This window comes from Clupea harengus, chromosome 8, assembly GCF_900700415.2.
Source record: "Clupea harengus chromosome 8, Ch_v2.0.2, whole genome shotgun sequence".
Lineage (NCBI taxonomy): Eukaryota > Metazoa > Chordata > Actinopteri > Clupeiformes > Clupeidae > Clupea > Clupea harengus.
Window position 1 is genome coordinate 24,938,553 of NC_045159.1, and position 144,179 is coordinate 25,082,731.

Below are 144,179 nucleotides of genomic sequence, written 5' to 3' on the forward strand. Positions count from 1 at the left end.
CTTTCAGGACTATTGACACGTTTTCTGGTCCAGCTAATTAGAGGGAAAGAGCCCATTCTCTCGCAACACGTTTTTTGAAGCAAACCTCTAAAGAAAGGACTAAATGCACAACATACTGTCCATGAATACACCTGGGGTTCCCCCTCCCATGAAAAAGCTGTAAATCAGAATCATGCATCCCTGTCAGAGATGTAAAGACTCCCATCCCTCCTCTCACACCCAGCCCACTTATCCCACTTCCTCTAAGTCCTCCAGGCCAAATAGACCGGCCCAAAGCAACCGTATGGGGATTTTGCGCTCCAGAGCTCTGTGGGTTATTGTGCTAGAACATCACAATTTATTGCTCTACTGAAACGACTCTATCCTTCCTTTTTTTTCTCCCCCGCGCCCATTGTTTCGCGACTGGTGAATGTGAGTATGAGTCACTGTCGTGGAGTGTGCCAGCTCAGAGGGGAGGGTGGCACTGCAGACCAATGCGAGTTAGCCTTATCCACACATCTGCCAATTCATCACACTGGGCCACAGCGGATCACAGAAAAGCTCGTTTCTGCTGGCCGGAGATCTGCTTCCTTGTTCAACTTCAGCACATTTTTTTTTAAGAACAGGAGAGGAAAGATGCCTCTCTCTCTCTCTCTCTCTCTCTCTCTCTCTCTCTCTCTCTCTCTCTCTCTTTCTGTTGCAGGAGAAAGCAAGCAAAAATTACAGGGTTAAAACCACACGCACATGGAAACCATAGTTAAGGTCCTGTGAAGTGGTATTGGCCTTGAGCTACAATTTCAGCTGCTATGGAGGAAGATAAATATATCTAGGAAAACAGAATTCAAGGTGATTTAATTTACTATAACACAGTCTATGAAATGTCAAGGTCTTCCAGGCAACTACCTTGAATGCATTCACATTTTCATGATGCAATAACAAATGGAACAGCAGCAGTAGTTTTACAGTCACATGCATACACATGACACATTGTAGCAATCCCTACGTCACTGCAATGAAGTGGTCATAACAGCGCCACCAAATCAGTGTTACTCTGTTTCAGTTTCTAAAGTGACAACAAAATAGACCTTCATTTTCATTGTTGTATGTCAACAATAGATGGGTGAACATTGAACACTGAAGCTACATCTGCGAACATTTGTTTTGCTGTTGCAATCTACACGGTAATGTAGAGGCGCTGCAATAACATTATTATTAAAGCCTCATTAACGAAAATGTATTTCCTGCCCTAAAGCACGGTTCCTCGCTGGATCGCTTCATAGAACCGCGCCCATTCAGATGTACTCATTCGGTGACATCACCAACCTGATCCAACACACTACCCCCGGACGCCAGATCACACCTGTGTTTAAGCCGAACGTCTGTGCAATGACATGCTAGGAAGCCCGCGGGCCGTGGTGACAGCCGGAATGAAGATGTACACATCCGAGTGGGCTGGGCTGGTCTAGCCCGCATGAGCACTTTGGGAAAGTGCCAACCACTGCCAAGGATGTGGTGCGGCGGAGGTGTGGAGTGATGGGCTGTGGCGCTCTCTCTCTCAGTCTATCTCTCTCTCTCTCTCTCTCTCTCTCTCTCTCTCTCTCTCTCTCTGTCTCTCTCTCTCTGAGGGAGGCGTGATTCGGCGGCAGACATACAAGCGTGCGATGAGCACTTCACAGCCGTACATCACAATGTCGGTGACAGCCCATAGAGCTCGTCATATATCTATCAAGGCCTTCTCTCTCCCTAGCTTCTGTTTGGGCCTGAGTTGTTTTGGTGTGTCAAAGAGGTGCCCTGTTATGTCATGTTGTATGATGGGATGGCAAGGGATTAACCCTTAATAGACCAAAACACATCGTTTCACAATCATTTTTAATGTTCTGTGTGTTTGTTCTTTGAAAGGTTCATTTTAGATGACAGATATTAGGGTCTTGAAGCAGCCAAATATCTGAAATGAAGCCCAAATTCTCCCTCTAAACGTGTGCTGTTACTTCTGGCCAATAACTCGGTGGTGTGGAGCTTTGTGATTTAGGCTCATCCTGACAGATGACGCACGTGGAGCACTGGCTTGCAACGCAGGCAGGTGCTGCAGTGATCCTTAGGCTGACCTGCCGGACTTCATCTGTATGTTTTCCATTATCATTCGAAGGATCTGGAGTGTATCCCATGCACGACGCAGAGAAACGTCGTCGGCATCGTTACATTAACTTCCCGCCACAGGGATTGAGTTACGGCGGTGACGCAAGGCTGCTTGTCGGGCTTCGCCGCATTAGAGCAGGTGTGTTGTGTTTTTGTTGGACGACTCTGCCTCTCAGCCCTCCACCGTAAAGAGTAAATAATCTGAGGAAGTCCTCCACGTCAGGGAGATTTAAGGCACAGGAGTGGAGGGTTTGCAGTAGTGATGCGATTGCTACCATCTGTGTCTCCCCTTTATGGGAGACGGTGGTGTAAATGGATGTTTGTAATGGGATACGGAATTTGCAACAGGGCATCCGGGGCCAAGGGAAGGCGCCAAACAATGATTTACATGTCTTGTACCTTTAACTGGTACCTAAGTGCAGTCGGTCATCAGACATGTGCAAATGTAGGTGACAAAGTGTAAAAAAAACGAATCTTATAACCCGTATGCTAAAGTATAGAATTGTCAGCTGTTTCACAGTTCAAAACCTTGTGCTTTTGTGTGCTATTTTCTCTCAATTGGCAGAAAATAAAGGGTCCAAACTCCAGGACTTCATATCACATCCTATTCATGATCATATGCAGGTCACATTTTAAGCTTGTCAACTATAGTAGATTGACAGTGTTATATAAACAGAGACAGGAGTGAAACCAGCCGTGCGTGATGAAGAATAGCAAAGATGATGCTGCTGGCTATAGGGGAACATGAGACATGAGTCATTTGTATGGTCAGACTGTGTGATGAAACCCATTCTTCTGTGGACTAATTCGGGGATGAAATCACTGCTTTTGATCTGCGGCGCTGTTAAAGTGGAGAACAAGGGGGGGTTAATGTGTGGGGCTAAGAGCGTGATGCAGAACAGCACTCGGCCTGCGTTGTGTTTGCAGCGATGCAGAAAACACAATCATTCTTAATTGCGCTCCTACACAGAGTTAGTGGGAGTGCTCTTGTAAAGGCCATGGATATTCGTGACATTAATGTTGGGGGAGGGAGGGCCTGTGGATACCTAGCTTGGAGGCAGAAGCCATGAGCTGCTTTTTGAGGTAGAAGATTTATGGCACAACTTGTCCATGATCCATTGCTATTTCTTGAGGGGAATGCCCTGTGTAGAATTTCTATGCATACATAATTTCAGAAATTTTCCAAGATTGCATGATCTTGTCACAAAATAAAATGTCCTTAAAACCAGATTAGGAATGCACTGGAAACAATGGACATGACTATCCAGTTGAAAGCTTTTGCATGGTGGACAATTCACTTGCCTGCTGTAATAGAAATGGCTTTCACATTAGCCCTTAGATTCCTCTGATATTCTCATTCCATGTTAACATCCTGCTCTATTTCATTGCCTGTGCTAGACCAGTTTGACTTTAACATAATTCCTAGAAGTAGGTCCAGTCCTGGACATTCTAACCATCTTTTATTTCAAAACACATACCATTTAATGTTTGCTATAAATAAATGTTAAATCTTTATTGAATTAGACAGAATTGGGTTACGTCGCAAAAAAAAGTCTGGCACAACAGTTGTATGATTTTTGGGTGGTCATGCAATCCATTAACAGGAGAGGAGACAGATGGCCTCCTATGTGTATTCCTAAATGTCAAATATTTCCTATGTAGAGCGCTGGCCTTTTATTCCCAAGGCTGCCTGTATTACTTGTACATGCCCGCTCCCCAAATAATAAGACTTGTTATTGTTAAACAATGGACACTTGACCCAGTCAAAAAGCACAACTGTTTTAATTATTTTAAGGCACCTCACATCTGTGTCCACCTGCCTTCCTTCAAATATGTTTCTGACATGGCCGACATATTCCACAGACTGCTGAACAGAAAATCCTCACTGGACCACCTAGACAGTCCTCTTTGAGTAGCTGGATTGTTGTTGAAGCATTGCAGAGGCCAAAGGGTATCCTTTCGGATTGATAAATCCTTGAGGGAGTGGTGATGGCTGTCTTTTCTTTCTCTAAGGTAGGACCTCCGCCAGGGGCTGACTGGAGAAAAAAAGTGGCCCGGGGGCAGTGGCGTAACTTTTTTTCATGTTTGTAACCGCCGCCACGCCCCCTCCCCCTGCGCACATATTCTGCCTTCAGACTGTTTGGATGGACCTGAATATATTGGACCTGTGTGTGGAAAGTGTTGTTTGAAATGTGTTTGAAGGAATACTTTCCTACTTCGAGGAGCTTCCTACAATGCTTAACAGATAGCCAACGTAGTGGGACTGAAAACTATATCTAGACGTAAGGTGTAACGTAACTGACGTAACTGACGTAACTGACGACCTTGACCTTGACATTTCATACATACATACTACTGAAACGCTCTTACACTCACTATTGAAACGCTCTTACACTCACTATTGAAACGCTCTTACACTCACTATTGAAATGCTCTTACACTCACTACTGAAATTACTTGTATGAATACATATGAAACGCTTGCACATCCTCATGTAAGAGCATACATACATATAACTGAAAAACGTATACATACACATTTGAAACATTTATACAAATATATGTGAAACACTTGCACATGTATCTAAACTTTTTATATCTTTATATGAATGTATAAGTGTTCAACGATATATATATATATACTGCATTTTCATATGTGCATGCATGAGTGTTTCAGATAGATACGTATAAATGTTTCACTTGTATGCATGTACGCATTTCATATGTATGTGTATATAACACAGAGGTATGTATGTATGCGTGTGTGTTTCTCATATGTATGTGTAAGTGTTTCAGACGAGTATGTATAATGTTTTATACATGAGCGTGCATAGGTTTACAGAGTATGTATATATGTGTGAGTGTTTCAGTAGTGAGTGTGAGAGCGTTTCAGTAGTGAATGTAAGAGTGTTTCATTAGTATGCGTGAGAGTGTCTCAGTAGTGAGTGTGAGAGTGTCTCAATAGTTATGTCCTAGACGGCCCCTCATACTAACGACACGCAAATCTTCGCATAGTTTTAAAAAAGCATCTTTATGATGACACGTTTGTGTACACAGGAGCTAATTTCATTTTACAATCAATTCTTGCATTCAACTCAATTGCGGCACTGAGTGAGTTGTTTCGGTTGGCTGAAATTAGTGCACCTCTTACAAGTTCCATAGGCTAATTATTCCATCGTAAAAGATACAGTGTCTTTTACAGTAATTCTGCTTCTGCATTTTAAAACATTGTTACGTGGAATGATAGAAACAGCCATTTTCCATTCGTTGGTCTTGGTGAGTCACAAGTCCTCTTGACTACTTCTTAGTTCTCCCAGACTTACAAATGACTCTTAGTCAAACAAATTAGGAGTCCCAAAGTTAGGGCTGACATGCCCATTGTTTTTAGGAGTTTCTCCTAAATCAGCCAGTTAGGAGCTACTTTTAGCCTTAAGATGCTTTGTGAATATGGGCCCAGCGTTGTATAACTACTGCTTTCCATTCACTGCCAGGAGATTCGGCCCTTGCTGGCACCATACACTTCCTTCCCCTTCAGGTGCCACTGCATTAAGACTTCAGTTCTTGACACGTTGTCCATTGTGTAATGTGTGCAACAGTCAGATTGGGTGTTATGGCCGCTACATAAAAGAAGGGAGACAACGAAGCTATATTTCTAAATGATATTGGTACATGATGATATGATATCCATACAAAAATATAAAGAAAAGGAAAACGTGACATTGACTGCCTGGTTAATTCACTAAAGTGCACAGGCTATCCTCTGTATCCTCTCTTTTCCTGCCTTGAGCACTTTTGGTTGTTGGACCTTTAAACTGCCACAGAACAAAGGAATGTTGTCATATACTGCAGATGCCTGCAAGATTCCCATGATCATGCTCTGTGGTTCGGTGGTCTCTCCCCATCTCAGTCACTGCTCTGGGAAATACTGGCTTTCCCCTGCTGCTGTTTTCCACCTCCCAGCAGCATCCAATCAGCAATAGTCGTCATGTTTAATCAATTCCTTCCAGGTGCAGAAGCTCATCGCATGTTTTACCAATCCCCCTTTTTGTTTGTTCATCTTCCAATAATTGAATTAGCGACCGTTTATCTGCTGTGGTCTTTTTGGAGGAAATTGTGCATGGTATGTACACAAAACACACCTGGTTGACTAACAGGCAGCTTCTGACAGGACAAAGTAACCCTTCACCATATTTGGAAAGTGACCACACCAAACGAGCTCTTCTCATTTAGATGCTACCTTTACATTTCAAATCCCTCTATTTTAACACCTCTCAGCAATTGTGGCATTGAATATTCTTTCAAATTTAAACTTAATGATGAAAATAACCACAAGATTAGAGCCCATTGAATGCATTATATTGATGCGGTTTTTGGTGGCTCTCTAATATCTAAACTCTTCCAGTGAAAAGCATTCCATCAACAGTTTCTGTATTATGCCCAGCCTAAATAACCATTTGGGGATAAATACTTAAAACAAATTAAATAAGAGTCTCTCCAAACCATAGTCTCTCTTAACCAGCGCCTAAAATCTGAGTAGAGGAAAATGTCGTAAAGCACGAACAAGTGTTTCAAAGTCATAACCACCTAATTACACAGCAAGAGTCTGTCAGCGGTCTCTTTTACATATTCAATTACCCTAGTACCCTTCAAGGAAGCAAACTGTGGACATCGACGTCATAAATCATTTGACATATTAAACATTTTCAAAATAACTGTGGTTTAATATGAATAAAATGCTGACATTAGAGACTTGTGGCCTTTTTTCTTTCTAGAGACTGGAGAGAAAGATGCCTTTTAAGGGCTTTCTTGGATGCTGGCTATGGAAAAGCTGTATGTCCATATGGAATTTTTCAGGTTGCATTCTTCCTGGCAGGGAAAAAAGGAAACACAATGAATTAGATATCGCCATGGGCCTTGGCTAGAAATTCTCAGTGAGGTCACAAAATGAGTCATGCTGCAAATGATATAAACCGTAGTCTCGTATTGGTGCTGCATGGGTACAGGACTCTTTTCCCAGTCACAGCAGTGCATATGTTTTGGTCACAACTCCACTGGACCCTTTCAACTTTCTTACCCTACTGTGAACACCCTAATGTGACCATGCATTATCTCACTGTTGTATTTTGTCCCCTACGCTACCATTTTGTCCCAAAAGTCACAATGTTATCTTTTCTCCCATTCTCCAGTCTCAACAATTGGACATTGGACATCAACGGTTAGAGAATACTTCAAGATTTGTTTATAATAGTTGTTTGCCATTTGTTACTCCTACCCCCTCCCTCTTCTCTCAATCTTCACCTCTAAATCTGTTCCCCTATATGCTGACTCTTCCCTCAACTCCAAACCTCTCTCATGAATTGAAGTGCAGTGTGTAGGAGGAGGAAGACATTGATCATGTCGAAGCCTATTTTCCCCTGGATCTGCTCCCTCCCTAAGGTCCGGCAGGCTGTTTCGATTACATGTGTTCTCCAGTGCCTAACTGTTCGCAGGGAACTCCATCCCTCACGTGGCTGTTGATGCTTAAGCCCCTAACACTTTTGCCATGGCAACCTAAATTTATAGTAACCCTAAGAAATCCTTGAAGCTTCTCCTGTTTCGAGGGACACTTTTTCTGCTTTTAGGTTGGGTTCAGGGACCAGGAGGGAAACACTGAGTCCTGCAATGAAGACACTGCTTTCCTCCCAACCAATGCCATTTCACTTTCAAGTGAAACATGGTTGTGTTTAACCCTAATTAAATAATTACGGAAAACTGCAAATTCATGTCACAAGATACACTGCATACAACATGTAGCTTAGCTGGTTAGCAGTAATGTGTGCTATGCATGTTAGCAAATGAGCAGGTGATGCACACAGAGCTACCAACTCTCACGGTTTCGCCGTGTGACACACGCTTTTGCATGTTTTCACACGCACTCACGCCACACATCCAATATCTCACGCTAAAAAAATTCAGATTTTGGGCCGGGACGCGTTCGTTCCTTTGCAAACTCCCCGACGTTATATGGCGCTAAGGAGCGCATCTGTAACCCTATTCGCTGCATAGACATCCTATTTTCCCCGAAAGTCCCGAAGTAATAGCGACAGCAGAAGAGTTACAAAGAGAGACAACTGCGGGAGAAACTCGCGAAGAGAATCTATCGCTGAAGAAAATCTATCGCTGAAGAAAATCTTCATCTCCAATCTGAGCAGAGACTAGATATGTTAATGACATGTGGTTCAATTAAGTACTCACTCTCTTAAACTTTAAATCTTGAAAGAAATTATTCGTTTGTGTTTGTGTGTGTGAACTTGATTTTGTGTGGTGAATGTAAACTCAGCTGTCATTACAAGCAGCAGGAGAGCACCTTGTTAACCTCGTGGTATACTGCATGCTCAAATCATCATAGCATTGTTTATTTAGGCTGCTCACATAGCATTTATATTTTTATTAACAGGCCAAAGAAAAGGACTCACTCTGAAGACTTTTCCAAACAACACTTTGAACAGGTAAGATGTATTCCAAAGAATTTAACATAAAGACAGGAATGATGAGGTATGTTCACTCCTAAACTGCACCTGAGTTATTCTTATATGGCTTTTCCTCGGACATGTGTATGAACTGCTGCTGGTCGATGACAATATACCTATAACTTAACAACCTGTAACTCTACTTTCATAAATAGGTTTCCCCATCTCCTCCCATACCATGGGCCAGAGGAGCATGACCACCTGGGTGAGGAGTTTCTGAATTATCAGACCATGCCAACCACCTCCCTTCAGGACGAAACTGAGATGGAAAGCTTCTGGGCTGGAATGGCAACACGGAAACATAAGGTATACTTTTTTTTGGCTTTCTTTTTGGCAGGTGTGGCTTGGCTACATCTGTTGCTATTATTGATGCATGCCTATATCGTGTCATACATGATGCAAACTATGCATGTTGTATCTGAACTTTGTTACAGTGTACTTACAGTATTAATCAAAACAAAATATGGTATGTTTTTCCATTTTGTTCTTTGTTCATTCTCAATAGGTGGCAGGAACTAAAGAATTTGAGAGGCTTGTTGCCGTCGCCAAGCTGGTCCTGGTGTTGCCCCATTCGAATGCAGATGCTGAGAGGGTGTTTTCAGTGTTCAGTGGGACTGAACAAAACTAAGACCAGAAATAGCCTGGCATTGGATGGCACCCTGTCTTCAATAATGGCCATAAAGATGGCCGACCTGGAGCCCTGTTTCAGATGGGAGCCCCCCTCAGAGGTCATCAAGGCCTCCAAGAAGGCCACAGGCCAGTACAACCTTGCCCACAGATCTTAGAAAATGACTAACCAGGTTCTGATCTGCACCTGATACCTCATTTTTAGTTATTTTTGTCATGTGTTGATCTATTTTATTGCTTAAAAAGGCTACTGTTTAAGCACTTTATTTGTTGCACTTTTTTGTTTGATGGACCGTGTGGTGGGAGGCTTTGAATAGTGAAAAATATTTCTCCCTAACTAATCTTGTGTCATTTTTTGCTGTTCATAAATCGTTAAGTGCTCTTAAATTAAGTGCTCATAAATCATTAAATACAATTATTAACAATATAGGTTAGGTTCCAGTTAAGAATTAGTTGAATACCATTGTAATCAAAATGTCAATCAACCTACCTTGGTAAAATCTTAAACACAGGTCTATTAATTAGGCTATATTGTGGTACATAGACAGTCATTGAGGCACAAGAATAGTTTTCTGGTTGAATGTTCAGCTCAAGTCTAAAAGGCCCTACAAGTCATGATCAGATGAACATGAATCAGAATAAGTTCAGGTATTGCACATCTTTAGCATACCACCCAAAAATCCACTAGAATGCAGGAAATAACATCTACTTAAACCAAAATGTCCTGGGGGTGGACCTTCAGCTATGTCTTTGCTTCACAGAATGTAACCAATGTTGTCCATCTCCAGTAGGCCCCACATTAGGCAGACTTTGGGCCCCAAAAACCAACAGAATGCAGAGCACAACATGGGTACAACGCCAAATTAATTCCAATTCCCTGATATCTGAGCCACCCAACGTTTGTAGCTGCGTGCGCGGCAACATTTTCTCACTCCAAGGTTTTTTGAAAAGTTGGCAGCTCTGTGCACATGTTTTTCATTCAGCTGGTTAGCTGTAAAAGGCTATCATAAGTAGCCAGGTAGCTTAAGCTAGCATGTCATCAGAGCTTTCAGGCTGCCCCACAGGGAGAGTGCATGCAGTAATCATGTCATGCTAAGAAGCGCAGCATCTGAACAATTTGACATCACTGAGGAAGTGGAGGTATGTCATTGTACATATGACGAATAGCAAAAACTAAGGGTACTAAGAGGTTATTATGTATCCTATACTAACATACATTTTCAAATATCTGGTCACTGAAGCAGCATAAGCCATAAATGTGGAGGTATGTGGAGGCAGTCATTGCCCTCATAATGTCGAAGAAAAAACATTCTTGATTATTGGGAACTGGAGCCTGTTTACAGAAATGGCCAGAATACTAACCACATTGGCATTCTGAGACTTGATTAGGTCTTGTAAACCTCCTCCAGGTGCATAATGTGCCATGTTTAATGTCATGCTTTTGGGAATATTTATAGATCGCTGGTCAAATGCTGAATATTCTCTCTCATTAGTAGAAACCTGAGACTGGGCTCTATGTGACACAAGGTTGAATAGCCCCAGGAGGTTATTATACCATGGCCACATATGAGAAAACTGAACACGCGCGTGTGTGCTTTTGAAAGAGGAGATGCAGGCAGCAAGTAAAAAAAAAACACACACAGGGGAAAAACTTCTCTCTTTTTTTGGTCTTAACATGTCATCATAATTATTGTGGGGTCACAGCAGTGCACTGCCCATGAGTGGCCCAGATGTGGGGGATAAACAGGCACTGGCTGTAGTGGGGCTGGAATGTCATCCAGTGGAATCCTGCCCCGCCTCCACACTCTGCTCTTCTCTCTGGGGTTACAGCTTTGACCTTTGATACTTTCCCTTAGACCTGCGCCGGCTCAAACCAGGCCATCAATCATAATTTATGCGTTCAAAACATGTACGTCTCAGGGAAACATTCGCTTTTGCGGAGCAGACCGCCGTTGAGGGTTACCCTAGATGCAAACAGTGCGGCCCAGGTCAGCGTGTGACGAACGGGCAGGTTCCCTTTCAAAGAGCGCATGGCTCTGAATGGCTTTGTCCGTTTGACCTTTGGGGCTTTGATTAGTCTCCAGTCACATGTTCCCAGTGATTAGTGTTTTTGATCCTAGTGAACCCCAACATGTCCTTTACAGTGAAACGTGGCCATGAAGAACTTGTGCTGACTTGAAAAGGGACATTCAGGGTTAAAACAGTGTTCAAGCGGGATGTTATTAAAGTGAAACAAATTATGCCAGATTCAATAGCAAAACTATTTGTCATCATGCTTTTGACAACCATGACTGAAACTTATGTTTTTCTCGCTGCTTTTTCTGAAATCTTTGCTCATCTTGGCAATTTTGTTCAGCCTAAATATATCAAATAGATCAGACTGAATTTTCTGTTAACTGACATTAACAGGCATTCTGAAAAAGCCTATCTATTATAACTACAAACCTCTAACACTCGCTAACTGTAGGGTCTTTCTAGTGTGTAAATTACATATACAAATGATTCCACAGTCAGACTAGCACGCACACATGTGCGCCCACACATACACATAGAGTGTGTGTGTGTGTGTGAGACAGAGAGAGAGAGAGAGAGAGAGAGAGAGAGAGAGAGAGAGACTTCTTACTTTACCTGGCTCCAAACTTATACTTAAACCATCATTAGTTGTGGCCAGGTGGCTTTCATATAAATTCTCCGTGATTAATGGGCCCTTTACCTCGGAAAGCTGATAACGGTGTGACAAATTTATCTATGTAACCTTTCATTAAAAAGCATTAGCCTCCCCAGGGGTATAGCTTAATGAGAACCATCCTGAGATGCAGAGGACCCAACCTGTGAGCCCCAGCCTTTAAGCCTGTGGTAGATGTTCTCAGTTTCTTAGAAAGGAAAACAAGAAACATTAACAGTATCCCGGGTCAAATGATTTGTGCGGATAAAGCAAAACACATGGCTGTGCTACAGCATCTGACCCTCTGGAGCAGCTCACGGTTGAAGCAGGAGATAGCAGCTCACGCTGTCAGGGGCTTTTCTTACCTTTTTCAGGACTGCAGGGGACTTCTGTAATCTCCCAAATCATTCATCACTGACTGCCTATTCTTCGGCTATCGTTTCGGCATCTCTCTGGCTCTGTGTGTGTGTAGAGACCATACCTTTTTCTTATCGTTGGCGTGTTTTCTTACATAATGGACTGCGGTCTGGAAATAATACACTTCCCATTCTCTTCCTGAGAAAACTGAACTTGAAATACTAACATGACATAATGGTCAAACGGACTTTCTCATAGGCATATACAGGAAGCGAATGGCACCCCTGCATCGTTAGCATTCTTGGCATACACAGTAGTATGCAGCAAATATCTGGCACTTCATTTGCAACACTGGTTTGCACACCACCACCTGTTAAATCATGTTAAACTCAGTTAGTTAAAAAAAAAAAAACATCTAATGGTAATGTCTATATACTTCCTGAACGATTTAGGTTGTATGCCAGCACTGCTGTCTTCAAATCTATCTACTTCTAATATTCATGAATTTGTGTCACACACACTCAGTGAGGAGAACTAGTCTAATAGTGGGGTCAGGTGGGAAACCTGTAGGCTAACCCATGTTCTTTCTGCACAGAGGGGTTTTCATAACTAAAGGCTATAGTGCCCTTTTCAGCTAAGAGCTGCGGTATGATCTCAACGAAGCAAGCATTGTCTATGGAAATGTTTTTATTTAAGAGTGAATTTCAAACGCCTCTTGGAAAAAACATTCACATTCATCAAGCTGGGAATTTTCATGGACATATAAGATATTGGAAAGGGCTTACTGATTAATGGCTGTTTTTTTTCCTTCATGTGAAAGCCAGTTTGGACATCTGCACAGTCTCTTGTAAATGGGTTCCCATCGTAAACTAGGGAATTGTTGTTAATGTATTAACAGCTGCTCACTGATTAAAATCAGTCCAAGCCCTCCCTTAGTTACTCAACAGTCACTTTAATATCTATGAACACTTAGAACCTGATTTGTCGCTTACCAACCAACAGTTTTATAGATGTTAACCATAAAAAGCTCTTCAATAGAGATTATTGGAAATTGGTGATAGTGACAAGAGACCTCAACCATCTACCATGTCCATTTTGTTTTGATTGACAGATCAATTTAAGTTCTTTGTGATTTAGAAATTGAGAACCGGCACTGTAATTTAAATTGTAAAGTTACCATAGGTGTTCCCACAGAACAATACTATCAACAAAGTCTACAAACTGGTTGTGATCAGTAATTACAGAGACGTATAGTTGTAAAAATGTGGTACATCTTAAACTTCCACTGGACAATAGCGGGGTTTTCCTCAATAAAGCATTTTTACATAACTTTCTGACACCACTTTGTATACATTCTCTTTGTCTACTGAGAGTAGGTTGAGACCGCGGCAAGATGTTTTTTCCAGTTAACTGTTGTTTTTACAAATGAGTTCCATGCAAGGACTTACACTCCAAGGAACCGGCTTGAGGATGAGGTTTCTCAGGCAGAGAGACTTTGAGACTCATTCCTAGGGTGGTCCAAAAGCACTTTAATGGCTGGAGTCAGAGGTTTTTCGTGTGGGCTGGTATCCTAGAAGGCATTTGAGTGCAGCTCAGAGCTTGGAGACTGGGGGGGGGGGGGGGGGGGGGGGTTACACTGTGGTCTTTGAGGTCACAATTAAGCACTGGGGGAGGTTCAGAGGAATTGTCTGTTGGGTGGGACTTGGTGACAGGGTTACAGTTGGAGTTGATGAGGAACATTTGCATGTAATCATTTCCCAGATGCCCCTTGTCAGCCATTAACGTTGTGTGAACATCAGGGGAAGCAGCTGAGCACTCTGGTTAGGGAGCACCAATGAAACAAGTACAGTTTCTAGGCAAGTCCTATGTGCAAATGTTGAGTCATCAAATAGATGGAAAATTAGAAGGCACTGTGGAAATTCATCATCTTAAATACGGCCCCGGGGATCCACATGTTTGTGAAGATGCGAAAATTGGTTAAGAAGTCCATCTTCAGCTCATGTTTGTTTTGGTTTTCGGGATGAGTAAAGCATACAAGCATAAGAAGCCCTCCCTCCCACAGCCATTTTATCACCTTATTGTAATGGGTGAGGTGATGGCACCACTGGAAACTGTTGAGTGTAAGTATTACTCACACCGATGCATCACCTCTAATGCCACTCACTTGACGTGTGAAATTCGTACCAATTCATGTTTGTCTTTTCCAGCTACGCATTGGGTAATGGCAAAACTGTGCCGATGGCTATGTCATCACGGCCATTTATACGTTTGATAGAAAGTGAAACTGGAAGACTGGAAGGGTTAGTGGTTTGTTTCCTTCACGTCGAGTTTGCAATGGGGACAATTACGCCAAGGTTCTGTCAGTCAAGGTCAGTAGGGCTGAGACATAAATGGGTGAAATTAGTCTCCCCAGGGCTGACGTAGCAGGTGCATTAGAGATACTGTGTTTGTGTGCGTGTGTGAACTCAAAAAAAGAGAGACGGAGGAAGGAAAGGAACCACTGGACTCGTGAACTTTAGATTTACTAGACAGACAAATCTATCAGTGACTAGATTTGTTATAGGACTCTGACATACATAACAGATAGGCTTGTATGAGTCATACCCTAAATAATGTTTTCATTTCTGTCAACAACTATGGATCGGCTTTAACACAATACTCAGTGGTCGGATCCATGAACCTGTATGTCCTTGGAGGCTTATACTAATGGATTTGGTTTTATAGAGAGTAAGTGTATTTTGGCAAAGACACCACTGTTCCTGTAAGGACAAAATGGCTGTCTCCTCCCTGGTTCTCTAATCCATGCTATGAATTTGCTTGTTGCTACTTACTGACAGAAAAAGCAGCATGAAAGTTTGGAAAAGGAAAGATAGCAGGAAAATAACCATGCAGACTGCAGAATAAATCTTGCAGAATAAAATGGAATAGTCTAGAATAGATAAAAATAGTATTGCTGGGATGGTGAAAAAGGCATTCTGCTGTTCTCAAAAGTGTCTATTGTTTAGACTGAATCTCCATTACACTGCCTTTATAGTCAAGGCTTTTGGTCGAGACTTGAATGAGTCACTGTTATTCTTTAATAAGAAAAAGTAATTCATGGTTTTATTGCTCTATGGTTAGGAAGGCAAAGTTGACTCAGATGTGTTTCTTCATTATTTGTTTATATCTGGCTCCACAATCCGTCTGGCACGATGAATTAAAAGGACTCATTTTCAGCGATCTGAAGTACATAATCATCGTTGTTTACAATTATCAAGCCAATGAGAATAGACATTCCATGGAGGATCCATTCTAAGTGGCAAGGATGAGCATTTATGTTGTCTAAAGTTGTATATGGCCTGTTTTGTTTGATCTGGCTTCAACCACAGTGCTCTCAAAGCATTCTCCAAAACAGAAACTCCAATGGCTAATTTGCATGTAAAGTCGTCTGGAATTAATGTACTCTTGCGCTGTATAAATTTTATGCAAACCTGTCAGGGGCAAGTTAATCCCCCTGGCATGACATGAGAGACCCCAGTGAACTTCACCATCAGCATCGCTCCATATGATTGATGATCTTGCTTACCCGCCTCTCTCGCTCTCCTCTGCATTTCAATTGGCCTTTTTTCAGAGGCAATTTTCCTTGTGGTTTTAAGCTAACAGCTATCTAGAAGCATTAATTGGAACCTTAGGTACCCAGCTTTCTTCAAGTCTTTCTTCTAAAGATAGATTGCTTTGGCTGTTTTTTTTGTTAGGGCTCTGTTGCTTTGGACATGTTTTTCTTTTTTTTGTTTCCACGGCGCCAAGCATGACTTGGGTTCCGAGGCCCCTTTGACAGCACACACTTCTGGAGAGCGGACAAAATCATACGTGTAACGCACATATTCATCGAGGAGGCATTATGTAATGCGGATTCATTTGTAAGCTGAAGTTAAGGCTATGGATGTTCCGTACTTCAGTTTGCGGTCTGGCGTCATTTCCATGACCGTGACTTACACTATCTGGCAAAGCTTCTCAGCACTCTATCCCACCTCAACAACACATGCTCCACAGACATTATGCCTTGAGGCTCTGGCCGCGGGAAGTCCCTGTGACAGGGCATACTGGGCCTTGAGCGACACCCTGGCTTCTCTTTGCAAATGCCTGTCAAGCCAGGACACAGCAGGGCCCGTTTCTCTCCTAGGTCGGTCTGGCCATGATTAGAGTAAGGGCTTGAGACCCCTTTAAAGAACAGTGTTGCTGGGAAACTGGGGGTAAGTTAGGGACAATTCTAATTCTATTTGTTTTTTTGTTTAAATACCTTGGGATTTATAGTACATGACTTCATTGTGTTCAGTTATGAATGTTGAATGGGTGTTCATGATGAGCACAGCATAGAATTGCTGCCCAATGACCAGTTGATTGGCACTGTCAGGGAGGCCAGTTGAACCACATCTTACCGCTTCGGTCCCTGAAAACCTCACCATGGTAACATGATAGCACTTTACTTGAATCTGGCTTCAGAAGACTGACATAGCCATGTCATAAACATGTTATGGCACGTGTCATCATCAGGATGGACGGCCAATGTCCAATGATTTGACAATGCCATGTTACCACTGTAGTTTATATTTATATTTAGTCATTTAGCAGACGCTTTTATCCAAAGCGACTTACATAGTATACACATTTTTACATTTACACTGATGGCACACTGCACATCAGGAGCAATTTGGGGTTCAGTGTCTTGCTCAAGGCCACTTCGACAGGGAATCGAACTAGCAACCTTCTGATTACTAAACGACTTCTCTACCTCCTGTACCACTGTCGCCCATAGAAGAATCATGACATCTCTTTGAATTTTACATGCCATGACACCTGAATGTCACTTGATTTAACTATTTATGACAGCATAAGACATCCGCTAGATTGTCATGAATTATGACATGGTTCTGTTAGTCTTATGAAGCAGGGTTTAAGTAGAGTTAAGGAAAGATTATTTTGTTTTATTCTTAATCGTTGAACATCAGACTGGACCAAAGAATAAGCATGTTTGATTCTTCACTTGTGACAAGTACAATGCACACAGTAACATACTGTATGTGAGCACATACACACACACACACACACACACACACACACACACACACACACACACACACACACACACAGACACAGACACAGACACACACACACACACACACACACACACACACACACACACACACAGAGAGACACACACACACACACACACACACACACACACACACACACACACACACACACACACAGAGACACACACACTAGAGCTGGTTCTGATTGAGTATTACACGCTCTATATGACCTGAGTGGATCTGTGTTTAAAGTGGGATTATGGGTGATGTATTTTCCAGAGCTTTTTTTCCTGGTAAGGGCGTTAACCTACAGGAGGTTTGCATTAGCTTGGTTCTAGCCTTGATGAAGCGCTTGCTCCAAAAAAGGAGTTTTGCCCATACCCATCAAAGCTGGGGAATTATCATTTGTTTTTTAATCATAAGTTACAGGACATCTATTAGAGACTATAATTTCACTAAACCAGCCAACCAGAAAAAGGATTGTGCCCCACCAGAGGCAACGTATGCTAACGACCCATGAAAGCCTTGACTGAAAACTCACTATAGGTTTTCTACATGCTTTTTTCCAACTGACTTACTCCCTCCCTCTCTGTCTTTCTTTTTTTTTCTTTGTAATCCCTCCTTGCTTTTCCCCTTTCTTTCTTTCTGTATTTCTTTCTTTCTTTCTTTCTTTCTCCCTGACTTGAACAGTTTGCTCTGTTATGCCTATCAGGACAGCTGATTGCAGTGAAACGGCCTCGGAGGAGGATGCAGAATAAAAAAACTGCATGTGTCAGGTCTGTTTTATCTTTCAGCAGCGGCGAGGCATATATGCAGGCAAATGCCAGATAGGAATCCCCCTACTAGAATCCCTGCAGGTTGGAAAGGGCCCCGCTCCTGCAGCGGGCTCTACTTTGGGGGATTTATCGTGCAGCCCTATGACTTCATCCCCTCTCTACTCCCTTCAAGATGTTTTGCCGGGTGAGTAATGAACTCAGTCTCTGTGGACTGGCAGGCCAGATTGACGTGGCGCAACCCCCAGAACACACAGAAAACCATGGACTGCAGTCAGTCGTACGAGGCCCGGAGAAGAAGAAGTGCTGCACTCTCACACACACAGAAATTCAATGCACATACTCAATTCTATGCATCGACTCTATTAGGGTCCCGTGCCCTGTGTTGTGCGCATACATATATATGTGTGTCTGCGCTAGGCACGCTGTATGTACATGCGCATACAAGCGTGCATGAGAGTGCACAGTCAGATCAATGTGAGTTCTTGGGTGAGAGAGAAAGGAGAGTGAATGTATCTGTGTGTGTGTGTGGCCGACGTCAGATCGAGATCATGCCCACAACAAAGTGCTTCTCCAGAAAGGGTTTTCACCCCTGTGATTGATAGACAGCTAGAAAGATTGACACCGCCAACGAAACAAAAAAAAGGAGGTTAGATGCAGCGCGATCAGATGTCGTCATTTCTCTGATTCAGCCTTTTAACTGGCCCTGCAGAGCAGGAGTTCTCCGAAGCTTCTGGGAAAGCAGGTCACAGCCTGCTTTTTTACTCGCAGGTGTGAGCCAATGGAAACAGGCCTTGCCCCCGTAGCCTCTCCTCTCATACACTGTCCCTTTCTCTGCCCTGCTCCACTCCGCCTCTCTCACGCTGTTCACCACACTAAACACCTTTGTGTCTCTGCAATCTCAGGCGTACAGCTTTTTCTTGCCTTTGGGATCAAATTGTATTGATCTTATTCTTTGCTCTCTGTGTCACTTCCTTATTTGTCCTCCTCCGTGAGCAGAAATGTGAACACGACCGACAGAAGAAGGACGCTTGTGGAAGGGTTTTTGTGTGTTTTTTTTTTTTTTTTTTCTGGAAGGAGGGCCTGACATTGTTGTGGTCTGGTTGACATCCATGATGAATCTTTTCTATCGTTTTTTTATAGACATTTTTACTGTCATGGCTTGCTGAAGGAAAATAAACAAGCGGGCAAAGTTGACTTACATATCCCCCCACACCCCACTTTACAGTCTGATTGTCTCTTCCTCCATAAAGACATGCAGATGTTTCTGCTCTATCTGCCTTCTCATTGTGAAGATTTAAAGCCTCCTGACTGCACTTAATGGAATATGAGAGCTGTCATTTTGGAATGATGCTGTAGCGACTCGAGTCTGCTAAAACTGCTTTTAAAACTGAAATGAAATACCCATGTCTAAAATGGCTTTTTGTCATGTCGGTCAAACTCCTTTGAAAAAAAGCTCATCGCTTCACGCACACATCACTTGATTATCTTTCCAATGGGAACAGGATGTAAACGTTTCACTTCTCTGGCAGGGAGCCAAAGCTGGTATACGTCCTCTTTCACAGTGGAGTTCAGCTTACGGGGGGAGCGTGTTGTAAATATCAGTATTTACAGCTGACTATGTGCTGTCAGCAGTTAACACTTTCTGTTTCCTGGGGGAGGCTTCTGTTGCAGGGGTCCTCTGAACCCGCCTTGTGTCATACACAGAGTACCATTGTCTCTCCATGAATAATGGGACATGTAACAGCAATTGGTACAGTGTGATGCCACCTCCTGCCATCAGTGTCACTCACACAAACACACTGCCATTCTCTACCTGGCACCGAGTGCCATCAGTGTCACTCACACAAACACACTGCCATTCTCTACCTGGCACAGAGTGCCTCTGGGCCCCAGCTCCCCCCACCCCCCCACACTCACCCCCCAGTGGCACAGGGCTCGATTATGTGCGTCCGTCTCACGCCCTGGGCCACTTGTTCTCTGTGACTCTCTCCTATCTCCAGGGCCGTGCCCAGTCCTTGTCCACATGTCCCTCCCATGTCACTCAGCAGCCCCTCGGCCTTAATCTGTGGGGGGGCGGCTTTGAGAGCCGACATAAAGCCGTCTCACAGAGTTACGCTGTTTTCTTTTACTTTCTGTTGTCAATGAAGGGAAGGATGAGGTAATCAACACGAAACTGAATGCAGCTACTTGGTAGCGGAAGAATACCCTTTGAGGTAAAGGATAAAGGTGGTGAGAAACTGGATGGGTTTGAAGAAAAACCCTCCAATGAAGGCCCAAGAGTCTTCAAGACTGTGTGTGTGTGTGTGTGTGTGTGTGTGTGTGTGTGTGCAAGTGCGCTCATGACAGCATGTGTGGCTGTGTGTGTGTGTGTGTGTGTGTGTGTGTGTGTGTGTGTGCAAGTGCGCTCATGACAGCATGTGTGGCTGTGTGTGTGTGTGTGTGTGTGTGCAAGTGCGCTCATGACAGCATGTGTGTGTGTGTGTGTGTGTGTGTGTGTGTGTGTGTGTTTGTGTGTGTGCACGTGCGCTCATGACAGCATGTGTGGCTGTGTGTGTGTGTGTGTGTGTGTGTGTGTGTGTGTACATGTGCTCTCATGACAGCACGTGTGGCTGTGTGTGTATGTGTGTGTGAGAGTGTGTGTGTGTGTGTGTGTGTGTGTGTGTGTGTGTGTGTGTGTGTGTGTGTGTGTGTGTGTGCCTGTCAAGGTGGTGCCATGTGCCTTGAGCGTGAGGTTTTTGTCTGTGGCAGGCTCCTAGCTTGCTACATTTCCCACGCTCTGTCCTGCACCAGCTTTCAGAATTCAAGGGCTGGAGGAATCAGCTAGGATTACAGAGGGGGGCTTTGGAGAGGGGGGCTCTGTACTGTAATTGAGCACTTCATAATTCAGTTTTTATGTATCCTTACCATACTTGAACTCATGCCAGCAACATCTAGCGAAATTATTATTGTGATGGAGGACCACTGAACAGCGAAGAGCATTTTGGCTTTATCGGAATTTGTATTCTAAACATGGTTACACTCCTTTTCTGGTCTCGATATAGAGTGCTGAAAGATGTTTCATAAGAAACCCTCTTCTAATTCCTAGTTCCCATGAGCTGATTGTGATGTCATTGTCATAGAACCTTTGTTTTGGATACCTCTGTCCAATAAGGGACTTGAAACATTGCTTTTTAAGGGCAACAAGTGGCCTCAAAGGAAGCACATCCTTTTAGATAACCAGGTCATGATTGTTAGAAAGGATGTTCATTTTTTTTTTACGTGGTTTGGTATCCTGTTGCTGCTGAATAATGCTTGAAACATTACTGCTCTGTGAGGAGGTTGTTTTAGCAATATCCTTCACCTACACTTATTCCTCCTCTTCTTTTCACGTTCTTCATTTCAGTGTGACCATAAAAAGCCTGAAGGTGCGGGTATTCATTTGTTCGCCAGGCCCCTCGGATGAAAGGTGTTGGCATGTGATGCACGGCATGAAGGAAGAGGTGTTTTTGGAAGGTTTAATGACCCTTGTCAGCACTGGTTCCCAGCCATCACTGCAGCTATGCTCGGACTAGCAATCTGGCAAATGCCAGATAGACCAGCTCACCTTAAACTGCAAGGCCACCAGCATTCGCAATTGGGGTAAAACAGCCCATCTGACTGGGGGTGGCACGGCTACCTATGCTGTAAAGCTGGTGCATGCAGGAAGTGCTACTGCTGTCCCCTCCCAATCCCTTCAAGTGGATCCGTCCATCCATGTTATATCAGAAGTTAGTTGGGAATAATCAAATCAAAGAAACTATTTTGGATATAGCAATCGAAAATACAAATGGCTAAAGGTCCCAAAAATGGAATGCTTCAGAGAGAAAAATAAAGAAAATTAGCCTGGTGTTGCAAAATGTTTTAAGTTCACAAATGTATTCAGAAATAACGTTGACGATGCTGATAATAGGAAACACATAAACATTAGCAGTTTGGACACAGGCTGATTCCAGTGGAGAGCAGGGGCAAGATGAGGAATGACAACCTCACAGGTGTACGGTGTTCATTTTAGGACATCCTCAGATCTCAGATTCAAGTGTCAGACTCAAACGAAAAGGCGTCAGGTCTCAGACCAAAAGTCGTCAGACTCAAGCGAAACGGCTTCAGTCTCAGAAAAACCTCTGTCATCCTCAGACAAAACGCCCTAAAAAAAAAACGCCGTCAAACCAAACGCCGTCATTCTCAGACAAAACGCCCTAAAAAAAAACGCCTTCATTCTCAGACAGAACGCCGTCAAACCAAACGCTGTCATTCTCAGACAGAACTTTGTCAGAAAAAAAGTTGTCAGAGCTAGATGAGGGAGCTGTTGACACTTAGGTGTTCATTTTAGGACATGGTGGAGTTTGTTTGTAGTATCCATGGCAACCGGAGGACTAAACATGAGTTTACTTTACACGAGTGAACTAGCTTGCAGAAAATAACTGTATCAAAGTTTTCTTGCTTAGTCCTCCGGTTGCCATGGATACTACAAACAAACTCCACCATGTCCTAAAATGAACACCTAAGTGTTCATTTTAGGACATCCTCAGATCTGGAGGACTAAACATGGGTTTACTTTACACGAGTGAACTAGCTTGCAGAAAACAACTATTTCGTATTATATCAAAAGTAAGTTTTCTTGCTGTACCAGTTAACAGAAACACCACATCTATATTCACTGTAAAAGCTGCTAGACTTTTGGTCTGAGACCTGACGCCTTTTCGTTTGAGTCTGACACTTGAGTCTGAGATCTGAGGATGTCCTAAAATGAACACTGTACAGGTGATACTGCATGTAGACCAGAGGGGATTCATCGTACGAAGCCTGCCGTAAATTCTTTTGCACTTCCAAAACCAAGCGAGTTTGAATTGTTCTTTGAATACCATTGAAACCAGAGGCAAAAAGATACACTTGTAAAGAAAGCGGTCAATGGTTCCGAAGAAATCGTGGTGCTGCCAACTTATGGGTCCTAAGATTTTATTGCAGTCCTAGCAAAACTAGCCTGTTACCTAAGTTAACTCTACGTTGGCATAAGTTGTTATGGTAACAAAAGATGCTCGCAACTGCATTTTGGAACAGCTCTGGCCAGCGTTTTTCATGAGAAAAAGACGTTACATGTGAACACAGCCTTAATATCTATTGCTTAGCTTGTGTGTTATAAATAGCCTGACACTGCGGTGGATATGTTGGGGAAAAATGGAGCCGGCCCAGATGAAAATTGCCAGGGCCGAATTTTGTTCTCCATCTGACCTTGACTGCAGCCATCGGCGTGAAACAGGTTTCCATACCGCCTCCCCATCCTCCTCAGTGTGTGCTGTGGGAGAGGCCAGGGAGGTATTTTCCCCTTCTTGGTGGGTCCGCAGAAAGAAGTGTTCAAAGACAAGAGGTTAGTGACCCTCAACCACGGATGTTTCCTGCAGGTTGTCAAGTCTCTTTTTGCACCAGAGGAAATGAATGTTCCTCTTTCTGAAATACAGGAAGGAGAGCTGAGGGCAGGCCCTCCGAGTGAGGTAGATTTAGATAAATGTGATGTCTGCGGACCACATTATCTCCTCCTCTGGGGGGCAGTAGTGCAAAAAGGGGGTGTGTGCAGCATATGAAGCGCACAGGGGGCACCACACAAAGGCGGGTGCCAAAACAATGGTAGGTTAAAATATATAGACATAATAAAGGGAAACATCTTTTTCATGAATTTGTCTTTGACATTTATTTCAAAAGTGTACTGTATCATAAACACCACCTTACAAAGATAATAATGTGTGGGCTAGTAACCTATAGATAGGCTTAGCTCTGGGCTTGGCAATTGGCTCTAGTGACTAGCAATACTCGGAGTTTACTGTTGTTTAATGTAATTTTCACAAAGATGCTTATTAACTCCTCAAGAGAGCGTGAGTGAAGATGGAAAGAAATCTATCAGGGGTGCAAAATAAAAGGGAAAAGAAGGCAGGTGAAGGAAGTGTCTTTGTGGATGAATGATAACAGGTAGGTTTTAAAGTAGGCTAATAACGTCATTTCAGTGGAAATCCCATGGTACATCCTATTTTCTTTGTTTCTCGTTTGCTTTTCCTTGTTATGAAATGTATTCTGCTAGCAAGCATTCCCAGTGACAGAATGTCTGTTTCTCTGCAAATCCAGCCTTGGCTTGGTAGAACTAGCTTGCCTTTTCATGAATCAGAAACGTTGTATCTTTGTACAGTCCGCTTCTTTAACAACCGAAAGAGGAGGTGCTCATCCAGAAGGTTGCGAGATAATTGGGTGGTTCTCTCCCCTGCTACTCCTCTCCTTCTGCCTGTCTCTTCCAAACGCAGGACGTCAATGAATTACTGACGTGTAGGGAACTGTTGGGGAATGCAGAGGAGAATCCAATGGCATAGTAGAGTCTGAAATATGAGGGGTGTCAGGCCCTCTTGGTGCGTTTCAATTCATCAAAACAAGTTGAAAGCTTAGTTAGAAAAAAGATAGCATGCTGTTGTTTATCAATTATCATCAACAAATGAATGAATATATGATTCAGGCATGAGGATGGAGAGTGCAGGGAGGGGTAAAACAGGTGAAGAGAGCAGGTAACAGAACAAGAAGGAATTATTGCATTAGGCAATATTAAAGTGAATTCAATTGTGAAGTTGTTAAATAATGATTGGTTAATGATGATTGGTGGTCATTTTACAATTTTGCCATTGTGTGTCAAGTCATGCTAGGAGTGTAACCTTGAATTTGACCTTCATAGGCTAGAACCTTCAAATAACCGGCAACAACAAATATAGGAATACCAACATAACATCCGATTAGTTTGGGCTTTTTTTGTGTGTGTGTGTGGGGGGGGGGCACTATTGATGTTGCACACCCCTCAATACATGTGTCATTGCAGCCCTGTCTGGAGGCCCCGAGGGCGACTTTATTATTCGTTATTCTTCAACTGGATTGAGGTCAGGGAGTGAAGCCTCAGGCTGGAGATTCTGCCATCTTTATTAGAACTGGAGGTAAACCAGGCCAGCTTTGTATTACCGGCTGCCACAAATACCTCTCTCCTGCTGAACCAAACATATTTGTGAAGTCGTGAAATAAATTTAGCATGGTCTGCAGATGATGCACAATGGCTTTGTGCTTTAAAAAAAAAAAAACATGTTTCTGTTTGATATTTTGGGGCGACTATGCATTGCAAATGACACTTGTTCTGGCTAGCCAAGCCAAAAGTCATGGCCTTTTTTAGACTTGCTATCGGCTCATGTAAATGGAAACATGTTTTCAGAGGAAAGACCAGCATTCCCAGCCAGCTCGATCACATCTCTCAGACATATCAATCATGCCAAAACATTAAGCCAGCACCGCTGAGTGTACCTAAGCAGGGCAGTATTTCAGGCTCACTGGGTATGCCATCGCGAGACCACTGGGCGATTTCCAAACAGCCTGCAGAGCCTGTTGTCATGTGGAGATGAACGAGCGAGCTCCAGCGCCTCAATAAAAGAAGGGCGCGTTTAAGAGCTAGTCCTCAGCTCCGTACTCTGTGACCCGCAGCCATCCCAGGGCCTAGTGCAGCCCAGCGCCGCCCTGGTGTGTTTTATGTGACAGTGGCGTCTGGGGGGAAGAAGTTGAGCCGTTAAAGGAACTGAGGCGAGGAGTTGTCCTAGATAGAAATGTCACAGTGGGGTTTACATTTTTCTTTCTTTGACTCCAAACCCCGCCCACGGTATAACCCTTACTCGAGCAGCAGTGCAGCGGTCATGGCGCATCCTTCAGTGTTAAACAGGAAGAGAGGTGGGTTTTTTTTCGGTCATGGTCATCACCAAATGTTTGGGTGTTTTGAGCAATACGGCACTGCTGGTGAGATCACGGACGGAAGTATCCCCGGATAAACACTCCCACAGGACGCCCACTCATATGCATGTGATGTCTTTATCCAGACGAGATGCTCATTTATCCTACCATGACCAACTTAGGCCGAAGAAACTGCCACAGAGACACCACCGATGCCAACCTACTCAACAATGCCACTGAGACAGACACGCACAGGCTGCCCACACGAAACCACAATTAACTCCAGCACTTTTTAAGCCATTGAAGGTCGACAAAATTAAACCCAATGTGCTTATTTTCCCCAAGCTGTGGCTGAGGCAGACAGAAAGGGGAGTCGAGGAGTTGGGGTAAAAGAGTCTGACTTTATGGGTCAGTCACATTGAACAGGAAATACAGGACGGCGCGCTAACGGTGAGATCGTATTTTCCCCTCTCCCTCCAGTGACTTCCTCGTCTTCCCATTCCATCCTGTCATCCTCTGGCAGCCATCCGCTGGCTCCAAACCCCATTGTCTGTGAGCGTGAAAAACAAATGAGGCTCTGAAGAAATATGGAGCTATGATAAGAATGGAATAAAGTCAGTGAGAGGCTGAGGAGGCAGCCTCTCTGCCCAAGTATGTTACGGACTTGGCCACCGAGCAGCTGTATCCAGCCCTGGATACCTCAGGCACGGACACAAAGATGGACAAGCTGCCTCAGAGAAGTGCTCGCATCCCCAACTCCCCCCCCCCCCCCTTGCGTACACTCCCTAAAGTGTTTTGACGCAAAGCCGGGCCGAGAAGTTGAATGCTGCAGGAAGTGGTGTTTAGTTTTGTCAAGGACGAATGCATCCAAGCCAGATGCCCAGACGGTGTGCCAAAACACAACTAAAACAAGAGGGGGAATGGACGGGGGGGGGGGGGGGGGAAGGGTGAGCTGAGAGCAAAACATCTCACGCAGATTGGGTCTCTCCTTCTCCTTTTACATGGTAAACTTATGTTAAGTAGGTCAGCCCCAATCTAACGCTCTCTGTGCCACTGGCAAAACAATGCCTTCAGCTTGATGTAATAGCCCTGTCCGCTTCAATATTACAATGCTTAGTCGTGACACCACTCTCCCCCATGGCTATGTATACAGCTCACCTAATGAAGTCAAGCTTCCACATATGGGCAGGGAATGGGTTTCACCAGCTGCTGCGCAGGGTTGCTTCTGCAGTCTGTTTTCTTTTACACTTGCTTGCTCTCTCCTGTTTTTCTATCGGACTATCTGGCTCTCCTTGACAAACAGTTGATGACGAACTGCTTGTATGTCATGCAATAAAACACACACATTCGACATGTAATCACACCCAGGCTATGACAGATTTCAATGACTTGACGTGTTGTTTATTTCTATATCTAATCATTTTCATGAAATCTCTGAAATGACAGGAACATGGTCAAAATGGGGGAACTAAACCCTCTATATGTCTCCTGTTTCACATGTTGCACATATTGTTCACTGAGCACCTTTCTAGTACTAGGAGTCACGAATACTCAACTGTCTGTTAACATGAAAGAAAGAAAGAAAAAACATGTAAGTGAACTTTGTAAATGTTTTTTTTTTTATTTGGAATAAATACCTTTAAGTCATGACCATTCAAAATGCCAGCGTAAACCAAAAAAAAAAAGAATTATAACAAGACACAAAAAGGTATTTACATGACTTATTTGTGCACAGCCAGATGGATGTATACATGGTATACAAGGCAGCCCATGCAGGACGTTGAAATCTTTTGCAGTACAAAGCGCAAAAGAAAACAAATTAAAAACATTCCAAGTAATACAGGAACCATCTTTTAGATGGACAATGTGGTCCCTCTTAAGAACCGCACAAAAACGAAAACGTATATGTACTGTATGATGGATTACAGGGATTTCAATAACTGCGAAACAAAAGAACATATTCACCACACAGGCTGTGGACACCAGACATACACACTGTACAGCCTCGTCGGCACTTCTCGCCTCAAAACGTTCTACTAGTAATAACTTAGTTACTATGGCAACTGTACCAGACAGGGCATGGTTATAGCAGCTGCACTGCTGGCTCAATGATAACATGAGGAGGAGCAGAGGACGATTCCGATAAAAAACAAACCGCTAAGTACACTTTGAGAATGGGACAAGGAGGACCAGAGGCTTCAAACAGGATGATAAATTGAAGTCACTGCTAGAACGTACAGCTAGGTAGAGAGCCCCACTGGGTTTCAGTGATAGTGAAGGAGTATGAGGCACTGAGAGGGGAGGACAGTCATCCTGGGGGAGCTAACTTGCTAGCGCAGCACGCCGTGTGACACGACACAGACGCCTGAGTGGGCAATGTTTATTTCCTGCTCTGCCTCTTCTTTGGGGATTTGGGGCGGCTTGTCTTGTCTGTATTTTTTTCCATGACCTCTACTCTTTCAAACTCTCTTTTTTTAGGTCTCATGAGACTACTACACAAAAAGTCAGGTCTTGTAGTTTTATTTTCTGAGATCAAAAACGAGAACTCCCATTTATCAATAACATGTTAAACAGTGCCAGTGGGAAATGCTCGTTTGCCCTTGTGTCTGCACAGACTCCCCATGCCCCTGGAAAAAGAGTGAACCCTCAGCATATTCCAGGACTTTGGATGCTCTTAGTAGCCTAGCTGTAAGAAGTTCAGTTAACCCAAATGTGTGACTGACACCACTAAAACACGTAACTCCGGCTCCACTGTCCATGTTCTGTGATTATTAACCTGTGAAATGGAAAAACCTTCTTGGGCAGTGAGCACAACCCTGTTAATATCTTACCCTGTCTCAGTAACAGAAGGCCACAGCTATCTCTCTCTATCCATCACAAGTCAGAGAGAATCGAACAAGTGCCTATTGCACCAAGACTTGCAGTACAATGGCATTTGCTTAGCTGGACTCCTATCTGTTTAAAGGAATGTTCCAAGTATACCAAATCCATCTTTTGTGTTGACAAAGATAACACAAACTGATTACTTGCTGTCATTGAAATGTCTCACAGGAGTAGAATGTTTCAAGGGATGTGGTCTCAGCAGCCAAGTGATAGCACCATGGTTGCACCTAAAACTGACTTACTGGGTGATAACTACAGCATCACAATGTATTTACTACAATTGCAACATCGTGGGGATGAATCTGAAACACTGGGTTATAATGGAATAAATTAAAGATGAGAAGTCAGTTTCTTGCTGGACTCGGGGCACTATTCGACTTGTGAACAGAACTGTTGGCTTCTACCGGTAGAAATAGGATATACCACGAGAGCATTATTTTCTTCTGTTACAACCAGAGGTAGACTTTGGTGTGATGAAATTTGAAATGACCATCAATGCCTCCGCGCTCTACTTTCCCCTCTGTGCTTTGTGACGTGCTCCTCCTGTCTGTTATTCACATGCCCCTCTCAAATGCTGTCTGTTTTTATCATCCTCGTGCCTAATCCCTGTTGCAGGCAGATGCGAAAATGTATGCACCAGAACGAACACAGTTCTGGATCGTTTTTTGTTTTCTTTTTTTTACGTTTCTTTCTTTTCTTTTCCTTTTTTTTGTTGAATATATTATTTAACAAAAAATGACATGTCCATATGTGGGAGTGGGTGGTGGTTGGGGTTGGGGGGGGGAGGGCATGGAGGTCTCTAACAGGGCCTTAATGAACAGAAGTCCAGCTCCTGCGGCTTGCGTTGCCCCGCGCAGTGCTCCCGAGGCAGCAGAAGTCCCGTCTTGGTCGTGCAGCGCAGGGGCCGCCGCTTGAAGCCCTTGCCGCAGGTCTTGGAGCAGGGGGACCAGTCGCCCACCTCCCACTCGGGACAGGGGTCCCCGCAGGCACGCAGGGCGCTGGGCCGCTGGGACGACTCACAGTCCGTCCGCGGCCCGCTGTCGCTGCCCAGGCACTGCACCAGCCTCCGCTGGAAGCCGTTGCCGCACGTCACCGAGCACTGGTCCCAGCTGGAGGCCTGCCATTTGCCCGGTGCTGCCTCCTGCTTGGTGTACACCGGCGGCAGCTTCTCCTTGAGCATGTCCCCGGCTTTGCCCCTGTCGTCGCCGGCGCCTCCACCGTCCTCGGCCAGCACGCTGTTCTGGGCTCGCGTGCGGCCCTCCTTCTTCAGCACCCGCTCCTCCTTGCTCTCGCGCGGCAGGTAGAAGGAGTAGCGGATGCGAGGCGGCGTCATCTGCCCCACCGACAGCACCTCCACCGTCAGCGCCTCGCCCAGGGGCTTCACCGCCTGCAGCGTCTCGGCGAGCCCCGCCGTGCCGCTGTAGCGCAGCAGACTGCCGCGCACTAAGATGTCCCGCTCCACGGCCGACACCACATAGTTCCCGTTCAGCAGGTACACCCCTTTGCTGTTTTTCACTGCCAGGTAGTTGTCGTCGTTCACCATGCCCTTGTAGCCACGCTGCCGGATGTCGACGTTGCCGGCTCCCAGGGGAAGTATGACCACAAAGTTATAGCCGTGTCTGGGGAAGCAGAGCACACAGCACAACATTACGTCAGGACATTTTATGGACTCAGCAGGGTATGAGTAATGCAAAATGTCGGTTACAGTGGGAGGTTTACGGCGGAGCAGGCCAAGGGTGTGTGCATTGAGTTCACTCACATGGGCTTTGTGAACAGGCCAGAGACTTTTTTGCAGTTTCGGTTGTCTCCCCCACAGATTCCACACTTGTCGAATTTCTTGCTGGAGCCCAATTTGCCGTCACACCCAGCCTTGATGCACTTTCCCTGGACACAAACCGAGGAGGAATCTGGAGAGCAGGGCGTACCATCCACCACCTGCGGAGGGAGAGCAGATAGGATATCTCACTTTATTACATTTTTCAGAGATGCCACAGAGGATTTGTAAAGCGCACATTCCAAATATTACCCCTTCCAAATATTAGAGTCTGGCTAAATTTCACATATCCAGCCAACATTTCAACCTTTTTTATGACATGATTTCCTTTTTTGTCTGTGCACAGATATGTGGCTAGCCTCCCAGTCTAGAGTTTAAATTTTGAGCACAGCACAAACTGATCCCATCCCATCCCTGAGAGGTTGGCCAGGTCAGCATGAGCGTGCCAAGGTCAGAGTGTAAGTAAAGTGTGAAGCACATGCATCACTGGGTCAGTGAGCGCTGTTTCGGGCGGCGCCTAATTGGACCCAATTCATGCCAAGCTCCATATTCTACTGCCTGCTCTGGCTGTTACATGGCTTGCCTTATAAGTTCAAGTCTCTGTTCCTGGGTTTTTTTTATGTCTGTGTATGGCAGCCTGAGCAGAATTCATTCTCCTGCTCCAAAAGTGGTGGATCGCTCTTTCTCTTTGGCACGACATGGCCCTCATCCAACTGATCTGAGGTCAGAGACCTCTGCTCTATATCACCATCTTCTGACGTCATTTCCCTCCTCCTCTACAGGTTAGGCTTAAGCCACATAACTCTGATGCTCCTGCAACATTTCACTCTTCACCCTTGTATCTATTTATCCCCCCCTCTTCCCCTCTGATTCATTCATCTCTCGCTCCCCCCTCTTGCTTCCAGCTCGTCCCATTGCTCATGAGAGGGCTTGCCTACTTATACAACCTGACACAGCCAACTCCAGCTGGCCCTGTAGTTTCAGAGATATCCCTCTCTCTACCTCTTTCTCTTTCCATCTATGTTTGTCTCTAAATCAACTCACAGGCCAGTTTGTGTTTGAAGGAGATGTCTTCCTCATGCAAGAAGTGTCTTCCAAAGGTTTTGTCTTTTAAATGCACATACATTATCCACACACAACAGAAGAGTGTCAAAGGTTTCCATAATTTCTCATGAATGTTTTTGTTTCTGCCGAAGTGACTTTTGTTTGCTAGTTCTCCAGTGTACACCATTGCTGGATGTCCTGGATTCAGTAACCTGTGTGGGGAGTTTGTAAATATTTTTCCAGATGGGTTATGTCCGAGGGATTGTTTAACACAGAGGCCCACTAAAGGCAGTTCAGCAGTTTGTTGAAAACTAGAAAAACAAAGTACACCCTAGGAGCCGTTCTAGACAGTTCACTTAAAAATTATAATGCACTTTAAAACTAATTGCAAAGATTTATCAGTTGTTGTTCCAAAGTTCCTCTGACGTCAAACAAGTCATAAACAATCTTTATTATGGTCAAGTAATAAGTAATAATGTTCAATTCATTCTAATTACACACTGGTTTTGGCTGAATGCTTGACCTCAGCTTGAACCAATGTAGGCTATTATAGCCCTGATTACCACATGGCTGTGAATTAGCTTGACAACTGTAAGATTGATAACATGTAACAGGATATCTAGAGAATTTAAACAGAATGGATACAAATAAAGCTGTGTTAATTTTGCTCACCTTGGGGGCAAGAACATAGAAGTAGCCCGTGCCATTGGCTCTGCAGATGAGCTTGCACTTATCCTTGGGCGAGACGCCGGAGTACTTGGGCACCCACACCACGGAGGGAGTGAGCCGGTTGGTGTTGAGGCTGAAGCCATTGAAGGCCTCGCACTGCTCCTCACGGTAGCTCTTGCCTGCACAGAGGATTGCAGGTCAAGCATTACAGAGGTCAAAAGGGCACGAGCACCCACAACACAACTGAAGGGGGAATTTGAGGTCCTGTTAAGGTCACTGCTGTGTTTCTGTCAGACTGAACCTATAAACTGCTCAAACTGCACCATTAGCACCTAACACAACCTGAGAGCAAAACCAGACATATTTCTCTGCTGGGTGAGTGGCAGGCTAGTAGTAATAGGAGGAGTATAATATATGCCTCATCCTTAAACCTGAAAATGTTTTACTTGATGAGATAACCTTTACTTTGATGGACATTTTTCAGTTGTAATACATACAAATAAACTGACGGCTCTCTTTTAAAAATAAATAAATAAAAATCAACAACCTTTTTAGACATGCAAACTAGCTGACTTTTTCCAACCATTTCCAATTTACAAGTCTAATTTACAATAGGCTTTTCCACTTGCAGAAAATGTATATCATTTGGAAATTCTAAGCAACTAAGGCAACCAACATCTTCACAACGACATTAACAACACAGACCATGTTAGGGGTTCTTGGGGCCTTACCTGTGTCTGGGCACGGAGTCAGATTACAGGAGCGGTACTTGACCCGCACCCCCTGGCAGTATTTGCCCCCGTTTGCAGGCAGTGGGTGGTTGCACTCCCTTTTGGCCAGCTGAACCCCACCTCCACATGTCCTGGAGCACGTTCCGAAAGCACCCCACTTCCCCCATCGGCCATCCACCTGAGGAGGAGACAGACGTGTTCAGACTGGTCAGCGCACAGCGCAGAGTTGTTCTCTCTTCTCCCCGCAGGAGGTTTGTGTTTTAGTGACATGCCAAAACATCTCTGTGGGGGCCACAGGTAACAAGTAGGCATTGACACGCTGACTCTCTGTGATACACACTTGGCTAATGTCACACCACCACGAAAGTTCCAGGAAAAGCGTGAGTGTCTCATGACAGTGAGATTGACAGAAGGCACCGAAGCCACAGACTTAGCTTTAAAGTGCCGAAGAGAAGAAGGGAGGAAGCATACATTTCCACTAGGTTCCAAGTCAGGTTCTTCTGTATGTCTGTCTACATGCATGCATTTTGTCTCTGAAGTAGACCTGGGTGTGTGTGTGTGGGAGGGGACTGCACTCACCCTGATCTTGGCGACATCTCTCTTCTCTATGCAGACCCCGCGCAGGCAGAGCCTCTCGTCGCCGCAGGCGGTGCCGTCAGCCCAGGGGAAGTGGCGTGTCTGGCACACCAGCTGGCCGCGGGTCTTGCCCGTGCACCACAGCCGGCTGCAGGGCGTCTCGATGAAGGGGCAGGGCTTGGAGCCGGTGCCGAAGGCCAGCTCACACTGGCGGTCCAGGCTGTAGGAGACACCAGGCAGAAGTTCGGGGAGGGCCAGAGGCTTCGGCGGCTGGTCCAGCAGGCACTCACCTATAAAGACATTCAGAGAGACAACATAGCATCTGGATTCATAGCTACACATCTTTCAGTATTATTTTAATGAAGTACAGTAAGACATTCAGAGAGACAACATAGCATCTGGATTCATAGCTACACATCTTTCAGTATTATTTTAATGAAGTACAGTAAGACATTCAGAGAGACAACATAGCATCTGGATTCATAGCTACACATCTTTCAGTATTATTTTAATGAAGTACAGTAAGACATTCAGAGAGACAACATAGCATCTGGATTCATAGCTACACATCTTTCAGTATTATTTTAATGAAGTACAGTATGAGTCTTAACTCATGACACATTCATATCACCATCACCCATATTCAAATATTTCAAATGTAACATTTTGATTCTTGACTTGACTTGACTTGAAAGAATACTCTCTGTCGCATCACAAAGTTTCCTTAATTACTATGTACTTAATACTCAATGAACTTATATTCAGTATACTTTTATTAGTACATGTTGGTGCTGGATGTAAATGAGGTTATGGTTAGGTCGTGCTTACAGTTAGTAAAATGCAATAGTATGAACTTTCATGAGAGGTTTTGGTATTATATATATATTATTACATGGTATTATATATTGCTTGCTTAAGTAAATTGTAATATGGATACCATAATGTGGAACTTAATGTTTCTCCCTCTTAATATGTTATATATTTTTCTTACGTTAAAGGATTGATCCCAAGAGCAAAAAAAGGCATGTCTGAATAATAAGCTTCTGGGATTGTATGGCCTTGGGTTATCCCTGTAAAATTTGCCGAAATTTGAAGTTCCCCTTGAGCTTTTGTTCAAATAAACAGTTATGTCAGGCAAGTGTTTGACTTTTCCCTCTCGTTTCAAACATCAGACGATCTGTCTGTGTGTGTGTGTGTGTGTGTGTGTGTGTGTGTGTGTGTGTGTGTGTGTGTGTGTGTGTGTGTGTGTGTGTGTGTGTGTGTGTGTGTGTGTGTGTGTGTTTGTGTGTGTGTTTGTGCAAAGGTTTCCATATGGTGGTAACATATGTGTACACTACGAAGTCCATGGCCTCCTAGTCAGTGTCGGCCCAGTGACCTTGAGACGTTTGCCTCTTTGAAGCCAAGGCTTGAGAACTGAAGCCTTTTAACGCTGAGCTGCTGAACACCACTCCCACCCATCACACTTTATTATATACAAACACACACCTTCCCTCTCGCCCTCTCTCCCCAACTCTCTTTCTCCACACAGACCTACTCGCTATCTTTTTCTTTCCCTCAATTCACAAACACTCTGCACAATGTTGACACCATTTCATTAAAGCACTGATTCAAACAGCACTATTGTGACACTAATCTTTCAGTTCAAGGACAGCATGAACATAGACGACAACTCTTATAAAGCCCTTATAATGACCACATACGGGGCTTATCCAATCTAACCTTAAACCAGGTGGACAGAGAGGATGGAAAACCCTTTGTCAAACTCCAAGCATGGTACTGGGTGTCACTCCCGAGAATGAGGAGCCAACGTCAAAGGCAAGAACCTTTCAGGAAATGAGTGCTCTTGAATGTGCGAAGCTTATCATGGTGAAATGTCCCTGAGGGATTTGTGATGAGAGATGTTTTAAGATACAATTTTGCTGCTGAATAACTAAGGGGAAATATACTCAATATTCAAAACTTCTGACATCAGTCTGTACAGATACACAATGACTTGTATCAAAGTGTCTGTCTATGTGTGTCTAGATATATACTGACAGGCTACACAGTAGGTGAGCTTCAAGTGTGATGAGGGCTGTTGAGAGTGTGTGTGTGTGTCCGTACCTACAGACAATGACCGTGGGCTGTTGAGTGTGTGTGTGTGGGTCTGTACCTATTGATAATAATGGGGGCTGTTGAGTGTGCGTGTGTATTTGTCTCTCTCTCTGTGTGTGTGTGTGTGTGTGTGTGTGTGTGTGTGTGTGTGTGTGTGTGTGTGTGTGTGTGTGTGTGTCAGTGTGCCAGTGTGTGTGTGTGTGTGTCAGTGTGCCAGTGTGTGTGTGTGTGTGTGTGTGTGTGTGTGTGTGTGTGTGTGTGTGTGTGTGTACATATTGACGATGACTGTGGGTTATTGAGTGTGTGTGTGTGTGTGTGTGGGTCTGTACCTATTGATAATAATGGGGGCTGTGGAGTGTGTCTGTGTGTGTGTGTGTGTGTGTCTGTGTGTGTGAGTGTGTGTGTGTCTGTGTGTGTGAGTGTGCGAGTGTATGTGTGTCTGTGTGTCTGTCTGGGTATTTGTCTCTGTCTTTACGACTCTCTAAAGTGGCAGTAATGAGGTGCAACAGTCACGTCCTTGTGTTGCTATCAGAATAAAACAACACAACACAAAAACTGACCCGGCCAAGATGCTATTTTAACCTGCGTGAGAACGTTCGGAGGGACTACACCTAGCTGCCAGAGAGACCCACAACCACAGCAGGTTGCCTGTCATAACCCCCATCTAATTTCAGACAGATGGTGGCCCTCGAAATAACAGCTTGTCCCTGCGCTCCCAAATTGCAGAGATCTGGAGCCAGACATGGTGGTTTGCCCTGGTTGGCAGTGGCCGTGGAAGAGAAGCTCAGCACAGATCACAGCAATGGCTGAGCGGCCCTACTGCAATCATCTTGAGGAGGCCAAACTTCCTGCTTTAGTTTGGCAGGAGCATCGCCGTGCCAGTGGCGGGAGTGGGAGAATGCATGACTAGTTTTTATGATGGAGCCACCCATGTCTGCAATGCGCTCTCACCTCAAAAAAAACATTCATGCTGGATATTACACCTCTTAACTCGTGCCGGCTTCATTTCAGGAAAGCGAAACTCGGACAAACGACGGCTCAGAGCTTGAGATTTTTCCACAGCTACTTGTTTTGAGGAAGGAACTCCGAAGATACATCTCCCCGAGGAGCGCGCTATTTTCAGCTGTTGTGTCTGGCGCTTGACCTGAGGCTGTGAGGAGCTCAAACAGAATTTGCCTGAGGGTCACCGAAGGTCACCGTCCCTCTCCATCCTCTACAAGTTGCATTCTCAACAATAAAAAACCTCTTGAGTTGACAAATGTAAAGCTGCGCAAGGCTCACCGTGTCCGCTGTCCAGGAAGTCGGTGATGATGGCCGCGCTGCACGGCGACCAGGGGCTGGTGCGGTTGATCTGGATGAGTGTGGGCGACATCATGTGATTGTCCTTCAGCTTCCCGAACACCTCCTCGCAGGCTTTCACGTTGTCGTGGGGCATGTTGAAGACATGGCCTGTTGAGAGAGAGAGAGAGAGGGAAAACGTTGAGGGAAAAGAACAAGGGAGGGCTAATGAGTCTCCACAATCAGTCAGTCAGTCAGCCAGCCGGCCACATCCCCCCCCCCCCCCCCACCCCCCCAGACGTCCCCTCCGAAGCAGAGCAGCAATCAGGGCCTCCGGGCTTGTTTTGTGTGAATCAGGTCAGCCGTCTCCCCACAGTCATGAGTCAGCGTGGGGGACCGGTGCCAATTTTCCATTTTGTCTTGTCAGCAGGAATCGCACATGCATGAGAAGCAACTCCGCGGTGCCCCCCAGCAGCCCTTTCTTCCCTCCTCTCCACTGACTCTTCATCTGCCCCCACCCCCCACAACCCCTCCACTGACTCTTCACTTTAACCAGACCCCTGTGAGTCAGTCCTGAAGTCTCCCCCCAAACATGCCAGTGTTTAGTCGCTCCGCGGTCTAACCACAGCACCGGTGGGAGAGCTCCAGGGGGAGCCGTGCGGAGGGTGTAATCAAAAAACTCAAATAAACACCGCAAAGCCCAGGTCGGGCTGGCGGGCACGGAGCTCAGGCCGTGCACGGAGGAGTCGTGGCACTGTGGAGCGAGTCTCGCCAGGGCAAGGAGGAGGGCTTACCGAGTTCGTGCGCGGTGGTGAAGGCCGAGGGCAGGCCGTCGTCCTCAATCACGGAGCAGCTCCTCTTGGGGTCACACATGGTGCCCACGTCTGCCATGCCCAGGGTGTCACAGGTGGACGCCCCACACAGGTCCTGGAACAGACATAGACACTGATTGAGCCTGACGGTGGACTGTGGAGGCTGGCCTGGAGTCAGACAGCAACAGAAACACGTACCATCTGAATTCATTTAGCACTTGACCTCCTCGAAACTCATGAGACAAAGAGTAATCACAACAACAGAGTTTGAGGAATGACCTACAATTGCAATTAACCTGTCAGCGTTGACTGTTGTGGGAATATGTCATCCTAACAAGCATTGTGGCCAAGACAAAACCATATTGGAGTACGTGATTGTAGTACATTGCTCATTAAGTATTAAAGAGTTCCTAAATTTGAATTGATTATCAATTGAATAAGCTGTAGTCCTTACACACATCACATGCACAAATGAACACAGACATACACATAGGTTAGGTGATGAAAGAGACCTTAAAGAGTCACTTTGTAGTGTGTTCAAAGGATGGTCTAGCCTGGCCATTCTTTCATCAAAATCCGAAGGAATTTTGGGAAGCAGCTCTCATTTCCAAAGAATTTCTTGAAGTGTGACCAGCATCCCAACCAAAAACATCTTGAGAAGAAAGATTTGCCATCCAAAAAAGGGAATTTCGTTTTTTTTCTGAGCATTTCTCATCTGAGGAGAGGAATTCCAGATGGCCTGTTAAATTTATTTCTGATTTTGGTGTTGCATGAGGTAATGCTGCTGCTTCAGAAAGTTGCTCTGCTGCTTAGTGGCAAAGTTTCCAGTTGACCTATATTTTGTTACCACTAAGCTTCACACTAAACCTCTTGAAATATTTGTTTAGCTGTCTGATATAAATACACAGTTTCCTGACGATAGGGGGTGGACATGGTGGCACACCTTCTATGGCCTGTTTCCCCAAAACACTATCTTATTTTGACAGGCCCAATCATATTGACAAAAGCCATGTACTGCTTTAGAAATTACAACTTATCTGCCTGTGAAAACATGACTTATGAAATTGCTAAACCTCAAAAGCCTCTATGCTAGTGTCCGCAGAAACGGTCAGTTATGAATCCAATTTTTCAAACGTGTATCCAAAGTGAAGATCCAAATCACTGTGACAAATTGTTTATGTACTCCAGTTGTACACCAATGAGAAATCCAATCCAGATGTCCATATGTGAGTGTGGGATAGTTATCAACAAAAAAAAAAAATGCTCACACACAGTGCTTCGTAAAACAAAGAGACATTGTTTCTCAGCAATCAACAATGTTTTAACGTTGACCTACTTCTGGAGTCAGCAGTTTCTCCCTTCATTTGAGTGGACGGAGCTGAGAACCTCCAAGGGCACACCATGGCCAAACCTTTTTCCTGACCTCCTTTTAGTGGGAGACGCCAAGAGCACCACAGCCAGCAGTTACTCTGTTCTCCTAAATCCACCGCACCAGTTGCAGTTGTAGAGTTCAAACACGTCAACAGTCACAGAGCCACAGTCTCCATATTTGACATGTGGGCCGAGGCGTAAAAACCGAGGACAGTGAAAGTAACTTTTCCTGCAGGATAATAATAAAACACGGATAAATAAATAAAACTCGTTCATGTCTCTTTTTACAGTCCATGTGGTTATTCAGCTGATACTTCTACCTGAAGTACACAGTAGAACAGTGAGGGTATGCATTCACAAAGGGCCTGAACTGACTAACTCCTCACCTAACTATTGGTCCAATTAATTTTTCATACCAATAGCTTCAAAGGAAAAGAGTCCAAATATGGTTCACTTTTGTCTATAAAAGTTGACATTTGGAAAGAATGTCTCGGGTGCCTTTTAATGTCATACAAAGAGATGACTGTACATAGATGAAGGTTTCTAGGCAGTAGTCTATTTTGCATCAACAAAAGGAAGACTTGAGGCATTTCTATTCTTCTTCTATTCTCTCTATCTTTATCATCATCAGAAATATCCTGGTTTCACATGCAACAAAAGAAACACCGTGATGAAGTCTCCCGGTGTCATTTGTATTGTTTTACCCTTTTTTATTTCATCACCTGTTTATGCAACTTCAAGAGTTTTACATCATTAAACATTACACTTCGTGCTGTTGCCTACAAGATAAACAAGAATATTTACAGTGGGAATAACATCAGTCTCTACATTTAAACTTGGGCTCAGAACTATGTGTCAGTGTACAGTTACATGGATCCAAGAAAACATGAAAATACCACACTGCAACTTCTACAAATCAACTAATACCTCTGAATCACCTTTGACTGATGGAGCTCTAGTGTTTTTGAAGGCTGGTGAGTGACCTGTCCGTCACACGTTTAAGTTACTTTGGATCACTTTCAAAATATGCCAGACTAATGACACCACCTCCGTGACATGAAAAATCTCGGCTTTCGTGTTCCTCTGAACGTCTGCCTGAAGTTAATGAGCCCTGACAAAGCCCATGGCACCAGCCAAATTAATCTCAAACCTCCAAAGTCACTCATCCTTGTGGGAAAACCTGTGATGAATTGTGTGATTACATAAAGAGTTTCCTGCATCCCCATCACCTAAAGGTGTGGCTAGGACAAGTCACAAACCAATGGGGGGAAAAAAAATCCCCTTCAGCGGGACTGACCCAGTTGGCACCCAGTGATGCAAACATATGATTTTCATTACGCCTTTATAAAATCCAAACTCTTCCATGTGTGCATTGACAAACTGCTGGTTCTTCAAATGATTCTCTCTCTCTCTCTCTCTCTCTCTCTCTGGGCCTGTCTTTTTTCTTTCTTTCTTTCTTTCTTTTTCTTTCTTTCTTTCTTCCTTTCTCTCTTTTTCTTTTCTTTCAGAAAAAGCTTTAACTCTCCTCACCCCCATACGCACTCTCCAAACATCCAAAATCCGCCCACCTGACTATAGGGTATTCAAGTGAAATGTGAGTCCAAAGCCTGTGACACATAAAATCAATCAACTACAGGACTGCAAGCATACAAAGTCTTAACTGACTCCACTGACAGCCTTTTAATGGTGTGCATGTAACAACCACAAGCTCTTCATGACCAAACTATTAGTCTTAGTCTCCGTGCCTCCCTCACAGTTAATTGTTTAGCCACGGGCTGGCTGGTGCTGGTTTTTATTAAGCATTTACAGTTACAACTCTGGATGACGTGGATTCAGATGGATCACCCGGCGTCTTTTCCACACCACAGCTTTCAATACAGGTACAAAGGAGAGAATGACTTATGCACAGGCCTGCCAAATGCGCAACTCTGCCAATGCACCCAAAGCTTTCTTTATTATGTGCTAATCTGGTGGTGCCCAAGAACTCAATAAAGGTGTGTGTGGGTTGAACAAGGGTGTAGACCTGAACCACAGATATTTCTTTTTTGGTTACAGTGCATCAAAGAAGTGAGATGACTGACCCACTGCCAAGGAGTAGGACTGGTCTGTCCAACCTATCCAGAAAACGCCCCTGCAGTCACACTTGACCGAAACCAATTCAAAGCATGAATTACTTTCCACATGTTCCCATATCTTCCGGATGACTTACAGAGCATTTGCATTTTGAGTGTGAACAGGGGCGTATTTCTCTCGTAACATGGAAACACCCTGGGAATATTGGGGACATAGAGCGAGGCATGAGGCATGAGGTAATCTTAACCCACACAGACGCACAGGGGAAGGTAAGTAACATGGGAGGGGTGAGGGGGGGAGTGGGTGTTCCAGTGCCACAGAGGCGCGGAGATCCTCCCCGGGCCACAGCTGCGAGGGCGTTCTGCGGTCGGGCGAGGGCAGGTGGGCCAGGGACCTGAGGGATTTGGAGGTTTCTCGCTGGGATCCAGAGATTTCGCTCCAGCTCACTAACCCCTCCAGGAACATCCATAATGGGAAACAGGCCTCCTCTGAGGGGACAGCCAGTGGGATAGAGAGAGCGGGGGGAAAAGTTAGATCATTCACAGCTGGAGCTGCAGTGGGGAAGATCCTGCAGAAACAGGACACTTCCCCTTGTTGTTGCACCCCTCAGAGAATTACATCTCCACCAACCACTGGCAGATTAGGTTCTGTGCACAACATGGGTTCCTACAAATGACTGTGATTATCAGACTAAGTCTATCAAATACATCCTTTCCAATAACATGCTGCATTACTGCCCTGAAGCGTCAGTCTTCAGTATTATCAAGCAATCTCACTGGTACTGCTCCTTACCAATGAGTTGTATGTGAATGGTATGGATTATATTCTCAATATTTTGTATTATGTCCAACAAAGCCTATCATGGTGTGACTAGTAGTAAATCAAAACTGTAGACAGGCACATACAGTATAGACACACTATGCTGCACAGTGGCATAACTAAGACTCAGAGGTCACCAAAAAGGGGTGTGAGGATTCTCTTTATTCTTGCATAAGTCTTGCACTGGATACCATGACTATTCGGTCAATAAAGAAGAGCACCAAAACATGTAAAACACTGAGGTCCTGGAATGTCAGACCAGCACTATTTTATGGGAGTAATACTTGTAGGAATTTAGGGAGTGACTTTGGACCCTGGCACAAAACAACTAGCAGCCCCCAAGGAAGACAACAGGGGAAAAATGAACCCTCTGGTGGAATTACTCATTTTGAAAGCACTGGGTGGTCTCAGTGACTGACAGTGGTCAGATGCTCATCATGGCCTGGTTTTATGGCAACCAGAGTTGATGAGAAACCATGGAAATCGTAATGCTTATGAATCCAACTGAACAGCTGTGATGATGCTGAGAATGTGTTGTAAGCTGATTCATTCAACTAATGATGACAGGATTCTAGCCACGCTGTTGAATCAAATAGCCATCAAGTATTGACACCAAGCCTGTTGTCAATATTGTGTTATCAATCACAGAAATGGTTAAGTCTTTGTTTGATTTGCCAGGTGATAATAGAGCTGACATGAGCCAGGTTTTTGGACCCTGGAGACACCCTATAGCAGTGTTAGAAGTAATGACCCAGTCACCAGACACTTGTTCCTCAGGGTAAGATGATGTTTTCATAATGTAAAACAATCTTTCAACCACTCTCAAGGCCCTGGCTCACTAGCAGAGAGAGCAGGGTCTAGGACAACAACAGAATTAGGGGAGTGATCGATTCTATGGTGAGTGTCTGACAGATGCATTCTTCCAGACAGTGAATTACTTGTGGACAGCAGCATCCCGAGGTCATGTTTGAACTTTGACCTTCTCCAGGGCACATAAAACAGAGCCCTGAACCTGATGCTCCTGTTGCAACCTGCCTTGCTCGATCTCTTGAGCATCCATCATGCTCACGTTAAACAAAGTGTTCAGAAAACTCTCAACACCTGTTCTGCTGGACATTTTAGACAATCAAAGACTTTCATTTCAGTTTGTAGATGGGGCAACAGAGGTTCACATACAAACACAATCATAACCATCATAACATAACATATGCTCATAACATAAACATAACATATGGTCATAACATGGACATCATAACATTAGGCTGATCTAAGCCTGGACTCTTTCAGTTCACAAAATAATTAACTTTTTTTTTCAAGTATGCCCTTCCCCAAAATCCCCTGTGAAGCCCCTCGATAAAAGAGCACCCCCTACTGAGCTGTGCTGATATCTTACCTGTTTGGTGAAAAGGATGGCAGTATCCCAATACTCTGGGTGCTTGTCGTTGTTTTTGTTCAGCTTCTTCTGCCAGGTGCAGAAGTTACGCAGAGTCATCGCTGCATTCCCGGAAATCTTAGGTCCCTTGTCAGCTTCGTTAATCACAATAAACTTGACAACTACGATGCTGATAGAGTTGAGTATGCTCGGGTGCTTGTAAAGCCTGGCTGCTACTGACATTAGGGTCAGGAGGTAATGTTTAAGGTCATCTCCATGGAATTTAGCCATGGACTCGTCAGCAACAACCAGTGTCTCAACATATCTCGGAATGGAGGCAAATCGTTTCGACCGGCTTTTCAACACAGTTTCTGTCATATTGCGCGGGTTAAGATCCTTTACGTGCTTGTATTTCTCCAAAGATTGCATGGCATCCTGGTTCAAAGCAGAATCCACAGCGCACCTGGATGTGGAGTTACCACCGAGATCCGCGTTGGTCCGACGTCGGATAACATGCGCTCTCTCAGCTCTCCAGTAGATTCCCGAGGACGTGTCATTGATTGCAGGTTTGATAAAATATTCCCAGCCATTGTACCCAAAAGCACCATGCAGGCCATTGCAAAGACTCAGTGCTGCGTAAGAATACCGTTCAGAGTTGACATCACCAGAATAGAAACACCGGCTCAGCTCTGCGCTCTCAACATCGCTTTGCGCGGTAACAGTCGGCGCAATGAAACTTGAATCTGGATGCAAATCGAGAACAAAATCTTGCTCGAATGCACTAATTTTAAAAATAATGTGTTGAGGGAATGCTTCCCTTTCGTTTTTGACAAAATTATCGTTTCCTAAATGAGGCTGATCGAGACGCGCAGGGAAGCAAAATTCACTCTGCATTGAAACAACAATGTCACAATGAGCAATTAGCAACTTCATGAGAATAACTGTCCTTATAAACATTGTGCTGATGAATGAAAACAATTATTAAATATCTGATAGCAGTTCGTTCAGCAAATCGTAAAAAATAAAACCCGCGATGATAATCCAGATGCTGCAGTCTAAAAAGTTGCTTCTGCGCGTCCTCTCATTGCAAAATCTCCATTAAGTAAAAGGTCCATTCCCTTGCTCTACCTGTATGCTGTGGCGACTCTGTCCCTCTGTCGACTTTATGCTAGCGCGTCATGTGTAAACATTAAGGGATTGTAATCAGAGTTTTGGGGAGGTGCTCGGAGAGCTCGTTGGGTATGCCTCTCAGGTTAAGGATAGCCCTGCAACCACTTGTAGCTGTGCGAGCTTTAACATCATCACTCTTGCGTGCTGCAATAAGTGTGCTTCCCACCCACTTTGCCTGTTCTAAGAGCGCAAAGCATCCACTGAGCAACAACATACGCAGGACATTACAATGGCATATGCCAGCTACGAGTTGTCACATAGTTTTACTGTGATGTCTGTGGGATCATTCCGTCTATGAAAGTAAATGGCTACTTATTCAGTATCAAAACCACAAGCAATCGGTTTGGTTTTTAATTGCAATTTGCTCCACTGTAATGGCTTACCTCCGTCACCACCAGCAACACAGGACATATATCACAAGACTAGATCCACATAATTTCTCTGGATACTGTAAAGGAGACCAGGCTTTGGCAAAGACGCGTCTATATGATCTATATTAAATGTTAGCCGAATGTTAGAGGTGTTTGTCTGAAAACATGACTGTTGTCACAAGTCACCTAGGTAGTGAGAATATTGCAACCTTTACCTTACACAGAAAAATATTTGATCTAAGTATCTCACATGATGCGATAGTTTTTCGCAGTGTAGAGTAGCGCAACGGTCATGTACACCAACATTTGTCAAGGGCACAATCAGGAACATTTACCAATTAATAAATGTCTGGTTTCGTATGTCTATGAATGACCAGATGTGACATGGATTGGGTTTGTTAACTGAACCGTAGTTATCAATACTGTTCTGATTACAGAAAGTCATGAAACTCACTGTTGCATCTTACTAATTTTCGCCATTTCATTCCAGTTAATTTGTTCATTTTGGCGCGAGTTCTCTTTTGGGCAATCCTGATGTTGTTTATATTTAAATGAATGTTACATCGTCCGTAAGCCTTTGCTTTCCCACATGATAAATTGTATCATATGTTGTTGTAGCTATTAGCACTCTTTGACTGCAACTAGAGTAGTAGCCTACAGTCTACATAATCGAGCAAAACATGTAGGGAAATGTCAAACATACAAGTACGACATCTTGTGGTTGTATAAAGTAGGCTGAAACCAAAACAACAGCTGTCGTGATTATATGTTTTGTTTCTCTTATATGATGACACTTTCAACATGCTAATATCCATCTGTGCGTTGTGCGCTTGTCCCGTTCCTTGCATTAAAGGACAAACAGTTTACAATCTGCTCATTAACTGACTAAAAATAATGCGACAGTGCCACCTTGTGGCTGTCATTCCATCTCTATGAATTGAGGAACGAAAGATTTCAGAATTATGATCTTATAGATAACTGCAAAAGGCTATGCAAACTATTCAAGACACTCCCTGTTTCTTGCTGTTTTTAATATTGGTAACTGTGTCCAATAATTCTAAAACCAATATTATCGTGGTATGGTTTTGTTTTTTGCTAGAATATGATGTCCTGCAAATAACACACAGTGAAAATGCTGGATGCCACATGCCCGTCGTTTTTAAAGGTGAGTGCATATTCGAATGTTTCCTTTAGATGATGCGCAGACCTATTACGTAACGCAACTTGCCACGGGAATCTTTCCACTCTGACAAAAGTACGCACACAAGGTTGTTCTATGTGATTTATAAAGTATTTGATACAAAAGGGGTTTACTGCATTTATGGGGTCGTGTTTATGTAGTGTAATCTTTGGTTTTGTGCTGAAATTGAATCATTATGTAATCTATTGTAGTGTTTAGTATTCTAAAGACCGGCAGGTGACGATCTAATTCCAGTTGCGGTTTTGGTTTGGTTCTTGTAGGTTATGTGGACCTACTTGGCAGAGTTCACCCAAGTTATTCCGCTACATTTTCCTCCAACGTTTACACGAAGCACTCAGGGCTGTCGAAATGCTTGAGCAGCCAAACATACTTTGGGTAACTTAGAGCATTCCGCAAACGAGCAGCGTGCTGACTTGGTTAATAATAGTCGTCCGTATGTCAAAGTAGAGCTATTGAGGGGGGGCGTGTCAGGACTTTCCCATTGGATCCAACGCTGATCCCGAAGTTGTTGAGGTTTTTCATGAGGCATGAGGGGGAGGAGAGAGTAAAGTTCTGATGGATATCAAAAATAAACCGCGTATGTTTAAGAAGGGCAAGACTGTATAAATACCGCCGTCACCACCAGTTATCACTAATACCGTGGGCTGTACGGGTGTTCTTTAGGTTCTAACTTTTCCTCTTGAGTTAATGACTAACAGCCTGTTCAGAAACTTAGTTTCAGTTGTTCTCAAACGGATAGTTAATAGTCTTGGTATATTTTTTATTTGAGTAATAGAACTTACAAACTGAAATTGTTGATCCCCAAATACGCTACAGTCCTTGCGTATGTAGCCCTAGAGGCTACACATTGTTCACAGCGGATTTATTTGCCGTATACTGTATTGCGCTTTGTTTTTAGTGCCGTTTCAGCTGAATAATTTTTACCCTGCCTATCTAACATAACATGGGTAATTATTTGCATATTGTCTTCTTCACGTTATCGTTAACCAGTGTTGCGCTTGGTGAAGTAGTTGAGTCGGAGGAGATAATACCTGTCAGACTGAGTATCAGAAATACTGACCGGCTTTGGACTTTCTTGGGACGGAGCGTAGAGCGGCTTAGTTTCCAATTAAACGCCTTTGGTAACAAATTCACCATTCATTTAACTCCGGATAGTAACTTTGTCGCCCCAACACTAAATATTCTCCACGTTAACTCGAAACATCTCTCTGCCCTGCTTAATGGCACCAGCCCTGAGGATATCTTCGACAGTGACCGCGAGTCATTGGAGACGGGACAGGACTTTAGAGGTTGTTTTTACTCGGGAACCGTTAACAACAATCAAGAATCTGTGGTTGCCGTCAGTTTGTGCCACGGCATCCAAGGATCATTTGTAACGAATGGCGATGAATTCTTCATTCAACCCAAAGAGCGTGGCAATGAGACCAGCGAAAGGTCCTTTTCGCAGGTGCATGTCATTAAAAGGAGAGTTTTCCCTGTCTCAAGAGACGATCTAAAGACTGTGTTTGATCATATCGGAGCTGCCAAACCGCTTGTATCACATAGTAGACCCACTTCGTCCCAGGGAAAGATGGAAGCCAAGGTCACACAACGACAGAAACGTTTTGTATCCTCTGCCAGGTACATCGAAACTCTGGTGGTAGCTGACTCCACAATGACAAGTTTCTACGGGGATGAAATCAAGGTAAATTGCAAGTCTCTCATTTCTTCCAAATAAAACTAGGCTTTTGCACACTTCTGTAAACACAGCAGTGGGTACTATTTGATGCAAATATTACCTATACACCTTTTAAGGCGTTGGCCATCTTATGTTGAGGTGATATCTGAGTGCTCAAAATTCTAGTCTTAACAGACCTTTTTTAATTTGGCTTCATACAGGTGTTCGTCTCTCAGTCTAAATGAGTGAAATTATAGCACGGTAAAGCCATTAACTATAGCCTACTTGAGTAACATTCTGTGTAGTGCACCTTCGTTGTGGGCTGCAATAATTGTTAGGCAGCACATCATGAGATTACTGTTCCCGAAACAGTACATTGTTTGCCCACCAGACTTTTGGTAAACTGTTCTTTTTCACGGATTTTCTATTGCGCCCAGTATGAATTCAGTGTCATTACTATAAAGTACAGTAGTTTCCACTACCACACTTTCCGAGAAACAATTAATTTCGGAGGAAGTGTGGGAGGCGGGGCGGGAACGGAGCCGAGTAATTCAAACCTTCAAGCTGAAAAGCCTCATGCATTATCTCAGTTCTGACGTGCATTCTGAACTGTGCGCGAGGTGAAGCTACCTTGGCAAGTACCGTAAGGCATGTTTCTGAGTCTAAAAGGTCTCACGGAGACAACGATAGTACTTGCTTGCTTTCGGTATAAACATCTCACATAAACATTTAAACCTTGCTCTCCATTAATGCTCTTCAAAGCATAAACAGAACCCTTTCATTGTTCGGGTCAGTGAAAGAGGAGGAGGCTTACACCAAACAAGCAAAGTTCTTTTGCTTTTTTTTGCACTAGAACGGATTATTTTACAGAGGCATATAGCCTGCATTGTTTGAAGGCGTGGTCATAAAACCCGTCTATGGATCCAAGTACATGCTCACAATAAACAAGAACAGTTTCTAAAATATTCCATGGAACCTTTTCTGCTCCTATAGAAGTGTTGTTCCAGCTGAATATGTTTGAAAACTGCCCAACGTCATGAAAACCTTAAATATACTTCTGGAGCTTAAGTGTTCTTAGACATTTCTTGGAGTGAAAATCAAGAAAGTGGATATGAACTGATATATGTTCAAGTGTCTTCTAACGGTTTTGTCATATAACATGAATAAGGAGCCTGTATACACATAGTGTTTACCTTTTGTAGGGCCCCAATTGGTCCTTGCAAGACATGAAATAGACTTGCTGGCACAAAAACCTTGAGTTTGAGTTAGCACCATTTGGAAGTTAAGGGATGACGAGGAATTTGTTTTCAAGCGCCTTCCACCCATTTTATTGATGGAAAGAAAAACTAAAATGTTTAAATATTTCTGTCCCCATAGGCTCATGGGTTTGGTTTGAGCTTTGCCTTTAAAGTTTCACGGGGAGACCCCCCTCTTTGTCAAAGACAATAACTATCCTAGTTTTACCCCATGTATATAAACATGACCCACTCCACTGGTGGTCAACAAGTACACACTTGCAACTACTAGATTGTAGATTTCTCTCTGTGATTGATGAGAGAACACCTCAGCTAAATATGATGAATATGAACTAATGCATATACTGTATGTTAATAACAATAACTATGAGGAGAATTTAATCAGGTATATAAAATCAGATGAATGAAAAACTGCTGATTTCGCCTTTAAGTCGTGGAGATTTTTACAGATAGAGATCACTAACCCTAAAACTGTGTGTGGCCCACCTCATCATCTCCAAACAACCGTAGGATGTTTTTCCCTGATCATCTGACCACCCATTCTCTTTACAGCACTACCTCCTGACCATGATGGCAATGGCTGCCCAGATCTACAGCCACCCCAGCCTGAAGAACGCCGTGAGCTTGGTGGTGGTTAGGATGCTTCTAGTGGAGGATGAAGAGGAAGGTCCTGAGGTGTCCAGAAATGGAGGTGTTGCCCTGCGCAACTTCTGCAACTGGCAACAGCTGTTCAATCCCACGAGTCAGCGGCACCCGCAGCACTTTGACACGGCCATCCTGTTCACCAGAATGGTAAATCAGTTACTTTCATGGGTTGAGGTGGTCAAATATAGGTATCCACCGAAAAAGTTAGACAGTACGCCACAATATGACAGTTTTCGTTTTGATAGGTTTGTGTTTAGTGTAGAGAGATACATTTTGGGCTAGCAGTACAAAGGGGTCAGTGAAAGGCATGTCAGGCCTCCTAATGCACAGGTGAATTGGAAATCTTTCAGTATGCCCCTTAAGGGTGAAATACAGGGGAAACAATCATGAAAATGAACAAGAATGACAATAAAAAACATGAGTTATTCCAGGTATTGCTTGTTAAAACTCCATGTGGTGTCAATGTGTGCGTGTGTGTGTGTGTGTTTGTGCCTGTGTGTCTAGTATTGCTGGTGGTCCTTGTCTATTTCAATGGGACTTAAATATCTTTACCATACGTTGACTTTTTAACTTAGGCATGTAAAAGGCTGTGAAGTCTTGGACTGGATGGTGTGGATATCTGAGAGTTAAATTTCCTCCCTCTTTTTAAGTCTACAGTCTGCCATGTATTTGCTTCATTTTATGATGGAAACACTGACAAATATGTTTTGCTGGCAAGAGCTTGAGCAAGAGAAAAAAAGTCGTCTGTCTGGAACAAATGGAGCGATGTCTGGATATCAGTGTCCCCCTCTCCTCTCCTCTCTAACCCTTTCCTCCTCTCTCTCTGTCTCTCTCTCCCTCCCTCTTTCTCTCTCTCTCTCTTTCTCTCTCAATCTCTCTCTCTGTCTCTCTCCCCCTCACACATTCTCTCTCACTCGCTCTCACCTCCAGGATATTTGTGGAAACAAGTGTGATACCCTTGGGGTCGCAGATGTCGGCACCATGTGTGACCCTAAAAGAAGCTGCTCTGTTATCGAGGACAATGGCCTTCAGGCTGCCTTCACCGTGGCCCATGAGCTTGGTATGTGTACCCTGTGTGCCTGTGACCAGCCAGTCTATGTTTGACAACTAAAACTGTGTGTGTCTGCCAAAGAGATCTAATTTAGGCTCTCGCTTACAAAATGTGCATCTAAATTCCCCCTCTGCTCTTGAAAAGGACTTATTCCGTCTTCAAACGTTGTCACTTTGTCGCATTTAAAACCAACACGTCAGTGAGGTTTTTGTTGAGTGATCCAAACAATTTGAACAAACAGCCGTCGAAGGAATGATGCTATGTAAACAAGGCGTTACATCAGGATCAACATGGCAAGGCAGCCTGAGATAAAACAGGATACACCAGTATAAATAAATCTGGTATCATGTGCCGTTAGACTAAGCAGTGAGCATCCATTCCTGGAAAGCTGCTCTTAAGGACAGTTTGACAGTCTGTCTAAAAGACCTGTCATATCAGAAGTGCTCCCTTAGTTTAAATAAGGCTCCCCTCATCTGAATATAATACCCCCTGGTGAGCCATTCTGCAGGGTCTTTAGCAGTTAGCACTGCGAGATATATAGACTCTCACATGGAGCACTATATGGAATGGAACAGGACTATGGAACGGTTGTTACACTTAAGAGGGTAGTAACTCTCTCCTCTGCTCTCTGCATTCTTAGGGCACGTGCTCAGCATGCCTCATGATGATTCCAGGAACTGTGAGAAGTGGTTTGGGCAACTTGATGGACACCACATGATGGCACCAAAGTTTGTCCACCTCAACAAAACCTTTCCATGGTCACCTTGCAGTGCTCAATATATCACCGAATTCTTCGACAATGGACATGGTAAGGACGGGGTTTCACTGTGTCGACACATTGTTACCTTGTATCTATATTTGCTAGAAGGACACATGCTATAGGTAAAATGTGATTCTGAAAATAGGTTTGTCACATGGATTTGTTTGGTACTTGTGAGTGAGGGTGTGTCTTTTATTGGCAGATGGTTTCCCTTCGGTTAACATGGGGTTTTCAGTTTTCATTGGGTCTTGGCATCGGTGGCAGAATATTTCCGAAAGAACTAAAGGAAAAAAAAGTCATAACTGTCAACATTTTTAAAGCTTGTGTCCTAGAATGTCAGTCTGTCATCGTGTAGTGAATGGAAAGCTGCCATATAGAGTGTTCAGTGTCGTTTTGGACTCAGCAGTAAGAAGTCTCTGTATAATGTGGGACACCATTTTTATTTTCATACCCTTGCATTTTTTTCTGCTCTCTTCTTTTTTTTCTTTTTTTTTTTTACAATGCCCTTTCTGCCTTAACTCGCTCCCTTACCACTAATAACTGGGTTCAAAGCCACACTGTGTAATTTTGCTGAGAGTGTCAAAACTAACAACCATTGGTAAAGTAAGCTTCTCGGTCCCACCGCAGCAGTTTTCTCCCCCTCAGTCAGGTTAGTAGGAATTCAGCATTAGCCGTCAGGTGGAGGACACTCAGGAGAAGTGCCTCAGATTGTTTGAGGAAGGCATTTCAGGTGCTTTATACCACAGTAGTGCCTGAATTCAACCCTTAAAGGTGTACTGCTGTTACATTCATGGCTACCCGAGCTGAAAAGGGGAGGCAGAGATATACTTTGCGCTGCAAAATAGCAGACGTATTGCCTTCGCTTGTTGATTTATATCGTCGATATTTCAGTCTACACTCTGGCTTGCGCTCGCTCTCTACTCCTCTGACTCATCTCCTGTGAGTCACGCATTCCAGGTTTAACAACTGTTTTCCCTCACAGAGAAATCGAGTGTAGCCAAGCACATGTTGTCTTAACCAGACTGAATTTTGCCACAGGTAGTGAACTAGTTGTACAACAGGTCCTTCTTATTTTTTTTTCCAATATTCCCAAGCACGAGTGCTTGTACTGGTGCACACATAACAGAGTTTGCAGAGGGCAATCCTACTTTACCACAACAACATCATGTTTTTCCATAGGGGTTAGGTTACTAGACTTTTGTCCCATCTGCAGCCACTAATTAGAGAGTTCTGACCAAGCCTGTTGTAATTAAGAATTTTATACACACAAAGTAAGATGTGGAATTGAAATTATTCTGAAAATGCTTTAGGCAGCAGATGCTTTTAATTTGTTTGTATCTTCAGTATATAAGCCATATTTCAGCGGAGTCTCATCACAGATTATGCCTTGCCTCTGGCTGTTTCAACATGCATGTGTCTGTGTCTATGTTTGTGTCTGTGCACGTGCCACTCCAGGTGACTGTTTGCTGGATCCTCCTGAGCAGAAGCTCCCCCTGCCAGCAGAACCCCCAGGCCATATATACGGCCTGGACCGCCAGTGCCAGCAGGTCTTTGGCGAGGATTTTGGCCATTGCCCAGCTGCACAAGAGATCTGTTCCCAGCTGTGGTGCCGGGAGGAGGGTCAGCTTCAGTGTACCACTCGTAACGGAAGCCTCCCCTGGGCAGACGGTACTCCGTGTGGGGAAGACAGCCGTTGTCTCCGCGGTGTGTGCGTGAACAAGACGGAGGAGAGGCTCGAGGTATGTATGCGTGCCTGCCTTAGAGAGCGACTCGCTCTGAGTCACAGCGGTCTGATTTATCGCAACACTGTGCTGTCAGAAATCACACATCTCAGAAATGATCCCCGGCAAATACCTTTGTAGAGATTTATTGCTGCAATCCTTTTTAACACCTTTTCATGCCATACAGTCACTTTCTCCTCCTCTGTCCCCTCTTTAAAAAATCTTGTGCTTGCCCTGACAAATTTGTTTTACCGCATTATTTTAAAGGGTAGAGTCCTTCCCCTAGACTGTGTATTGACATTTTCATTTTCTGAACCCCCCCCCCCTCCTTCCAGGCTCCTTGTTGCCTCCCACAGAGTATCTTGATGTCATTGATCTACTTTAAACTGACTGCTGCTAGTGCACGTACATTTGGAGGAGCTCAAAAAGGCAGATTATTTTTGGAGAAGCCATTTAAAAAGAAGTCACATTGTATTCAGTAAAGCCCCTTTAAAAAGAGAGATTATATTTGGTGCAGCCTGTTAAAAACTAGCTTGTGATCCCAGACGGCTTGGCTGTCAGAAGACCTCTCTCAGCCAACTCGTAAAAAACGCCCCTCAGAAAAGAAATGTGTTATTTCGGCACATGCCTTGAGCACCATGCCTAGGAAGGGGGTATGGCTAGGAGGCCATAATACATGTGTCAGGCCTGAGGTGGAAATATGCCTGCACAATGACACTGGAGTATAGCATAGCATAGGATAGTATTTAGCATACATATTTGATAACCATTACAGACACATAGATAGAGAGATAGACACATATCTATTCAATGACTTTAGTTGGTGGGTCAACTGGTTGGTTGATTGGTTAAGTTTGAGGCTCCACAGTACCCTCAAACAAGCCACACAAGCAGTCTAGGCCATTCCAGTTGAGCCTCCTCTTTGAGACATGATTCATCCGTTTGTGTTGCAGGTGCCAGTGGATGGAGGGTGGGGTGAGTGGGGCTCCTGGGGTCCCTGTTCTCGGAGCTGCGGCGGGGGTGTTGAGTTCTCCCGCCGCGAGTGCACTGATCCAGAGCCCCAGCATGGAGGGGCTTACTGCATGGGCCAGAGAGTCAAATACCAATCTTGCAACATTCAGGCCTGCCAGGAGGACCACGGTAACTTTTTCCATTTCTTCCACTTGACGTTGGAATTTAATAAGACAAGTTTATTCATGAGAGAGTTCTGTAATTTAGCAAAGCGTTGACACAAAATACTGCTACTCTTGGACTTGTGTTGTAAACGTAAAGGGAGAGGGTTGCAGGCAATTTTACTCATACTCTATCACCAGTGGTGCTGCTAAATATCTATGACATTGACAGAATATTTTAACTTTGAACTTTGCAGCTTTGCTTTTTTACTGGAAAGAATTTAAATCGAATTGATTCACCCCACAGGAAAATGCTTCAGAGAGGAACAGTGTGAGAGGTATAACACCAACCGGTATTTGGATATGCATGGGAACATCAAGCAGTGGATTCCAAAATATGCTGGTGTCTCCCCACGCGACAGATGTAAACTCTTCTGCAGAGCCAAAGGAAGCAGCGAATTCAAAGTCTTTGAACCAAAGGTAACCCCTACATTTAAGTTCTCAAATTGGCATCAGTCACCCACTTTTCTGCTGTCACTATTTTAACCTTGTCCATAGGTCAAGTTGTGAAATCCAGTATCTTTTATTACCTGTTGTTTATTTATTACCTGTTGTTTAGGTCATAGATGGCACCACCTGTGGACCAGACACGACGTCCATCTGTGTCCAGGGCCAGTGCATTAAGGCTGGCTGTGACCAGGTCATTGGCTCCAATCTGAGATTTGACAAGTGTGGGATCTGTGGTGGTGATGGTTCATCCTGCCGGAAAATCACAGGATCAATGAATAAAGCCACGTAAGTGTGAATCACATGTTAACAAATGTGGATGATATGTTTATATAGAGCTGAAAATGATACACATTCTTTATGGGCATAATTACAGGCAAAAAACCCAAACAATAACTAAAGGTGACAGTCGTCTTGTACTTTATTACCACAGATATGGCTACAATGATATTGTCACCATTCCCTCTGGGGCCACCAACATCGACATCAAACAACGTAGTCACCGTGGGATCAAACACGACGGCAACTATCTGGCCATAAAGAAAGAGGGTGGCCAATACATCCTGAACGGTAACTTTTCCGTCTCAACATCCGAGCAGTTTATCCCAGTGCCCGGAGCTGCACTCCGCTACAGTGGGTCCTCGACCACACTGGAGAGAATCCTGAGTTTCCAGAAGCTTCGGCAGGCCATTACAGCACAAGTCCTGTCCACAGCGGGAGACGAATCTCCTCCAAGAATCAAGTACACCTTCTTCCTCCCCAGAGACGTTCCCTTCACGAAGCCAAGCACAGACCGAGTGTCCACGCACGCCCTCTTGCCTTTTGGAGGCGACGAGTGGGTTTTTGGCGAGTGGTCCGAGTGCTCCAAGACCTGTGGCTCAGGTTGGTCCCGGAGGACCGTGGAGTGTAAGGACGGGGCAGGATCCCTGTCCTACTTCTGTGACATGGACCTGCGGCCAGCGGACATCCGGCCATGTGCGGACCTCCCGTGCCCCGTGTGGCAGATGGGCCCGTGGTCAGCCTGCTCGCGGACGTGCGGGCCAGGAGAGCGCCACCGAAGCGTCCTCTGCTTAGACTATACTGGGAAGGCGGTGGAGCCAGGGCGGTGCAATCCCGACAAGAGGCCCGAGGCTGTGTCAGGAGAGTGCTTTTACCAGGACTGCTGAAGCTGTGTGCAGCACTATGTGAGAGAGGAATGGAGCTGATAGGTGTACAATCCATAGCAAATGTAGTGGGGGAACGTCTTCCCTCTCCTAACCACCTGACCGTGTTGCACAGATCAGCAGGGAAACTATAGCATAGAACAGGAATGGAGAGGTCACTTATCAAAAGTAACCAGGATTCCATTCTGGTCTTAGAAATGTTGCCTATATCACCGATTAACTTAACTTCATTTGTTGTTCATTTTCTTTGATGTCGCCATGTTATTATAACCACTATTGAAGTTTCTCCCTCCCCTAGAGATCTACCTCAAATGATATAACAGTTTAATACTCTTTTTAATGCTTGTTGGTAGAAGATACTGTCTATATTTATCATTTCAACAATGGAGCATAAAACTTTGCAAAACGAACATGCATACATACAAACAAACAAACAAACAAACAGAAATCCTGCTGAGACTCCGCTGGGCTGGTTGAGTACCTCTAATCCACAACGCATTGTCTCCTGGGTTAGAATAATCACTCCATCCTGAACAGGATCAAGGTTCGGTGGTTGCCTAAAAGCTGTCAAAATACTATTTATTTTCACTGATCTTTGCAGAAAAAGATCTAAATGCTTTTACTTATTCTGAAGAGTCCAAACAATGATTACGACAACTTTTGTAAACAAGGGAAAAAACGATTCCTCCGATAGCTATGTAATCATGCCGGTGAATATTGACATACTCTGATCAGATAAAGCCAGAAACTGTACAGTGCCAGGAGGTGATGTAGAGAAAACTGATGAATCAAACTTGCAGAATCTTGAAGGTTTAGCTAATTCAGGAACACTGGATCATCTTTTGGAATACAACAATACTCCTCCGTTGAACAGAGATATTGTTTCATTACACTATCTTACACAAAGCTATTAAATGGGTTTAAGCTGATTTTTTTTTTATGTTCAACATTCATTTGCAAGTTTCCTTGTCATTGTACCACCATCATATTAAATCTGGGGATAAAATCGCCAGATCACAAAACATGACTGTTATGGAGAAATGAAAGGCCTTGTTTGAATATCTTTTTGTATTGTAAGGAAAGTGTCAAAAGGAATTTCCATGTTAACACTGACAATTTTAGGGTTTATTCTTATAGATCTGTACTTCAAACATAATAGCCTATATCAAGCAATTAAAATACAGCAAGTACTTGTTGGTTTTACTTGTCCCATAGACATAGATTTCATTTAGACACTTGTATTTGTTAAATAGGCCTAACTTTCACAGTTTTGTGCAACTGGGAGAGTACAAACAGAAACCCTTGACTTGTAGAGGACTAATATTGAATGAGAGAAAAAGACACAGTTGTGTTGAATGATGATGTAGAAGTCACGATTAACTATGAAAAGTAGGCTAAGCATTGAGACAGCATCATCATGGCATTTAATGTTATGGATGAAACACTGACCTATATAGCGTTTATATGTGAGTGTTATAACATTCCAGGTGTGCACATGGGGGGATGTATGTTATATATGTAGATCTGAAACGAAAGCATTATATCCCTTCAATGAAGGTCTGTACAATGCTATTGTTATAGCTTCCTTTTAAGCTATTTATTTTTTTCTACCTTCAGACATCTATTTGTTACATTTTTCTTGATGCTGCTGTCTATCCAGAATTGTTCAAAATGGAATCATTAATTAAATATATGTCTCGACTGAAGATATTTTTTCAGCTTCCTTTATCGAAATTGTCACAGAACATTTGGAATTCTTCACTGTCAATAAAAAAATGTTTAAATTCCTTACACCTCGTCGTGGCCTCTGTCAAATGAGCTTGTAGCAAATCTCAATTCTGTGAACTTGTGTCAAAAATCACGATATGATGTGAAGTTTTTATTGTATTTTCCTTATAAACAAATACAAAAGGTGGTTTGCCTCCTATTATGTAAGTCCAGTAAAGGACTGCATCAAAGGTAGGCCTATGATAACAGGCATGAGTGAAGGAAAGATTGTTGTCAGTAGTGGGCGCATAGCATTCTGGGATAGAAAAACAAAGCGCTGAATTTGCAGCCGCCAACAGGCTTCCCGCTGAAGGGATGAATAGCTGCAATATCAACAGAAAAATAAATTAGTTTTACTTTTTTTGTAGTCTTTTACATGGCGTGATCTCTCTAGCCCACTAAAGGCGAACGTGTGTATGATATGCTTGGATGAATAAAACAGAATGTTATTCTAAGCACACGATGAGACTTGCAAGCTAGCTAGCTAGCGTTAGCTACTCAGTTGTCCATTAGTTTTTTTAACGGAGCTGTTAGCACATATGCCCGCTACGAACTGGATTGTTATTCGTCTCAACTCCAGATATTCTTTCCTTCGTTCCGCTTTGTTTGGTAAGATCACATTTCCATGTTTCTATTGTGATTATAATGGTTATTGTCCAGCCTTACTGTCACCAAAATGACCTGGGTGTATCATTGGTAATGAGCTAACTAGCGGCTAGCTAGTCACACCACACTTAGTTAGCCATCCAGCTAAGTTGGCTTTGACGTTACTGAGCTCTGCTGCCAGTGAACCTGATCAAATGGATCGAATGGTATTGTCCATTGTCCTTGTTGTTACGCAGTCACTATAACCGCAAGTTTTACGGAAATTATCTTGGTCAGTGCAATACTAATATTTGCGATTCGGTAAAGTTAGCTGATTAAGATAGCTTCTGGCTAGCTCGCCTTATTTAACTCCTATTTGAAACTCGTGTTTGCATCTGAGAGAAGATCCCAAACGACATTAAATGGGTCCATTTTCGGAGTTTTGAGGATAGATATCTAGTTTGATCATATACACTCATTACATTAACACATAATCATACTACTGCGTCATCGCTTAGCTCAATATAGATGCTTCGTATTGACAACTTCAACCAACTCAGATGTCAGATTTTAGCTAGCCTAGCCAGCGTTCATGAAGCAAACAAAACATAGCCTACTCATGTGGACAGTCACGCCCCCTTAGCAATCTTCCGTTGAAAACAATATAGGAAATCTGTTGGAATATGCTGTAGTTTCAGCAAATACCATTTGTTGAATTTGATCTGCTATATTGAAAGCACTATGAAGAATAATTTGAATCGTCAAAATATGAGAAGACTACTGCCCCACCTCTAGACTCATTGGTTGAAGGGTTAATATCTGCAAAAACATTCTGTAAGCCGATTCCTTTGTCAGAGTTATTTTACTGCCCTGTATTAGAATAGTACAACTTCCATGATGTTGAGAGACATTCGCCTATAAAAATGGGATGTCAAATTGGCCTTAACTTTCATTGTAGATTATTATAATGCCAAGCCACGGACCCTGATGGGTCTCAGGCCCTTAGGGTGCACTTTCAGTGGAGCTACTTGCGTCTTCTTGACCACTTTTCTTTCTTGCATTACAACACAAGACATAGCATACTCATGCTGTAATGGGCCACCATTAATTATCCACAGGGAATAGATGCATTACTGGGATTTTGTTTCCCTTCATTTTATGTTTAGCTTTCATTTTTAATTTAGTTTATACAAGGCACGATACAGTACAGCAAAAATCTGACATCTGTAACAGATACTCTTACCCATACTTACCATCACTTACTTAACTACAAAGACTCATGTTGAGCAATGATCTAGTTATTCAGCACCCTATCATGCGCTGCTATGCAACCATAAGGTGAAAACTGAAGTCCATTTTAAGCAGTGACATAGGTAGTACAGTAGCAAGATTATATTCAGGGCTAGAAAAACAGTTTTTGTTTTTACTTTGCACATGGTTTCAAGCTAGACAGATCCCTGTTTTGGTTTTGTTGCTAATTTAGTGACGACTTAATACTAGTTGTCCTTTTGTGCCGGAGGCCCTGGCAGAACCTCAACCACTGACCAGGGTTATGTAGCCTGTCAGACTCAGTGTCTCACAGAGGGGTTTTTTAGTGGTCAAAAACAGTGCCAACAGCAAGAATGAGCTCTTTCTGTCTCCTTCAGTTGAACAGTAACACTGTGAACAGGTCATTAACTTTATCTTCTGTATCTGTTCAGTTATGAGTTAAGGCAGAATAGATAAAGCTCCCTGCAAAGTCTCATTGAGATGCCAGTTTGACTTCCTTTTTCTATCAGATTTTGTCAGAACCAATAAAACCAATGCTCAATAGGTGATGTTGAGTAGCCATCAGTCATGGTACAGAACTGAAAAAGAGCAATCATTAGCCAGATTTGCAAAACTGTCCTGAACTTGACAAGCCATTCAGAAAATCTGTTGTACATGAAGATTGTTGTTGAAACACAGCTGCTCTTCTTTAGCAATCCTCCACCTAGAAGATTTAAGTAGGCCATGCAATTTTGGGTTTCTCACCAGTATTTATAAGTAGGACTGTATAAATTACCTAGTACACTACCATTGGGGAGTTGGTCCACATAAGATAGTGGAACACTGTGATATGAGAGCAAAAATTCAAATCATAAATGTTTCAAGTCTGCTTAAGTGCTGCTCTTACGTAATTGTCTAACTCACATATATGGTCATACTGGCCATGATAGCTGATATAAATCAGAGCCTTGCGCAGACACATGACACAGCTATTTTAGGTGTTAGTCATCCTTATTGCATCTGGATTCCAGTGTACTGAAAGAGAAAAGACATCGCCTCACAAAGGTTATAAGATAACACTTGTTATGACACCTGGCCATTTTCTAATCAAGTAAACACTTGCAGATTTGCAATTTGGATTTTGAAAACACACAAAAAAAGATCCTATTGATTTGGAATGATAATATTTCTTGAAAGGATTATACATTTAGTAATGCAATACAGTCATGGTATGACAATACAGATTTTCAGAACACACTGTGAAGGCCTTCTGCTGAATAGCTAGCATGTCTACTCTGTTCTTTTACAACACAGTTTTAATACAAAAAGTAGCCTACCATTAGTAAGACAAAGACCCTCACTGCTGAACTGAGCACTCCTCCATCTGTCTCTGAAGACCTATAAAGTTGTTGCCATTAAGGAATGGACTATGCCCTTCTGCACATCTCAGAAATATTATTTTCCAAAGTATTTGGCAAATCACTCTGGATTGGAGTAAGTTCATTCCTGAAATGTGCAAGGTCTTGTAATGGTAAACTTTAAAGTGCATGGGTCAGGTAGCATTATCCTTTTTGTAAAAAAAAAAAAAAAAGATATATATATATATATAGAGAGAGAGATATCTAGATAAATAGATAGATAGATATCTAGATAGATAGATAGATGACAGGCCCCTACGTACACCGTTATGCCTGAATTTAGACAAGTGTGCTGCTGATTTCTCGCGGCCTGTCATGTGAATCCAGGCAATGCTATGTAAATTCCCAGCAGATGTTGTGTGAGAGATTTTGTTTGGACTCGAGAGAATTACAGAGTCAAATGCTGCGAGTGTTTCAGGAGTTAGTCATACGTCAGCGTAACTGTCGTATGAATTCCAGCCGGGGGTTGAGTTACAGTAACCATCGATACGGACAATCCTCTTGCAGCTTTGATGATTAATACTATGCATTTGGTGTTTCGCTCACGTTCCCAAGGACAAATTTACAACGGTTTTCTGTTCCATCTAACCATTACAGCTGCTTTTGTACAACCAGTCAAATAACACACAACCTACACATTAATAGGTGAAGTCTGCTACTCTTTTTCGTCATATCATATACTGTCCTCATACCAAGTCTTCTACTACGTATTTCTGTTTTTGTTTTGTTGGATTAGTGGCCTAAATGATTTCGTCTGTTTTTCACTGTACTTTTTTTTTTTTTTCAATTACACCCTTCTTCTTCCGCCGCCTCCTCCAGCAACACTCTAGGCCAGCTGTTTATGAGACAACAAGCATTTTCATCAAACTTCAGTTTTTTTGTTTTAAACTGTTGACGCGTTTGTAAGGGTATTGACTGACATATCCTCATCATTAAAGGCTGAAACAGGCAAACATTGCATCCAGAATGTCAGGGAAACTTGGAAAATGTTTCAAACGTACTTACTTACTTCTAGTAATATTTGTGAACAGAAACCATTGAGCTCTCAATTACATTATAGAGTCATAAAGTTCTAAAGACAGGTCTCTAAACATATGTCTAGTGTGCATTGTACACTTCCATGATTAGATTGTGATTCCACTGTAAACTCATCTCATTTCTGTAATGATACACTGCCTCCAACTTGTTACTGATGAGACTTATGGTTTTGTAGGATCACTACCCGTTTTCACCGGCCTGAAATATGGGAATTAAGACCTTTACCCACAATTCCCCTAACCACAGTCAGGAGTTGCTGGACAAGTTGAACATCCTACGAAGTGAGGGTCACTTCTGCGATGTCACCATCCGTGTGCAGGGCCAGCTCTTTCTGGCTCACAAAGTGGTCCTCGCCTGCTGTAGTGACTTCCTGCGGGCCAAGCTCATGGGGAAGGCCGGCGAGGACGGCCGGAGGGAGGAGGACCGGCCCGCTCTCGACCTGCACCACGTGACCGTAGCGGGCTTCGCGCCCCTCCTGGAGTACGCCTACACCTCCACGCTGTCCATCAGCACGGAGAACATCATAGACGTGCTCGCCGCCGCCAGCTACATGCAGATGTTCGCCGTGGCCAACACCTGCTCGGAGTTCATGAAGTCCAGCATCTTGTGGAACCCCTCCACCGCGGGGGGCAGCGGCAGTGGCGGCACGTCGGGGCCCGGCCAGGATCGGCCCGGGCCCCAGGATGCCACCGAGGGCCAGACGGGGTGCACGCTGGCCCCGCTGGACGCGCTATCGCCCTCCCCCGTGTCCTCCGAATGTAGCATGGTGGAGAGAAACATTCCTGTGTGTCGAGAGTCGCGCCGCAAGCGCAAAGGCTTCTCCAGTCCCCAGCCAGCGTCATCCTCCTCGCCACAGGTCCCCAACCCATCGCCGTCCTCCTCCTCCTTTCCCGAGAGTTCGGCCCCAACCATCGATCCGACCCTGGCCTTTAGCTGGACATATCCGTTTGGCATGGACAGGCGCTTCACCACAGAGAAAGCCAAGCTGCCCGAGGGGCTCCTGGAGACGTCGTCGGGGCCCGGGCCCGACCCAAACGCGAGGGCGCTGGTGGAGTACCTGGCCTGCGAGGGAGCGCGCGCCATGAGCATGGCGGGCGCGGGGAGTGGCGGCACCGAGGAGGAGGAGGAGGACGGTGTGCGGGTGAAGGTGGAGCGCCTGAGCGACGAGGAGGTGCACGAGGAGGTCACGCATCCGGTTAGCGCCTCCCACAGCTCCCTCAGCGACCAGCAGACTGTCCCCGGCAGCGAACACAATCAAGAGGACCTCCTCATCAGCCCACAGTCATCGTCAATAGGTATGGACACACACACACACTCTCAACAGCCCACAGTCATCGTCAGTAGGTACACACACACACACACACACACACACTCTCACACACACACTCACTCTCACACACACACTCTCACTCTCACTCTCAACAGCCCTCATTATATCATCACACCTGAAGTCAGTGATGACTATATAGATAGTGAAACCCCTAATGAAATATAACCATGGCCCCGGTTCATCCACTGGTCAGCCTCCATGACTGTAGATGTGTTCTAATAAAAAATCAGCACACTGAGTCGGGAACAATGACGTCATCCTCTTTCATTTTGATTTCAAACTCATGTGCTGGAGTACAGAGCCAAGACAACAAAAACAATATGTCATGCCCAAACGCGTGGAGAGCATGCCTATGTAAACATAGTACGATGCATGCATTCCACGTTACTCTTAGTATTAGACGAATGACATTGGATTTGCATTTTTGGGGCACATGCCCGAGGTTCCGAAATTGGTTGCCCGGGCACCCGGGACAAAATGTTTCCAGTTGCCTCAACTCATCATACGCGTAAGTTGCCCCGTTGGACAACTAGGAAAACGAGACACGTTCATTTTCCCCATTCCTCTGATCCTTTCGCCCCGTCTTCTCTCTTTAGTCCTCTATTTAGTGGGTTGAAAGGAAATATTTGCGCTAATAATTCCTGCTAAAAATTACTGTTAGCCAATGACAAATGTGTTGTTGTTGATGCTCCTTTGAAAGTGTAGTTGCTTGAGTGGAAAGAGCAGTTTAATTGAGAATGTGAAACTTTATATCGTTGAAATGTTTTGAAATTGTGGTGTATTTAGTGTAGCTCATGTTCTTTGAGGTAGTTATGAAGTCAGCGGAGGTCAATCTGGTGTTTTTACATGATGGCATCATCACTAAAAACAAAAAGGTACAAAATATTTTGCAGCATTCAAAGTACCTTTAAGAAATCATTTAGCAAATCCTGCACCAGGATTGCACATCAGGCAAAATGATAAACTGTCAGGTTATTCAAACATAACAGGTACTTTCAAATTAATATTAGAAGGAGAACCTCAGAAAAACTACATAGGAAATAGAACATCTACACTCTAAGTCTGAGCAGCAAATTTGGGATGTTAGTTGTCCAGCGGACAACCATATGAATTCAGTGTTTGTTCGCCCCTGGAATGTAAACTTGGCCGATGTATTTTAAACTTACTGGAACAGTGTTACTCGATGCATACCCTCTCAACGGTGACTGGCAGATGCTCAGGGAAGGCTCTTTCTCCACAGGCTCCATAGACGAGGGAGTCACAGAGGGACTGCAGTCCATTCAGGGGACGCCCAACACCACTGGTCACATGGAGGACGACGAGAGGCAAGACTTTTTAACTTAACGTTTGTTTTTACAGAGTGTCCTTTTACAACGTCTCGCTTTTATAGTTTCACGAAAAAGACCCCTCCGAGGAGAGGGATAATTTTTTTTCATTGTTCCTGTTTCCATCCTTTCCTCACTTATACAATGTCCATAAAGAGTGGAAGCTAATGTGATATTGTCGTGGCTTTTTAGAGGGGCAGCCTGGCTGCCAACAGGCCAGAAGCTTTTTGGCCGGCGCGCTGGAAAGTACTTGGATCTCGAGTTTTGTGTTGGAATAATGGCAAAAAAATGAATTGTCATGATGCAAAACAAAAGGGGAAAGAAAAGCCCCAGTCGTCTAAGCCAGTAAAGCAGTTGTTTCTTTTCTGACCTTTTTTTAATGCATGATTGAAACCTTGCTGATCTTTTGCAGGATTAAGAAAGGACACAGTAGAATTATGAAGCGATACACTGTTTTAAATCAGACCTGGCAAACGCAGTAGAATACCAATTTAGGTAAACAAGTTTCAGTTTGCTCGTCCAGAAACTATGAAAGCGAGGCAGAGGGATGTGAGGCTTTTCTTGTCTGCTAATAGTTTTGCCGTCTTTCGGAGAAGCACATCTGTTTGGCGTCATTTCCCACATAACATGGCGGTGGCTCTTCTTTGTATCCCCAGGCTGGAGAACGTCCAGTACCCCTACCACCTCTACATCAGCCCGTCTAACCGGCCCGGCATCAAGGGACCGGCACGGCCTTTCCAGTGCCCCACATGCGGGGTCCGATTCACCCGTATCCAGAACCTCAAGCAGCACATGCTCATCCACTCTGGTGAGCAGTTTAATGCCGATGTGCTGCAACTACAGCGTCCCAGTTTCACCGTCAGCTCATCAGTTCTGTCTTCATCTCCCTGTCTAGCTCTACATCTTTGTGTGATATGTATATGTGTCTATCTGCATATATGTCTGTCAGATTCACTGAGGTCACTCTGTGATCTAGCCATTACCGTGCACCATATACTCAAGCATGTCATTTTGCCATGGTCCCCATTTTGAGATTGCCTGCTCAGCCTTTTCTGTTGAAGCCACCCTCCCCTTCCTCTTCGGAGGTCAGTCCATGATGGCACTCTGACTCGTCATGACGCTGGTCCTCTCTCTGCCTCTCTCTGCCCCCCCCCCCATTTCCTTTGGCAGGCATTAAGCCCTTCCAGTGCGACCGCTGCGGGAAAAAGTTCACGCGGGCCTACTCCCTAAAGATGCATCGGCTGAAGCACGAAGGTAAACGCTGTTTCCGGTGCCAGATCTGTAGCGCCACTTTCACTTCCTTCGGTGAATATAAGCACCACATGAGGGTCTCCCGCCACATCATCCGCAAGCCTCGGATTTACGAGTGCAAAACATGTGGCGCCATGTTTACCAACTCCGGCAATTTAATCGTACACCTGAGGAGTCTCAACCATGAGGCGTCAGAACTAGCAAACTACTTCCAGACCAGGTGAGGTTTTTTGGCCAGCAATAGCACACAAAAAATAAAGAAACCTTCTTTTATGAAAAGATTCTTTATCACACAGGGTTCACACACATCACACAACAGCACCACCACCACTCCCCCATTTAGAACAGCCATTCATGTTCAGTAACCATGTACTGAAAAAGTTAAATAGTAAGTAAAAAAAAATATATATATATATATATATATTAAAAGTCTCAGTTGTTTCTATAACCCATGTGCCAGAGACTCAGTTGTAAACATGGTAAAAAGGAAATATGTTGTTCCCTAAATGCAATTAAATTACAAAAGACAGGCGTTCATGGTGGTGCAACATCTGGATGGCTCTTATCTGGATTTGTTTTACTTGCCAAAGGCGCACTTTTATCTGCATACGTTACAGCTGCACATTAGTCAGCTACGTCATGCTGTCAGGCCTCTCTTTTATGAAATGTCTTTTTAGCAGTGCCTTCATTAAATACCAGGAAAACATTCTGCTTCAGTTTATACTACGCAAACCATGACCTAGTTACTTATTTACTCTGTGAGCCAAGCTGTGTTGTCCATTGTATACCTTGGGTAGCTCATTGTGTTTTTAAATAACATAATAATCGGCTTCACTGTATAGGTCTTATGTAGTAGCTAAGTTAGTGAGTAAATGTCAAACAGAGATACCATACATTATTTGAGACTGGCTGGACTGATTGCACATTGATTCAACTGTAATGTTGTCACTTGAGCTCTTCTTATCTGCACTGAGCCTTCCTTGTTGTAGTGCAACAGTGGGCACCCTGAAATAGAGCCTTGTGATGTTAGCTTAGCCGCAGGCACGCGTAGCTCGCCGAGCCTCACTCTTTAGCCACGCTCCGGAGCTCCCCCCCTCGCCTGGCCTCTGCCGCCTGGCCGCGTCCAGCAAAAACAAACACCGGCCGGGCCGGGCTCCCAAGTGCAGGGGGAATGAGGCAATGCGTTGGCCTCCGCTCCAAAAACCTTAAACCCGCTCCGTCCACATCACGCGTCGGCGCGCTGGCAGGCGATCAGGCCGCTGCATTATGTGTTCCTGATACGTGTGTCTCACCGCTCTGATAACGAGGAACAGCCGCCGCCGCCGCCGGACCCCCCCTGGCGCCTAAGCCAGGTGGGCTCTGCCGTCTGGCTCCAGCCGCCCCGGCGTTCCTATATAGCTCCGTCCATCCATTTGTTCCGCAAGCAAAAAGAAAGAAAAAAATACCTGGAGGGGGAAACCTCAACATATGCAGATGTGTGTGTGTGTGTTTTTTCTCTACACAAGTGGGTTGTTTTCCATACCATTAGCACAGGCCAAGCTTGCTTTTATAGGCGTTTCTCCTCTTTCAGGGTTTAGTCGAGCAAGACGCCATAGAGGGAGTGTTTTTCCTGACAGGTGTGACGTGGCACAGTGAAATGACGCTTAGTGTGCTCTCTCTCCCTCTCTCCCTCTCTCCCTCCCTCCCTCCCTCCCTCCCTCCCTCCCTCTCTCCCTCCCTCTCACACTGCCGTAGTGAGTTCCTCCTCCCCGAGTACCTGAGTCAAATGCAGGAGGAGTCGCTGGGCCACTTTGAGATGACGGACCAGGCCTTCGAAGGTGGCAGCTCCTCTTCTTCCTCTGTCCAGATGCCCGTCATATCTCAGGTGTCCTCCACCCAGAACTGTGACCTCCTCCCCTCCATGGCCCCGCCCGAGGCCCCAGCGTGCCGGGGGGGCCAGGGACGGGGGGTGGCCGGGGAGGTGGTGGTGCTGTCGGATGAGCCAAAGACCAGCGTCGCCATCAACTCTCCGGAGGTCCTGGAGGAAGATGAAGAGGAGGATGGAGAGCAGGAGGAACGCACAAAGAAAAAAGCACTTGTCTCCATTACCATAGAATAAGATGTGACGCTCCCATATTCACTTATATAACACATACGAGCCCCTCTGAGTCCCAATACAAGAGTGCACACTGGATAGTGATTGTGTTGGTGGCTGGCAGTCATACTCCTTCTTCCCTTTGTTTGTTTTTTGTTTTTGTTTGTTTGTTTGTTTGTTTGTTTGTTTGGTTTTTATTGTTTTTTTGTTTTTTTTTACATGATTTAACGTGGCGTATTGTGATTGCATAGGAAATGACAGATGAATAACATACTTCCCATAGGAGCCATTTTGAATTACAGTACATACTCCAAGTGCACACTGGACTGTGATGCTGTCTGGAGCTGGCAACCTCAAGCATATTCCCGTTGCATTAAAAGCGCTTGTCTTTGTTGCTTTGTGACAGAAAAGACGGTGAACATTACCCTGAGATACAGAGAAACTTCCCCTCGCAATCATTGTCAACATTTGACATTTTGCTGACTGTGTTGTGAATTTGTTTTTAATTTTCTTTGGTGGGGGTTCTGATAATTGTGAGGATCTCACAATGCTAATTGTTAGAACATTTTATACATTTTGTGTTTGTTTGTCAGATGTTTTAAGTTCTTTTCAGTCTGGACTTGCTAAGCGCCTTACCCAGTCCTGTATAGGTAAACTGTACTGAATCCCTAGTGTGATAGATACAGATAGGCTTATGTTCCTCGGTTACTCTGAAGGCATTTGCCTTTGTAGATCATGTGGCATGGCCAGAATAAGGGACGGTACCACTGAGCAACACCATGCCCTTTTCTCATCCTACTCCAACCCCCTACCCTTAGTAACCACGGCCATTTTTCAACATGGCTTCAAGAGGTCATCCACAGACAATCTCCATGTGCTTGATTGATCAAAACAATCGTAGCCTAACAGTCGTGGCAACTTTATGCAGTTCACAAATGAAATTTGCATGGGTCAGAACGTCTATAGAGTTTGTGTGAAAACATTTCCACAGTTTTGAGTTCAAACATACATGAGTTCATGTGTAATGAAGGCGGTGGGAGTGCAGGGCTTCAGGTCCTAGTTAGCTGTCACTAGTGTCTTATTTTTTTATGTGGAAAAATGATAATCTCATACTGCAGTCTAGCCGAGTAGCATCGCATGACTAACTTTGTGTCACCTGCTTCTCTTGATGTGCACGCTGATGGAGCAGTTGGAAATGTTGAATCATGCCCATCTGTACGCTCATCCAACATGGAGAAAGACCAGTAGCTTGGCAGTAGTCACAGCTAACCTTGACCGAGAGGTTTCGTATGCGTCCTCTGCTGCACTGGGTATTCTGCTGCTGCAACACTGAGCACCCTCATCACCCATAGGTGATTGTTTTGATGTATGGACATGGTCAGTCTTGAATGTTACATGTTAAAGATACAGCAGAAGTGAAGTACATAACCTATTTCCAATTTGCAAGTTCCTTAAAAGACTATCTGAAAATGTGCCAATCTTTTATTTGTGCCTATTACTAGCTCCCATTAAGTCCTGTTTACTCAATTAGGAATGCAAGGATGTAATGATTTTGGTGACGTGAGAGAGCTTTTATATATATATGTAAATCCTTTAGCATTTACTTGACTTCTTTAGATATTTAATATACATATCTTTGTGTCTACCATTTGCACAGGGCAATCATTGTTAAATGCTGCTTAGTTATAATGTGATATTTTTTAATGTGATGTTTTCCAATATTTCAAGAAAAAAAAAGATATTTCTCCCTTATTGTGCAATACAGTTGTAATACAGTGTACATGTTTTGGAACACCATGTAAAAAAAAGAATGTATTGTAGGTTGTTCGAAATAATGAGCAATATGAAAGCGAAAGTTGTTAATATCGGAGGTGTTTGGCACTTCCTATGTTAAAAGAGTTATTTGTGGTTTGAAGAGGCCTGTTAACGGACTAAAATGTGACATTTCGGTTTGTTTTCGTTTTGCGCTTTTGTCTGCACTTTCAACAGAAGCTACAGGTGCAGAGGGTTTCCTGCAGTGCGGGAGGGGGGTTGGGGACAAACAGTGCAGTCACCCTCCCTCTGATGTCAAACTGTTTAATATCAGTCACTGTACTGTACCGTACTGCATACTGTATGGTACACTAAGCTCTATGCCTGAAAACTTTGCCTGTGAGATAGTATGAACGCCCTAATTTAGTAATGTGAATTGCGTGGTCGGTGCAGTTACGTTCATCTTTTCTAGCTTCTGGTGACGCACTGTCTATAAGGTTTCAAATATTGCAAATACCGCTGTCCCAGACCTCACTGGTGCTGGCATGCTTTCCCCACACAAACATATGAAAAAATAACAAAGAAAGAATACAGAAAAAACAATATAGCATGGTTTACTTTGTTGGCTGTTTTGTCAGATGTGTGCAACTACGTTTTTGTATACAGTAGTACATCTCTGTAAAATGCTTAAAAGCAAGAGGAAATGGTATTCAGATGTCATGACACATTTTAGTCTGTTTTTTTGTATTCGTCATCTTTCAAGTATAGAACTTTGTATATTTCTATTATCAATGTGAGTTTCAATAGTCGATGGATTTGAGCCTTACATCATACTATTCGCTTTGTGACAATGTCTTTAAAGTGTTTCTGTATAGTTTTATTTTCTAAAACCTGTTTTTAATTTGTAACTTGTGCCTTTGGATATTGAATCAGTAGTGCATTTTAAGTCTTGAACATCCATTGCTATGATTCACATCACAACTACAGATGATGGTAGTGCTCTAATGTAGCTTGTAACCTAAAGTATTTTTGAAGTGCTAAACTATATTTTGTTTGTGTGCGTTTTTATTTTAATATCTACAAATGTGGTGACTGTTTTTTGTAACTTTCCAATGGTTTTCATCTTGAGTTACTGTGCCGGTGTGGTATACTGAACAATGTTTTGTATAGACAATGTTTTGATTGAAAAAAATAAAGTCATGAATCTAACCATTGGCCTCAGAAGGGCAGTCCTTTACATGCTCACCTCCATTGAAAAGTAATTGATCCAGTGGCCCAGGTGTGGTGAGGGCTCAAGGTGAGAGTGTAGGACAGTAAACCGACCATATGCACTGGAAGAAGAGTCTTTGTGATGGGCCGACACTGCAAGGAGTACTGTGAGGGGGGCCTAGAACGAAAACATGAAGTGATTCACCAGCTTCACAAACAGATGATCGCTCCAATGGGGTGCGTGTTTGGGGGGAGGGATTCATTCTTTATGTTTGCCTTGGCATACCACGTAAGGTAGTGCGAAATAAGGCTACATGTTTTTGCAAACTCCAAACACCTGTTTATGATTTGGTGCGCTCTTGCCTCATGACCCACACGTCAGCCTTGTTGCACGTCCTGCAGGTTAGGAGAAGGGATGGTGGAAATGAGGTCAGAGCTACGAAATAGGTCACACTCCATCAGCTAGTTAATGGACACAGTTAAGTGGGTTTAATGTAGTCTTCACTGAAAATGACGCGTGCATAAAATATACTAGTATTAATCCTCAAGTAGGAACTATGCATCATTAAAGCAGCTTTATATGTGCCGATCTCTGAATTAGGTCAACCATTGTTTTACTCAAAGGAAGCTAACACAACTAATTGCACAAAACTCAGGAGAATGTACAAGACCATACCCTACTCAAAAGCATGTGCTTCCAACCCCTGCAGAACCCACGAAAGCAATGTTACATAACGGGAAAGGACCACCATCTCTTCAAATAAGAAAACTGACACGGTGCCAAGACTTTGTCGGAGAGATTACTTTTGCTGTGATGAATTGTGTGCCGAGTCAAAGTTTTCCATCATGTGACTACTGCTTAGTAGGCCCTAATACCTTATGCAGAGAAGGGCTCCAATGGTGCTGCAGTAATAGTAGAAATGGGTGCTTCCTTTAAACTTCACAGGATGTACGTCAGTATTCCTGTGTTCTTTAAGAATGCATACTGACCTGTATACTAGATGCTCTGTTTATTATCGTACGGTGTAGAATGCACTATATGGGAAGCCTAATTGACAACTCCGCAGGTATGAGTATCCAGCTGCTGGCTCAGCGCCGCTGCTGATTTATAGACGAGTTCACCCTACTGTGTTGTAAGGGGTTTCCATCATCCCTGCATGGGTTCAAATGCATTCCGCTTTCCCTAACAGAGCCACCAGGCTTTCTGCACAGACCCGGCATCCTTTGCACATTTTGTACTACACACCGATGGACACACTGACCACATTTGGGATGCCAACAAGTACCTGTGTTATGCAATGGCACCGGAGACACCTACGCTGCAAGACTGAATGGTAAGTGCTTCCACAGACTGTCACCAGAGACACGTCCAGTTTCAGCAGGGTTTCTTAGGCATACAGTTTCATCTGCCAAGACTGTTGTTGTCAGGATCAGTCTGGTAGAACCATCCACTAAACATTTTAGAGTGAGGGCCAATAAGCCGTGTACACAGCCAAACGTAGGGTTGTTAAATGAATGGATGTTATGTCACATGTAGTACATGACCGTTTCATCCAATGTATCAAGTCTGTCATAGAAAAAAGTGATCATCTGCATCGGACTTGGGGGTCTGGGAGCTAAATGACAAAGTATATATTTTGAATTACATTAAATTAAATTAAAGTAATATACAAAAACACACACTGTAAGGCATCTGATGAGTTCCTTAACCTTTTCAAAATATATAGTCTGCATTGATGTCAGTAGGAAAATATAGGGTCTCATTGCCTGGGTATGGATTCATGCATTTCATGGCAATTAGGTCGTATTTCCATTTGTGACTGGAAAAAAAGAACAATCTATGAGTCAAGGTAAAGGTGCATCTGCTGGTGCAAATTTCCAGGTCCCTCTGATGCTGTCCAGCTGTCGACGTTTAGTTTCTGATCATATCTTACTCCAGAGGCAAACGTGCCCATGTCCACCTGCAGTGGATTATGGAGAGGCGTTACAGAATTTCAGCTCTTATGTAATGTCAAAGATACCGTGACTCAAATCAGGCCGAGGTTAATGGAAAAAGGTACCGCCAGCCACTGCTAAAAAAGACAAGTCTCTATGCATACTGAAATGTAAGGATGGAATTTTTTTTTTCCCATTTAGAGTTTGAAACCATTTAGAGTTTTTGTTTCTGTGCCTCTTAGTTTTCAAACAGAAAAGAAGGGATGTATATCAGTCCATATTCAGGCTACTTAATATATTCAGAACATATTAAAGCTAAATTTACTCAAGTTAATTTAATAAATTATTGCAAATGAGTTTTGTCTCATTTCAGTGGACACCAGGTGCCTCTCATGTCCAGTGCAATAAAGTGCAGGCACAATGAGGCACGTGTTTATTTCCATACTCCGACAGGTTCCAGGGGAAGAGAACACCAAGCACAGACGAAGTGACTGCACACAGACATAAATCAGACGACCAACGATGGGTTGTATCACAGAGCAGGGAGGAGGAAATAGTGAAACCCTCTCTGAACATACAGCATCTGATATATTACCTTTGACTCTGTGGAAGAGGTATCAGTTCCCCCAAGCAAGCAAAAAGCAAAGCTCCTGAATTGGTACTGTGTATTTAGCCAACAGATCATATAATGTGGAACAGTCGGAAAGATAACTGAAGACGTCATAGTAATGTCTGTTTTGCTTTGTTGCGTCTTCACAGACATCTGGCCCTGTCAAAGACTTTGATTACTTTTCCCTGAGGATAAATGTGTCTCTACCTGCCTTGTGTAAACAAAAAGTATAGTAACCTTCAATAAACTAAAATATTAAATGTGACATCAAACATGCCTGCAGTTTTCTGTATTCTTCCCTATCTGAACTCATAGCTTCTTGGAAGCTGGCTGGTGATAACGTATACTATGAGTCATTTTCCTGTCTCAATCCAGTGATGTTCTAATTCTTACCACAACAGTGGAATCAGTTTTCTGGCAGCAGGTTTGACTGTAACATGTACTCACTCAGTCATTGTCATTTCATGTTTGCTGCGGTCGCCCAGGAAACAGTCCACATAGCTCCATCGAAGATATTGCAAGCCAGGAGTCTGTCCTGTCTCCCCACAGAGGTGAAAGCGGTGAAGAAGATACCTGTCTCTCTATTTCTTCCCTGTGGCATCAATGACAGGCCAGTTGTTACGAATCCACACCATAGAAGGGCATTAAAGAGACAGCCAGATATCTTGGGGAAAATAGTTCCACAATTGTGTTCAAATTTCTGAATGAAAGAGAGGAAAAAGTACAAAAAAAAAAGAACATGTTTGAATTTTTGTTGGCACTCACATACCTTAAATATAAAGAGTTTACCCAAGTCAGTTCATTAAAGTGAGATTTATTTTTTGCTAATTAATGCAAGTTGTGATATTCAAGTGTCTGTAAAGATTTATTGCAAATCAGAGTTCCAGTTGGAGAACCGCTTTCACCATTCCTCCAGAGAGAACCCCATTTGCACTCAGGCTTAATTGCTCCTTTCTCTGCTCTCATTAAATATTAAGAATCTCATAACAACTGTGCTTCCTAGCGCTCCAGAGTCAATGCCAGGTGCAGTGAAAATAAGCGATAGGCTTCAATGTTCCATTCTTTCACTACCAAGAGTAGCTTTTTGTTCCATTGCTTTTTTCCATTGCATGTCGGGAGAGTGGCTGGAAAACTCTATGTGACGTAAATGACAGAAAGTTTCAAACATAAGAGCATGATAAGAGCGCGTCGTTCCAGCCAAATTGAATGTAAGCTGATTTGAGAGCGCCGTGGCATCAAGTGAAGCCCACGTCAGCATACCCCCCCCCCCCCCCCCACATACTTCCTTAAACAGAACACTTGTAGGTAGACATGTTGATGTCATTAAAAATTGTATCCACACATCCATTACAAAAAGGGCAATTTATAAAGCTTCATTATCTTTTAGCCAGACCCAGTCAAATACAAAAATCTGTTACATTGTGAGGGGTAATTACCAGTAAAAATGTTACCAATGCCCATCCCTCTGTATCAGGGTGTTTAATCTGCCATTCCATTTCTCCGTGCTTTCCTGTCCTGGCCAATTTTCACTCTGGAACAAACACTCCCGTGTCCCATCACATAAATACAGTTCTGGAGGCTTCTAAGTCTGTGACCTTGGTTAACACATGGACACATAGAGCAGTCTCTACGGCAACAGCCACAGAACTCTAGGTGTTTATATCTCCAAACTCTCCTTTCTCAGACGGTTTTGAAATGCTGTAATTCTGGTATGGATTGTAGACTGTGTTTTACAGTGTTTATAATTGGTATATGACATGAATGGTATAGATGGATGTTTATCTTCAGTTCTGTTGAAGGTGTGTGTCATCTTGAGTTAGTGAGTTCTCAGAATCATGCCACCCTCCTCTTCATGTATTACTGAAATGGTGAGCAAAGTTAAGGAAATAATGTTGGGGAGGTGGATCCGGTATTACATCAAGGAATACTGTGGACGAGAAAGGGAGGCGAGACTTTCAGTGACTAGACATGACCTAAGAAACCCACTGGATGAGTCAAACTTCACGCCATAAAAAAGATGATGTCTTGGAGTTAGCATGATGACACCATACTTGACCTGTTGCTTTTTTTGGCATCTTTAAGGTGAGAATCCAAGAAGAAACTTTCAAAAAAGAAACCGATTTTTAAAAACTGACATGATCCCAGGAAGTCCATTAGAATCGCCCCCTCAGCGTGGGAGACTCCACTCCAGGAGCTGCTGGGTACCCTTTATTGAAAAAAGGAATGTCATAGCGCATCGGGATCCAACTGCTTTGACGTAAAACACCACAGCATTCCTGCGTCCTTCCAAGGATATGTTTGTTGCCGTGGAAACCAAACGCTGCTCTGGGACAGCCCATGGAGAGAATCCCAGAGTCCCTCGCAGCTGGATGGACGGAAGTGCATTCCTGACCGTCCCTCTTAAAAATGTCTCTGGAAATAAGAGAAGCCCAAAGTGCTTCATCATCCCCGTGCCTTATAAAAACATAAAAACAGACTCATCACAGCGCTTGATAAAACCTCTCTACTTATCAAGCATTCACTTTCAAAATCAAACTTTGTTGTCATAGAATTGTGTTGTTTATGTATTACTTTCTCTGCTTTTGAACAAAGAACTGTTAATTTGAGGACATTCTTGTGGTTGCACTGTTGGACAGGCTTAATGTTCTTTCCTGTTACCGAGCTGTGATAATAATCGCTGGAGTGGTTTCTTGAGCACAGCCCAAACAGCATCGCTGCTTTAAGCCACTCAGGGGTCGGACACTGCCTTCTGCACTCTGAGAGGAGAGGACAGGACAGGACAGGACAGGACGGTGGAGGGGAGGCTAGCCAAAGTGTGTTGCCAAGACTGGTCCTCCCCATCATAAATAAGAAAAAAATATCATTTGAAAAAAAGGCAAGAAAAAAAAAAACTTACCAAGGAAACCTGATGACACTACCATGTGTGTACCTCCTCTCTTGTCTCCTAAAGTTACTGAGATAGCTTTCACAGATGCCCACTCTCGCTCTCAGTCGACCCACCAGTTGTACCTGAGTTCCAACGAAAAAGTTACACGCTTGCAATATCATTCTGTATTTCAAACATTTTCAGTGATATTAACCATGCTCAGCACATTCAGGCTTTCATTCTGATTACTTCTAACCTAATTTTTATCAGCAGTTTTCATCTTCCATTCTAATGTTTATATTATGGCCCTCTTCTTTCTTTTTCTCCTTCTACTTCAAAAGACAGTAATTGAAAGGTTTATAAAAAGAGAGCTTGTAAATGAGATGTACAGCTGAGTGGAGTATCCCCTGAAAATACATCACTGGATTCAAGCTCCTCAGCTAATGCAGTTTGACTTTAGCCACTTCACTTAGGCGTATTGAGACCACAGTGAAATACTGTGAGATACATGCAGTGTGCCAAACTCCACTTTCCATTTTCAAGCTTAAGTCCGCATCTCCTTTTTTGTAAACCACGAACCGCCAAGAGTGGGGAAAAAAAAGACCTTAGAGATGAAATAGTGAGTTTCCCTTGTTGGCTGCTCAGAGGAACTGTCTCTACCTGACCGTCCCCTAAGGTAAATGTTTTGTCTACATAATACGCTGCTCAGAAAGGGCATTGATGAGACACTCACCCAAACTAAAACCAACACACACACACACACACACACACACACACACACACACACACACACACACACACACACACACACACATGCACAGAGACGGAGAGAGGGGGAGAGAAACACTATGAAGCAACTAAGGAGGTAGAGTGCAGTCTGGGTAACTCACTGCTCGACTGCACCACATCTGGACACCAATCTGCACCCTGCATTGCCAGGGACTGCTGGTGGAGTGAGGAGGCGCATGGAGAGAGAACACTGAGTTCAGATACAAACGCACACGTGAGAGAGAGAGAGAGAGAGAGAGATTAAAGGAGGTCCTTTACAATACTGAGATTTGTTTTATAACAAGAGACAGGATGGGATGAGCAACAGAGGAAATCGCATAGCAAAGTACTCCAAAAGATATAGTAATGGAAAGGAATAAGAATACGTATGAGATGAAAGACAACATGGTTAACATGAATTGGGACCTGTAGCTTGTTGTATGAGGGTCTAATTCTTTCATGAGAGATGGGATAGCCAATGACTAATGTCTTTGACACTCCCAATTCCCAATTGAAGATACAGAGGGAATAAGGGGATTCCTACAAACTCTCAAAGTAAGACTCACAGGTCATTTCACTTCAGTCATACGCCGTCTTACACTTGGCTGGTGCTGAGTGTGTATGACACTCTGGCACACTGGAGATTATCCAGACAGCGCTACACTGCTGGTTAAGAAAGCCTGCATTGGCTCCATCATAATTTCGGGGTTGTAAAGCTAGTGTAAGTAACAGGAGTAATCAGTCCTCACTGTGTTGTTATGGTGTGTTGTTCATTTCAAGGATATGGCCAAACAAAGCAGTGCATCAGAACATTTTTTAACAATTACGTCAAGAAACAAATTGTTTTGCACTGGTCCAGGGTGCCATAATTCAATATTCTTTTTACATAACTTCAACTGTTGTTCCCACTTGAATTGGGTATGTAGACTAAATATCCATGACTTAGGCTTGGACTATGTTGTCAACATAATAGTTAGAAGCAGATTCATGGATCACAGACTTGGCGTGGGAGTCCAAGTGGGAGTCTTAAAAATGTGAAGAAATACTGACCCCTGGTGAAAAAACGAGAACACTTCCCAATCCAACAAAGAAGTGTGATCAAATGCAATGATAAATAAACTGTCACTTTTATTGTTATCTCTAATGGGTGGTAAGCCTCGCATACCCTACTGACCTACTGGAATTTGTAATTGAAAGTTTACAATAACACTCTGACCCTAATTAAGTACAGCATTATGCTTTTATAAACATTACTCATTGCTGAATAAAACTCAGCATCACCCAAAATGTCCTTGAGGCCCAGAATGACTTAGCAACGTATGATCAAAACATATGTAAACAAATGCTCATCGTGTGGAATTGCACCTGCTGGGTGGGGCAATGAGTAACCTGTTGCCACAAGCAATTGTTGCACCTGACATCACCCTTTCCTCTCCTTGATACCCTCACGTAATGCCCAGGTACCACCGTAGACAAGCACTTGTTTAGCCTCAGATGGCAACCTCAGCCTTAGATAAACATGTAGCTTGTGAGGTAATATTATTTAATAGAGGATTTCTCACATAGCCATAGAGCCACTGAGGGTCTGTCAGTCTGTCAGTGATCTGGCTGAAGGCTTTGGCAGCCTCTCAGATGCCTTGTAGATAAAGAAAAAAACATGCATCATCTGTGGATCTTTCATCTGACAATGTAGATCAAAACTGGCATAGACTGAAGTGATGCCATTCATGTACCCATGTCAAATACTGCGCTGTGTTTTCAATTGATGCATTCGAGACAGAACGCTAATGAAATCGCAGTTACATTTGGGCATACAGACAGAAGTAAGAGAAGCCAAATGTAGTGACACAAATTGGCTACAAAATCTATTTCCTAATTTAATTTCAATGTCATTTTGACATTTTGTGTTTGCCCTCGTAACAACAACCAGAGAACTGGCAGAAGAACTGATAGATAAAGTTGCTTGGCTGCTTGGCTGCCTACTTGATGAAAGGTCAAACCTTGTTTGAGGAAGTGATAATGGTCTCTGAAGGAAATGCCTCTACAGTGGACCAGCGAACTGCAGAGACATTGGAGCATTGCCAGAAAGGGTAATATTTCCAGAAGGATGCTTTGAAGTGGCTTACCAGCCTGAGACACCATGTCCTCTAGGTGTCAGTCTTAATGTCTGGAAGCCGTTCAGTCGGGTGAAGGAAATGTGATGGCTCTGACATCAAGAGAGTCATTTGTATAATCTTTTATTGATGAGACATTCATATATCTGTACACAGGCTCTTTGTAAGGTTAATGAATTGTACCTGGTTTGCTCATTAAAAAGGTATCAGGATGTTAAGGATCAAATATCATTTCCCCTACATTTGTAATTATATGGACGTCCATAATCCCAGAAGGACAAAAGGTGCCTTTGTTTCCATGAGTACTGTATATGCTATTGATGAGACAACCATATATAAAATAGTTCAATATTAATATATAACCGAGACATAACTAAATAAATGATTTCATTCAGTTTCATCTTTCACTTTATTTTTTTTATGTTTAATACACTTTGATCTCCTCTGCCACCTCAAAGCCTCTGACATTTAATTCACAGATTCTTTGTTTGAGGAGAAATGTTTGAAGCTCGAATTGACAGACAAGACAAAGATGTCATGGAAGAAACCTGTCTCAAGGTCTGTTTCCTCCCACTTCAGACACATATTTCCATGAGAAATCATCACCCACCAAAGAGAGATTAACAAGATCAAGGAACAATGCCTCTCCCTTTCAAGCAGCTCTGTCTAAAACAGTCATCTCTGTCCACATGTCACAATCTGAATCACTCCACCAATCTTTTGTAATATGTACAGTATAGTCAGTGTGCACCAACACATCTTTCACTCTTTCTTGTTAACTTCATCATTTATGTCTCCTTCATGCAAAAGATTTGAGTAGATGCTTCAGTACACAAGGCTGGAAGGAATAAGATGCTCTGAGTGTTCTCCTGCCAGCGTCTGTCAGACCTCAAAGGCTATCACTGGTGCTACTTGTTTCCTGTGTGCTCTGATAATGATCGTTAGAGGCCACTAAGCTAACCTGCTTCCTGTCTTTAATTAGGAGCGCTGACAGGCTCTCATCACCTGCGGCTGCGCCACAGACCACGGTCATGAAAGGCCACCTTGTGTCCGACAAAGGGAGCATAATCTGCAAAACCCTTCGCGGAAACTACTCACACCTGGGCCACCTGAGATCAAACGTGAAGGTGAACCAAATGAAAAGACACCGACATGAGGAGGATCGCTCTTGCTCTGGATTCAACCAACCGAGGGTGTATTTTGAAAATGCGATCAGTGCTTATTCTAATACATTTTCATATTTTCACAATTTTGGTATTTCTTCCTCAGTAGATATGAAACTTGCACATGCAACAGTGTCAACATGCATGTTTCAGACACAATTGTTCACACTATAATCATTAAAGTAAAAAAAAAACTGACATATATAGAGAGCATTCCTTGGGTTGTGATCCCTTGTATTTTCCTCCTGGTGAAGGAATTGCACATCAGATTTCCATGCCCTTTCTCTCAATCAAGAACAGGGAAAGGGCACCTCCATGTGGTTCTGGTTTGTTTCCCATGGGCAACAAAAGGGCACGTCTGCTAAAAACAGCAGGGACTACAACAACCCTAAAAACACGCCCCAACCTTAGGATAACTATGCTTTACCATATCTCACAGAGGAATGCAACCTGTGACATTTAATAAACACAATTAAAACTCAGAGATATCGCTGCTACGATGCAGAACATTGCATATATTATGCCTTACTGTGAGCCTTAATTTTAAGGTATAGCTATTTTATTTAGTCAATTTAACAGATTACGTACATCATGACACTTGGCACTTTCAAGAGCTTGTCCTATTATATAATATATATATAAATTTGATATTGAAGAATACTGGTCGTTTTTATATAATATCCTACATCACTTGATCCGTTCCTTCCTCCCATGGAAGAGTGACACATTTACATAAAAAACACTTGCATTAGAGACCTCCACACATTAAGTAAAACGGTGCTAGGTGACACATTTTGTTTACCCTCACCCAGGTTGTCCCTTCCTGACAAAAGGTCCTGAGGCTAATTAGTATAGCCCACACCTTACATTACCCAAAACCATCCCTCCAAACTTGTCATTTTGGAATAAACGGATTTCTTCGTCAGTTGGCTTCAACAAGTCTTTGCCTACTCCATCTACATCCAGCTAACTTGAGTTGAATCAAGACATATAGCTTTGGCGTTTCATCAGGGGTTCGCCATAGAAACAACAGACTGTTTTAATATATGTAAATATTTTTGGAAAATTTTTCTTATTTATAAACTTGCTATACTGTAACCATCAGGCTGTTTCATTGCATGTCTTCTTTCTCAGTTTATATGCAACTTTTAACTTAAAACTTCTGAATAAAGTACAGATTCGGAAAAGGCAGCTCTCCAAAAACTCTTTGATACTTCTGCATAACAAAGGCTACAAATTTGTTGATTTAGTAAAAAAAAATTTTAAAAAAAAAAACACTTCACCCTAACCCCTAAAAAAAACCACATAAAATTCCATTTGTACATGGCATGTCCAGTGTAATGACAAACTGTGTAGTTTTTATTGGATTATGTATTCATAGGTTTAATTGGCGTATTCATAGAGAGATTGGCAATGGTTAAACCAGTCAAGCAGTTTCTTTCCTCCTAAGAAGTGTATAAACACAAAATGCATTAAGCCTGAGACAAAGTCAAACCAGAGATGGAATACAACTTAAGCGTTTTTCCTCCTGGTGAATGGCTTAAGGACACAGACGATGTAATGGGAAACACACTCTGGCCCAACAGAAGTTGGAATGTAACGTATGTATTACATTACAGCACACTGATAAACACAAGGATTTAAAATGTATATTAACAAAGACAAGACTACAAAGTAACAACTATGAAATATTATCTATTGTACTTTCAAAATGATTGTAATAATCATTGGCTCATCCATTGAAAATGTACAGAGATATAACCCTTTAGAATTAGGCTACTTGTTTTAAGAGTGTGTGTGCGTGTGCCTTGGATGGGTCCGCATAGACTTATCGATGTACTGTAATTAAGTGACCTGTCATTTATAATGTTACAGGTGACAGGCATTCAGGCAAAGGGCACATCACTCTATTCCATTACCAAATGGTTCAACTGGAGATGACAAACGTTCACAGACATGCGCTGAATAATATGGGATCTTCATTCGGTTTTATTCATACATTATCTTCAACGGCCAAGAGTAACCAACAGCGTGGACCTGCATTAGAGTTCTTGAGATGCTCAAAATCACGTTCAATGTGCACCCTTCTGGACCATTTGCGAGAAGCGATTCGTGATTGTGAGAGTAGTGTCGATGAAACGCTCCACGCAGCTCTCAAGACAGGTCTCTGTTCGTGAATCCAGCTTTGAACTGGGTTTGTCCATACACTTGTCCCAGCATACGTCAGTAAAATTGTGCACCTGAGAAATACACAAACAGCATTTGTTGTACAAGGGTAAGAGAAGAAACACATTTCTGATTAAAGGTCATATGCTTTGTGTATCCGTAATTAGGTTAACCAATGTTACCTGGGCTTGAAATTGTGCTTTCTGTTGTTCTATGGCTATCATTCGCTGAAGCTCTGCACTTCCTGCATTGTCCGATGCACCAGCAGATGACAAACCGTAATCAGAGCTAAAATCTGCCATTCTTAATACTGTAAAATGTTTTGACTCAGGATCCTCCAACAGTTGACTGATGCGTGGACGAAAGTCAGTCGATGTCGGTGGTGCCTGTTTTCCCGGGTCCTTCCAGTGTTAATGTCGCAAGCATGATTAAATGGTTGATTTAGGTGTCTGAGCTGCCATGATTCAATGTTCATCTAAGTGAGATATAAATATTAAGTTACACTAACAGTGCTATGAACTATACTTAATTAGGTCATACAGGGAATTTAAATGTATCGAATGGTGGCTACATTGAATACATTATTTAGTAAAATCATTCGCACAGTTATAAATATCGTAAGCCTATAAGGACTTTGCTATTGTGTATATCATTGCTAATATTTCCAGTTTCTTACTGCCAATGACGTTCTTGATCATAGCTAATCCAGGTTGTGTTTTTGGAAGCAGATCATTTGGAGACGGTCTCTGGCATTATGTTATTCATCTGTTTTGAGACCGTGCAACGTCATATAAGTGCGACAGTTGTTTAAAAAAAGGCTCTGCTGAAAAAATGCGACTTCCACTACACTAGATGGCAGTATTTCAGTATTTTATTTTCCTCGTCATGGAGCCTTTTGAGTAAAACACCCCGGTAGATACACCAGTCGCAGTGGTTGCTGACCTTGTCCCACTGAGATGGCGAGTTTCGTCAGGTTAAGTTCTGTGTGTCATCGAGGTGTTAAACGTAAGATGATGTTTACAAACATGCTCTTTCATGTTAGTGTAGAATTTCGCGTTTTGGGTCGCTGTGAGTGAAATCAGTACCATAAGGAAGCGTGCCTCAGTTGTGCAACTTCTGTGCAACCCCTGAAGCAATGCCTACACAGACAACTAATTTGGCCATAACTAAGTTACGATCTGATGTTCAGATGTTAATTGTTCCTATCTTTTTCGTTTTGCAGCTCTCTTTGCAAGGAACACTTTCTTACCTCGAGAATTGTTGGCCTGTCGGACGTTACGTGAGAAGGATTGTATACAGTCTTCAGTTCAGATCCATGCTTCATCATCATCATCACATTCGGGTGAGAAATATGTTTCTCAGTGTATTAGTTTGTTGACGTCAATAGGGCACCTTTTCATTTCTCCGTTTTTAATAATTCAACAGAGAGACGTGATAAGCTATTACAATTTAAAATGAGTCAATTATTTTAAAATAATAATATTTTGTGATAGGGTCTCCGAAGGATGTGGTTTGTGTGTGTGTGTGGTTAAAGTAGTCAGAGGACATTTTCACCTCTGTGGGATTTGCAAATGAAAAGGAGCGATTTCTTGACAACTTGCTAGAAATTGCTCTTTATCAGCAGTCACTGGTAGTCTTATATGCCTGGAAAAGGCCATGTCCCCGCTATATATATATGTGTGTATGCAGTTTTTATCAGCTCAGTATGTACAGTGTCTTGTACAGTGGCGATTTTAGCCACTTTGAAATTTCTGGTGGGGCAATTTTGTATGACGTCACGTCACCGTCACAAAAATAGAGGTAGCTGATTATCATAAGCAGTAGGCCTATATTGACCAGTAAGATATGCTATGGGCTGCATTTTGAGTGCCAGCAGGGAGCAGAAATCCTATTTCAAATACATGTCACATGCTTCAGCGCTCAGCGCGACACAAAGATGTTGCCTATAATACAGCATTAAAGTAAAATGATTGCAACAAAGTAAAAAGATTAGACAGACACATAGCTCAAATAACTTGCATTATTTATTAAGCTTGTGGCACACCTGTGGCATACAATATGAAGCGAAAGGCACAACGGAAACAAATAACAGCAACAAAACATGCTGCTAAATGAACAAAACTTTGTAAAAAGACGATGTCCTTGCAGATTGCATTGATGCATCCATCAGCTCCAAAAAAAAAGTTTGACTCACCGAATCGTAGTGTCTTTTCAGCCTGGTGTTGCCCTCGCACATCGTCTCAAAACTTACTTAAAATGCCTGGGTTTACTGAGTCGGCTGACTCGTGACCACGCAGGCCCAGTTCGCACTTCCCACAGAGCTTTATGCACGATATCAGCCTCCCCAGTACATAACGATTTTCCTCCGTCTGTTTGTTGTGCTCTAAAATGTTCCGCTGATATGCACTATCTAGCTGTACCATGATGTTGATCCGCCCCAATAGTCCCAATTTCAGGACGCAATTGATATGGGTTTTACAGCTTTCGTGTTTCACTGTTCTTTCTGCCAAATGCTTCAGTTATTTGAATCCATCCGTTGACCAAACTGAGTCAGCATTAGTACCAATTCCAAAAAAGAAGGCATGGAAAACAGAACAGCAGTGCCCCTAATGTAGAAGCGCCACTGGTCTTGTATAACATAGCTGACTCGTAACGCTATTTGAGTACTGAGATGGTGTTTGAGTCATCAATCCAAAGAAAAGGATAAAGTGCGTTCTTCTGCCTGTTAACATTAGCTGCAGGCTCCAAGGCAGCTTCCATGCACTGGACAGGTGAGAGGATGGTGAGTGTGCTTCTGCTGAGCATGGCACCTGCTGCCTACCTGTACCCAGGACCAGCAGTGGACTATGCTGTGGCTGCGGCGCTCACTCTTCATGGGCACTGGTAAGGCAAACAATACTCCAAGCCAGTTCATATGTTTGCAACATTTCAGTGTTGGCATTGATTATCCGTACTCATTTGCAGTTTTTTGTTTTCTGATCATTGTGTACACCTCTCTCAGTGTAATTCAAATGTTGTGTGTGTGTGTGTGTGTGTGAGGAGTACTACCAGCAGTATTTTAAAAGAAATGTCCGTATGAACACAGATGTATCAAGTCAAACCACCCAGCTCAAATGTACACATCATACCTTAGGAATATGAAAAAACAAACAAAGTTGGAATGTTCATTGGCAAAATTGTGTGTGTCCAGTAGGCCCAGGACTTGTTTATAATGTCCTCCTGCCAGATAGAAACATACATGCATTTGAATAAATTGACCCTGCTGGAGAATATGCTGTTCCTCATTAATGAAATTTACTTAGCTACATAAAGACTTTTAGCTTTAAAATGCGGAATAAATGTGACTCTTTCCTTTGTGACTTACTCTTTCTCTATGTGGATACTTGTTTGCAGGGGGATTGGCCAGGTCCTAACAGACTATGTTCATGGCGAGGCAAAAATTAAGCTTGCCAATGCCAGTTTATATACTTTATCTATGGTCACCTTCGCTGGGCTCTGCTATTTCAACTACAAGGACGTGGGCATCTGTAAAGCCATCGCCATGCTGTGGAGCATCTAGAATGCTGTAAGCCAGAAGTGAGTGATGACTGTGTTGTCCCTCTCTCTCTGGAATCAGAAAGATTTCAGCCAGTGTAATACACAACTTGTCAAGTCATGTTTTTTTTCTGTCAGAAGGTAATTTGGTGAACTGTAATTTTTCCATGTTTGCTTGTTTCATGACTATGCATTATAGGGCATCTAATTTATTGTTAAATATGTTGTATCTATATTGTAAATGTCAGGCGAGATAAGGCGTTTTCTTATCTTTTGTTATTGTCTTGCACAAACAATTTCTTTGTCTCAGAACACATGGCTTTACGGTTGTACCTTTCAGTGTAGTCTAAAATAGGACAAGCAAGCAATTGGGTTTAATATTTCCAAATTGCAAAGCATTCCAATATATTGCATGCCTTCCTTTGTCCACTTACACACAAAGGTGGTGGGACGTGTACTTAAGTCAGAGATGAAAGTGTCTTCCTGATGATACCTCATTAATTCGTGAAGGGAATATGGAAATTATTTTATTTATCCTTTTACATTGTCCACAAGGGCAGCATTTATTTGAGGAGCTTGCTGGAAGAAAATATGAAACAACTCCAATAAAAGTATGCACTCAAAATGGACTTTCCACTTTTTATTGGTTTTGCACATAACAATTACTTCAATGAGCTTGGCTATTCACTAGTTACTGTTCCGTTAAACCGTTTACAATTTGAAGTACAACCCCAAATCAGAAAAAGTTGGGACGGTATGGAAAATGCAAATAAAAAAAGAAAGCAGTGATTTTATAAATTTACCTTGACTTGTATTTCATTGCAGACAGTATGAACACAAGATATTTCATGTTTTGTCAGGTCAACTTCATTTGATTTGTAAATATATTATATACATATTCCTGCCATTCAGGCCTGCAACATATTCCAAAAAAAAGTTGGGAGGGGGGCCATTTAGGGGTAGTAATAAGGTCGAATAATTAAATAATGATGTGATTTGAAACAAGTGATGTCAACAGGTCATTGTCAGAAGAAACTTCAGAAAATGTTTGAGAATGAGGCCCAATGGAAGAAGAATTTAAGAAGGAATTTCTTCTGAACTGAACTGATTTAGGATTTAGGAACAAATTTGGCATTCATGAAAGTTTTCTCATCTGGGATTTGTTCTGAACTTCAGAAGACTTTCAGAACGCGAAATAGCAGTCGTAAATCGGCCAGAGTTTTCTCAAATGCGATTCCACAAAAAAACCACAAGATGCCCCTCTGGGCCGCTCCATGTTAGAAGTGTTAAGGGCTGAATTTGTGAGAAATCGTTGGTGATTGCGTTCACATCAACTCTACAGACATCCTCGGATTAAAATAATTATAATAATAATAAATACGAGAATATTTGTATCATTAACAATTACGTTTCACATTTATAGTCATGATTCTACGAGGCATCGTGATGTCCTAAAATAAATGAATGCAGTACACGAACACTGCAAATGTAAGTGAATAATAAATAAGCACTAAACTCAATCACGTTGATATAGCCGTAGTGGAATAGAATGGACACATATACATCCTGCAACAGTACCTCTACCTCTGCACCGGTGAAGTTAGATTTGCGTTTACTCGACCAGTGCTCGCTTTCCGCTTTGACATGACTCGCTTTCGACTTGCTTTCGTGTGGATTCGGTCAATTCCGACTGCACACGTCACTACGGTTGCGTGCCCTTATAAGGAGCTGGCGGGGCGTGTATGTATACAAATCCAGGTGCACGAGAACGCGCTTTCAATTTAAGAAACCTCTTCCGGGGGACCTAAGAAGACTTCGGCTGCGTAAGAACACATTTTCAGGCGTTCATGAATCTGGCGGAGATCTTTTTCTTACGTTGGTTTTCCGAAGTCCTTAAGAAACATTTCAGAAGAAACTGAAAAATGTTCAAGAATGAGGCCCAATGTTTCTCAAAGAAAGATAGGAAGGGATTTGGATATTTTACCCTCCACGGTGCATAACATAATTAAAAGATTCAAGGAATCTGGAGGAATTTCAGTGCGTAAAGGGCAAGGGTGCAAGCCTAAAAACTGAATAACCGTGATCTCCGATCCCTCAGACGGCACTGCATCAAGAACCGTCATTCATCTATAAGTGATATAACCACATGGGCTCAGGATTACTTTGGCAAACCTTTGTCAAGCACTACAATACGTAGTTACATCCACAAATGCCAGTTAAAACTTTACTGTGCCAAAAGGAAGCCTTATGTTAACCGTGTCCAGAAGTGCCGTCGACTTCTCTGGGCTCAGAGGCATTCAAGTGGTGCGTGCGCATTACCACAGACAACCCATAAACTTGCGTTGATAACGGAGAAAACATTTACATGTTTTTTATAGACAGAAATTACATAGCATAAGGTGTCACACAGTATTTGTAACAAATTCAATGTTGATCACAGTTGCATTACGCTAGCAACTCTCTGTCAGTCAGATGTCCGAGAAAAGTAACAAGGCAAGTCCTTCTTTAACTATGAACCCTCCGCGCTGGCTGCATTGACTATAGTTATGCCCCTGGCGCACATGCATATTTTATAACACAGCGCAGGTACACTCAATTAAAGCCAACAGCAAATTAACAAAATACACCTCTTTCAACCACAAATAAGAGATACATAACAGCGACTTCCAGCAGAGGCTCTGGCTTAGGGGTCCCTGAGCTCATGGGCCCCTGGGCCTGGTAGGCCCATTTGGTAATCCATCCCTGGCTATATGCACCTCGAAATGGCAAACCTATCTCGGTCACGGTTTTCACGGGGGGGGGGGGGGGGGGTAGTCGGTAGCAATCTACAATACAATTATATACTTCTCTTACATAAACTATAGAAACTATTAAAAAAAAAATTTAAATTAATAATTTCTTATTTTCTTTGGTATTTATGTAATATACAGATATGCAATGATGGGTAATATGTATTTTGTTGTCCAATGTCAAGTCTCTACTTGATCATGTGACGAGACGATACGATATAGCTAGTTTAGGCGCAAAATCTGAACGTCAACACCGACAAGCTGACTGAGCTGAATTTCACTACATGTTCATGTATGTAGCGCTTAAACTTGAGCACAGCCAGAGGCACAGCACAACTGCAAGCCGAACGATGCCTTTCAAACATAAAAGTGGTGATGCATGATATGTGTCGTGTCTAAAATACACACACACTTAAGCAGGAGTCGAACAGCAGATGGTGAATTCTTTAAGCAGGGTTTATTGAAGATCTTAAACCACAATAAGAGAAAGTTCTAGAATGTTTCTGTCTCTCTAGCGTCGCGCCCTACCATTTAAACCTCTTCTTCTGACACTCCCACTTCAGCTTTGACTGGCTGACCCTGTATCCAATCACATCATTAACCCCTAACCTGACTCCATCCAATCAGAAAGCTTAAAATGTGTATCATGACCCATCCTCTACCCGGTGGGCCAAACCCCTTTTCTAACATCGTGTTTTAGAGTGTAATTATCTGACCTTCCTTCTGAATCATATTAAAATATCCCACATATGCTTTTTCAATGGACAGGATAGCCAGCCCATTCAGCCTCTCCTGCCCCATGCTGCCCCTCAGGTAGGTCTTAATGAGTTTCAATTTGGAAAAGGATCACTCGGCTGTTGCCCTGTCACAGATGTCAGAAACAATAGCAGCACAGTGCACACCACCAAAGGTGGATATTATGTAATCCACAATCAACATCTTGGCAAGTTGGGAGACTCAGGACTGCTGAGTAATCTCTGCTCTGAAACAGGCCCTGAATGTTATGAGTTGTGCAGGAAACGTTATTGCTATGTCCCTGTTGTAGTGGTCAGACAGACGTTTTGCCTTGTCACATTATAGCTCATCATCACCTACGGGCTGATGACCACTACAACAGGGACATAGCAGCAATAACGTTTCCTGCACAACTGCTATCATTCAGTGTTAATTTCGGAGTCAGGTCGCCGCCGAGCGCCTGTTTGATACATGTGTTTTTCAGATGTGGGTAAAGCTGATGTGTGTGCCGCCGTACCAAATCATGCCTTTCATCAGTGTCAGCACTTTGGCCGTCTGTTTACGTTACCGCGTGTCAGAGCGCTATCCATGTTTCTTTGGTAAAAAGTGTGTCAGCCCTCCTCATAACTAGTAACTATCGCCGTTCATTTTGCACCGTTAACCCCTCCTCCTCCCTCTACTCCGCCCCTCCCCGAGTGTACATTATGTCCGAAGAAGGGTAGGCACCAGCTGTTCTGTTTTGTCACATACACAGAAGACCTGCGTGTTGATATACAGCTGGCCATAATCACACTATGTCCTGTACGGAGATCCAAACCTCGGGTAAGCCAGACGCAGTTTTCACCATTTAACCTGTCACCAGCCTCGTATGCGTTTTCATAGAACTGAAGACAGGTTTTGTTGATGTATTTGGCTTTGGCATCCAGCTCATACCGAAAGGCTTCTGGGCTGTATCTCATTTTCTGGTCTGGGTGTATGTTGTTAGTTGTATTGCAGCTGAAAGCATGATAACTATTGTAAACATTAATGCAAATCAGTTCAGCATGATCCTGGTTACAATACCATAACAATGTCAGTCGAGGGGGACTTTTAAAATGAGAAAACAGTGATGACCGTCTGGTGGGGACATTCTCTGCGCAAGCAGGGTCTAAATTACACGACAAATAATGAGCCACTCTGAAACCAAACAAAAAAAGGTATTTGGAAAGAAGCATAAAAATGAAAAGCAATTCACTTTTCTCTGATGAATAAAACGAGATTTTAACATTTCTGTATTTTTTTTTTTTAAATGTTCAAGATAAGTAGCCTACCCTATTCATACAATTCAAAACTACCAAAGCTCACCTCTCCCATGTCCGTAACATTATGCATTAGCCTACTCAATGAAGCCTGTTAATAGTTCAGTCATTCTACCACAGAATATGCAGAATTGCCGACCAGGTCCAGAATCAGATGGAGATAACATGGCAACAGTAGCCTAGCCTACCAGTTCCAGACTTGTTCAAATGAGCTGTCACAACACCCTTGTAACAGGACTGTTGCTCAGTGGAGAGAGTGAAAGGAAAGAAACCTATTCATCCAGAATTGCGGTATTGGATATCAAATACAAGTAGCCGAAGAGCTAATATTAGCTGGGTTCCAATTCTATTTTCACATTCCCTATTGTAAGTGCATTCGTGAACATTTGGCAAAAGAAAATATGAAGTGGGATCCACCCCCCTTGAAGATCCATCCTATATTCAGGACTTCATATTCTAATATCCAAAATTCACATAAAATAGTTGGATAGAAACAGCTATTGACACTTGAATCTACAATATCAGATGGCTAGGCTACGCCTACTAGCAGAGGCTAATTGTACTCATTCATTGTCCTAACCAATGTTTTCATCCACCAGTTCCAGGCAGTTAAAGAGGCAGTACACCTAACAGAGTTTTAGTCTACATCTAGAGAGCAAGCTAACAGCCAGCCATTATACAGCCTACTTGCCTTGTAAACACCAACAACAGCACAACAGACACTGTAGTCTACATAGAGAAACAGGTAACCAATGGCAAAATGTCATAATGTTTAGTTTTATTAAATGGTTCAATCCCCCGCCCAACTCCAGTGTGCTCCAGTTAAATTTCAAACATGCTGCCTTAATTTTACCTTGAATTTAGCCAAGCTCTCAGTTAAGAGGAGTTTTTACCCACAGGCAGTGAGACTATTGATCTCAATTTGAGTTACTCACTAAGTTTTTATTTTATTTTGCACAGTGTGGAGCGTAGACCCTTTTACATTTCATGTTCGTGTATGTGACAAATAAAGTACTTGAACTTGAACTTCCTTAAGGTCCATCAAAATTCAAGGGATTATTAAAGTGTTACATGTTTACAGATTGAAGGCAATCTCTCAATTATCTTATCTGACAGATGCCTTTTATTTTAAGGCCATACTTAAAAGGTGAGTGATTATGCATAATCTGAAATGTATTTAAAAATGCAAGCTTTCAGAGCTGACATCGCCAGCTACCAAATCATCGTACTGCTGCTTGCTACTGTGTCTTGCTTACACACACTAAAATCAGGAGCTGTAAACTGTTGAGATAAGAATGCAGTCAATTTGTGTCTGTAAACAGTTTAACACAGCTCCACTGTGTATAGGTAGGTAAGGCAGAAAATGCTCTAAAAATGATCTAATCTAAACAATGGACTTCCAGAATCACAAATTCTGCCCAGAGGGACAAATTACTGCATATTAGAGAATGTCTCTCTGATCTTATCACACCAAAAGACTTTGTATGAGAGGATGTGTGATGATGTGATTGTCACTACAGATGAGTATGTGCTCTGACTGCCATGCCATCGAGCCTGGCTCTGTAGACCCGGGTTCAAGTCCGGGTGGGGTGACCCTGCTCTTCCTTCGCTACAGGTCGTCTCTCTGATCTTATCACACTAAAAGACTTCCATTGTGTGTGTTTACAGCAACAACTCAGAGAGTGCCAGAGGGCAGCCAGACATTAGTCAGGCATGGCCACAGTTTAAAAAATTACCCACACCTGGTTGTTTGCCACAACCTCTTCCGCTGTCACAGAGAGAAGGATGTTTGTGACTTCCAAGTTATGTGCAAATATAAATGAATGTAGTATATTTATGTTTGGTCTTTAATTGTTCCTTGTGATGTGCACAGCAGTCTGATCATGGTTTCATTGCAATCTGAAGTACATGTCATAGTTGTATTATTTGAATAGAGTCTTCACTTTACTTCTGCATATTAATCTGCATCCAGGGCACCTCAGTGCTATTCAGCTGCAGCCTACCAAAGGATTATTTGGGCCAAAGTTTATTGCCTTAAGACACAGGACAAAACCATTGAATTTGTATAAAGTTCAGACACACTTAAGCCTTCCAGCCTGGTGTTTTTCTGATCAATTTGGTAACTCACTTTAGTAGTGTTCACATACAGCGACTTTACAGAGACTTTAGTTTGTTGAAATTCAAGTTCAGTCATCACCTTCACCAAACCAACCCCTAACCTTAACCATAAATTGTAGTTAGCAGCGTTTCAACAGATTTTGTTTATAATCTGAGCATCTGTAGAAGGAGACCATCCAAATAAAGTTTGACCAAAAGAAAAAGAAAAAAGTAGTCACAAAAAACTCAGGATCACTGCAGGTGTGAATTTCCCTGTTTAAGACTTTAATCTGTACACAAATGTACTTAAACTATCATTCCAGAGGGGAAAGTAAGTTGTAAATTAAGGGGTTCAGTTTTGTAAACCAGAGCGCAATCACATCACAACACAGCACAAGGCCATGTATGTCTCAAAGTTGCTGAACAAAACTAGCCTATAGCCCTCCCCTTTGTATGCATTGACAGCCATGGCCAGGGGTGTATGTTGTCAGTGAGTCCTAATGCTGTGAGCACGTTTAAGTAAGCTTGCTCTAGCTTGTTTCAGCTGGGTCTCATTAGGGATTCTGTCAGCATTTTTGCACTGACAACAAGCTGCACCAGTTCCAGTGGCTCTAGGGAGATCCATGTCATTATCCAGGGCCCTTTCTGAAAACATTTTGGACAATGGAGAGCAAGCGTATCATAGTACAATAACATTTCTCTATGGTATTCAAACAATCTAGCTTTCTATAATATGTGTGTAAACCCCTTTCTTGACAATAGTCAGTCCACGGTTATTGTGAAGCGATACCATGTCGTAACCATGTGTCTCTTTTCCATCTGTAGGAGAGAATCATTGTAAAAAGGGCTGTAATACAGAGATACATGGATTACAGAGCATTGCAACCCTTGTGCGCTCAGTGGAGGAGACCCCAAAGCCCATCTCCACACAAGTGAAGGGGACCATCCCTACCTGGATTCGTGGGAACCTGCTCCGCAATGGACCAGGGAAATTTGAGTTTGGCAATGAACAGTAAGTAGAGTCAAAACACTAAAGCATTTCATGCACTGTGAACATCTATATTAGTACTTTTGTATATCTCAGGCTTATGGTTTTGGGCTGATTTGACATAAATGTTCCTACAAACACTATACTAACAAAAAGGTCTAGAATCATCTATAAACTAAATCTGCAGTATGTTATAAATGATCAGATTATCCAATTAGCTTTTGACAACAACATCATTTTACCAGTTCTTTTCAGGCTCACACATCTAACTGACTTTTCTTTATGATCACATCCCTTCTGTAGTTATAACCACTTGATCTTTTCTTTATGATCACATCCTTTCTGCAGTTATAACCACTGGTTTATGATCACATCTTTCTGCAGTTATAACCACTGGTTTGATGGGATGGCTCTGCTGCACCAGTTCAGGATTGAGGACGGCCAGGTGACATACAAGAGCCGTTTCTTACGCAGCGATTCATACCAACAGAACAGCGAGCGCGACCGCATCATGGTCTCTGAGTTTGGCACCGTGGCTATGCCCGACCCCTGCAAGAACGTCTTCCTGCGCTTTCTTTCCCGCTTTGAAATGATTAGTGAGTGATGACTCTGAATTTGCTACAGTAGAGTTTTTTTTTTTCAAGTGTTGGAACCAACTGGTCTGCCTGATGTCCTATGTAGCATTGAATATGCAGATGTTAATGTTAATGGGCAGCAATCAATCAATCAATTCAATTTTATATAGCGCTTCTCTATATACCCGAAGTCGCTTTACAGAGTCCAGAGTCCAGTAGTCATACACACACAGTCATACCGGTGGTGGTAAGCTACCTCAGTAGCCACAGCTGCCCTGGGATTGATAATGTCATTGGGTTTCACTGCTCCTAATTTTGTTGACCCATGCAATATACATGTTCCAGGGTACTGCTCAAATCCTGAGAATGTCTTACACAGTTCTGTTTTAGGCCTTTCTGCTTTTGCAATAACTTCAATAACAAAACTATCAGTGGCAATACACAGTCTTTATGTCATCCAAGGCAGAATTTCACAGAGCACTTACAACTTAAGAAATGTTTTGTACAAAGTAAACCTTAAGTAAATAGTGACAATAAGAGCACAACACTGAAAACACACTTCCATCTCTGTACAACACAGGGAATCTGTAAAATTCCACTTTCATGCTGGTTGAATAGCGACGGTTGTGGGTTTTGGATTTAATTACTTTGAATAATCTAATTTCAAAGGAATTGAGAAACCCTTGAGTGTGTTAGATGCATTTGTAAAGGCTTTTACAGAGATGACAGAGTATGGAGAAATCTCTTGGATTGAAATATTTGCTGTTGCGCAAGCAAGCAAGCAAGCAAAAAAAAAAAAACTGTGTCAAACACTCATGTTGCAAGGACACGTGTACAGTTGCATAACCTAACCTAACAGTGGAGGGGAAGCAAATGATTTCCTTACAGGATTTCGCTCAAAATATCAGTGTCATATGACTCAATGAGCTCAATGGTTTGTGGGGTTAAATGAAGGTAATTTACATGAGGTATTTCATGTGGTGTCAACCCAGCAAAATGTGTTGGAGAACTGAATACCTTTTTCATTTTTCATACCTCACATTCCTTTCATACCTCTCATTCCTTTCGTATAGCTGAAAATATGTAATATGCCACTTCTGGTGCAACTTGTATAACAGCTTGTCTGTAAAATCAACTAGTGTGTAGCAACATTTCTAAATTTTGAATCACAGCAGCTATTTCCATTGTCATGGAATAACGTACCATCTTTCTTTTCTCCTCAAAGAACCAACTGACAATGCGAGTGTGAGCTTCGTCAAATACAAAGGTGACTACTATGTCAGCACCGAGACTAACTTCATGCACAAGGTGGATCCAGGAACGTTGGAAAGTGTTGAGAAGGTACGAATATCAAAACACGTTAAAAATACACTTTGACCATTCCGGATGTGGGTATTCCCAATTCATGCACCCATGACAGATTGAAAAAAAAAATTGAATTAATATTAATTTAACAGAGAATAGATAAGTAAGTGGCACCGTAGTCAATGTAGTCAGTAGTCAATAGGGCTTGCAAATGTCAGTGAGCAAATGTAAGTGTTGTAAGCGTTTTTTGTGGTGTGCATGAAAAGTAAAAATCTCAAGGCTGCAAACAGATGGAAAACCCTATTGAAAAAAACAACAACCCAAAATCTGGATACCCAGCGCCCCAGATGGCTAGCAAGATGGGATCTTTTAAAGGCTTTTACAACATTTGTTACAGATTATAATTAGCTTCCCAACCACGCCCAACGACCAGCACCAATAGATAGAAAACATTTAGCAACTTCCTCAGTTCTTTGGTGTGTATAAATTGTGCTGTAATTACAAGTGTTGACTTTTGTTTGGGGATATCTTTAGGTGGACTGGAGCAAATACATTGCTGTGAATGGAGCAACAGCACATCCGCACAATGATCCTGACGGCACCACCTACAACATGGGCAACTCATATGGAGCGAAAGGTAATATATAGCAAGAAGACTTTACAGTTTACATATAAGCAAGTGCCTCTGCTACTCTTGAACAAAAAATATCTGTTCCTTGCTAACAAACTTGACTTGTAATCATTCTTACACAGCATTCAGCATTCGTGTCCTTCTAATGTTATATGAACTTTTGGATTGTGTGCGTATTGATCTGGGTATGAGTGCAGAGTGCAGAATCTGACTGGATTGTGTGCGTATTGATCTGGGTATGAGTGCAGAGTGCAGAATCTGACTGGATTGTGTGCGTATTGATCTGGGTATGCGTGCAGAGTGCAGAATCTGACTGGCAATTTTTCTTTTTTCCCCAGGCGTTTTCTACAACATTATTTGTGTTCCTCCTAAGCAGGAGACAGATGATGACAGTCTCCAGGGGTCAAAGGTTCTGTGCTCCATCGCTCCTGCTGACAAGGGCCGGCCATCCTACTACCACAGTTTTGGTAAAACTCGTTCAATTCAACACTATAACCACAGCTTGTTTTTAGTTTTTTTTTTATAGAACGGATTTAAGTATTTCATGCTGAATACCTTTCTTCCCTTATACTATATATATATTTTGTTTACCACATAATTCCATATGTGTTTCTTCATAGTTTTGATGTCTTCAATATTAATCTGCAATGTAGAAACAATTTTAAATAAAGAAAAACCATTGAATGAGAAGGTGTGTCCAAACTTTCGACTGGTACTGTATGTAAACTCTAACCTATCTATGACTTTTTTGATTTTGAGTAGGAGTAGATATCAGCCATCTGAGAAACTATATCAATCTAGAGCCATTGAAACCCCCTTTTTTTTCGCCATGCTGTGAACTATTAGATATGCTGATTATATTCTCAAATAAATCCTGGATAATTCATTGTGTTTGATCATGATCATGTGACGGTCGTATTAATATATTTACTGGTGGTGTTTCTCATCTGGGCTTTGCAGGAATGTCAGCAAACTATGTGGTGTTCATTGAACAGCCTATTAAGATGAACCTTTGGAAGATTATCACATGTAAGATGACGGGAAAGGGTATTAGTGATGCCGTATACTGGGACCCCAAACAGGAGACCGTCATCCACCTAATCCACAAAAAGACCGGCCAGGTGAGCAGACAACACCTCTTATGGGTACTACAGAAAGGGTAGAACCCATAAGAAAATTGAAGAAAAGAGAGAACGTCGGTCCTTACACAATATCCAACCTCAGGATTTGCTGAGCTGTGAAAACTGCATGGTGTCTTCTGTTTGTTTCTGCAGGTCAGCACAGTGAAGTACCACACCAAAGCCATGTCCACCTTCCACCAGATCAATGCCTTTGAGCAGGATGGTTTCCTCATGGTGGATCTGTGTGCCTCAGATGATGGCGGGGCCATCAACAACTACAACCTTCAGAACATGCGCAAGTCAGGGGAGGCTTTAGATCAGGTAATCCCTGTTAAATTGTATCTCTCTCTCTCCCTCCCTCTCTCTCTCTCTCTCTCTCTCTCTCTCTCTCTCTCTCGATATTTTTATCTCTTGCATTGTGTGCATTTCTCTCCTTTGCTCTGTTGTTTGCATATATTTATTCATAGTTCATGATTTTGTTGGAAAGACACGTGTTTTCAAAACGCATTGAAATATAGTGGGGTGTTCGAAGCATGCATCGGATGTTGTGCTGTTGTTGGACTCTCTGTGCTGGAATTACTTCTACCACTCAGGTTATGTATCCCTTTTGTGTCCGGTGAGATTAGTGTGTGTAACTCTTTACTCTCGTTTATAATTTTGTGCGTGTTTATGCTGCCTCGCATCATTGCAATGTAAGGCCTGCCCTCCTGTGGGCCTAGTGTGTCATGACTTCTCCCCTGTATTTGTGTTAAAAAACGGCATTCCCAGGGATGAAATTGCTTAGAATCTGAGATTTCTGCCTCACCTTGCCTTCTTTCACACTAGCTTGTTACAATATGCTGATGAGGAATATTAGTGAAGCACTCTTACATATCGCAATCTCTTCCTTCTTTGTCTCATTCTGTCTCTCTGTTTCTGTGTTCCAGTTGCTCTGTGGCATGTAGGCTACATGCGCATATCACTGTGTAGGCTATGCACCCAGATAGCAAGCATTTTGGTGTGCCATTTCTGGTCCACTCTCAGACCACCATCATCTTTAGTGTAACTGGGCCTGGATATTAAGGAAATAATATAAAATGTTTGCACTTCCTTGAATTTCTAAATCATATCTTTGGCAAAGTCTATTTCAAATATCAGTCATTAAAGAGAAGTTCATGATACTAGAAGGCTCTTAAGGTGAAGAATGACTAAAGACTTTAAGTGTCAATTAAAGACCAATGTTTCGCACTGGTAACATCTTTAAAAAATGTAAAGGGTTGTTGAAAATTAAAGAAACATACATTTTTGAAGGTGAGGGGAAAAACGGTGGGCCCTTTGTCTGTGTCACCAGCGTACCGTCGGAAAAATAAAATAGGTCAGCAGACCACTAGCTCCACTAGTGGTCCACTGGCCTTTTGCGTTCAGGGTACGCACACCCATATACATATGAAATTCGGGTAAATCCAGTCTAGTCTAGTTTTCTTAAGAGCAGGCTGTTGCAGAAGAATGTCCTTCAAACGAAGTGCAGAGAAGCACATTCGGTGCTTCAAAGGAAAGCAGAAGTTGTTTAGGTGTTTTGGAGGAATGTTTTTAATTACACTTCTGCATTTCCCTTGAAAAGCTGTTGTCCAAAACATCCTGGTTTTAAAGAAACCTTGCGTAATAGCTCTGTTCTGTTACTTCCTGTTTATCTACATTTCTGTATCTCCAGGGATTTTGACCACACAGTGCTCCCAGGATTTTGCAATGTTGCATTTTCACAAGTTCAAGGATTTCAAGCAATTGCGGGTTGCAATTTTCTCTTATTACCATTACCCAGAGAGCAAGAATATCAGTCCACCGGTGGATTTTGAGTGTCAGCTCTTGGACCACCCTCATCTTTATTGTAACTGGGCGTAGAATGGGATAGTATCTTTATCTATATTCTGTTCAAATATCAGCCGTTAAACAGAATTTGTTCATGGTTGGCATAGGCTCTGAAGGTGAAACATGGCTTGCTCAGTTTAAGACTTATGTTATGCACTGGTAACATCTATACAAACGTTAAAGTTTGGTGAAAATTACTGAGGAAGGAAAATGACATATATATTGTGAGTGGTGTATTGCTGCACAAAGTGACTATCTTGAAGGAGAGGTAAGGTTTCGCTTTTTATAGGCACAGTACAGGAACTGTTTGATTGCACCTCGTAGCTCACAACCTCCCATATCTTAAGCATTCCCCATTTGTGTAGGCTACTGATCACTGCTGCTTTTGCGTTTTATGCATCAGGTTATTTCCCTGCCTCTGTGATATCCCATATCCTATCATAAGCTATATTTGTCCAACATAGGGTCATTATCTGACCAAAACATGAAGGCACTGGCCTTTCTCTACTATTCAATTCAATTCAATTCAATTCAATTCAATTTTATTTATATAGCGCCATAACAATACAATTGTCTCTAGGCGCTTTACAGAGCCCAGAGCCTGAAACCCCCTTAGTGCAAGCACAATGGCAACACGGGCAAGAAAAAACTCCCTGTTAGTCAGGAAGGAACCTTAAGCAGAACCACGGCACATAAGGGGGAACCCATCTGCTTGAGGTCGGCCGGGTGGAGATAGGAAGGGGGGAAGGGGGAGGGTTGTGTGGCAGAAGGGGAAGGGAAACAACAGGTGTTGTACATAGCCTGCATTTGGTAGATGTACATAATATATATACAGACATCCAGTGGTAAATACATGATACAGACAAGACCAGTTTAGTGGATATACACTTTGCTGATAGGGTTACTATTACAGGGGTAAGGGGAGTAGGAACAGAGAAACATGTCGATGGTGGCAATAATATATATTGTATATAAATGCTAGCATAGGTTATGAGGTAGAGTAAGTGTACGGCAGTGCGGTGGCGGTGGGTGCAATTGGTCGAGGGTTTCTGCAGGTAGACCGGGTGGAGAGACTACAGCAGCGTCCCATGGCGAAGATAGTCTAGATTAGGAGAGAAAGAAAAAGAACAGAGTGAGTGGGTTATTATAGGCATTAGCAATGTGATAAGAAAGGAGAGGGAGAGGGAGAGAGAGAGAGAGAGAGGCTGCCTGGCTGGGTGTATGGGGATTTTATTTAGTATTTAGTTGGCTGGTGACAGTCGCAATACGCGCCGTGTGCTGTACCCGGGATCTTCCGCACTCCTTCACGGTACAACATACGCTGTCTGTAGCCCAGTTATGTTGATTAGGGGGGTATTGCATGTGTTTTAGATGTGTTTAGCTATGCTGGCATTTAGCATTTAGTTTGGTTTGGCATTTAGTTTGGTTTAGCATTAGTTATGTTTAGTTATGCTGTCATTTAGCAATTAGTTTGGTTTGGTACATATGGAGATTTTAGTCGTAAGCTTTGTTAGGGTTGCAGGGTACAACATACGCTGTCTGTAGCCCAGTAATATACGTTTTTTTTTTTTTTTCTTATGTGTTCAGTTATGTCTAGTTATGCTTGCTGACTGGCTGGCCCAGCAGGTGATGGGTTTGTTGACGCAATTACTTGTGGCTATAGGATGCACTAAAGAGGAATGTCTTTAGTCTTGATTTGAATATAGGTAGGGTGTCTGCATCTCGGATGGAGGCAGGGAGATTGTTCCAGAGGAGGGGGGCTCGGTAGCTAAAGGCTCTGCCTCCTACTGTGGTTACTTACTGTACTACAGCCAGAAGCTCTGGAGTGGGGCCTTTGCTGTGGAAGTAGGCATTGACAGTGACACTGAACTGTAATATTTAGAGTGGTGTGTAGGTGCGTGTGAGTATGTACAATTGGGCTGTGTGTGGTTGTGTGTGTGTGTATTTGTACCTGTGCATGTAGGGGTGCATATTTGCAGTGTTCTTGAAAAACCAAACCAACAGAAACAGACCAATCATAATGTTACTATTTAGAAATAGTTTTTGTTACAAAGACGAATCTTTTCCTCTGCACTTGTTTGTGCCACACAATTTGTGAATATTTGCACCTATGTAGGTGTGTAGTGTTTGTTTATAGCATAAGATTGTGTTAAACAGTGTTTTACTGTGAGAGAGTGAATGTTGAATTGTTCGTTTGAAGTGGAAATATGTTTCAGTATTCTGAGAACAACTGTTGGTTTTCAATGCAAAAACCTGTCAAAAATGATCAAAACAGATAACAATTTTTATGAATTCAATTGAAATTGAGAATTTAGTTGATTTTTATTTCAGAATTCCTGCAGCAAAATCATTCCAATAATCCTGGGGGAATGATGATGTGTACATTTGTGCTACTGTCAAACACTCAATCTTTGTTTTATGAAGGTGTACAACGACATGTGCAGAGTGTTCCCTCGTCGCTTTGTGCTGCCCCTCAACATAACCAATGACACACCTGTGGACCAAAACCTGAACACACGACCCAACAGCACAGCAACAGCCATGAAAATTACAAATGACAAGGTATTATGTTTGCAATTATGCTCTCTCTCAAACATTTTGGTATCATAACACTAAAGTGTGCGTACCTGTGCATGTCTTGTGTGTATTCGGTTTACAAGAAGACAGATCAGATGATCCACTTTATTACTTGCTTAACTAATCCCACCTCGCCTTTTAGGTGTTCTGTACCCATGAGAATCTCCATGGCGATGACCTTGAGGAGTTTGGTGGTTTAGAGTTTCCACAGATAAACTACAACAGGTGTAACACCAAACCCTACCGCTACTTCTACGGGTGTGGCTTCAGACACCTGATAGGGGATTCCTTACTCAAGATGGACTTGGAGGGCAAACACATTAAGGTGAAAACACGCTCACTCTTATTTTGACCTACATAGAGCAGACTCACATTCACAATCCTCATTATGTAGCTCATTCTACTTTTGAGAATGGAATTGATTGTTTTCATTTGCTACTAAATCATCATAGATGATTTGAGAATGAATATGCTTTCAGTATAAAAAAAAGGAAACCTAATGGATAGTCTATACATGTAGACACAGAGTTTTGAGGCAGTTTTCTTGTCTTGCAGTCCTGGTACCAGCAGGGTCTGTTCCCCTCCGAGCCTGTCTTTGTTCCAACACCAGAGGGGACGGAGGAGGACGATGGGGTCATCCTCTCAGTAGTCATCACCCCCACTGAGGTAAGCCACGGTCACACAACATGTACCAATTTCAGGAAATCTCAGACATAAAAAAAGCAAGTTTGGTGTTCACAGGGTGCAGTGTTTAAAAATGTGTTGAATCATGTCACAGGGCTATGATCCCTCAAGGTGTGACTGAAGCCCTAATAGCATGCAGTTAGAGTACACAGCAGGTGTGAAAAAAGAGTCTCACCCTGCAAAGTGAGCCTCTCACGATCAATGTCAATTTGGTCTTCCAAGATTGTGGGTGACCAGAGGGTGCTTATATAGGGTTTGTTGTTGTTCACCTTCTCATTCCATAGTGGAGCATAGGCCATCAATCGCGAATTTGGTATCCACTTGTTCTCGATGTCTCAGTAATCCAGTAAAACCACTGAGTGAGGGATTGGCTCTCCCAGCTTCAGTTTACAGCACCTGGTATTCCCAGTTGGTCTCCCATCCAAGTACTTACCAGGCCCAGTACTGCTTATCTTCTGAGATAGTACGAGATCAGGCGTGCTAAGTGTGGTGTGGCTGTAAGCCTTACATAGGGTAACCTCGAGTTAAAAATGAAGATAACCTGCTCTGAGCAGTTTTAGAGATGCAGCGTAAATTGCCATGACAGCATACCTTGGGTAAAACTTCACTTTTCGTAGCATGGGTTAATCGTGATGTTACACCCGACATCACAAAGTTACCTGGATAAGCCAGTAACCAGTGACCTTGTTTCATAAAACAGCCCGCAGAGGAGCTACGGTGGCACTGGAGTGCAAAACACAACAATTAAAAAACTAGGGCTGTTAACGTTAATGCTTGCGCAATCACATAATGATTAGTAATAATGATTAGTATTGGTTAGATCAGCATAGTGATATTCTGTACCCTGATCTCTCGCTGTCACTTGTTGTTATTTAGTATGGTAAATTATACTTCATAATGTAGTTTTACACCAAGAGGGTAATGTAATTAGACAATGTGGCTGAAAAAGACAAAATAAGCATTTGAACATCTATATATTGCGTATGTATTCTCATGTGTTGTGTTATGTAATGAAATGCAATGAAATGAAATGAATCTTTCTTCCCAGGATAAAGGAACATTTTTGCTGGTTCTGGATGCTAAGACCTTCGAGGAGCTGGGCAGGGCTGAGGTACCGGTCAACATCCCATATGGCTTCCATGGGGCCTTCCACCCCACTGGCTAGACTAGCAAGTCTTCAGTCAACACAGCTACCACCTTCATCAAGAGGGCCATCATCACTGGCCAAAGATCCAACTCTTATGACACTTACATAATTGTGCCTTCTAACCTCAAATGTTACTTTAACATACATTACTATTAACATTGACATTTTCAATGTAATCAGTTGGGAATAGCTTTATATCCAAAGTGACTTACAAGGCATAAAAAGAAATGGTCAAGCAGGTTCTCCTGTCAACACAGCTACCACCTTCATCAAGAGGGCCATCATCACTGGCCAAAGATTCAACTCTTATGATACATGTGCTGATTCTAGCCTACACATTATCATCGAGAAGGGGGCTCTCAGTAAGGATTTCACAGGAAACCCTGATCTATGTAATCATTTCCATGACACTTACATAATTGTGCCTTCTAACCTCAAATGTTACTTTAACAAACATTACTATTGACTTTAAGCTTTATATCCAAAGTGACTTGGAAGTCAAGGAGAAATCAAAGAGACCCAAGAGCCATTTGTTACAGAATTCTCAAGTTTTAGGTAGATGAGAGGAGAGGACGAGAGAGAGGAAGCTCCTTTAAAGAAGCTTTAGGGAGCTTTTTTTTTAGTGGTTGGAGAGTGAAAATGTGTCAAGAGTCTAGGCGTAGACTTAATGCAAAGGACCTTTCAAAAGTAAAGGAATTTGAAATGTAAAACACATACATACAAGTTACAAACTTCTATGTTAAATTATGCCTTTTTCAGGCATCAGATGGGTATTAAATCTTGTATTATATGATTTGCTTCTAATGTATATGTATACTAATTGAAATTGAAGTAATTGTTCATTTAATTTGAATGAAACATTTAATGACTGTTACTTTCTTTCCAGCACTTTGTATTTAGTTTAATATGCCATAATACCTGACCATGTTTTCTACTTTTTGTATTTTGTACAATTTTGTTACTAACTGTATGAATGACGTATTAATTACATAAATAGCATTTCAAAACTTCAGTTCATTCTATTCATTATTCATGTTTCGGCTGTCAGAAAAGGACTCATGCACGAGAAAGTAGTACAGTAAGATGAAGGGCTAAGGGAAGTTGTAGCTATCTTAATTGTTTTATTTTACAACCCAGTGCCATAAACACATCAAGAAGTATTCAGTGGACTAGGGAAGTACTGTTTTGTCTATAATTCTAAGTACATAGTATTCTACTTCCTGGCTGATTAATTAATATATTTCCTTTAATATCTGTTCAAGGCTTCAATATAGTAACACTTTTTGAAGTGTTTTTAAAGCATCTGTTTTGAATTACCTGATCTTGTACCACACTAGTTGTGAGCCATTTTAAATGTGATTCCTGTCAGTATTTTTTACATGATATGATTTATTGCTAAATAGACTTCAGAGACCTTCCATCCAATGAAAACATTCTCCCTTCATAGCCCCTCAGTTTGACTGTAAAACTCATCACAGCCTTACCACTAGGGGGCAGTGTTCATCCACAACATTGTCACTAGAAGAAAGCTGACACTCAAAACATGACTAAAGCAATTGCTCTACCCTTAGCTTACCTGCATTTTAGTGTCTAACACCCTTTTAAACTCACATGTTGCAGTAGAGGTCACGTGGCTTCTTAAACCCTATTGCTGTGTCATAAGCACCTGTGGTTTAACGTAGTTCAAGTTCAAAGTACACGAGACAGACGAGGCAGCATCAGACAGCTAAAAAAAAACTATAGCTAAGGTTTAGATTATGTGTTTGTGCAAGTAATCACATATTTTTCTTTAGGGTTCACTTTGATTATCATGCCGCTCATTTCTGGCGCTGTTTCACCAATCACGGGTTTTAAAATAAGGGTCATGTCACGACAAAGTCAGTCCAGTGTCCCAAAGGTTTATTCCAACATATAGTGATTTGAGAGGAGAACGTGTCTAAAAATGTTGCATACAAAGTTTTCTTATTTTGCCACAAGTACATTTCTTAACCTATAATCTATCCATGTCCAAAACATTACACTGTAAAACAAGCTTAAATATAACTGTGTAGGCAAAATATACTTAAACTAATAGGATAGGATTTCTTTTTTTCTTTTGACACCTGTTTTTCAGAGGTGTAAAAAGTACTGAAATGTTGTACTCAAGTAAAAGTACAATTACTTTGATGAAATTTTACTTAAGTACAAGTAAAATTACCCATCTAAAAATCTACTCAAGTAAAAGTAAAAAGTAGTTCATTTAAAATGTACTTTAAGTAAAAGTTACTTATTTACTTTCAACAACTTGATGGGGGCCGCTCCTATATAGTGCAAAAAAGGACAAGGGGTCATAAATCCAATACAAAAACTAGTTATTTTTTATTAAAGGAGAATCTTTAGAAATATAAGTGCAATGACATTAAACATGTCAAACATTAAACATGTCAACACAACATTTAAGAACTTTTGGGAGGACATGTCAAGACATGACAGCTAAAATAAAAAGTTAAAATACCGCTGCCCCACTTAAACTTTGGTTACTTTACTTGTGTCCACCTTTAGAGCATTAGTCTACAAACTTCTTGTTGAGTTTGAGCAGCAGCTGATTTTCAAGATGAGTAGAGTTCATCCGGGCTAGCTTTGCATTGAACAGCAATCCAGCACAGCTGAAGAGTCGCTCGCAGGCGGCCGAGGCAGGTAGGCCAGTATTGAGTTTCAGGGACAGTTTTTTGATATTCTGAAAGGCGTTCAGCAGATCCATATTGACTGAGACACAGGCTAGGTACCCTTCTAACTCCCCTGTACCTTCTGACCTTCTGGAGTTCATTGAGGAAAATAAATCATCTTCATCTGATGAATGTTGTCCAACTTGCTCCAGCCTCCAACATCCGGTCAAGGTGTTGTCTGACATAGACTAGACCTGTAGAATGACAAACAACATTTCTGACAATTAAGTATTGAGCTGCCATCAAGATTCAAGAGTGCATCATAACACAGAAATAGCTATAAATAGCTACTTGAGATGACAGACCTACAGTATACAGAATTATAGCATTATTTTCTATTTCTACATGCATCACAATTCATAATCCTCAATTCTTGCTAACCGGGACCCCTTAGCATGAACATGAAAGACGTGCACGTTGCAAAGCTACCACTTATCGTTATCAATATCTGACTAAACATCGTGATAAATTGCAGATAACGATATACACATTGACTTGTCCAACTGTCTGAAAACGATGGTGTGCGCATTCACATTGTTCTGTTTCAAGGCATGGGAGGCAGCCAAATATCAGTTTATGTGGTGTATTTCATTGCTGATGACTGATCTGCAGTTTTTAACACAATATGAGAGACTGAACATAATAATTCTATGACCTGAAACGAATGGAAGACAGGAATGGTATTATTAGTCTATTGGATGACCGCTGTCGACGTTAGCATACTCAGGTCGTTTGCAAGTGCTAGCCAAAATTAGGCTACTACCTACTAGTGCCATGAAACGCATATTAAAAGCTAACTAAATGACAAAAACGCTGTCTGAACTACTAATGGAAAGGGACAAATACTGTACTTACCAACACATGCTTGCGCAGATTTGAAGATGAATTTGTATAAGCAGAAAGTTCTGACTGACGGATTAGGCACAGTTTACACAGCATATAGCTGTTGCCTCTTTTACGTTGGAAGGCAAACTGCTTGCTGAGATGTGGCCACGGGTTTTCTTCATCTTCTTTAATTTCAACTGGCGGAAAGTTCGGTGCTTCAGCTTGTTGGTGGTCCGCAGCTTGTTGGTAGTCCGCACTATCATCTTCCTCCATATCTATCTCTCGTGACTCGGCACCGTACTGGCGCCTTGCATCGACTCCATCATCCACTCTATGCAGCATCCACCACTGCAGTGAGCATTGTGGTGCGCGATTCCTGCCTTGAACTATGTTTTTTTTTTTTTACTCAGTAACGGATGTAATTTCCAATGTAGCGAAGTACAATACTTCAGTCAAAATCTACTTAAGTAAAAGTAAAATTACCGATTTAAAAAAATACTTAAAAATTACAAAGTACACAAAAAAACTACTCAATTACAGTAACGTGAGTAAAAGTAATTCGTTACTTTACACCTCTGCTGTTTTTCCATTTTTGAGTTTCCGTTTGCCTTGTTCTCGTCACTTCATGTTTGGTATAGCTATTTACCTCTTCTCATTAATATTCACTGATTTTAGCCAACGGGAGAGCTTTTTAGGGGTATAATAAAAAGTAAAGTAAACAGTAAACGAATGACAGATACTGTCGTCAGGGACCTAAATTCTTCCTGGGGATTGGACAATTTATATCACATAGTGAATACCGAGCTCCTCGACTGGCTGGAGAGTTTGTTTACGTTTCAGGAAATGAATGAACCGGATGAAGACAAGGCAGCCCTATCTTTCACAATTGATCTCTTTGGACAATGTAGAGTTTTCATATTTCAGTGCCTGAACAGACATTCTATATTCATATGAAGCACAACTTCTCAGAAAAGAATTTCAGTCCCGGAATAGGAATACAACAGATACAATTAGTGTTTAACTTCTCTTTTTCTATACCTAAAATAAATTATCAGAACATTAACAATTGGAAATGATTTCTTGATATGTTATTTTTGTGGTTATATTTTATCTTTCTGCAAAGTGTTACAACAATTGGATGACAGGAAGTATCGGTTACTATGCATTCATTTCAATTTACCCAAAACAAAGTTCATGGTTTTTGCAACACTTTTTCTGTTAAAATAACTTGAATAACTAAAAATGTTTTCGCCAATATCTCTAGATTGGCTGCACCAAATGTAGCAAATTACCCCCTATTCTAAAGATAATTAACTGTAAATTATAATATCCAATAAAATAGCCAATAAAATAACATTTAATTTTTTTAACAACTGCATAGTTTTTGTTTTGTCACATCCCATATCGACTGATTGTAGCGCTGACTGGTCTGTCTAAATGCCATGTAGTGCACTTTTTGAACTCTTGCACATCAATGTTCTTAACTAGCACACTAATTTAGGCAACCCAATTAACGCAGAATGGCGCCAAGGGAAGGCAAAAAAAAAAAAAAGTAATGCAAAACACATTTAACACACTCAAAAACCAGTTCAGAGTCTTTATTCATGTAAGCAAGCTTGTAAGACTGTGTTGGGGCCCATTGAATTGGTGAAATTCGTGAAAATGGTGAATTGGTGAAGTTCGTTGCACTCCCATTGGAGAATGAAATCCAATACAAATTTAAATAAAAGTTCACGCTCACTGCTACAGTCGTACTCATGGGTGGATGCAAACAGTTTGTCGTCACCAATAAACCCCGTAGCAGTCTACTCACGAATTCAGTAGTTCATTATGCTTGACAGACAGGATGAAGTTCATGGAGGCTAACTTACTAGCTTCAGCTCCCAGCTCTGTGATGGTGAACCCTTCGCCCTAACTTCCTTGGAGCCTCTCTTCATCAGGCACCGTGGACGAAGTGAGCTAATCCCTGCTGCGAAAATGGGCTGGGTCCCAGGTCTTGTCATTGCCAGTGTTTATTGTGTCCATTCAACTCTGCTAATCCTCTCTGTAGCAGGCAGAAGACTTCAAATTCCTCCCTCCTAAAATCCAACTAGGCTGAATAAAAAAAATATAACTACTTCTCCCCATACAGGATTGGGTACAACCTTAAAAAAAAAATAAACGAATTCCAGTGGGAAACATACATTGTTACCAAACAGCGGGAAAAGGCATCATGGTAATAACTATTGTAGTTACTTCAAGCACACAGTATGAACCTCAACCACAAAGCATTATCAATAAAAGAAAAGCATTAACAAAATAAATAATTTTCTTAAAAGGCCTTACACTCTCCCCCCACCAAACTGCAGCATGCCCCCATACTGTCCTACATGGCATCCCAAACTAGATTCACAAGGATAACAGAAAACATTTTCAGTACAGGTGCAGTCATTTGTGCTACATTATATTTTATGTCACACATGAAGCTTGTGAATTGCACCACCAGGCATGAGTGGACTGACTGAACTGGACTGAATGCCCATTACAACTCTTAGACACCAACACAGATTCTTTAGTAGGTTCACCTAAAGTGTAATAAGTAAACCTTTCAACTGGGTTTCTCTACTTCTCTGATCTCCTAACGACAGTCCTATCTAAATTATTTAGATCAGATTCCTCTGGGGAAGTTCTCTCGGAAACACAATTTTGGCTCACTACAGTTTCATTAAGAGATATCCCAACTCCATAATTTGCTATCACTGGTAGGTCAACAGCTGATTCAAACTGGTGGCTCTGCTGTAAATGTAGCAATCTCCTCACGCTCTACAGGCACTACTTCTTGAATACTCTGTATAGAGGTCTCAATCACAGGCTCAGTAATGTTCATATCTTCAGAGTAATTCCCATATTTAGAATCCAAGTCTGAGGCAATACTCTCTCCGGGGTATATCAGATGTGAAGTCAGAATTCTGAGTATCTAGAGCTTTATTCCTTTCTTTAGCTGTCCTCCGCCTGATGGCTTTGGGAGAAGTAGTAGGCTTGGGATGATCATTAGCACTCAAACGAACTGCTTGTCCTATAGGGGCAGAATGTGACTGCAGTCCACTGAGAGGTCAGACATCTGGCTCTTAACCACATGAGCTCCAGCAATCAGCAAGCTGCTACTTCCCCTTTAGGCCCAGATATTGTATGAGGACTATCTCCTGGACTCAGACGATGGTAGCGCACTTTCTGATCATATTGTTCTTAGTTTCCTTTAGTCATCTTGGCAGCAGTGGACTGAGCCAACTGACAAGCCACTCGAAGTTCTCGTTTCAGTCTTGACACAAATGTGGTGTATGAGGCTGTCGATGGGCGAGCCGCAATTTTTAAAGACATAGTTTTTATACGGCAACATTAATTCATGAAATAATACCCCGCTAGTGGATACATGAACAACTTACTTTTATTTTGAAACCGGAAACTGGGTGTTTTCATTTACTTATCTAAACTAAGGTATTGGTTAACTACACTTGCCTGAGGATTACAGTCAGATTGAGTCACTTGCAGTTATGGCTAGCAATCAGAGACGCCCGCGTCTGTTCTGACTGGATGAGACCGTATTTTTGTGCACCAATGATGACGACTCATCACGTTTGTATGACAGTGACATGATGATGTTGATGTAAGAAAAGTAAAAATAAAAAAAACGTATTAAAAATAGTAATATTAGTATCTTCCTGTGTGTTCTGACTAGCTAACTCTCCAGTAACGTATGGCTGTCACTGAGAAGTGTTGGTTTATAACTAGCACCAGCCCTATCGTTCTCCAAATTGATAAGACATAGCTAGATCAATTGAATGGATTGTAAACCCATGACACTTTTATTTACAGAGATATCTAACATTTAATAATTGGTCTTTGTGGGACGTTCAATAAAAGCAAATTTTCACGTTAACTCACTTGTGGAAATGACGGTCACTTCTTGACTTTCGCAAACTACTAAGCAAGCACCTGCGTTTGTGGGTGAGAGATATTTTGCGCACAAATAACGACAACGCGGGTAATCGGCTGTGTTTTCTGTTTGTGAAAGTCAGAAGAAACGTCTTTTAAAATGTGCTTCGTCATCTCACTTTTCATGATTAGTTTGCCAGCTAACTTGATAGCTATCTACCTTGACTGAGGTAACGTTAGTCTGAGGAGTTCGAGCCAGTCTGAGGAGTTGGTTGATAGCTAGCTATTGAGTGCATCAGCCTCATCAGTTATTAAACTGATCAGATTTAGCATGTATACTAAAAAGAAAACTGTGAAAATGAGACACTTTGTGTCATTCTCACTTGTAATTATTCTTTGTTCGTCTCAACAAGTTATTAAAATCCTCTCTCCATTCTTCTTTAAGCTGTAAGTTCTGTATCTAGCTAAAGACACAATCAAGAGCAAGATAACCATTTAGAAACTATTTAAAACCGCTTATTGGAAAAGCATTCAGCAGATTATTCAACAACCAGCTAGTAATATTGTGATGTTAAATTTGAAGCTTTTACAGTCTTTAAGCTGTAGAAAGCCAATCACAATGAAATCAGTGCTCATATAGGACCATGGTATTATAGGAGATCACTACTACAGAAAATGTATAGTAGATGTGCTATAGCTAGTCTATATGTATTATACATGTACATTTTTCAGTTTATGATGTTTAAATTGCAGTTGATGTAAATGTATATGTCCATGTCTATTATACACAGTGATCTGCTTAGCTAATGCAGCACAGTAATTATGACATCACCGTGATGTCATAAAGAATTGTACACTGGCTTGTCACTCCTGCTGTAGAAAGTTAATTCGTTGGTGCTACATGTTTCCCCTTTCAGTTCTTCAAAAGTGTTATTTTCACATAAGAGGACACCATATTTCAAGAAAGCAAGGTGGGTGTTGTGATTATTTACAGTTCTGCTTACTTCCTTATCAGTTAATCATTGTAAAACAGAATAAGCCTTAATTCAAGTGCAAAATAGTTCCAGTTCACATTTCAGTAGTGTAAAATTGACTTTTCAAGCTATTTAACATAAGCTTCAGGCTTTAATTAAAAATCCATATTGCAAGTTTTAGCTGTTGTCATAAAATATGTAGCTGTGATGGGTCATGATTTTAACACAAAGGGTCCTAACCCTAGTGGAAGTGTTATTGTTATTGGGGATTTTCAGTGGTAGTTTGAAGACTGGAATATTTATTTTCTTTCAGAAAACAATGAGGTCCAGTAGTAGGACCAATGAGAAGGAGGGAAGCAGCACATCAAATGCAGGTAAAGTAATTTCAAATATGTGTAGCCCCTGTCTTCACTGTCATGGATGATAAAAGGACCAGAATCGGGTTCGTAAACGTAAAAGCAATAATATATTGTTCTCCTTATAAAATCTCAGATCTGAAACAGTGAGTGGACAATGGCAAGCTAATGTGAACTCACAATAAAGTATTTATTGAACAGAAAATAACTAATCAATATTTAACTAAGTAGTGCCACGCACCATTACTATTAAACTGAGAATATTTTTTCCGTTGGTTCTAAAACATAAGGAAACAAAAACCCCAAATTACACAGTGTAATGCTCCTTATTGTAAGACCCTTGCTCAAACCAAAAAACTGCTTTTAAGCTCTAACTCCAAGTATTATTACAATAGTGACCACACTCATTCACTCTGTATAGCATGCTATCTGACAACACATTGAAAAGAAAGTACAAATGCGGGCAGTTTTCAGAAAAACAAAAAGCAAACAAAACAGGCCTATTGCAGTTCTTGATGAACGGCGGTATTTCTTTACTCACGGTCCCGTGGTCAACAAACCAAGAGAGTGAACTTATCTGTGCTAGCATATAGGCAGGGACCTAGCAGTAAGCTAGGTTAATATCTAGTTGGGAGAGCTACATTTAAAAGACTGGCAATAACAAAAAACTGCAAATATCCACGCACATTCTGTCTGAATATTCAGCGTCAACTAGACGTTACTGGAGCTCATTGAAGGTTGTTTCTTGGTATACCTCCTTACTACTGTGCACAGGTGTTTTTCTCTCCTTCTCCTCGTGTCTCTCCCCGCCAACCGATAAAAATCTCTAATACCTGAATTTACTAATTTCTTAACCAATAAGCCTAAAGGTTGCTGGCCAATCGTAAACATGCACAGGGCCGGACCTAGCACATTTGGTGCCCTAGGCAAGCTTCACCCCTGCCGCCGCCCCCCCCCCACACACATAACCTCACCTAGCACAACATTCATCATATTACAACATGCAACATGATACATAACCTCACCTAACACATCATTCTCACTCACATTATGAAGCTTATCTCTTTTTTCACTAAACAAATCATCATTGAAGACCTAACCACAAAATCTATGGTCCGTCACTGCAGTTGTACTAATCTGAGGGAAAGAATTCCACAAGTAGTTCTAATAATTTACTTTATGTCAAGATGATTAATGAGGCTGTCAACATGATCGATATTTGATTTGATTAATGTCTCTTGTCATTTGACTGGTTCGTATTAGGCTCTTTCTCTCTCTCTGTATTCCCCAAAGGCCCATTAGATGGTAGGCCCCAAAGTCTTGCCATCCTGAGGAATGTCTGGGGTTAGAGTTGTCAGTGTCCTTTTGCCAAACACATGTTAAAACACAACACATTAGTTTTAAACTGTTGCAGAGAGCTGTATGTGAACAAGTCCTACAGACATCAATTTATCTTTAGAGACAGTAAGGAGACATCTGTATTTTACTCTGAGGGCTAAGGTGTCAATAGGTCTGGTTTTATGATCCCAGACCTGTTTCAGTGTAGGCCCCCAAACTGGCCAATAGCCCCTCAATGACCCCATACCCCCTTCAACGACCCACAGCCCCCTCCTCATAGCAGCCCCCACCAATAGGGGGGTTCTTTTTTGCACAAGTATAAAGAGCTTGCATAGCACATTTGTAAACCAACGAACTAAGGCTTGAAAACCTTGTTAAAAATACCATAATGGATTCAGCAACTAGTGATATTACCAGTCTCACACCAGCTATGGGTGTCAGTGTGGACTCTGAAATAACTTTTGCACACAAAAAAGGAAAAAGACAAAGTTTGTTGGGCTCTCTTAAAAACATGACGCCGTCTCTAAGATATGAATGGCCTTTAACTGATGGTCGTATAGGTGGATACGTTTTTGACAAAGAAGAACGTTGTGTGAAACTATACACATTGGATACCCCCGGCACATGTTTTACAAACGACATGCATCACATCTCCTTTAATGCTGAAGAATGGCAGATGGCTAAACCCCAGTTCTGGAAAGACCTCGGTGTATCAAGACAGGATGGAGACCAAGTTTTAAACAAGATTGAGATAATATTCAAAATGTGCCTGCTTGAAGACCGCTGCAATGCGATTAAAGTGAGACTATTTTAGGTGGCCGGGGGCTGGACAAAACGTCATACAGGGAAACAACAACCACACCCCCTTTTTTTTTTTCAAAGCATTGAAAAGGGGGAGCCCCTGTATGGACGTGAACCATTGCCAGGGGCATTTACGGATGGACATACATCATTAGCTATGAATAACACTACTGAAGCAGACAGTGCTACCATGGACTCCACAAACCCGGGGGTCAGCATCACCAAGGAGAACCACATGCTGCCATCCGAAATCAACAAGGAGTGTGTATATATGACATCCGAAGACGAAACAGACAGTGACACCACCGACTCTGCGAGCCCTGGAAACACCCCAATCAAGATGACCTTCAGGGTACATAAAGATAACCTTGTAACAACGGAGACACCACCCAAAATCATCACAGAGTGTGTATATGTGACTTGCGAAGACACATCCGACAGCGAGACCATGGACGACAAGGAACCTGGAACCAGAGCAACCAAGAAGAGCCACATGCTGCCTGAAATTATGATTGCAACTCCGGAGATGCACCCCAAAATCATAAGGGATTGTGCATATGTCCTGCTACATCGTACCATCCACAAGATGCTGAAGGAGCGTTGCAATGGCTGTAAGGTGGACCACCCCAGTCAACTACAACACCCCTGCCTTTTTAAACTACCATCAGATTACTACATGTTCAACAAAGCAGCTGTAAAAAAGAGACTTTACTGTCTGGAGTTGTTGAGGGTCCTGAACCATGTCTGTGACGCAAAGGGTATCAAACCGAACCCTATAAGAATGATGGGTGCAGTGGACATGTTCTTCTGTGAGCGAGAAGAGGCTGAAGAGGCTGATTGTCAGATGGACACCCCACATGATTTCATCAACGCTGACACTGCAGTACTCATTTCAGCAGCGATTGAGGCCTGCTGGTAAAGACAGTTGTGCTGAAGACGTATTTGAAACGACGTTGATCCTGCTGGTGTTTGAGAAAACATCTGAGTTTTACTACAAGATGGGGAATTATTTAGGCCGAAACACTCTGTCAAAGGAGAATATCAAGCAACATGTAAAATATGAACTATCTACATTACTATGCAATAACATAATTAAGGACTCACGCAGTGTTACCACAAATTTCACAGTGTCTAAACGACGATTGATATCACTCAAAAAACATATGGGGTTAGTCAGGACATTCTCTGAGGAGTGGTCTAATATTTTGGACAGGAGTGCTAACATATCCATACCATGGCATGTAACATTACGTTTAATTTTAGAGCAAGCAGTACCACATCGGCAGGGTAATTTTAAAGTGGGGCATCTTATTGTTATATGTGCATACATGTCTGATATATGTGCCATGAATCTCTTTGGAAATAAAACTGTGGATGTTTGTGTAGTAGTAGAAACTTTAGTAGATATATTGGTTGAGAGGAGACTTGATACATGTGTTCAATTTTTAAACTATCTGGATGTTTAAACATAAGTAACTTTTGGATTTCTAATAAAAAGTTGTGATAACATATGAAGTTATGACATTATTTGGGGGCCGTTCAGCATGACAGATCTTCTAAAAGCTGTGTACTATGACCCCTCCAACGAGGGGTCTTTTGGTGGGAAGGCACGACTAAAAGAGGCTGTTTTCAAAGACAGCGGGGTGAAACTGTCAGATAGTCAAGTGTCAGAATGGCTTTCTGGCGAAGAAGCTTATACCTTACACAAAGCAGCACGTTTTAATTACAAGAGAAACAGGGTGGTGGTATATGGCATTGATAAGCAATTTCAAGCAGATCTGGTGGATATGTCCATCTACTCAAAGGAGAATGACAACTTCAAATACATGCTGACCTGTATTGATGTCTTAAGCAAATACGCATGGATACGCATTTTAAAAACCAAGACAGGCCCAGAGGTGACCAGAGCATTTGAATCCATTTTAAAAGAGGGTCGTGTGCCTCAGAAAATACAGACAGACCGTGGTAAAGAGTTTTTCAACAAGCATTTTCAGAAGGTGTTGAGTAAACATAACATTCATCACTTCGCTACAGGGAGCGAATTAAAAGCTAGTGTGGTTGAGCGTTTCAATAGAACTATTAAAACTAGAATGTGGAGATATTTAACGGCTGTCAATTCTAAACGGTATGTTGATACCATACAAGATTTGATCAAATCTTATAATAACAGTTATCATAGGAGCATCAAGATGAGACCTACAGAGGTGACCAGAGAGAACGAAGACACGGTGTTTAAAACATTGTATGACCTAAAGGATAGAAATGAAAAAATTGTGTTTAAATACAAAATAGGGGACATTGTCAGGGTCTCAAAAGCAAGAGGGGTGTTCACCAAGGGGTATGAACAGACATACACCCATGAATTTTTCACCATAGCAGAGTGTATACCTCGAACACCCCCAGTCTACATGTTAAAAGACTATGATGGTGATACATTAGACGGTTCATTTTATGAAGCAGAATTACAAAAAATACATATCGATAGAGATAAACCATTTAAAATGGAGAATATTTTAGAAAGAAAAAAAATGGGGGGAAAGCGTATGGTTTTAGTGAGATGGCTTGGATGGCCGTCCAAGTTTGACAGCTGGGTCCCTGAAAAAGATGTGATCGAACTTTAACCTTTTTAAAGCTGAGAGCCTGGACACATCAACTCATTGAGACAAATTCATCATGGACGACGACGGCTTTTATGTGACCCTACCGTGTAACTCATCTCGCAGTGTGTACAGTGACAATGAGATCTCCAACTATCGAACTAAACTCGCTAGACCTTTACTGTTGAGGGGCCCCTGGGAGGTCGGTCTATGCGAAATCCAATATCCGAGAACATGGGAAACTTTTAGCGATGAACATGCAACATTCATCCTCACTAACAAAATTACCAATGAGTCAACAGGATTCAAGCTGCGTGTGGGGTATTACACAAAAGTCACGGATATACTTGAGGAGATCAACAAACATACGCTAACGCATGGTATAAAACTAGGTTATGACGATGTTATAAACAAAGTCTATGTTGATACAAACAAGGATATGACTTTAACATTCTATGGAAAGCTTGCTAGAATTTTAGGGTTCAAAAAGGGGCTTGTATTCGATCCAAACACAGCCCCTAACAAGGGTAGAAGCTATGCTAATCACGTAGCTGATTTACATGGTGGAGAATACACACTATTTGTATATACTGATATCATAGAGTACCAAGTTGTGGGTGATTATTTTGTACCGCTCCTGCGATGTGTACAAATAACAAAGAAACCATCACAATTAAGTACGACAAACCACACTACGTACGTGTCTCTAAAAGTCATATCAGTGATATAGTTATTGAAGTTAAGACAGATCAGAATTACAATGTGCTTTTTAAGTACGGTAAAGTAGTTGCAAAGCTTCATTTCAGACCTGTGAAACAAATACATCGTTTTTAAAACAATGATGCCTTTCAACACATCAGCGGATCCTCATCGTTATGTTAACTATTACCAAAACCAGGCAGGGGGTTCTATGCCTGGTTATGCAGGTGTTCCATCTATGTATGGTGCAGGTCTTGGAGGTTTATTCAGAGGTCTTTTTCGAATGGCTATGCCCCTATTGAGAAGAGGAATCGGTATTGCAAAACCACATTTAAAAGCGGCTGCTAAAAATATTGTCGGAGATGTCATAACCAATGTCATGAACCATCGAAAGGACAATGCCCAAAACGGTTCAGGGATGTTGGTAATGGGTCGCAACAGTGTTAAAAGACCCCCAGGACTGAGGCGTGTCTTGTCAACTATTAAAAATAAGGGAAAAACTAGGAAGAGTTCAGTGACGAAGTCATCGAGTAAACAACGTAGATCCGGGGGTGTGAAAAAGAGGTGTAAAAACACATTTTGATTATGTCTCTAATACACGGACTGTCGGAAGAATGCCTGAAATCAGAGCTTGACCTTTTCATGGTCCCAATGACCCAAACCGCCATTGAAAAAAACACATATGTGGAAATAGCCCCTATCTCAGCCTTGTCGGATACAACACCTTTGGAGTTTTTCATTGCAGGGAATGGAGAGTGTAGGATATTTTCTTATACTAAGAGATACATGGATTGATTCAGCAGTATGGAAAGGCCTTGTTTAACCATTACATAGGCTGAACAGCTGAGAAAGATATACAAACTAGATAATTGACTTTGCAGAGGCCCCACCAAGCGCCCTTAGAGACAGAACCCTCGTGAGGGGATAACGCTCACAAAAGAGCTCATATAAGGAAATATATAGGCTAATATTAGATAGGTAGTTCAGGTAAACAGCCATACAAGAATAACCACAAGACACACCTAAAATAAGGGTATAAAAGAGCCTGCAGAGCATTCACACTTTGAGACAATCCATGGATCTCTCCTTGTTGTAGCTTATTGATTACAATAATAAACTTCCACGTTGTTGTTGTTGGTTGACGTCTCATTGGGGGATCGTCTGATTTCACAGGGATCAAACACATACCCATATCGTTGTATCATAGAGTGTCTCATGAACTACGATCGGCAGACTCTGGAATCGCTTTTCTCTGCAGGGTTGTTTTACAAAGACACCGCCGGTCATATGGACGTAGGTGACCCTGCTGGAGCTAACAGTGGACTCACCAAGAGAGGCTCATTCACAAATGCCAGCAATGTTTTGGAACTGTTGACACCCCTTCATAGTGATATATTTTTTCAAGAAAAACTGATGTTGAATAATGTGGATATTAGAATCAGATTGACAAGGTCGAAGGATGAATTTTCTCTAATGCGCAGTGATAATGTGGCATATAAAATCAGTATGCTTTCGGCGTCCCTATTTGTTAAAAAAGCCACAGTATCCCCTGCGGTGAGACTGGGTCATGCACAAGCATTACTATCTGCGACAGCCAAATATCCGGTTGACAGGGTGTGTCTAAAAAATGTCTCAATACCTACCGGTACCCGGGTTTCCAATCAAGAAAACCTGTTTCTAGGAACTCTACCCAAATCTATCATAATAGCTATGGTGGATAATGATGCATTTACAGGGGCCTATGATAAGAATCCATTCGCCTTCAAACATTACAATTTAGAGTTTTTGGCCCTTTATATGGATGGGCAACAATTCCCTGCGAAGCCCTTACAGCCACAATATTTAGAGGGGTGTGCTGTACGAGAGTTTTACCAATTAGCCTTAGCCTCAGGAAGGCATCTAAAAAACAGGGCCATGTTGATTGACCGTGAAGATTTTCTAAATGGTTATACACTATATGCCTTCAATCTCACACCTGACGAAGAGTGTAGTCAACATCTGTCATTAATTAAGAATGGGAACATTAGGTTAGAAACCCGTTTCAGACAGCCTCTACCAAACACCATAAATTTAATAGTTTATGCCATATTTGACAGTATAATAGAGGTGTCAAATCGAAGACAGATACTAATAGATTATTACTGAGGCTATGAATACACTTCAGCTATCTACGATTATGGATACATTTTCCAAAAACACCCATTTCCTAGGTGTATTAGCATGTGATCAACTACCCAAGACAACTTTGCAAAATGTACCGGTGTCTGTAATAATCAACACACACAGCTCGGACATGTCTGGGGAACATTGGCTAGCTGTGTATATAACAGATACACGGGGCGGTTGTTTTTTCGACAGTTTTGGCAACAGCCCAAAATGCAAGATATTCCCACCAACTATCTACACATTTTTAAGAACTAACTGTTCAAGTCTAAAATTTTCAAACAGACAAGTTCAAGATTACTTGAGTGTCACATGTGGCGAGCATTGTGTATTCTTCCTCTATCATATGTTATGTGGTTTAAACTATAAAGATGTAATGTTAAAATATTCTGATGACTTGATTAGCAATGATAAGATGGTTTCATCATTTGTGAAAAAAATACAACCCTGTAAATGTAGTTCTAATATGTTATACTGTGTCCAGCATGTACAGTCTGGAGCAAAGTTTCTAAACAAATAAAAACAACCAAAGTCGATAACCTGTGTTTAATCGTATTTATTGACAAAAGACATATTATCATGACAATTTTGATACTTAACATATTGAGTTGTTACATTTCGGTGTAATAAACAAAACACCCTATTTTAACAGTATATACACATGATTAACAAAAAAAAAGAATATTTGTATTATGCAAAACCACAGACACACAGGTACCGATACATATTTAAAAGGAAATCCATCTCGAGGTATCCATACCAGGTGATAAAAACTCGGTTGTTTCTAAACCCCTGATAGGGGTAGATGAACTGGGGGCTACAGCTCTTTTCAAAGAATCAACGGCCTGTTGAACTTGCCTATTTGGAACTGTGGAAAGCGGTATATTTAATTTTGCTATAGCACTCAGAAATTCGCGCCACCCCTGAGGTCTCCGACGAGTCGTCTGCGGGGCTGTGGCACTTCTTACCAAATCGAATATATGTGTGCCAGGGATAACTATGCCGTTAAAAACAAATTCACCCGTTTCACGCCACGTTGCAGTATCTTGAGAGTTAAGCATTTTTTCTAATATGTGCTGTGCATTCTTTTTACTTCTCACGGGCATATTTTTTTTAAATGTCTTCAACCATACCGTCACCCACCACACCAGACCTGGTAGTTTGAGTTGTTAAAGGTGTAACAGGATCACTGTATACAGGGGTTTGTGGTAAGCTCAATGTTGAAGTGTTGGTTTCGAGCGCACCCTGTTTAACCAGTGTCAAATATCTCTGCAATAACCCCGTATACAGTTTGGCTTTTTCATGTTGATCCAAATCGGTTCTACTCAAAACATTATTTATAGATGTATCCAACTCGTTTTCAACAGCCTGTCTTAGGGGTATGGGTGTTTCATTATTCTTTAATCTATCCAATTGTCGCTGGGGTACTAAATACAATTTCTCTGCGTAATCCATCCCCTTATTTTAACTTTTTCTTGAAGCAATTAGACTAGTTATGAAAGGTATAGCCACACTCAGGAGGGGGAGAATAAACCCCCCTTGCTGATTAATAGCAAGCCTTTTCTTGAGTACACCAATTTTCTTATCGGCTATAAACTTGATTGCAGTCTTCTTCTTTTCCAATTTTCTATATTGAGCTTTTGTTAGAGGTATAGTGCCTCTGAGAATGTTTAAAGCCACTTCACACAGGGTCAGAATTAACTCATCTGACGCTGATTGTAAAATGAGACGTCTCTGTAGCGGTTTAGCCTTAAGTATGCTTTTCAAAAGTGTCAAGTTTCTACGAATGTGTTGGATCAGTTCTTTTTCGGGACATAGACAACCGGATGCTCTGAAAGCAAATCTGTTCTGAGACGGTATGAATCTGGTGTTTTGGGTTTATAATCAAGCAGTAGATACCCGTGGGGTTTCTCTGTGGCATTTTTAAAACATTCCATGAAAAACTTTGAATTTCCAGGATACAGTCTAGTCAAAACATTAATCTGCTGGTTGTCTCTAGGATTTTTGAAAAGTATCAAATAATTAGTGTTTAGACTAATCGTTCTACTGGATTTACCCTGAAAAAACAGATTCTGAACCAGGTAAATGGCACTGAGGTTGCGGTGATGGACATATTGGGTGAACACTTTTTCAACTTGTACATTGCTACTTGCATCTTTCATCACATCATCAATGATCAACAAATTGTTTTTGGTTACAGGTAATAGAGTGTCGTCATCTAAAGACTTAGGAATTCCTTCTATGAATTTAATGTCTCTTATCTTCAACAGTTCATCATAAAGAGGCTGCCAACAGTCATATATATATACAATATTCTCAATTTTATTACAAATCACATTATCGGCATTTACAATCAACATTTTTACAAAATATGTTTTTCCAGAGTTAGACGGACCACTTATTACACATGAAAATGGATGTTGAAGTCTGAAATCAAAACTGTTAACATCTCTTAAAACCTTGTTAAAATTAGTCATTTTAACGTACCTCCAATCAGTATCCGTAAGGTAGTGTTGTGTAGTCAGGGAGTAGCACGCGTTTGTTGTACACAACTTTGAAACGCTTCACATCTGATTTGTTTTTCAGAGTGAGATGACTCTTATTGCGAACAATTTTGTCTGTGCGTGCAAAAATGTGGTGTGTGCTGTCTCGGTCTGCCACGTGATGATCAACAAGATCAATCAATGTGTTTAACCTAGGGCTGTCAGTGTTAACGCGTTAATCTATGCGATTAATGCGGCCGCGATTAACGCGATAAAATATTTTAACGCAATTAACGCAACTTTTTTTTAATGCCTTTATTTGGATAGGACATGAAGTTATGACAGGAAGCGAGGCGGAGAAGAGGTGGGGAGAGGATTGGGAAATTACATCAGGCCAGACTTGAACCTGTGTCCCCTCGGGCAATGTAGCCCTTAAGTAGGGGGCTTGGCCTACCATTTTATGGGATGAGGGACAGGTGGGGCTTGAATAGCCCCCCTTGTTCAAAGTGGGGAATGACATAAAAAGTTTGAGAACCACTGCGGTAGTTGAAGGTGGAAAGAGCTGAGGGATTGTTGGGCGGAAAGTCTCTGTTTATGAGCCAAAATGACGGAACAATCGACAAAACTAAAGTTGTATGTAGCATTTGTCAAGCTGAATTTAGCTATCACCTTAATGCAAAGCACCTGACAGAAAGCAGTCCCAGGTTAGATTATCGCCAACCCATACTCCACGACTTCTCTAGGAAAATAACTAGACCAGTCCGTGAAAAGGTTACCATTTGGGATGCCAGTGACTGTCGGCCCATCAACATAGTTGAGGACAGTGGGCTGATTGAGGTGATTCGATTTGCTTCAGGGGAAATTCTTACGATTTACCGTCGAGGGGCACCATTGTGTTAAAAAAAATACAATTAAACAACAGTGTCTAAAATACACGCTGTCTGAAGTGATTACTTGTTTATTTATAAGATTTAGTCTTAAGAAAAAAAAAACCTTTTAATCGCGATTAATTAATTTCAAAATGTGCAATTAATTAGTTAATTTTTTTTACGGTTTTACGGTTTAGCCGTATAGCTTAGGTTAACAAGTCACTTGTGAGTTTAGTCGTATGACTGTAAAATTTCGGTTAACAAGTCAGTTGAGTATTGAGCCGTATAACTTATCACAATTAAAAAAAAAAAAAAAAGATTGTTTAAAAGTCCTGGTATTAGACAATAACTTGTATGTATACATGTCTATGTTTCAAACAACTAGAGACTGGAATGACGTAATCACTTCCGGTTTCTGTGCCTCACCAGCCACGAACCTCACCGCACGTCACTGGTTTCTACTAATAATAGGCTAAAAAGCTCTTCCACAGACTAGAATTTTATTAAATGATAAAGAAGCAAACACAGCGCCATCATTTGGTCTTAGCCAGCGTCGGAAATACACGAGGGCAAAGGGCAAAACTGCCCCTAAGAAATATAATTTTGCCCCTGATATCACTAGGAGAGGGGCAAAAAATGCCCCCATAATTTCCTCTAATAACAATTTAATGAACTTGTCAAAAACATCGTAGCCTATATGACCCGGTCCAGTTGCCATAAAATGTTTTAGATGTTCGCCTTGACTGATTGTTGCGTGTGCGTGAAGAGCCGAACATTCTAACAAAAATTATAAATTGAGCGCTTCTTAATCAGACCTGTGACTGCGAGTGTGAGGAGAAATGAGGATCAGCAAACACAGTCTCTGTCACCATCTCAGGTTCCAAAAGATACAATTTTCATTCGAAAAATTGAAGCTAGATTGGCTTGGGGTGGAGGATGACGACGACGAGAAAAAGACGCACATTTTTTTCAAGGCACGTCGGATTTGTGGACAACGAGTTGCCAAATCGTTGTCAATCCAGCACAGGCACACTGACTTCATCAAGGGGAGCGAAAACATAAAGAAATACATGGCCGTTTGTCACCAGACGCCAAGCAGCACGCCATCGCCTACGGTGAATGATAACTAGTAATAATATTTTTTTTTATTATTTAGTTCGGTTTAGCTAGTTCAACATCAGCTAGTTAAACGTTAGTTAGCGAACGTTAGCTAGCTCTGATAGTGCGTTAGCTACAAAGGCTTGCTTGCAAGCTAGCTAACTAGTCCCATCTGTATTTCCTGTACTATGGTAGGTACATGATTAAAGGTAACAAAAAAAATCAATACATATAATAAGTTATTATTATAAAAAAGAAAGACAATACTTATAATTGTTAATAGTTGTTTAAAAATGTTATAATAACAATAAATAACCACAAAGAAATAAGAATACAATTGAATATGATAGTCTGATTTATGTTTTCTGTTTGTTTTTTGTTCAAAAAATCTAAGAAAACACTTTGAATTTGTAGAGTACTGCTTAATAGTCTTATTGTTGCCTTTTGATGACAATCCCCATATACTCTAAGCCTAAATAAGTATGTTTATTATTTTGAACATAGTTAAATGTTATTTCACAAGTTTCAAAAAGTGCCCCCAATTTTATTTTAAATGCCCCTGGATTTCAGTCAGTGGGGGCAAAAATTGCCCCGTAAAAAATATGTAAATTTCCTACCCTGGTCTTAGCAGTTGTCTAGTCCTGGTATCACATCATGTCATTGGGCTTGCATTCAAACGTCAGACGTGGGGAGAAAAAAACAATATGATTAATCATGACACTTGACAGGTTTGAGGTTGTGTTAAATATGTTAACAGATAGATGGATACTTTATTAATCCCGAGGGAAATTTAGGACATGACCATTGTTTGAGAAGGTCCTAAGTAGCCTAGAGTGAAATAACATCCCAGAGGAAATGTAATAGGCCTGCTATGTACTGCTCACTTGTGCAGAGAAAGTTTTTATTAGGCTACGAATTTGTTGTCACAGTTATCACTTATAACTGTTATCACAGTCTTTTCTTTCTTTCATTAGGCCTACTAAAGTGGTTTAGAACTGCATCATTAGCTCAGAATGCCGTCTATTGGTTCAAACATACAACAGCATTATAACTAATAAAATGCACATTGTTATCCTACCAGCAAACCACGGATATAAACTTGCGCCGCTTCAAACCAACTCTGTGTGTTCCCCTAAATGGCTTTGTGACCATCATCATGAGCAGTTTTCAACATCCACCAATATGCATAGACGACACACTATTTTTCCAGTGCCTGTTGTCATATGTGGTGCCTAATTGACTTTTTGTAATAATGGTGCCGGAAGTGAGCACCAGTGTTCCGACATTTTTGAAAATGTTGCCAGTCAATTTGGATGCTAACTGGCTGAAGTTAACCCTCCAAATCCTGAATACACCAATAGCCCCCAAGCATTCATAAAATAATTTAGATAATATCAGATGTGATATGTGTGTCCTGGAATGGTGCACTGGAGTAGCATGCTCACCGTTGAACTTGACGCGAGGCGGATTAACATCTTCATACATTCTGGTGAGTGGCTCATGGACATACTGTTTTGCATGGATGAGAGGCTGCTGTGAGGTGAGACGATGTGGAGCAGTATTGTTCTGATGCAGATAGAAAGGTCTGGCTTCAGGCTTTAGCTGTGGAGGTGACACGTTGTGGCTAGGGATCGGCGCCATCTTTGCTGGTGTGTCACCGTCAGGGCCGGAGTGGGGCCACTTTTCAGCCCGGGAATTTCAGGCCCAAGACCGGCCCACTTTTTCCATGGTAGTGGAAATTGGATAAATGAAGCAACAGATCAGCTCTTACTATCCTGTAGTTTTTATTTATTAATACCATGGTTCAACAAATAATGTAAAGGTTAAATAATAATCCACTTAAGATGAGAAGTTAACAAAAAATATTCCACTATTCCACAAGGATAGGTTGATAAATTAACAAAAGCAGAAATACATAAATAAACTCACAGTACAGTATACAGTTACATTGCGAATAGCATCAACAGCATCTACAGCATCAGTAACCGCCTAAGCAGTGCACTGGTTTCAGCCACTTTATCTATAACTGTGTCGTTGCTTATTCTCTGTGCACATTAACATGAAAGCCTCCAAGTTGTCCTGGCTCAATGAGCTTCATAGCCTATTCTTCACAAATTTTAAGGTTGAGAAGCTTCTCTCACATGCAACCTGTGTGATGGACAAAGTCAACAGAAACGTATATGCTAACCCAATGACATGATACGCATCTGTGAGGAGGTTGTACTGTGAGAGTATTAAATGGACACAAATGGCACAGTTTTTTGGTCATATAAAAAGGCTAATATTTTAATTCAATTTAATATTTTGCTTGCGAATAGGTTGACAACGCTACAACGATATTAACCAACGTTACAACGTTAGCCGAATAGTTACGTTGCTAATCATTAGGACTCTTTACCAGTTGCCACTTGTGTTTGTCCTCTTGAAAATAAATCGGTAAGCTTCGCACATTTGGCAGCATCCTCCTCCAATGCCTTTCTTTTTTTAACCTGGCTTTTTCAGCCCATCCTGGCCTCTTCCTCCCATCCATCCATCCTCCCTGATGCGTATCGTTGCAGTAGGGCCGGCCCAGCTATCGGTAGACTATCTGAAAAAACTTTTTGGAAAAGACGGGCTATGGACTAGGGCTGAACGATTTGGGAAAATAATCTAATTGCGATTTTTTACCAAAATATTGCGATTGCGATTTAATATGCGATTTTTTTTTGTATCCTCTTTTTTTCCCAACAAAACGTAATGAATGATTTAAATATGACCAACACAATATTAGATACATTTAGTGTAAAATATTCTTTCCCACATTTTACATTTTTATTTAACTGCTCATTACAGAAACAAGAACAACAAATAGGTGGCTTTGCCACTGTGCATTTAAGTAATTTACAAAAAGTAATTTTAAATATAAACACTAGGCATGCACTTTTTAAACACTGTGTGCAAAATGTACCATCTTAAAAAAAAAAAACATTTTTTTTTTTTTTTTTAGACCACGTTTTTTAATCGCGAACGTTGCGATAAGAAAATCGCGTCCTATCATATCGCGATTAAATCGCAAATGCAATTAATCGTTCAGCCCTACTATGGACCCAACCAACTCTATTTGGGAGGGGAGAACTTACTCGCATGGTACAACCCAGGCAGAGGCTGCGGTGTCAGAATGCGGAACGTGTGTAGCCTACTTTAAGAGAAGATGGACTAACGTTACAAATGTCAAAAAAATAAGATTCTCGACCGGCCCAGAAGTGAAGCGGCCCACCGGGAACTCTCCCGATTCTCCCGATTACCCACCCCGGACCTGGTCACCGTTATCACATGACTGCAGTATTGACTCCCTCTCTTTGAGTTGTTCAATCACATACTGCTCTGTGCGTTGTGAGGCTACTAATGGAACAGAGTCTATGTTCAGCTCACAACCGTTTGTCTCACTATTTGCATCAGCAGCAGCTTGAAGTGCCTCTGCTTCAGCAATGGCTGCCTCTTTTTTATGCTTAAGCATTTCCAAAGATACTTTCAATTTAGCTTGTTGTAGCCTCAGATTAGCTTCCTCTTCAGAGTAGGGCAGACATGCCTTTCGGCTCTTGCTCTAGTTTGGGCTGCCGCAGACCCCTGGATGAAGCGCTGGATCTCACGGAGCACCGAACTTGCGAGCGTGTCCTTAGTGATGCACTGCGTGGGCTCTCCTCTGGCTGGGTGGTGCTTTCGGTTGTTGTACCTCCACGCGGACACTCCTCTGTAGTCTCTAGCTGTGTGGCGCGCGCTGCTCCTGTAGCATGTGACTGCAGAATTGCTCCGTTGTTCGTCCACTGGTTGCGTGTGACAACGACATGGCGGTTAGCTACTAGCTTGCACTGCGTTATCTTGCCTGCTTGAGAACGCTTGGTTTCACTGTGCCGTCTTCGGTATGTTCTACTACGCTGACAGCCAGCTAAACGCTTCCCTAACATCAAGACTCTGAAGACATTTGTTCGAAGTCCACAGGTTTAATGATGTTGGAAAGTGTGAGACTGAAACATTCAGAACGCATAGGCAAATCAATGCTATGCTAGTCTTGAAACATAAACATATTCAGACTGTAAATTCCATCAACTCCACACTTTGATATGAATGAAATCTCATTTGTACAATTACGTGTTGTATTTATTGTGTATTTAACTTAAAACTACAACAAGAGGTCAACTTACATGTAAAAAAAATTCCGTTCATCTCGTTACATTTAGCTTGTCCTCACATGACCTAGGCGTGACCTGGCAATAGCGTGTTCATAGCAGTATTAGCTCCAGACATTCTCGATAACAAACTTCACAAAACATAACACTTATGACAAAATAAGCATATATGGGTCCTGATAATGATATTAGACAGTGAATACATACCCACGATGCTATGTTAGGCATGAGACGTATGCAGATGCGACTGTAGTAAGTGCGAACATGAAAGAACCTCGAAATCGCTGAGCCAAGTTAACGTGAGTGAGCTCGTTTAACTTTCTTCCTAAACTACGGGTCACGCGAAATGACGAACTAGAACCTGAGATTCTTAAAGTGACAGCGTGAATAGAGAACACATTAAGAAGTGCATAAATCATTACTGAAACACACTAGACTTATGAAATACTAACTTATTGCAATGCATCTTTTTTCCTGAAACTTTGCATATTTGTAACAAAACAGCTACCATCTCCGTCACTCCGTCACCGATCGCATAGCACTAGGTAGGTAATTCCACTACAGAGGTACCACTAAAGAAAAGAGTCTTGATTGTCTTCTTTTCACAGCAAGAGATGACAAAGACAACAGCTTGTCAGAAGAACAAAGTGGTCAATTTCCTCCTAGATCTGGATAAGATGCATTGCGCACAATGGAGACCATCAACTCATTTTGAACATTGACTGATTCATATTTTAATAGCGGTGTGTGTTCTGTGCCTCTGTGTGCCAGCGTGCCAGTGGGTCATTGGTGCCCTGTGCCTCTGTGTGCCAGCGTGCCAATGGGTCATTGGTGCCCTGTGCCTTGTTAGATGGTATTTATGCTGCTGCAGCGCAATGACATTCACCTTTTCTTGTGAGAATGCATCTCTAGTTTTAGTTGACGTGCCATCACAAAATCTCACAGCTACCACTAGAGGTCGTTTTTTTTAGCATTTTCAATGATATGCTGGTTGGAGGACAATTCCCCAGAATTAGACAGATATTATATCCATTACATAAATGACAGGCTTGTAGGCTATGTATTTATTTACCTATATGTCATCATTTAGGACTACTTTCACTGTGAAATATATGCTTTATAGGCATATTACATTACATTGACAATTGGACAACTGTAACTTTAGGCTGGTTTCTCTTCTCTCAAAAAGACATGCTGAATGCAAATGGCACATTCTTCTTGTCACTATACGTAGGCCTACACCAAGCATCATTCTCAATATTGATTTATTGGCCGTTCAATTTTATGTGGCATCCAAAATCTAAACTTCCTAATGAACAGTTTGTGGATAACCAACACGAAATGACAATGATGACAGTGTAACAGTTATATTCTTTATTCATTGAAGCCATTTTTTTTTTTTACATTTGTTGTTGGAGGCAATGAATAACCGATTAATAATTTGAATAATAGCATATTGATTTTTGCGCAGCTCTAACCGGACATCATTAAGTAGCATCATTGCAGTCTGGATATTGTACTTCCAGTTTCCAGACAGTTTAGCAACATTTCATCAATTCAGTGCATAGCTGCGTGTTAAACCCTGAAACTTCCGGTTTAAGTAGTACAATTCTAAAGCACAACTAAGCTAGCCAAATGCTAACGGACAGAGTGCTTGCCCTGATGGTGTCTGAGCTGTTAATGTTCAAAACATCTCTCACCATCTATCTCCATGCTTTGTCATTGTGTGTGTGTGTGTATCTTTGTGTAGCCTACTATTTATGTGCATTTCAGTGTGTGTGTGTGTGTGTGTGTGCCTGTGTACAAGTGTTTCTGTGAGCACGGGGGGAAGACTGTGAGAGAGAGAGAGAGAGAGAGAGAGAGCAACCTTGCATTTCCATATCTCCCCAGCATTGCTAAAATTAAAGCTCTCAGATTTCCTGTAATCCCTGCACATCAAACAAGAGCCGCTGCACAGGAGCTCAGACGCTACTACCACTCCCCTGCCGCCACTCTGCCTAGCAGATACAGTTTCCAACAAACAGAACTGCTTTTGTTCCGCTTCGCAATCAGGATGCTGGATTGTCATCCTCATGCTTGCAGTTGAAGTGCCAATGGGTCTATGCATCCGTGTGTGTGTGTTTGAGTGTGTGTACGTGTGTGTGTGTGTACCGGTGTGTGTGTGTGTACATGTATCACAAAACAAGCTCGTGCACAACACGAATATGGAGCAGTCTCAACCTCTTTTCCACACCTTCTCCCTCTCCTGCCCCGTCTGGCGTTCACAGTTTTATTTCGAGTTCCCAGCCACTCGCTGCGCTGCAGACTGACAACACAGAGGCTCTGGGATGACTCACAGGGGTGTTTGTGTCGCCTCCAGTCACGTTAAATAAAGCACCACAAACAGACTGTGCAGGCTTTGCTGTGAACCCGGGAACCTCTGAAGCTTGAACACGGGGGGGCCTCTATCCTCTCCATCACCAGGTCCATCTCTCATGTCATGTCACTTTTTTTTTTTTTTTAATCCTTTCATGCTCCCTCCCTTTCTCTCTTTCTGTGTGTGTGTGTGTCTGCAATGGGGTCAAAGGGTTACGATGTGATAAATACAGTTGTGTAGTCAAAGGCTTAACATGAAGTCATAGTGTCTTTGGGGACTGTATGAGGAACAATGTGAAGCCATTGTCAAAATGTTGCCACCAGAGGGCGGTCATGAGCAAGACTAGGACAGTAGTGTACACAGTGTGTATGTGTGTGGTGGGCGCTCACATAGCCATTGTGCCAAAGCATCATCAGTTGTATTAGACTGTTCTGTGGTGTTGGAGACATGCATAATTACTGAGAGGTGGATTAAATATGCATGACTGACTTACTGACTGACTGAATGAAGGAGTGAATGGATGGATGAATGAATGGATGCATGCATGCATGACCGAATGAATACATTACAGAGCTGTGGGAACTGAGGGCAGTGGAGAAATTCAAAAATTAAGGTTGCAGCTGCGTCGTCGACGGTCAATTTGGTCATTTCATTCCCAGATTTCCAGTGTGTGTGTGTGTGTGTGTGTGTGTGTGTGTGTGTGTGTGTGTGTGTGTGTGTTTGAGAGTGTGTACTCAAGTGTGTGAGTGCATGTGTGTGTGTGTGTGTGTGAGAGAGTCACACACTCACGCCCTTGTGCCCTGCTGCCCTGCAAATCCCCCTCAAACACCTGCACTCAAAGCTCCCTGCTGCTGTGCCACAGCTTCAAACAGCTGCCGCCACAGAGAGAGGAAGCACATTTCAACAGAGACCAGAACAAAAGAGAGAAGGAGAGACCGGGGAAGGGGGGGTTCCCTGATTTAACTCAACTCAACATACAACACTGACATTTTATAATTGGAAATGTAGTATTAATAGGTTGCTTATCAGTAATAAAATAATTTGACTATAAAAACTTTCTTTTATTTGTGTTATGGGCAGTCATACAGATTTAATGTAGTATATTCTCACATACTCCTTTTGTGCTCTAATTTGAGGGTGGTAATGTGACACAATTCCGGCCACATCCCCCCCAAAAATGAATATGGTTGCAAATGAATGGGAGGGGGCCAGCTAACAAGTGCTCTAATTAAACTGTAGGAATATTTGCATACGCTCAGGCATTATCATCCAGATAATGCCACATTAGTGGTCTGGAAAGGCATCTCCATCATCGTCCTTTTCATTTGTTTCCGGCAGCCTCACGAGGGTAACCTTTCTGAAGCCCCAGAGCCCAGCCCTTCTCTAGCGTTCCAGAGAGACATTTCCCACGGATGGGTCCCTCTGTGGCACCACATCACAAACAAAACAGCCCTCTGTAGCTGATGCCAGTCGGGTTGTAGCAAAGTAAAGGGGATTTCTTTCTCACTGAAAGATCTTGAACCTGTGCCTGTTAAAACATGCAAAATGATCAAAATGCTGGCCGGTAGGTGTAGATTTCGAACAGCACATCTCAAAGGTATGCCGTTGCCAACTATTAAAGGCTTCATGCACAGTTCAAGTTCGCTTTTATAACAGGCTTATTACATGTTAATAACCTGTTAATTAAAGCAGTTCTATGTAGAGCGAATATTCCCAACATGTTAAAAACTGGACAGTGGAGCTCCACAGGTGTTTACATTAATCAGTGCAGGTGATACGTGGACTTATTTAATGGGAAATTGATAACCTATCAGACAGCAGTAATAACAAAGCAATGAATTCACGAACACATCTGCGTAATATCGGCACCCAAATGTACCTCATTTCTGCGTGACTGGCCCTTTGTTTACACTGAAGAATTTCAAACGCCAGAGAGCAATGAGATTAAAAACTCAATTACCCAAGAGCACATGACCTCCTAAGACTGACAATCTGAGTCCTGTGTTTTCTGTGGAAGCGTCTCTGTGCCTCTCGCTCTCTCTTATTCACATGATTCAGCTCATGTGAGTCTTCCAGGTTACAAGGGTCTTCACCATGAGGCCAGTATCCGTGTGTGTGTGTGTGTGTGTGTGTATGTGTGTGCGGGAGGAAGAAAGAGAGAGTGAAGAGAGAGGGAGAGAGAAAAAGAAATAGCGAATGTGAAAATAAATAAAGAATGAATGAGAGGAAGTGATAGAGAGAGTCAGCGAGTGAAAGAGACAGAGAGAGATTCATGTGTATCACAGACACGCATGTGTTTATTTTTCTGTTTGTTGATCTACCCATCTGTTTATAATTATTTCAGCCTGTGCAGTATGGCTGTGTATGGCTGCCTGTCTGACAGTCTCTTTGTTTTATTTTTAATTACAGGCACTACAGCAAATAACAGCCATGGGGACATTAATTATCACATACTCATGAGAGTATGTTACAAACCATCCTCAGCCTCATGGCCACAAATGTACATAATGATTTTCATGACATTAATAGACGTGTCCCATTGTTGTGGTTTACGCAATCAATTCATTTTAAAGAAGACAGAGGAATGTACAGACGATCATTCAATGAATTCCGGCTATTCTCTGCTAGGCTATCAATCCTTGCAAGACCTCACACACATCAGTGCATTAATGCATTAGACACATATGTACCAAAATGGCACAACTTCTTTTCTATGTATTTTCCATTAACACATATTGAACATACACTGTGCCTACGCCTGCACATACTGACACACAGATTGTGCACGGACTACTACAGCATGCACCCCTACACGTACACACATGCAGGCGCATACACACTCACACACTCACACACTGTCACATTCCCTCCCTACCGCTGCCTCTTCCATGCATCTACTTCCAGACTCACTTTAACCCATAAAACATGTCGAACATATTAATCAAGGCTGTGTGTACGGGCCTCTTGCACTGCCCTTCTGCTGATGCCAGAAGACTCCGATTGGACAATGCTGTAGTCCTTGTTGGCCAATGGGGAGGGCTTGTGCCTCTCCTCTCCTAGCAACAAGACTCTTTCCTTTCTGCGCGGCACAGATCGCAAACCGACACCCATAATATTACGACATGAATAATGGCAACTTAACCGCTTTGTAGTGGGGGGCAGGGAAGGAATGAGTTCTCTTTTTCCCTCCCTCTCTGCTGGCCTCTCTCTTTCTCTCTCTCCCTCTCTCCCTCCTTCTCTTTCTTCCTCCCTGCTTCTATCTCTCACAGTCTTTCTCTCTCCGTTTTTCTCTCTCTCCCTGTCTCTCTCTCTCTTGGCTGCCTTAGCGTCTCTCCCTGAGAGCGCGCAGCCGGGTCCTGTTTCATCGTCTTAAAGGAGCAGCCCCGTCTATTTGAACGTGGGATGTGCCGAGGCATTATGGGTAGGGGCACGTACCCGTTGACCCTGCGGTACTGCAGAGGGAGGAGCTGTGGAGCTGCTCGCAGCCATCAGCCTTATTGAGCCCACACTCGGCTTGCACGCGGCCGGCGAAAAAACCACCGTCTGAACCTGTTCCCAGTCTGCCTCCCTGAACTCCAGATCACCACTAGGAGAGCGCTGCCTGGAATGCCCAGTGTCCCCTATCGGCGTGAGGGGTGGATGAAGACACAGAGTGTCATAGAGGGCATCCATTGTGGAAGTGTGGTTAAGGTGCTCCAGTTATTCAACATGCCTGTTGGTTCCCCCGTGATGCCATCAAACACACCAAAAAATGAGGCAAAGTCGTGTGACTAAGGGAACTATATTATATCTGAGACACATGAGACATTTTTTTTTAACACGCACACAAGTATATTTGGGCTTTAATGCACATGCCCATCTGACCAGAGGGTGACACTCCTAAGCATGTTATGGTTGGGATTATCCTGTGAGTGATTTTGACAGCTTTAGTCCCGTTGCAGAGGTTCAGACTGTGGGAGAGCTCGAACACGTCCGTGTCCCCCCCTCCCTTACCGACTGTGTCAGAGTGGTGTGCCCGACACACGACGACTGGCGCTGTTGTGTCTGTGAGAGGCACCGCGGGGTCCTGGTGGCACGTCAGCAAGTCCCTGTCACCTTGTGGGTGCCTCAGGCAAGACAGCGCTGGACAGCTTCGTGAGTGTCTACACGTCGACACGCCAAATAAAAAAAAAGACAGCATATACACAGGCAAGCACAACCATATGCAGCCACTCCAGAAAACAATGGCAAATACACATTTTCAAAGACAAATGTTTTTCGTGGATATTGTATCCATGGCAGTGTTTCTAAACCCTGGCACATCCTTTTGATTGAATGCAATTGTTCTGTTTGTTTTAGGCAGGGGGGGGTAAGGCAGGGTTGTTTAGTGACCTGCAGGTAGGAAACAGGTGCTTGCTGAGCCCTGATCCTTGGTGTCATCAGCGGGGAACTGCAGGGGGGACAAAGGCTGCATTGAGAGGCTGCTCAGGTTCAGGAGGGGAGGGATAGTCTTACAGAAAGGCCGGGAGTCACTGCCAAGTCTTCATACAGAGGCTGCCTTCATCCCTTCCCCTACCTGTCCACTTTCGTCTAGGTACTTTCCTGTGTGTGTGAGTGTGTGTGTGTGTGTGTGTGTGTGTGTGAGTATGTGTGTGTGTGTATGTGTATGTGTGTGTGCTCTCACACCCAAGCACACACACAGAAATGTGGAGTCATTTGAAAAACACAGTAACTAACAGAATCACAATAAGCCTTCCCCCTACTTACCTGCCCCCATCCTTGTAAAACTTTTGCAATTTAATTCAATAATTTCCACTTGGATAGAGGAGAGACAATTAGACAGACAGGCGCAGACAGAGAGCCTCATTAATTAGAATTTACTTGGGAAGTGAAACATAAATTTGAGTCAAAAGGGGGAAATAATCACAAGGTGATGAGAAAGGTGAAAGGTGTCGATCACCACCACCACCACCACACCCTTTTACACCACTGCCACTGCCACCCCAGACTAAACGGTTAAACTTCCCTCGGCGGAGAGGCACTGTCCAACCTTAGGTGACCTTCCCTCCTCCTCCTCCTCCTCCTGCTCTGCTCACCTCCGCTCCAGAGGAATTCTGCCGGTGGGGTTTTTAATATTCCCTCCCGTTTGGCGGCGCAGCGTTAACGCGAGCTGACACCACAGATTATCGGCAGACAGCAGGAATGTTGCGGCTCTTTTGTGCCACGTGGACCGAGGCCAAAAAAACGCCTTTTTCGGACGGAAAAAGACAGCGGGAGACCTCGCTGAATAACACTCTTCCGTGGAAATAAGGGGGGCGGGTCCTGAGACCCTGCCACGAAGGTGTGGCCTTGTGTCTCGGCTGGGTAGAATGAAGAGGAAAACAGAATGCCCCTAAGGTAGAGGGTAGGGAGATGCTGAAACAACTCCTTGTGCATAAAGTTACCATTCAAGGCACTATGTCTCTTGTTGGTACACTTGATATTTTCTCTGTGTCTGTAACAGGTTTTCCGTATAGGGGGGTATTGAAAAGGATTTTACTTTGGGCTTTCCAGGTGGCTATTTGGTGGGCAGGCAGACCTTGATCCCAACACACAGGCCTATTTAATACCTAAGGGAAGGACAGGCCAGGATGGGAGAGCGATCGAGAGAGAGACAACCCCTGCAGGGTCGGCCGGGAAGCCCCGCTGGCTCCACTGCACAGCCTCAGACACCTGGCATTTTGTTGGTGGTCAGGGTTGCCGCAGCAACCTGTCGAAGACTTTGCCTGATTCCCTGTACCGAAGGAGAGCCGGTTTTCGACATATTAAGTGTTGCCGGCGCTGTGTGTGGTGTTGGTTTCTGAGCACGCTGTGTGCTTTGAGTGAATGATCAGCGCCATATTGTGATGCCTCCTCTATTGTCACCGCGAGGCGGAGGGAGAGAAGGGTCCCAACGGCTGAGGCGCGGAGAGAGGAGCTTAGCATGTGACTCAGCAGTCTTTACCCACAGATCAAAATCAAATCCTTAAACAGAGGAGGGTGAAAATGTTCACCATATTAACTGAAGTAGAGAAAGAAGAGGAGTAAACATACTTGGTGTACCATGTTGACAAGACGTGCATCATAAACACAGCCCGCCATATAGATCAAGAAATGAGGTGCAGGGGCAGTGAAGGGTTTGGGGGGGGGGGGGGGGGGGGGGCACAGTGTACATTGAGATTAAAGAGAGGGGGAGAAGTTGAAAAAAACAGAGCGATAAGATGGGAGGAACATGGAGAAGTAGAGGAGAAATGGAGCAGGGAGAGAGAGAGAGAGAGAGAGCGAGAGAGAGGAGGGGGGATAAAGAAATAAGAAGCCACTCACATTAAATAGGGTGAGAGTGTGGCGAGGCCAAGGGTAGGAAGGAAGAAAAAAAAGAGAGAGAAGAAAAAAAAAGAGGAAAAGAGAGGCCCTCTGAGTGAAGGGGGCCAGAGAGAGGAGAGAGGACAGAAAGGAGAGCAGAGAGGGAGGTGGGAGAGAGACAAGGAGACGCAAGAGAGAAAGAGTTTGAAAAGAGAGGGGAAAATGACTTTGTGCACGAAGAAAATCAGACAGAACTGGTCAGCAGTAACACACATCCAGACACAAAAACACAATACATTCATGCTTTCCAGTATGTACTTGTAGAAACATTATTTGTTTGCCAGCAGGCATATATATTTGCATGTTCAGAGGGTTTGAGTACATCATGCCAATCATACGAGTCGAGCAGGAATGCTGAGGTTGCAGCCCAAACTGTTTATTCAGCAGACGATACGCTTTGCATAAGATGAGCCGGTAATGTGTGTGAATTTGTACACTTCAAGTACCTCACCAAACCACTTAACCCAAACATAAATACATCTGCGGTGGAGGAAAATGTAAAGTTATAGTATACTATTAAAAGGGCACACAACTACACGGAGATGGACACACAGAGGAGAATCATTTGAATTTGCAATTGTGCCTTTAAGACACAAAATAAATTGAGATATGTAGCAAATAAATGCGCCACACATCTTGAGAACACTCAAGCTGCTGGCACTCGTGGATGGGCCATTAAAAAAAGGTTGGAGTTTAGATAAAGAACATAAACATGTGGTTATGGTTTATTGGGATGGCTGTGGTATGCTGTGACATGTCTGGGCCAGTTACTGTGGGGCTGTCAGGTTTATAACTCTAAGTAGAAAGGGAAACTTCTACTGTACGTGCACCACAGCTCTGCAAAGCTCACCACAATACAGTCTTTGTACAGATCTGAAGAAGTCCTGCTAATCATCCAGTGTTTTTCAGGTTGAATATACGCCACCAACTGCATGATATCTCTTTGCATAGACAGCATCGTCCGAATGAAAAATGACCAATTACTGAAAATGTCTCAGTATGCAATGCTCATTAATCGTAACGATCGATAACGTGATAAAATCTTAAAATAATAACAGTGAGATGAATATGATCTCCCCCTCTGGACACCATATTAAACAAACACTACAAACCCTGGGCTCCATATCTCAGGCGGACCAGTTTATGTTGTTCCATCCAATTTGAAGTGAATGGCTTCTGTGGCGAGCGATAGAGAGGGAGAGAGGGAGGGAGGGAGGTAGAGAGAGAGAGAACTGCAGGCTCCGGGCGAATAGTGCAGTTATCTCCATAATCATCTACATGGCACTTGCACTTCATGTAAACCGTGGGAATTATCAGCCATGCCACTGACTCCTGCATCTCCCTCTCTATCTCTGGCACGCATGCCTGTTTAGTATGCTTAATGAGAGAAAAAAAACAACAGAAAATTGATTATACTTGGCTAGCAATGCTAGTGGCATACAGGTGTACCAACCTGAACGTGCCATCCGGGGAGGGCGCAATGCCAGAAAGGATACGAGTTAATGTGTTCTATGGTTCAGGAGCATGTACACTACTGTACATACCTCAAAGATGTTCAGTCCCAGGCTTGGTGACCTCTGACCCTCCTTCAGGGCTGGAGAACGGTATGTGCTCTCTTGCCCACACACCGTTATCTCATGGTGCAGCTGAACTGTATGCAGAGGTCACACGGCCCAAGGGCCAGAATGTAAAACTCACCCTTAAAACTGAGCGTGTAGCTCCACCAGAGTTGAAATCCATTCTTAACTGCATAATAAAACATAATTGTTTTTTAAACATGAGTTCAGAAGGTTCAGCATAGCTCTGTATTTGGAAACACATGGCCATCCACCTTCTAAGCCCTATAGACACCACAGGCAGCAGTAACTGAAAAATAACTCATAAGAAGACAGCTTTGATATTGACGCTAAGACATGCTTTCTTACTATTGACCAGATATGTATGTACTTGTTTTTACTGTGCAAAAAGAAGACCGAACAGAAGTCAGTGTGTCTTTCTTGTCTCTTTCAGTGGGTTTGAAAAAAAAAAAAAGAAAAGTCTCAAGTCCACTGTAAACCACAAATAGGGGTGAGAACGACTGGCATTGGACAGAATGTGCTTTTTATTTTCTACTTTTTCTTTCTTTCAGACATTTTCTTGATTAGTTGGCTTTAACCAGCACATTTCTTCATAGAAGACAACATGCTACGCACAATAGGGTAGTATTAGGCTTCTTAGCTGACTAAAAGCCATCTGGACTTTTCGTATTGAGGCTAACCCCTAACAATTGGAACAGAAATAAATTTCACTTTTTCTCTTTCTTTCCTTGCCAAATGTAATGGCCTACAATTACCAAACTTAATAGTTAAGTACATCATTTTATTTCATTGTATTTTTCAATAGAAATGATTCAATACTTTTAAATTGCTCCACCAAGAGACTGTGATTTTTAAGATATGTGGAAAAAAAATGAATCCCCCCCCCCCACAAAGTTACAAATAGTTTGGGCTCCCAACAATGTTTTTGGCTCCCTAGTACTAGTTATGTTTAATCAAGGTACATACAGTTTCATTTATTTTAATCTTTTACTTTCAGCAGTGGTGATTTTATACCATGCTCTTCAGTCCTCCATTTAATTGGAGCCAGACCTCGCTTGTCTCCTTTCAGTGTCACAAGCAAACTTGATGTCCATAACTTTGTAAAAACATTGTTTTATTTTTCCTTTTGCTTCCACGAGCAGTGATTTTAATGCTTCTGCAGATATGTCTAACAACAATCTGGCCACACATATTATCTACACACATAATTATAGGTTGTAGGGTTAGTGGGAAACGTACCTATCGTTTGTAAAAAGCTGTGAATCACTACACAAAAATACATAGCGTTAACATGCAGATTGAGATGGAATGCCCTCCTCCCAACTTTCTGATGTAATACTAATGCATACGCGCGTCTTCCAGTCGAGGCATGTTCACCACGCATGGGGAAAATGACTTCTCACCAGCATCACTTTTCATTTTCCATTCCATTAGGTCCTTTACGTGTTGATCCGTTAGCCTGACCTGGGTTTCCCCAAGTGTTTATGAAGAGCAGCGGAGTGCATGGTGCGACAGACATTTGCCATCCATGTGGAAAGCAGTGGAAAAGACACCAGAAAGGACAGGGTATTTATATAAACAAGTTCAAAACAGAGCATTGCCTCCATTCAGCATAGAGAGACTGAGAAAGCAAAAGCCTAACTTTAACCTTTTAAGACCCTTTAGAGATGGATGCAACATGAGTTCGTTTACAAGATAACCGAGCACATGATGTGGTACGCTCTGACAAGTTGTGGAAACTAACATGGTTTCTCAACTACCCCACCAATCGATTTCAGTCACTCCGTGAGCTAAATGGCTTCATGAAGATACAGGAGAGCTTGGTGAAAATCATGGGGAAGACCCGCCTTCCATCAGTATCTCCCCCTCAACCCAACACAGTGGGGTGTCAATGGCAGAGGGCACCACTGGCTATGTCACACGTCTACAAAGGGCGTGAGGAGACCCAGGGGAAGGGTGTAGATCACTGTGGGGCAGGTGTTGGCACGTTAGAGAGCGCCGCGTAAACAGTGACTTGGCCAGTCCACAGTCCACACGCTGTGCCTTTTCATTTGACGTTTTAATGTTAAATAAAGTTGTCACTGGCCTCTAACCGTAATTGAACGGAATGGAACTGAATTCAAAAGTGGCTCAAAAGGACGACCTCACTATCTGTGTTTGGCAGGACACCAAGGCTGCCATGGTCTAATTAGCATGATCCCACTGAGAAAGGGTTAGTGAAGAGAAGGAAGCAAGAGTGCAGCCACACCGAGGTTGGAGTGCCTGCATACCAAAAACACATGAAAGGTGTGGATATGCTCATCAGATAATTGGATATCATCAGTTCAAGCTTTGCTCAAAGAAGTGGTGGGGGAGGCTTTTGTTCTTTTTACTGGCTGTCGGATGCATACATACATTTATACATTTCTGCAAGGTGTGCTGGAGGAAAAACATTCACAGCCAAGTCCAACAGTGGCTACAAAGGGTGGCTGGAGGACCTGGCACAGGAACTTACCATAAGAAAAGAAAATCTAAAAAGAGATCTCCTTGGTTTCTCCTTGACAACAATGAGATTAAAAGTGAAATGTAGGCGTGAATGTTCTGCTTCGCAGATTTTTATATGGAACAGATTTCTCAACTTGGTGATCTCAACAGGGTCACAAATCATGCTCAGTTTTTACTAAATGTTTAGATCTCGATGTCTCGATTGCCTCATCTGTTTCCCTCCCAAGACAACCTTGGTGTTTAGAGATGAGGCCCAAATGCTCCCAATAAAGTGCTTTTAACTAGTCTATAACAAGAACACTAGTGAAAGCTGCTGTGGAGAGGGGTAGGAAACTAGATGTTGTTTCAGTTACAGTACATTTTTACAATAATGTGCCTCATTTAATTTCTAAGGAATTTTAGGAGAAATATCTGTGATTAAATTGATAGATAATTGAAACAATAATGAGATCACATCTAGGTTTCATGAACTATCAAAGATCCATCTTTGAGAACAAACATTTCCCTATGGGTTGTTACTCCAGTGACTGCCAGGAGTGCTCCTTCACAGACAGTGCAAAGAGGCTGTACACATCAAGAGACATTTTTACTTACAGTACATGATGACTTAATGACAACTTTATTACAGTGCCACTTTGATTTTTACACTGCCACTGAAAAATGTTAATGAACATTAAGGCAAAGGCAATTCTCAGTTAAAGCCAAATGTTTTAGCTCTCAAATGGTTATTTCATGTTTCTATCTGCTACAGAGGCTGAGAAATGAGGGGCCATATTGACAAAGGGTGTTTTTCTCTTCTATCTTGGCTAATCACATGATGATCAGTTGCGACTAATAAAGCCCCAATTTACGAAGGGTGATTATCCAAGAAGCAGTTACATGGTAGGCACTTGTGACTAAATGACAATGAAAAAAATGTAGACATACGTGGGAGTCTGTTTAATGGGTGTTTAATGAGGTTGTTTGAGCAGTTGGCAAAATGGCAAAGAGGAGATACAAGAACATCGTCCCTGTCCACGGGAATTTTATGAAATTTTATACAAATATGGTTTATAAAATTAAAAAAAAAAAAAAATTAAAAACAATGATGTATATATAGTATACATTCTGTATATTCTTCTGTCAAGTTTTTCAGAAAAACCCCTCTGGTTTTAAGAGGTTGTGTGGGATTCTACAGCACCTCTTAGCCTGAGCCAGGAGAAGGTTCCAGTGTCTTGTTTCAGGTCTTCTCCATCCGCCCTCAACAACTATGGACCAGTTGCCCAAATATCACAAAGAGACTGATCTTGGTAATCAGGTAAGCACCTCTCTGGGTCCACTACAGTTTGCCTACCGCCCCGAGGCCATCATCTGCTCCAGCGAGCCCACACTCACCTGTACTCACAAAGCAAGCAGCACTGTGAGGATCATGTTCTTTGACTTCTCCAGTGCCTTCAACATGATACAGCCTACACTGCTACAGGAGGAGCGCCAAAAGTTTCAGATAGATGCCTCCACAGCCTCCTGGATTAATGACTACCTGATGGACAGAGCACAGTTTGTGCCGCTGAGGGGATGCGTTTCCAAGCAGGTGGTTAGCAGCACAGGAGCATCGATTTTAGGAGCACAGGAGCACAGATTTCCAATACAACTCGGGAGTCATGACATCTGCAGACATTTTCAGATGACTCTGCAGTCTGTGACAAAGGAGTTGGTTGTGGATTTTAGTAGGACCAGGACAAAGCTGAACACTATTTCCATCCTGGGAGAAGAGGTGGAGGTGGTAGAGGTCTACAGATACCTGGGTGTTCACCTGGACAACAGACTGGACTGGACACGTAACACTGAGGCTGTCTACAGGAAGGGACAGAGCAGACTCTACTTTTGGAGGAATCTTAGGTCATTCAGTGTGTGCAGCAAGATGTTGTATGTCTTCAACTAGTCTGCTATGGCAAGTGCAATTTTCTTTGCAGCCATCTGTTAGGGCAGCAGCATCAGAGCCAAGAAACTGAACAAACTGATAAAGAAGGCTGGCTCTGTTCTGGGGACGAATCTGGAGCCTCTACAGTTGGTTGTGGAGAGGACGATGTTGCACAAGCTGCTCAACATAATGGACACTACACTACACACCCCCTACACAACCTACTGATCAGACAACAGAATGTCTTCAGTCAGAGGCTCCTTCAGCTTTGCTGCAATAAAGACCGTTACAGGAGGTCATTCCTGCCCACCGCTATAGCCATCTACAACGACTCCCCTCTGACCCGGGAGAGGAGACTGTTCTGAGTGGCAAAGCTGTTAACTTATAAAACATAATATAATTATAGCCTCCATTGGGTTCCTGGTATGACTATAGTACACATGTAGCTTCCACCTTCTCCTTAAAATAACATGCAATTGCTAAAATGGTTAAAAATAATAATATTTATATATTTAATATATTTATATGTCTGTGACATATAGCCTAGACATTGGAACTCCAGTGAAAGGCGTCAGTGATGTAATGTTGC

General features: G+C 42.5%; 6 protein-coding genes and 1 pseudogene across 7 annotated transcripts; 4 read left to right on the forward strand and 3 right to left on the reverse strand.

The window, feature by feature from the left end:
* Window positions 1-27,468: 27,468 nt before the first annotated feature.
* Window positions 27,469-44,956, reverse strand: adamts15a (ADAM metallopeptidase with thrombospondin type 1 motif, 15a). The gene is made up of 8 exons (XM_012834797.2): window positions 43,390-44,956; window positions 37,716-37,848; window positions 36,925-37,092; window positions 33,553-33,839; window positions 32,974-33,151; window positions 32,246-32,421; window positions 30,515-30,690; window positions 27,469-30,374 (listed from the first exon to the last, which is right to left on the reverse strand). Exons 1-8 carry the CDS (start codon window positions 44,323-44,325, stop codon window positions 29,555-29,557), a joined length of 2,874 nt encoding a protein of 957 aa, XP_012690251.2. The 5' UTR covers window positions 44,326-44,956; the 3' UTR covers window positions 27,469-29,554.
* A 1,246-nt stretch (window positions 44,957-46,202) lies between these two features.
* Window positions 46,203-57,769, forward strand: adamts8a (ADAM metallopeptidase with thrombospondin type 1 motif, 8a). Its single transcript, XM_012834786.3, has 9 exons — window positions 46,203-47,794; window positions 49,576-49,815; window positions 50,599-50,728; window positions 51,360-51,527; window positions 52,935-53,218; window positions 54,154-54,340; window positions 54,620-54,792; window positions 54,932-55,107; window positions 55,253-57,769. The coding sequence occupies exons 1-9, from the start codon at window positions 47,054-47,056 to the stop codon at window positions 55,983-55,985; spliced, it is 2,832 nt and encodes a 943-aa protein (XP_012690240.1). The 5' UTR covers window positions 46,203-47,053; the 3' UTR covers window positions 55,986-57,769.
* A 73-nt stretch (window positions 57,770-57,842) lies between these two features.
* Window positions 57,843-70,979, forward strand: zbtb44 (zinc finger and BTB domain containing 44). 2 transcript variants are annotated; one of them, XM_012834811.3, is made up of 6 exons: window positions 57,843-58,358; window positions 62,214-63,333; window positions 64,609-64,693; window positions 65,350-65,501; window positions 65,864-66,164; window positions 67,679-70,979. In XM_012834811.3, the coding sequence occupies exons 2-6, from the start codon at window positions 62,244-62,246 to the stop codon at window positions 68,040-68,042; spliced, it is 1,992 nt and encodes a 663-aa protein (XP_012690265.1). In that variant the 5' UTR covers window positions 57,843-58,358; window positions 62,214-62,243; the 3' UTR covers window positions 68,043-70,979. The 2 variants fall into 2 exon arrangements, with proteins under 2 accessions (XP_012690265.1, XP_031428329.1); XM_031572469.2 differs by having other exon boundaries at window positions 57,846-58,358; window positions 65,864-65,947; window positions 67,679-67,842.
* A 10,776-nt stretch (window positions 70,980-81,755) lies between these two features.
* Window positions 81,756-83,076, reverse strand: timm8b (translocase of inner mitochondrial membrane 8 homolog B (yeast)). The gene is made up of 2 exons (XM_012834810.3): window positions 82,784-83,076; window positions 81,756-82,675 (listed from the first exon to the last, which is right to left on the reverse strand). The coding sequence occupies exons 1-2, from the start codon at window positions 82,901-82,903 to the stop codon at window positions 82,508-82,510; spliced, it is 288 nt and encodes a 95-aa protein (XP_012690264.1). The 5' UTR covers window positions 82,904-83,076; the 3' UTR covers window positions 81,756-82,507.
* Window positions 83,077-83,470: 394 nt separating this feature from the next.
* Window positions 83,471-86,760, forward strand: sdhda (succinate dehydrogenase complex, subunit D, integral membrane protein a). Its single transcript, XM_012834809.3, has 4 exons — window positions 83,471-83,606; window positions 83,824-83,943; window positions 85,337-85,484; window positions 85,995-86,760. Exons 1-4 carry the CDS (start codon window positions 83,558-83,560, stop codon window positions 86,158-86,160), a joined length of 483 nt encoding a protein of 160 aa, XP_012690263.1. The 5' UTR covers window positions 83,471-83,557; the 3' UTR covers window positions 86,161-86,760.
* Window positions 86,761-90,372: 3,612 nt separating this feature from the next.
* Window positions 90,373-104,939, forward strand: bco2a (beta-carotene oxygenase 2a). The gene is made up of 12 exons (XM_012834801.2): window positions 90,373-90,481; window positions 93,880-94,066; window positions 94,427-94,638; window positions 95,843-95,958; window positions 96,457-96,559; window positions 96,892-97,020; window positions 97,514-97,674; window positions 97,828-97,995; window positions 101,944-102,081; window positions 102,239-102,421; window positions 102,652-102,762; window positions 103,829-104,939. Exons 1-12 carry the CDS (start codon window positions 90,454-90,456, stop codon window positions 103,943-103,945), a joined length of 1,653 nt encoding a protein of 550 aa, XP_012690255.2. The 5' UTR covers window positions 90,373-90,453; the 3' UTR covers window positions 103,946-104,939.
* On the reverse strand, window positions 103,165-103,283 carry LOC116221614 (annotated as a pseudogene).
* Window positions 104,940-144,179: the final 39,240 nt, after the last annotated feature.

Coding starts and splice junctions, on each gene's coding strand:
- adamts15a (XM_012834797.2), bottom strand. CDS start 44,325: ATGTTTATAAGGACAGTTATTCTCATGAAGTTGCTAATTGCTCATTGT. Junction 33,840..36,924: donor CTTCCTGGACAGCGGACACG/GTGAGCCTTGCG, acceptor ATGTCTTTATAG/GTGAGTGCCTGCTGGACCAG. Junction 32,422..32,973: donor GACTCCGTGCCCAGACACAG/GTAAGGCCCCAA, acceptor TCCTCTGTGCAG/GCAAGAGCTACCGTGAGGAG.
- adamts8a (XM_012834786.3), top strand. CDS start 47,054: ATGGGTAATTATTTGCATATTGTCTTCTTCACGTTATCGTTAACCAGT. Junction 49,816..50,598: donor CCATCCTGTTCACCAGAATG/GTAAATCAGTTA, acceptor TCTCACCTCCAG/GATATTTGTGGAAACAAGTG. Junction 53,219..54,153: donor AGACGGAGGAGAGGCTCGAG/GTATGTATGCGT, acceptor TTTGTGTTGCAG/GTGCCAGTGGATGGAGGGTG.
- zbtb44 (XM_012834811.3), top strand. CDS start 62,244: ATGGGAATTAAGACCTTTACCCACAATTCCCCTAACCACAGTCAGGAG. Junction 65,502..65,863: donor GCACATGCTCATCCACTCTG/GTGAGCAGTTTA, acceptor TTCCTTTGGCAG/GCATTAAGCCCTTCCAGTGC. Junction 66,165..67,678: donor GCAAACTACTTCCAGACCAG/GTGAGGTTTTTT, acceptor ACACTGCCGTAG/TGAGTTCCTCCTCCCCGAGT.
- timm8b (XM_012834810.3), bottom strand. CDS start 82,903: ATGGCAGATTTTAGCTCTGATTACGGTTTGTCATCTGCTGGTGCATCG. Junction 82,676..82,783: donor AAGCACAATTTCAAGCCCAG/GTAACATTGGTT, acceptor TGTATTTCTCAG/GTGCACAATTTTACTGACGT.
- sdhda (XM_012834809.3), top strand. CDS start 83,558: ATGGCGAGTTTCGTCAGGTTAAGTTCTGTGTGTCATCGAGGTGTTAAA. Junction 83,607..83,823: donor GTGTCATCGAGGTGTTAAAC/GTAAGATGATGT, acceptor TTCGTTTTGCAG/CTCTCTTTGCAAGGAACACT. Junction 83,944..85,336: donor ATCATCATCATCACATTCGG/GTGAGAAATATG, acceptor TGTTAACATTAG/CTGCAGGCTCCAAGGCAGCT.
- bco2a (XM_012834801.2), top strand. CDS start 90,454: ATGTCCTGTACGGAGATCCAAACCTCGG. Junction 102,082..102,238: donor TGAAAATTACAAATGACAAG/GTATTATGTTTG, acceptor CTCGCCTTTTAG/GTGTTCTGTACCCATGAGAA. Junction 102,422..102,651: donor TGGAGGGCAAACACATTAAG/GTGAAAACACGC, acceptor CTTGTCTTGCAG/TCCTGGTACCAGCAGGGTCT.